We start from the raw sequence: 144179 nt of genomic DNA on the forward strand, positions 1-144179 counted from the left end.
AAATCTGGATATCGGAGCTGATAATTTTGGAAAGCTGTCTCACGGTAATATATAGTACCTCCTTTGATAAGTAATTTCTTGCACACTGTATACCTAATATTTGACTCCTCTGTTTATTGCACTTTCAATGCGGGGACAACCAGATTACCAAGGTCCAGTTAGCAATGGTCAGCACAGCAGCACAGAACAGATACAAGACTCAGAAAGCAAAATAAATGGATATCTGAATGACATGGAAGATCATCGTTCATTAATTATTGGCGTTGGTGTATTTCTTGTCCTACTGGTAATCGTAAATGTCATAATCTATGTAGTGTGTCATCGAAGAGGAAAAATAACAGTAAATAAGAGGTTGGTTTTCAGATAGTTTGTTCTTATTATTCATGTTGACAGATAGATCAGTGACTTGATGTGTAGCGCAATAAATGACATTAATTCTTACTCCAAGAATATAAAAGTCATCTATATGCAACAAAATTATTGTCTTTTCATTTAACTGGTATCACCTAGATGTGTTGGTCGCCGCCTAGTTCACACAACAATATCAAGTTCACTATTTACGTCATACTCTGTATGCAGTAAAGAAATCTCACGGTGTTCATTGGAGTTAAATATCCTAATTAGCTTGTTTATAACATTTTCCTCACTAGACAACGAGATGGACTGGTCTATAGACAAAGAAACGGGGTAAACATTTCCTGTTTGCTAAATTTGCTGTTCCCATAACAAAACCCATGAAATTGTCGAGTTTGCCTAGCCATTTCTTATCTGTTTATTTTTTGTCTGTTATTTACTTATTCATTTACTCATTTACTTATTTTTATTTATTTACTGGGACATTAGAGTCGCATAGTCTATTTCATCCTTTTGTTTGTATTTTTTAGGAATGTTAACTATGAGAATGCTGATGAAGCTGAAGAAAGAACTGACACTTCGGCAATGTTTGGTAAGATAACTTAGACTTTATAAGTAAAAGTACGAGCTAAGTGAAAAGTACTCTAACATAGGATTTACTTGATATGTCGTTTTCCAGAGCTATTACTTCATTGATGCAGAATCACATAGGAGCATATTAAACGTAAAACACATCGAATACTCTGTATATGAATTGGTTTCAAACATTAAGGCGGTCTTCAGAAAATGGTTTTCAGGTTTTCTATATAAACAACCTAACCCTAACCCTAAATTTGTCGGTGTCATTTTGGTAACAGAATGGTCAGAAGTTTATCAGGCTTTACCACGGCAGCGTAAAATAGTTTCGTAAAAATCACAATGTATGCACTCCAACAATAGCATCATGTCCGCCTGCCAGTATGAGTCTGCTAATATGCTTTGAGTTTGCCCAAATATATATTGGGCGGTGCTTCAATTGCAACACACATAATGCTACTCTGAACCGATGAATAACCTTGCTTTCTTTGTTACTAAATGATTGTTTATTTTTTTCTAGGCTCTCCAAGTGACTCTGAGATGGCTGATGTAGGATTAAGGGTGACTACTGATAAAACAAATAAGAGATGTCAAACAAACTTGAAGAATTTTGATGATGAAAGTAACGGAGATGAGGGCAACAGAAATAGACATGCTCCAGAATATGCACAGGTTTACAAGACAAGAAAGAAGAAAAAGAAGACAATTCTTCCTCTATACTCCGACGTAACTGGAAATGGTGAGACTTCGACTAATCAATCCCACAATGCACCTGGAGAGGATTCTCATTACTACACACTCGAGGAAGTTGAGGACAACGAAACACGCTTTACAAGGGCGCAAGGATTATCGGGAGTAATGCATAATAGTAAAGCGGTTTCAGGTGGTGATGAATGGGCAGATGAGGAGGCAGATTACAATGTTGTCGATAGGACTGGGAAATCGTATAAATTCCCATTCGGTGATAGTGAGCCTGTTAATTATGAGAAAATCGAAATGGGAAAGGAGGATGTTCCTACCTATGAGGACACGCATTACAACACGTTGAACTTTGGTCCCCAACGGCTTGCTTCCAGCAAAGTATCACACTATATCTCTCAAGAACATTAGTTTCTGTACAATGGAATTCCGGTACATGTCTACTTGTGTAAAGATTTGTCAAAAGCGGATATCTTTTTCCACCAATACATATATATACCATTGGAGTCACAGGGACAAAATGTGCAGAAAAAAAGCGATTAGATAATTCTCAGGATAACTCATAGATTTTGAACATAGGTCATCTATGTTTAGAGGTTAACTACTGCCAGTAATCCATGATTTGGCTCTTTGATCCTCTGTGCATCCTATGGAACAGTTTCTATATCCTATAATAGTAATTATATGAGATATTGTACAGATGGATATGAACATTGTCACATGTGGATCAAATCATCTTGTAGAAAACCTTTTCAATTCTAAACTTTGATATTTGTACTCCCATGACAATCACAGATGTTGCTCAGTGTTGATATTCCATATGCGTTCTTCTCTCTGTTATAAATATCTTGGTAGTCCTATTAAACAGTTTTTTTGTCCTTTGACAGTAATGCATGGTTTCCATAGGCTTTTAGCATAATCATATAGGGATTCTATTATCTTTAGGAATTTGTACAAAAATAGATCCCAAAGTAACTAAACTGCATTCAGGATTGACATTTTAAAATGTCAAACCTGAATGCAGTTTAGTAATTGTGGGATCTATTTTATCCATATAATTATATGGGCTGAAAAGCTATGTACAGTTAACACTTAATCTATTTTAAAGCCATGCAACCTTGCAATGTAAAGATATATACTTGGACCAAGTTAAACATCAAAATTACTAGTCAATAGTGTAGAAAAGGCATGTCTTTGTCACCCAAAAGGCAACAAGTATTTTCTTTTACATGAAGTTGCTTTTGATAAACATGTTTATGTTATTGTGAAAGTAGGATTGTTGAGTGTTGTTAATAAACCACTCAGCTGAACGCCTCGATAGCAATATGCTTATTGCTACATTCTACGTGTTTGGTCATCACTCCTCATCAAGTTTTCATTTTCACTTCCTCGATATTACGTCATTCAAGCAATATATGTTAGCTTACACAGGACTGGCAAACAATGGATTTAGATTTGTTCACTTCTGCATTTGACGAACACTCTTCAATGAAATATTCAGTTTGCTATGGTTTAACATTGACAGTACCAAATGAAGAGAAATGATATTTGTAAAGTAATAACAGTGGATAGTTTAACTAATGTCGTTTTTTATTGGTAAATGTTAGTTTGTCTTTTCGACCCTCTATATATTTCCTTTGACGTTTTTGGCTCTTGGTGCTTGAGATAATCAAACTTGTTTTTTCAGTAATGTCTTTCTGCAATGCTTAATTTTTACATTACCGGTATGTTATTAAAATGCATCTTTTTGAATCAATGTTCAAAATAAAGCCATCACAAGTGTGAATAAACAACATGTATATTTATACAGGATCGTGTAACGTTTTTCAAGAAGAAAATGTATTAAACATTCTACCTTCCTTGTTTATTATATTTGTTAACGCTTTCACAAAAAAAGTTTTTTTTTTCCGATTCCGTTGTTTTCTGTGTTAAAATTTGACCTCTGCATGTGGAAAAGGGAGGAAAGATTTTCTAGCATCTGTAGGGAGATCTGTAAGTCTACCTGAACTAGCGTGAAATAAATATTAATTTGAAAAGGTCACAGGTGTATTGTTGGTATGGTAGATACAATACAAGTCTGTTTCATTGTCTTTATTGAATGTTACGCACTTATTTTTAAATGGAATTTACAAAAAATGAATGTTTTTTTCGTTGTGACTACATTGTCACAATTGCTTGCTGCGGAAATAAAATATGAATGTAGAATAAGGAATGATTTGAGCATTCTACTTCAAAACACTCCACTCCGTCATGCCCCTCATTACAGAGTCGTGTAGTGTCGGCAGTAGGGAAACTCTACATGCTGTCTAAATTGAGGTTTTGCCTACATTGTCGGGTGTAACAATTGGCGAATGGTTATAATCTGTAACAAGTAAGTTATTTGTCGGAAAGTTGAAAGATTGTCTGGAAAGAGCTCAGATGAAGTGGCAACAAAACCGTACACCCCAAAACATCCCATTGACTGTCAAGAGTTTATCATTTGCAAGTTTATGTGTGCGGATCTGTTGATGTTCTTTGATTTCGTCTGACCTTTTTCAAGACAATATTGCAAATTTCGCAGAGTCGATTTCTTTTATTATTGACTTATGACCCAGGTTGGCTTGTGTTTCTCAGTACTTATGCGAGTAATATGTCCGAAAGTGTTTCAGTCTGTCGATATATACTCAGTCCTTCAGGGACTGTGTTATAAATATACCAGTTCGCATTTATAAACTCGCACTCAATGTTGAGATATCTCCGACTATTTCGTATGGTAAAGTGATTTTTCTATTCCTTCAATGCTTTACATCAGGCAATCAAAACATGGGTTGCTTAACGCCTGTGGACTTATACAGTTTATACCACTCATGGTCACGTGACACATTGTTCTTACCGTACGTTATTATAGCAACACCAATTGTTCTTATGCAAATAGGCAAACCGTTACGGTTCATTGATATAAAAATTAGTAAACCGTACAGTTATTGAACAGACTACAAACGTAATATTTCTTTCTTTTTGTATCAATGCACGCGTAAGGGTTTACTTACCTAGATACGAACGAAAATCAAACATCTGGCAGATTGTACACGTGGGAACTTTTGATGATCCAGAAAAATTACATTTCAATGACAACTCATCATCGTGTTTATCTTAAGTGGAAATATGGCCTGATGAACTTTTATGCGAGGTTGCGAAACGTAGCGGTATCTATTGAGCTACAGTGAGACAGTAACTCTTCAACGTTTACATCAACCTTTGTAACAGGTTGTGGGGCCTGTAAAGTGTTAGACAGATTGTTGATCTGGAAATTGCTGATATGCTAGTACGTGCGGAATCCTTCGTCAGGACGATGGCCAGTGCATTCGTTAATTAGTTTTTTATCGAATCCCTTATTCATACAAAGAAGTTGCTGCTGCAACCTGAATTTAATGAAAATAATATTGAAAAATATTGCCGTCAAAAAGGAATGGCATTTTAGGGAAATGTAATAAAATCCATCACTTCAAATTCCGTTCAAATGTTAAAACCCAGCGAGTGGGGTAGACCCACTGCGTCGAGTGTTTCAAAGATTATCATGTCACATTAAACTGGCCTTTAAAAACCACGATTGAAGAAATAATAATGGTAACAGTTATGCCGGAAAAATGTAAGAAAATAATTGAAACTAACCTGCCAGAATGGCCTGTATGATATCCCGATACTCCACATATTCACAAATGTGGTAGGATCTTGAATATTTTGCTGCTTTTTAACTTCAGTTATGTTAAGTTTCTGGCTTCCGATCCGACCCCGTGCATATAGCACAGACACGCCTGACCTGGTGTACTTGTATGTATTTTGACGTACTCGAGATTCTTGTATTTCAGTCAATTGTGCACTGTTCATGGGAGCAGGAAATCTATCACGTTCATGTTTTGCGTTAGTTTGAAAATCTTGCTGTCATCTAGTAGTATAGCTGCAAAATTGTAGCGCTAAGGCGAGGCATTAAGTGAGTTTTGGTTTTTTCGACCTCGCTCACAAGTAGCGCTACAATGCCAATGGCCCTGTAGAGTTCAAAATAAGCGCGTCGCACAGGTCGCGGCGTGTTAATGTGAAATCGTACATATATATTGCATTTGGTCGTGCCGATTTTTCACTGCCGAAGACTAAACACTATACTACACCAACTTTGTCGTTGATCGCGTTCCGAAAAACAGGAGCGTGTTTCTGGGAGCCGCCATTACCGGAAGATGGTAATGGCGGCTCCAAGAAATTATATTTCTATATTAGAAATGTATAATTTTATTTTATTTTTCGCCGTTGAGTTTACTCAGGGATTGTGGCCATTTTGAATGTATATATATTCAACGATCTGTTACACTAGAATCAAGATTTACACGGTGACCCATGATTTTTTATTCGTCATTTTGAAGGATTCCTTGAAGAGAGTTTGAGCATAAGTTTATATATTTCACCTTCGAGTCCCATATTACCTCATTGGTACTATAATCAGTATTTATAGAAATATTTTGGTCTTTCATCAAGCCCATGTAACTTAAGAGATCTGATGTGATCTTTCATTCATGCTGGTTTTACATCCTCAAAGTTTTATATCATAGGCTCGCATATCGTCTCTGTTGACGATTTTATAGTGGCAGATTTTATTTTTCAAACCAGTATGTTGTATTCAACATTGCATTTTTTAATTATTTCTCGGGCAATTGAAGTTTCCCTGTGACGTGTTCTGAAAAAAAGCGATATTACACATAACTGTCAGTTTTCCTAAACCCGTATTTGCGAGTTGTCTCTTTTTGTAGATAGCCAATTTATTTATCGTCTTATTCATCGATAAACGTACACGTAGGATGACTGTGAATTTGTAATTACGAGTGCACTGTAAGTAAACAGCAATGGTGTTCAAGTGACAGTCAATTCCAGTTCTGTTCGTTAACTTGCATTTTGTGACTGGATGCCTGACGACGTGAATTCAAATGTGATAAATGTGATAGAAGATTTATTAGGTTGCCAGTGTTTCTTTATATTTATGAAACTAAGATAACTTAAATATGGTTTAAACTGTGAGCACTTCTCCTGTGCTGTATTGTCAAAGTAGATAAGTGTTTGTTTAATGTTTGTCGTACAAGTGACATGCACTGTGTCAATGGCTGCCTATGGCAATGCTATAGATTATTGCAAAGTGGACGCTAAAAAGAAAGGTACAACATTTCAGATTTGTCATTTTTTATTTGTTGGATCTATCACCTTTTTACGTTTTTGTTAACTGATTCTCCGTGTACTTGACATTATGATATTGAAACGATAAATGAAATGTTAAGAAATTTTTAGCTGTACTTATTCTTGTGTGGTCTGCATTCTCAAATGTGTGAATGGATCCGAGTGCCAAGTATCTAACATTAAAACATTCAGGACTCTCTTTTGCTAAAAAATCGTCAAAGTGTTGCTCAGTTGTTGGCCATCAAAGTTCCTAGCCAGAAAATGCTACATACAAACTATTCTTATACGGTCATCCAACAAGGGATAAGCTGATTATCCTTACTGAAGACAAGTTTAAATTATTCTTCTTGCCAGAGAAAGTCAAATTTTTGATTTCCATGTAACTGTGTTTATATCATTCACAGAATACACTGATATTATTGTTAATATGTTTTTATTCACCATACGTTTCTAAATGGTTGTTTTGAACATTATATATGGAAAAACATCGTGCGTCTTCCATATTTCAAAACACCCTAACAAGTGAAGTATTTGGAATGAGATCGAAAGCGGAATATGTCACTTGTCAAAATTCCGTGTCTATCCGGCTTTGACTTATAACAGTGATTCGTATTATGTATCACTTCATACAATATTAGACAATTTTGGGACCAATCCTGACGGGTGTAGCATGCTAGCAGGGTACGCTTACCCATTCCGGACACCTGGTATCACCACTAAATATCAGTGGTTCAGGATGGTCCTACTTAAATTTGTAAATCTCAAATGTCCCATGGACCTGGTAATGTATTACCTTAAATGAAAATGATTATTGGACAGTTTAATGTCATATTTAGACTTGGTTCAAGTCGGTGAATTAAAAAAAAATAAAATCATTTATAATAGTTTCTCTTGTGTCTCTCCTATTTCGTACAAACCTATCCGGAATTTGGCAGCTCACGCCAGGTTTTCCAAGCTATTGAATGCGTCGAGTTTGAGTCTGCGCAGTAGTGAGTTAGTTTCTGCCGGATTCACCGACTTGGACTTCTTGCAAGTACAGGCGGTGAGACGGACTGTGTACACAGTGACGTAGAGCAAATACAAAATGATTGACAGCCCCGCCGTTATTCTGGCCAATAAGAAGAACGCATGCTCTGCATGCATTCAAAAGTTTGTTGTCATCTCAGTGCAAAGCTAGACATCGAGTACGTTTTATATCTGGGCGAATAATGGCATCAAGTTCGTACATCAACTGCGTTTTACAACTGATCGGTCGACCATCGCTAATCATGCGAGATTACCAAAGAAAGCTTGTTGAGAGTTACATTGAGGGAAAAGATGTGTTCGTCTGCGCACCAACCGGCAGCGGAAAATCACTGACATACGAAGTCGCCCCACATTGTTTTGATTTCCATCGCTTTGGGCACGTAAGAGAACAGGCTACAACTGTAAGGACGGTGTCTTTTTTCATCCTTGAATAACCGGCAACGATTTTCGCATTTTGCAACATGGGCCCCACACACAACACAGATATTTTCACGCGTTTTCGGTGATACAACAGAGGTCGTGCTGACTTTTGTGGGAGTGATCGCACTCGACATTTTGTCAACAACGCCATGTGAGTTTTATGCACGTCTCGTTTGGGTCAATTGGTAACTCCTCCCAATGTGTAAAATTTAGTGATGTCATCTTATGAATAATATATGAGTAAAGAAAACGTCATCTCATGAATAATTTATATCAACGCAGATCGTGCAAGAAAGCCAAGTCTGTGATTCCGGGTGAAACTCCGCTGCACAGCGTTCACTCCACTTATCGCGTTCACCCTACTCATCGCGTCCACTCACGCGCGCGTTTCACATGAAAGCAGAATACAAATCATTGCGTTCACTCCACTCAAACATTCACAAATCACAGACTTGAACCAAGTCTATGTCATATTGTGTACATGTACATAAAGTGATAGACACGGAATTGGTCACGTTATAGACATGGACTGTGTCGCATGACTCATTGAGAACTTATCCGTTAATCCTCTTTGGGCTAATATTTCCTTTATAAAGGCAACAGAAAGAAATTTTTAAAATTAAAAAAAATATTTCTTGTTATATAAAATGAAAATATTGATATATTATTCTGAAATGGGAAATATTCAATATATATTTGTAAAGTCACTGGACAAAATGCTTGTATATTATAAAAATAACGGGCGACGCGCTGACCATAAACGTTTATTTGTGGGCAAGGGCGAGAGGAAAGCCAAAAATTAACGGGCGAGGCTTGCCGAGACCGTTAATTTGGCTTTCCTCGAGCCCGCCCACAAATAACGTAATGGTCAAAGCGGAGTCTGTTATTTCCATTATATTATCAGCGAACACAAGAAAACCGTTCAAAATTTCCGAAAATTTCAGAGAGCGAACGACAACTGGGCCCCGAAACTGTGCAATACCGACGTACTGTCACGCGCGCTGTAAAAAATTGGCAAATCCGGAGATGTTTTCAGAAAAAGTATCTCAACTTGACCTACAAGTGCTCCATTTTATTTTGTGATTGATTATGATTGACTTTTGAGCTGTAAAGTTACGATACTTTGAGTTGTTAATCTTAATATTCATATTCACGGGCCTGTAAACAAACCATTACTGTGTATTGTGGTCAGTCACATGGTTCAGCTCGACCAAACAAAATGCGACAGACAGGGCATGGTAATATAATGACTTACATGGAACACAATATAATTTGCCATACGTAAAATATATATTTGTATATTGAACATTTTAATACGTTGATATGCGTAGCTTATATAGGCCCGGGCTAGAGGGGGTCTACGCGCACCCCCCCCCCATCCCACAGGATAACAAACCTGTATTTTTCAGAATCATTGGGATCCCTAGAATGCGAAATGAATTTTAACAGAAAACATATAGGGATGCAATGGCTGTTACAGTCATGTTTTAAAGGGTACCGCAAATCACGATTTTGCAATCCACATGCATTTGTGTCAAATCTGTCTTCTTGTAAGTCATCTGCTGAGCTTACTTTTTAATATAACCTCACTTTTTGATATCATTAGAAAGGCAATATCATTTTCTTGAAGATGACATATTGTACTATGCAATATTTTCTACAGTTATGTGAAGGATGACCAAAACTTACCCAATACCCCAAATTTAACATCGCAAATTACAGTAAATCTCAAATTCTACTTAATATTTAGCTAGATATAATACAATATGCAATACTTTGTATCAAATCTGTTTTATTTGGTACAAGAACATGTAAGAAATATGAAATAGACTTTTAACAGGAAAAATATTGGGACTCTACAGCTGTAACAGTCATATTTTGAAGGGTACTGCAAAATCACAGTGTTGCCAACTTGCATGCATTTTTGTTAAACCCGTCACCTGCTGAGCTTGTTTTTGAATATAACCTAACTTGTTAGGTATCATCAGAAAGATGATTTACTAATCTTTAAAAAACATATTGTAACATGCAATATTTTGTATAGTTTTCATGAAATATGACCAAAACATTCCCCATACCCCAAAGTTTACATAGAAAATTGCAATCATAGCTAAAATCAAATTCTACCAATTCTTTAACTAGACATATAAAATCTGGCTTTTATGGTATGAAATCTATTTCATTCGGTAATGGGTCATGTCAAAAAAATAAATAGACTTTAAAAAAAAAATACTGGAATTCTGTTGTTGTAACAGTGAGATTTTGAAAAGTACGTCAACTCTCAGTATTACTAACTCGCATGCATTTTTGTTGAATCTGTCTTCTTTAAGTCATCTGCTGAGCTTGTTATTGAATATAATGTTAGTTGTTAGGTATCATTAAAAAGGTAATTTATTAGTCTTAAAAATGACACATTGTAACATGCAATATCTTATATATATATAGTTTTTATTAAATATGACCAAAACGTACCCCATACCCAAAAGTTAACATCAAAAACTACTGTCACAGCTAATGTCAAATTCTACCAATTTTGTAGGTGACATAAAAAATTGGGCAATGTTTTGTATTAAATCTGTTTTATTTTGTACTGGGTCATATCAAAAATATGAAGTGGGCTTTTTACGAAAAAAATATTCGAATTGTATAGCTGTAACAGTCGTAATCTGATGGGTATCGTAAAATCTCAGTATTCCTGACTCGCATGCGTTTTGTTAAATATGTTTTCTTATAAGTCATCTGCTGAGCTTGTTATAAAATATCACATGGCTTTTCAGGTATTATTAGAAAGGTAATATACTATTGTTATATGCAATATCGTCTTTAGGTTTCATGAAATATGACCAAAACGTACCCCATACCCCAAAGTTTACATTGAACATTACTGTCATAGCTAATTCGAATTCTACAAATTTTTCACCTAGACATAAAGAATTGGGCAATTTTTTGTATGAAATCTGTCTTATGAATCTGTTCCAATAAAACAGATTTCATACAAAGCATTGCATTTTTTATGCCCAGCTAAAAATTGTTAGAATTTAAGATTTACTGTAATTTGCAATGTTAAACTTTTGGGTATTGGGTAAGTTTTGGTCATATTTCACAAAAAAACTGTAGAAAATATTGCATAGTACAATATGTCACCTAAATAAAAATGAAATTGCCTTTCTGATGATATCAAACAAGTGAGGTTATATTAAATAATAAGCTCAGCAGATGACTTACAAGAAGACAGATTTGATGAAAATGCATGTGGGTTGCAGAATCGTGATTTTGCGGTACCCTTTAAAACATGACCATAACAACTATTGCATCCCCATATTTTTCTGTTTAAATTCCATTTGGTATTCTAGGGATCCCAAGCGTTCTGAAAATACGGGTTTGTTATTCTGTGGGGGTGCATGTAGACCCCCTCTGTCCCACGGACTAATATCTATGCAGACCAAGAGTATATGTAATGCAGATCTTTGCACACCAAGTGTACACTATACGTATGCATTTTATGTGTATACGTACGTGTATACTTAACGTATTTGACGCATGCACAGAGTCAGTATATGTGTATATATTGTTGCATATCAAGCATTTTGCCAAGTGGGTGAAGCTAGAATATTTGTGAATGATTTACAATTAGTTGAAAGAACTAGTTTTCCTGTTAATTCTGCCTGTTATTGGTGCATATACTAAAATTGAGTGTATAAAATTATGTGTTGATGAATACTCTGTAAGCCTAGATTTAATTTATTTGTCCGACAATCAATTGCCATAGTATGTTAAGTTTTTGTAAGTTTTATATATGTTCAGAAACAATGAATGTTTGGCAGCATTACATTTTTTTTGTACTGTCGAAAGTACAAAAAATGCCCTGTATTGAAAACAAATATTTTTGGAATCATGAAAAGTATGACAACACATATATCATTAAATAATTTAGAAATATTGTCTGCGTTTATATTTGAAGAAAAGACTTGTCATCGAAAATTTTTATGTTAAATGAATGATCTATGGTTAGTTGATAACTCACTCGAACGCTCATTAGCCTTGTACCAACTTTGAATAAAATCGGTTGAGACGTGCCTGAGTTATGGCTAAGGAAATGAAAAATCGTAACAAAATGACCGACATGCGGCCATATTGGATCATATCGTGAAACAAGTTGACGTGCATATGTATGACATAGGACAATGTTCTTGTACCAACTTTGAATAGAATCGGTTGAGATATATATGCCTGAGTGATGGCTCCGTACATGAAATATAAATTTTACTATAACCCAAACGGGATTCGAACCCCCACACACTCACGGCAACATCCCCTAGCTGCTAGGCCTCACACAAAACATAACAAAATGGCCGAAGAGTGGCCAACTTTGAATAAAATCGGTTGAAACATGTCTGAGTCATAGCTCTGTACATGAAAAAGTCGTAACAAAATGGCCACACGGTGGCCATATTGGATCGTATCACAAAAATTTATGTGCATATGTATGACATATGAAGTAATCATTGTACCAAGTTTGAATGAAATCACTCCAGGCATCTCTGAGATACTGCGTGAACGGACAAACGGGCGGACGCACGGACGGGCGCAAATGGCAAAACCTATAAGTCCCTCCGCACGTTGTCAGTGGGGACTAATAAAAAGTATACTTTCCACAGCTTAACATAGGTTTGCCAGATTTCACATGCTTTATTTCTGAACTTAAAAAAAAAACACACAAAATTTATACAAAAAGAAATTACTTGTCTCACATGGACATTGATCTTTGCTTTGGCTGCGCTATGGATTATAATTTTTTTATTCTCAATAGTGGTATCTAGAGTGCTTAGAGTATGAAATCTTGCTACGAAATACAAGTCTTGGGAAAAATATTGTGTAATAAGTACCGTCTTGTGTCAAAGATAAACTATGTGGACGAGACACACGTGTTTATTCCAGTGCTCTTGTTGTTGACATTTAAAACTGACCATACAAGTGGTATTGATTGGGATTTTGCACGATACTCGTGTCATGCGACCTTGAAGTGTATAAACTATGTTCTGTTCAACAATTCAAGTTTGTCAATGTCCAGATTAGTAAAATAATGAGTATAGAGAAGTTATACCACAAAGTTCATAAGAAGCAAGTCAAAGTTTAAGATGTTTTGCTATCTGATTTGGCGATACAAATTACATGTTGCCCGTAGGGAAATTTTAGCTAAATATATAATGAATGTAATGTATTTTCTGCTGAATCTTGGTTGAATTTTTCTGTGTATCTTGTTTGTCTGGTTGTGTTTTATTTTTCTCTATTGGTATGATTATATCACTTAAATGTTTTGAAAATTGCTAGTAAATGCAATGAAATGGACTTTGAACGTGAATAGACTCGGTCTGACTAATAAATGCTAAAATATAATTCAGGTATAAAAAATCAGTAAATTAATGTTTCACTTCTTTTTAAACTCTACTTATACTAAGAGCTGTGGTTTGTAAACTTTCCAACCCTAATTTACCGCACTTCCTTCTCTTTCAGTCCAGTGAATGGACAAACATCTAAAGTAATGTGGAAAATATAAAAGTTCAATGCTCCTCACAACAAATGCCTCGAAAGTGGATTTTTACAATATTCTATTCACTTAATATTGCTATAGACTCACGCTGACGTTCGTTGTGCAAAGTTAGATTTTATCGTCATTTTTTCTAACACTTTGTTTTTTATTTTTCCCCATACCGTCAAAAACTAGCAAAGGCAACGTTGAATACTCATTGTGGTTAATTCTCTCTCCATTACCACAATTAGCATGCTGACGTCTGATACGTACTCTGAAATTCTACGGTCTGAATCTTCTGGAAAATTTGAGGAAAACTTTGAAAGAAAATTTCAGTTCAAAGGTGACTGATAGCTTTCGTTATCGCATGAGTTGTCATATTTTTGTGAATACGGTTACGTGTTACCAATTATATTAAAATACACACAAATACCGGTAAATTTGAAACAGTTAGCTAGGGTAAATGAGCATAGAAATGTACCTAATGTTTTCTCAATATATGACAAGCACTAAATAGACAGTAACTTTTATCACTGCTTTACCAATTCTAAGTATTCTTTATACTTCCACGAGCATGTCAAAATATAACCTCTTTAGCCGTCAACAAGACAATTTACATTTAAGCTGCACTATCACTGTTACATGTGAATTCAGCTCAGAGCTGAATTAACTTTTTACCCACAACAATACAGTCTTCGCATATATCAGCAGAGTTGCCTACCTGAAAAGTTTGTATTCAAATATGATTTCACAGTAGGAGAAGAAACTGAATTGGGTATTAAAATAAATAGGTGTGAATGCTCTTTGAAAGTTACAGTTTCTGAGCTTTAAGAAATAAGAAAATACATTAGTAAATAAGGTGTTGTGAATAAGAAAATTTTCTGTATCCTTTAAAAAACGTGTACAAAAATAATGTTAAACTTAAGATATCAGTCTATGTTAAAATTGTTTTAAAAGTACATGCCTCCTAAAGTAGTCCGGAAGCCTACTAAGTAAGTAAAATATCTTTACACAACGAATATTATTCGACATAGGTTGAGCAAAGTTGAACAACATACGCCAATCTTTGCCTAGCTCTGGAGACTACTTACACTGAAAAAACTAAATCTGCACAATACCCGGTCTGTAAAGTTCACAGTACGCACAATAATACGTTTAGGTATAGATAAAGCAATGGTCTGATAGAAATTTGTAGAATATCTGTCATTTTTTGTGTGCGGCTGTTTCAAACGTCCGCCTTATTGGTTAATACCTTTCGCTTTTGCAACAGTATAGGTCAGTATAGGTCAGGATCACCGCAAAGCTCTCAGCCTAATTTTGTTTTAAAAATATCTTATACGTAGCAATTCCATTTCCTATATAAGGTAAGTTCCAGACCAAACTGTAAATAATGATACAAAATAACATGTTCTATGCACAAAATACACTGGTTTACTTTGACTTTTACGTGCAACTCTATAGAAAGTACCATATAATTCTATGAAGTATTTTAAGGTGAACAGCAACTTGGTATGCACCATTGTGAATCGTTCTTTCAAGCTACAGTAGCAGTAACTGAAGTTTTGAACTACTTTCTAACATTTGTTTTATTTCAGTTTTAGTTTGCTTACGAAATCCCATGACAACATCTCACAATAGGCTTTACAACAGAACCCACAAAGGCGTTACATCCAGTGTTATTTCTAAGGACTGAAATTCTTTTCTCCCCAAACATGTTTGTCAAAATACTATTACAAAAACGTTTCGCGTACTATGTAACAATTTTTCTTTGAAAATTGAGTGTCACAGGCTTAACGGGAAGTAACTGGTAATGCATTCAACAAGCAGCTGACATAAAAACAAACATAGTGAAGATAATCATAAACAGTTAGAGCTACCAGCCTTTTACGAAGAAAGGAGGAAAAATAACAAATAAAATATAAAAGAGCAAATAAAGTACATAATCATTCGAAACATCTAGTTATCGGTCACTACAATATATATCACCATAATCAGAAATACAAATACAATAATCTTTCCTTATCTGGTAAAACGCAAAAGTTAGTTTCAATTCAATGCAAAGTCTGAAAGAATCTTCGAAATGCATTAATGATGCGTGTTATAACTAACACGATTGGAACTAAATTGGATAATTGGATGAGAGTAATTTTATGAAAGTTTTGATGAAATCGAAATTTTACAGCTTAAATTTTACAAAATGATAGAATACTGTATAAAGTAAAATATGTTTCATCGAACAAAATAACAAAATCACGTCAATTATTGTATATCCATTAAACCGTATTCATTTCTATGAAAAGGCGGTATTTTTGTGTAAATGTCATAAAAAAACGAGACAAGATGCATAAAATTTCTCTAATTAATGATTTTGAGTCGGGGCACTTTTAAAATGTCCCTTACTTTTTCGTCAATTTGGGGCTTAATAAATACTAAATGTAGTCAGGGCACTTTTGAAAAGACCCTGACTAACTAAACCGTAAATCGATCGAAAAACGTGATTTTGGTTGGGGAAAAGTAACAAATCGAGATTAAATCTAGTATTTCAGTACCTAAGAAAGCATAGACAAGTTCGCATATTTTCATTCAAATATAAATATTGTTCATAAGTATTGAACAATATTGCATTAGATGCAGTCACGCAATGATTCTTACTCATAACATGAGCACAACATCGCAAATTTTGAATAAAATTTTAAAGTTGGTTGGTATATATGGTGTAATATTTAACAAATTCCTTAAATTTTTGAGAAATTGTGCCAATCCAATTATCCCAAATTAATTCCAATCGTGTTAACTTTTGTCCCATCTTCTGACTACAATTTTAAACCTTCTCACCTCTAAGGTTTGTTTGGATAAAATTCTGTACTTCATATCATTCCAATTAATTTCTGTGACGGAATCAAACCGGATTAGGATGTAAGAGTGCTTAAGCATATGTCGTGAGGCTCTTATGTCTACGTGAACGGGCATATAATAAAATTTGAAAAATAACAAAAAGATACAGCTTCGTCGGAGTATCAGATGCAATTAAAGTCTATTCCCCTGCTTTTATCAGTAGCATCAATAAAACGGATGTTTTGTTGTTTTTTTCTCTAACGGACTGCAACACATTTTGGATTGAACAATACTTCACTCTTTAAATGGGAAATTCAATCTATATGAGAAGAACTCTCATTTAATTTTGAATTCAGCTGTAGTCTGATTTTGGATGGAATGAAGGCGTTTAGCGCCGAAATCTTAACTTGTTGTAAATTGTGTCCTCATTAGTAGAAACATCTTCGTTTGTTATATCAATTTCTTCATAGTTGTTTAACTCATTATTATCAGTAGCGATTTATACGATTTTTCTGTTCTGTCTACAGCATTGTAATCGGCCTGCTGTCCTGCCTCATCCGTACTACCTGAATGCCCTTTACCAGAACACATTTGTCCAGACAAGCTCCCGGTGCCAATGAAACTTGTCTGTTTGTCATCAACTTCCTCTAGTGTGTAATAATGTACATCCCCCATTGGTGCATTAAGGGAATTATCATTTAACGTCTCGTAATTATTTGTTATATCAGAGTACGTCTGATGAGCTACCTCTTGTGTTTTCTTCTTTCTTGTCTTGTCCACATGCATATTCCCTGGAATACTTTTGTTTTTGTGACCTTCATCTCTATTACACTCTTCGTCATCATTTTGTCTGTGCTTGCTACAACGGTTGTTAGCTGCGTTCTCACATCAACCATCTCATAGTCATCTGGAGATACTGTGCGAATATAACAAGAGGATGACAAACGAATACCAGAAACACCTCAACAACATGTTGATAAAAACGTCCATATCAGCGAATGAAATATCATACCAAAATTTTCGTTGAACTGTCAATTTAAAGAACTTTTTTTCAAATATGGTTCATTGAATATAATATATGATATCTTGTAACCGAAACCACTGGTTTTTGATGTTGTTGTTGTTGTTGTTTGTTTTCGTTTTTGTGGGTTTTTTTTTGTGTAAAATTTAGCCACTTATATGTAAGTAAGAAGCCGGGCCTGACATTCTTCTTTTTTGCCCTACCATTCTTGTTATCTATGCGGGCAGGCATAAAGTGTTGCATACAATGAAAAGTTGTAATCAAGAAGTTGTGTTGTAGATTGGTTGAATTACTTAAATTAAATTTAAGAAAGTTTTGTATATGGTATGTGTGTATATGGTTTTGTGTGTTTATGTGTTTATGCATCAAAACGATACACGCTTTGGGAAACGACACACCTCAAATATATCTTATGCATGAGTACTGTTTTACTCGGCTTCAATTCATAAAGTTTTTTTTTATATAAGGTCTATTAGACTATCTTACCAAACATTGTCAAGTTATTGGTTCTTTCTGTTACAACATCAATACTCTCGAAGTGAACACTTCTGAAAAAAAAGACAGACATTAACAGTCAGTGTGACTGCCAGATCCTATTAAAACACAGGGAAGAAACATCATTGAGAAAAGACAAATTCCACAGTTCCGTTGTAGAAATTTGCACTTTAATATTATTGATTATACGCATAAATAAGCATATCCCAGCTTAACGTAAATCACGACGAGAGCTATCAACAAGCCAAGAACGAGATGCAATACTCATGAACCCAACGAACGTCCCTGAATTTACAACTAAAGGACAATTTGCAAATCTATCAGGTAGTTGAATTTGGCGTATTGGGCGATTCCGAAGGTATGTTTGAGTATCATTTATAACATGGTTTTATACCGTATGTACCAATTCAATTTATTCAATTTATTCAACGATTTCCTGCTTACATATAAAAACAATTTCAAGTGTTACTATATTATGCTTTTAATTATTTCTTGAGAACTGATATATTTTATAATGACCACTTCAAATGTGATATTACAGTTTACTTAACTCCGTGTTCGCATTTATTAACATAACAAGCCATGTAAAACACACCTCTTATTGACGGTCCTCGTTCTTCTTCGATGACACACTAAACAGATAACAGCATTTGCAATTATTAGTAAGAGAACAAATACACTAACGCCAATGACCAATGGGAGATTATTTCTAGTGTAATCAAGATCTCCACTAATTCTGTTATCTTGCAACTGTTTCATGGTGCTCTGTTTATCATATGTTGTGTAGTCCGTACGCCCTTGTATATGGTGTAGTATTCTTGCCCTTTCGTTATTGTGACTTGGTTGTAAAGCAGTTTAATTGTACCCTCGTGACCTCCAGTCGCAGGCTTTGTACGCACTTTGGTGATCAAGTTATCTTTCAGATACATTTATTATTGTTGATACAGAAAGTCGACAAGAAATAAAATTGTAAACAGTGAACCTATACATAAATTGAGTTCAAAAGGAAGTTGATAGCAAAGCCGAATAAAATGCTACCGAGCAAATGTCACGAATGTTGGTAAGCTATAGCTTTTAAAGCTTTTAAAAATCACGCATTATGAACAATAATTCTAATTTCATATCATGTCTTTATTTTAACGGTGAACAGAAACTGCAGTATATGTTACCCTTTCTTATTTGCGTATTAAATCACAAAAAAGATGTTTTCGCCATTGCAATAGATTGCTCTACCATTAACGTCGTCCATTGTCTGAGTGAAACAAAAAGAAATTGAAAAATGCATCAGAAATCAATGCAAATGAAAAAATGTCGGACGTCAGTGTCAGTGGTCTTCCGATTCCAATATTGCATCAACATACATATTTCATTAACCTCATCACATACCTGAACTTGAATGTTGTGCGATCCTCTCCACCATTGACACATCCGATATGTAATTACAAATCATATTGCCAATACACTTACATCGGCCTGGCAGTTGTATCCATAGTGACCAGCAGGACATTCTTTAGTGCAGTTTCTACCATGGTAACCTACAGGACATACTGTATAATCCCCAGAGATGTGGTGGCATCGCTTAGATCCACTGGCATCATCACATGAATACCTACAGTCATATCCATAATGGCCCTCCTTACACGGCAGATTGCAATGTTTTCCTCTGTATCCCTGACTGCACCAATCACATGTACATGTGTTTAAATTGCAGATGTGAAAATCATCACAGTCACTATTGTTTCTGCACATGCCTTTTTAATACGAGAGTCACATGTTATTGGACCTGGTACATGGCATTTGCTTCCTGTCCAGCCAGGTGTACAGTGGCAATCACCAGGTTGATTGATATCGCAAAAGACACCATTGAAACAGTGTAGGCATTTATCAGCCACGGTGCAAAAGTTTGTCCCGTCGCTAAATGTTTCATTTACATTACATTCTGTGCATTTGTCTCCAATCCAGCCAGGTTCACATTGACACTTTCCAGAGTCTCTCTCACATGTTGCACGAGTATAGCATTGGCACTCGTATTGACACTGCTGTCCCCATTTTCCAACAGGACAACTGCACCCACTGTCATGGCGGCATCGTTCGTAACTTGTACAATTACAAGTTTTCATACACCTATTTCCATATTTGCCCTTTGGACATACTGCAAATACAAATAAACGAATTACAAGAGTAAACAATTGAACTACTGAGTGACGTGCACCCAATTTGGCAAGAGGAAGCAATTTACACAAAACTAATGAATGTGTTGATTAAAATGTCATGTTTTATTACATAAATCAATAAATGTTTACTTCGTAACCATTGCAAAGTCTCTAGTCTTCTTTAGATATAATTATCTCAGCTTACAGACTTTGATCTTGGTTGATTTAATGAGCTGCACTTATTTTAGTAAGCATAATGAAAGAGATGAGCCTATTCAAACCAAACACGTTTAGACCTTTCCTAACATGCGAAATATCTACTTGCCTGTGTTTTACTCACCGACACAATATATAAGAATGACATTAATCTACATTTATCTGAACAATAAGATCATTGAGTAAATATATATTTTAATTTTGCATACCATCTCTATGCACCCACCATCTCTTGCAGTTCTGTATACTTTACCGCATATGTTGGCGAAACAATTGGATGCGGTCTTGAAGAGTACTGAGATAGTCCTTTGTTATAACACTTAACAGAATGAACCAACAATAAGGGAATAACACTATTTTGAAGCCCGGAAGCAACTTAATATTTGGTTTTTGGCGCACACCGAAATTACCACGAGAGGCTAGAGGCATCCATACCATTTCATGATAGGGACAATTTTCATATCAAAACACATATCAAATCTCAGCAAAAATCATAAAGAAGAACACAAGAGATGCAGAAACTGAAATAAAAATGAAATATAAACTGTTCGATATATGTTCTATTTTTACTTGTTGTATATACTAACATTGGTAGATGTATGAATATCCCCTAAGCAGTAAACAGCTGTGCTACTACCACTGCACATTTTTGTCCAAACATATCATCGACACACTCTACCGAAGGTATTTTAGCTAAAAATGGCATACCTGTGCATCCGCTATCACCTAAACGAAATCCAAGACAACATTGATACACTTGTATGTCTCTGTGAAGAAGAAGATATGATATATATATATATATATATATATATATATATATATATATATATATATATATATATATATATATATATATATATATATATATATATATATATATATATAAATAATCGTTAAGAAAGCCCAATGGGTAGAAATCACCAATATATTCCTCAATTACGATTTCTTGATAATACATGATAATCAAAACTTACTTAATCATGATTGCAAAAACACTGCCAATAGCACAGAACGAAAAGCCAAACAAATCACTGGAGTTGCCAAACAGGGCCCATAACTACATCTTTGAAATGTAGTTTAATAGCAGACATCCTAAGATAAACTTACTTGGAAAATAATTTACATTTGGTCGACAGGCTGACATTCTGGCCCTATTCTTTGTGCCAGATGACAGTAATATGTGAGGAATTAGACTGTTACATTGCTCACTCATCATAAATGAATAACAAACTCTTAAACTACACCGACCAGTACATTCTGTGAAGTAATCTTACCCGGTTTTACTGTGTAGACATGCGTGTGGATCTTCTCGATCAACAAGTGCAATCTTTCGTCCTGGTGCATCACCTACGTAAGCATTAAAACACAACAACTGGGTGGCAAAGAAAGCTAGCAACACTGCGTTGCTGATCATATTGTTTTCCTTGCGTCAATAGCGGTATTGCTGTAACAACGAAATCACTTTTTTGTCCTTTAAGACTGAAGTCGAATAATTCGCGCTTGCAATGTGTTACCAATTTAGCAGACACCTAATTGGAAATATTATCGCTATATTGTGAAGTGTTTTTGTAGATGTACTGTCCTTTGCCGACTGCGGTTGTCTCTTCACCAGAATGTGCTGTTAGAGCGGATGCAACTGGTACTGGACTGTAAAAAACGTTGCTATTCATAGCAAAACACGTCATCGCGAAGCCGGTTTTCATGACGAAAAACGTCCTGTGTACTTTCGTTTCCTCTCGAGGGTCTATTTCCGAGCATGGCATCAATAACTTGCAACGTAGTACGGTAACATCCCCGGAAGATTTTATTTTCTGACATTTTGTTCCTGCATACCCAGTGCTTTTTAACAACTTAAACATCTGTCTGGTATCGATGTCATTGGGCACGGTTTATTCAACGTTTTGACTTCAGCGTCGGTTACGCCATGGCAGATTATTTGCAACACGCGTGGAGTGTTGACAAGCGATGAAGCGAACGAATGTCCTACTGTTCACCATATCCTTGCCCCGAAAACAACTACTAGGCAGATTATATTAATTTTTCAATTTTCCATGGGATTACGAGAAAGTGGATGTAATCAGATAATTTTCTGGAACTACCAGGCTATGATCACATGATCCAATCATTAGCCGTTTTCCGAACGATCACTTGATATTATGTAGTGTGTCATGATTAAATTAAGTTTCACTTTATTACAATGCTGAACTTCTTTCGATAAACTTAGAAATAAAGATCGATTATTTTTATCATGTGTACACGTCAACGAGATGCTGTTGTTTAGCAGGAGCGGAGATTAAACCCAGTTGGTCATGAATACCTTCTAATCTGAATTAAACGTTGTGTATCTGCAGAACGGCAGTGTTTCACACATAGTAGATCGTCTTTGCCTCGAGACTAGACGAACTGGAAGTTGAACGGGCAATTCATTTCGCTTTCCAGTTTCTTCCACTGATTGTCATTCCAAGTGTTTTTTTGGGTTTTTTTTCACAAAGGAACAAGCTATAAAACCTCTCAACCAGTATTTTACATTTGCATGAATAACAGACAGACAAATAAATAGATATATAATGTAGGTAGATAAATAGATTCTCTGTGTGACAGCATGGACGTATGGTGACAGCGATTGTGTATGGAGATACAGACAGAGAAAATACATGTAGAGGGACAAAGAAACGAAGAGAAACAGGGAGAAAGGAAGGAATCATTGTTCGCCGCGTTCGTTCAGTGAAATTTAAAATCGACGGAGGCTAGGCCACACAAACAGGACTAAAATGCCAACATTAATGTGGAAATGGAAATTCAAACTTCATGGTCACTGTTTTGGCCATAAAGTGACATATATGCCTTTAAAAAATTAAGCGATGATAACAAAACTGTTTCAGCTGAGTCACTTTGAAGGCATGTCTGCAGTTACATAGGATTGAGATTACGATATTGGCGTTGGTTGCCTTTCAACGACAACTCGCAGTGAGATATATCCTTGTTTTCGTGAAAATTGTCTTCCTTCAGTGACTGTCATTCTCATTGTGTTTTTAGCTTAGGGGGACTTTTCAAAAATAACGTGTACCACCGGTAAATTGCAGTTTTTAAGCTATGTTGAAATAAAGAACGCAGTCCTCGCTTCTAGCGTTCATGCAGGTTATGCTGGAATAAACATGTTTATCTTATTTGAATAGAAAGGGCTAACAACATAAAAGAGAGTCCTGTAAAAAGCATGCGAATCGCTACTAAAGGAATAATTTAGTGAATCCATCATGAATGTCCATCAAATGTTGTTTTAACAAATTTTGCAATGTTTTGATGCATTATTTAGACAAAACATGACCTAACCTTTCGCCAAGGGCATTTTGCGAGAGATAAGCAGCATTGACAACGTGATCCTGTGCCGTCCGCAGATAGGATTCAAAATTATGGTGAAGTCACCATGGTTTAATAACCAGTTAGTAAATACCGTAGTCATGAGCGTTCGTCTTAAACTTAACGCCCTTTGGTGCAGCAACTACTGAGTCCGAATCACCACAAATTCAAGTAAATCAAAGCCCTAATCAAAAACCTTTATCTACGACTGAAACTGAACATCATTCCATTCGAGGCCCGCGGCCCCCTAATTATCACCTGCGTAAAAAAATCGGCATTATCAAGGGACTTTCAATTTTATTTTTATATTTTTTGATTCGGATGTAGCTTTATCTACACTTTGGGTATTTAAAAATTGATTTCGTTATCCACTGCTTGATGTAAATGTTCTGCTGGGAGTGTTTGAAGACTGTTAGACAATCACAATTATCGCCTTATTGTTTGCTAAATTAGCAACCTCAAGAATTGTACAAATTTTCATTACGATTTTCTTCTGACGGAAGTCATTGTCTTCTTCAAAACTTTGATAAAACGATTGTGACTGGCGAGGCTACATCAGGATGAAATGCACTCGAGTTGAATACACAGACAATGTCTCTGTTTTTCTTGTGGGGTGGGATGAGGTAAGGTATACAGCTGCCGCTATGTCATAAGTACGGGCAGAAAAAAAGTAGAAGTTGTACTTATAAAATATGAATTTTAATAGCAGTCAATAGTACAAGCTATAGAAGTCGAGCGAAGTCTGTACGCCACGATCATTCAACTCGTTTTTGTGGAGTGACCGTGCTTACGTCGTTCGACCATTTTCAGCTTTTGTGCCACGTGTTGGTACAACGAAGCGTCTTTTAGTTCTATTGTACCGATGTCGCATCGCAATTGCCAAGTGGCGTCAGAATTCGAAAATACCACGAAACCATGGTCCCTCGTGGAGGGACTGTGATGAAAACAATATTCAATAATACGTCACAGGAGAAATAGTCGCCGTTTCTATACATTGCCTTGCAGGCAAATGCTGTTTGAGTCGTTTGATTTTGGTGTTAATCGACAATTACGTGATTCACACCTTCCGACCGGCTTAGCATATTAACTTACCCCGAAATTTCGGGGTTACATACATGGCTAGTTAGCATCGGCGAAATTGTAATGATGTTTTCAACTGTATGTCTCGAAAGCGATGCTCAATGTAAATTTTCGACCCTTATCCAAGTCAAAGCTATATGTATGTATATATGTATGTATGTATGTATGTATGTATGTATGTATGTATGTATGTATGTATGTATGTATGTATGTATGTATGTATGTATGTATGTATGTATGTATGTATGTATGTATGTATGTATGTATGTATGTATGTATGTATGCGTGTGTGTGTGTGTATGTATGTATGTATGTATGTATGTATGTATGTATGTATGTATGTATGTATGTATGTGGTATGTATGAATGTATGTATTCATTCTACATGTATGAATGAATACACTATATGCGTGCGAGTATGATTATGCGTATATATGTATTCATACATATGTATGGCCAGTGTATATGTGCCTCTGAGTTTTTGGGCAGCCTCTTGCGTAATATAAGAGGCGTTCACTGTTGGCACTATGCTTCGCTCATGGTACGTATTGCCGTTAGAGCACTCTGGTGAGTCCATATTTTCAATCCTCAACAATGTGTAACCATACCCTATGTGCCCTAGTTCAGAGGTTGCCATAAATCCATTATGGTGATAACCGTGAGGGCATATTGTATACATTTTGTATATATATATATATATATATATATATATATATATATATATATATATATATATATATATATATATATATATATATATATATATATATATTATGTATATATATATATATATATATATATATATATATATATATATATATATATATATATATATATATATATATATATATATATATATCTCGAAGTATACAGATGTTCTCGTGGGAAATTACAGTGCTCAATGCAAAAGCAGAGCGTTATAATTAAGCAGATTACTTCAAGTACAAAGTAATGAAATCTATTACTTAATTTCATGCATCTTGCAATCCCTCAGATAGAGTGAAAGGATTACTAGCTCGACACTCTTACATATATGATTGGGACGAACCATTCTATTTGTAGGTGTGTTTAAAATTCGATAAATAATATTTGTTTTGGTAGCGACATTTTGAAACCAACTCAGAGCGTTTGTTTAACAGTGTAGCTTTCTCAGCATTGATAGTATGCAGCTTTTCTGATATACAAAGATTACATCGCTTGTTCATGTTAGAGTAGCTCAATGCTTTATCAATGATTGACCATGAAATGTCAAAGTCTTTTCCATTATTTCTTAAGTTCCATACATATTTTGATAACTCGGTGTCGCTTTTGTATCTCTCGTTGCGGAACGATTTATGTGATTAGTGTAGCGCGTCTTGAGGGTGTTATCAGTGAAGCCGATATAAACCCTCTCTCCGTTGTCCTCCGTTTATACGTTTGCCTTGTACACCACACTTTGACTTGACAGTTACCCTTCAAGGGACATGCCGACTTAACCCTGCAATTGCAATCAGCTGGTTGGTCCTTACGCTGTTCTCCGGAAATTACCCTCTTATTGTGCGATTTGATTATACTTGCCATATTCCTCATACAGCTATAACTCACTTTAATTGTGTTTCTGTTGAAGATCTTGTGAAGTTTAGACCCCTTTGGAAAATATTTATCGACAAGTTGGAGAAATTTCCTGCCGATGTTAGTTTCCACGTTCTTGCTGAAAGGGGGTTGAACACCGTGATGTGACGCTTCCTGTTATTGCTTCTCCTCGCTGATTGGTTGGTCTTGGTGAATTCAATTAGCTCGGTGTAACCGCTTGCCTTTAGCGCTGTATTGTATCGCCCTTTATATTTATCAAAGATGCCCTTATCACTAGATATTGTTGAGATACGTTTGCTTATTGCGTCAGGTATTGATTAATAATGGTCGGCGGGTGATTAGACTGCTTATGGACATACATTGTTTGGTCGTTTGGTTTACGATACGGGTAGAACTTGCCGTCGTTCAGATTATATGTCACATCCAAGAAGTTTGTAATCTTCTGGTTTGTCTCGATCGTGATTTTCAGGCCAATGTCACGAAATATCTTTGTGATTTCCTGTCTCATCTTATCCGCCTTGCTGGCCGTGATATTTTTGAGTACACCAAGCCCATCATCCCGGTATAAGCCGATATGATTCTTATCATACTTTTTGGTGAGTGTATTAAGTATGTACAGACCACCAGTTCGCATATTTCAGCACCGTCGAAGCTGCCCATCGTCACATCGAATAAATCCTTATCTCTCTTTTAATCCAGGGTGTTATGTCGTCAAAAAGGAGGGTCTTCCTCGAGTGTATTATGATATCAATCACTTCATCAGAAATTGAAGTATATTCTCTCGCAAAATCAATTGATTTACACAAGAGATCTTCTGAGATAGATGGATAGAAGTTGACAATGTCAAATGTAATGAATCTACATTTTGATTTACCTCGTATCCCATTGAACCAGTCAATGACAGCTGATGAATTCCTCCATTGGTTCACATACGTACGTAATCTAATATCATTGTTGATAGTGTCAAGTAATTGTTTACTTACTTTGCCCATCTCGCTTTTGGTCGGGTTAATAAGTCTACATGTTGGATTGTTCATGAAGTTGTCTTTGTGATCTTTAATGTAATGAAGGCCTGGCGCTTAGCGAGTGTGTCCATTCTTTCTGCAATATTGAGTTCACTTGCTATTTCCTTCGCCTTACCATTGATTCGTTGTAAACGCTGTTGCAAAGGCGGGGTGTACAAGGCCAACGTATCAACGGAGGACAACGGAGAGAGTATTTATATCGTCCTCACTGATAACACCTTCAAGACGCGCTACACTAATCACATAAAATCGTTCCGCAACGAGAGTATACAAAAACGACACCGAGTTATCAAAATATGTATGGAACTTAAGAAATAAGGGACAAGACTTTGACATTTCATGGTCAATCATTGATAAAGCATTGAGCTACTCTTATATGAACAAGCGATGTAATCTTTGTATATCAGAAAAGCTGCATACTATCAATGCTGACAAATCTACACTGTTAAACAAACGCTCTGAGTTGGTTTCAAAATGTCGCCACCAAAACAAATATTATTTATCGAATTTTAACACTACCTACAAATAGAATGGTTCGTCCCAATCATATATGTAAGAGTGTCGAGCTAGTAATCCTTTCACTCTATCTGAGGATTGCAAGATGCATGAAACTTAAGTAATAGATTTCATTACTTTGTACTTGAAGTAATCTGCTTATATATATATATATATATATATATATATATATATATATATATATATATATATATATATATATATATATATATATATATATATATATATATACCTTAATTACCCTGAATGCATTGCGACACGCTTGTTACGTCAACGCTCAGCTCGGACGCGTTTTACGGACATTTCTTGTTTGTTTGTTTATTATGTTTTATTTTGTATTGCACAACTATGATATTGCGTTCAGCTACTAATAATTCTAGCTTTCTTTCGCTTTGTTTTTTGTTGCTTTTTGCTTTTTATTTTTCTCTAAATGCTCGCCGTACGTGGCGCTATACTGTTATGTCATGCGCCTTCCATATGGTTTACACCGCTGATTTTCGCCGGAGTGCTCATGGGTTGAATGAGATTATCATGGCGGTGGATACGAACGCTTCCCTCGCATAGAGAGAGAAAAGTAGGCTTTGCGTAAGTTTACAAGCGCAGCTGGGTACATCGTGTACCTAGGCGAGGTGGGTGTGCTCGAAAACGAAGATCAATGCAAAATTTGGATTCAAAATCGGCTGTTTCAGCGGAGAAACTGCCCGCCGTATTTCTGAGGAGCCACCAGCGGTTTTTTCTATATCAGTCTGTAGGGCTGTGGTGGGAGGCCGTTTAACGCCGGTAACACACAGCCCTGCCATGCAGAGCTAGGCATTCATAGTGAACTGTCTGTCACCACACCGGCATGCGTTGGCTGCACGTAAAAGCAACTCAACTTTCCAAGATCAAACGGTCAGTATCTTGTGAAAACACCGACATAGCAATGAAAATTGTTTTAGTCAGTGCTTTTAATCAAATGAAAATGCATGTGGCCTCGGTTTTCAAGTTCAACCGTGACGGCCTAGGTCCGATGTCTCCTCTCGTCTGATATACATTTCCGTGCGTTGTCGTCCCCGTATGTATCTGTTGCGTTTTTACCGTACATGTAGGCATTTGTAATCTGTGTACTGTAATTCCCCGGACTGCCTTGCTTTTAGTTGTATTCTGTTGTTACTGCTATCAGCCCTAACTATAGGTACGTGCTTGCATATTAAAATCCCAAGCACTCTTTCATTCTGCACCTATCTTCGTCACACATTCTCTTGTTTCTTCCGCTGCTCTGGTCTCTGGAACTTCGCTTTTGCTTGCAAATGCTTTCTAGTTTGTCCCTATTTTCAGTTCAAACTAATGGACAGCCAATTCGTGAGGTACTGAGACAAACAATGGACAACAACACCATTATGAGACCACTTTCCAATTCCGTGGCACATATCTATCAGCCAGGTGAGGGAATCTGACCAGCAACGAGACAATGGTGATTACGATGCAGATTATGCATAGACAGAAATACCTTAGAGTGTTGGTGCCGATGAATGCTAAGTTGCCGCCAAACGTAGTTTAGCACTAAGGCAAGCTGAAATAAAAGGGAAATGTAAAGCCTGATATATCATCGTTCTTCATCACCGGTCCCAGCTGTCAATCTTTACGTCAGGATGTGCTTCGCCACGCTAAAGTGGATGTATTCAATATATGTTCAACAAAACGGACAGTCAATCAAAAGCAATAATATTAAACGAGAGAGGCACAGTGCAGACAATATGCGATACACAAAGACTTTGTTTTCAGAGGGAACTGTATTAGTTTCACGCCCCTTTGCATATCAAAGTAGGAACATGAATATTTGGTATAATGTCCTCAGCTCTTTCAGCCTTCATATTATCGACTTTATTCACCATTTGTTGTTAAGGTATGCTTTTCAGTGGCACATTATAATCATATAAACTTTCTGACCAATAAGCAATTTCGTATCATTCAACCGTAGGGATTTTATAGTGAACGATATCGTATCCTTTTTCAAATGCCTTTGACTTTCTCAAATACAGACTTAGTATGACCCATGACTGGAAAAGTACTCGCGTGACTCTGCGATAGATAAATCATGACGATGACTACAGTCTATCGTTGATCAAGTGACAGCTTTGCCTTTGTCCTCTATGATCGTTTTTTATCTTCTCGTCAACACACACGTGATTCCTACTGAAGTGTGCTTTGAATAACAAAATCAAAACTTTGTCGTGCCAAGTGACTTACTGACATAAAAGGGACAGATGCCGCCTTCCACTGCCAGTGCCCTCCCACCACCGCACCAACTGGGAACATATTTTGTATGAATACCTTAATCTCCCCCTGCCGTATTGGCGACCGGCCGCTCCATTGTACGAGACATGCCAACCGTACTCACGCAGTACCAAAGTTATGTTTTTGAGTTGAAATGTCCATTAAACAGTTGTAATAAACATAACATTCACAATGAATTGACAGTTTTTTTGTTTTATTTTGTTTTGTTTTTGTTTGTTTTGTTTTGTTTTGTTTTTTTTGGGGGGCTAAGGTTTTCATATCGGTAGTTCAACTGACTTTTCTTTGTAAAAGCAATAAGATTCCATATGTAAGATAAATTTGAAATTCTAAGAAATTTACCTTTATAATTTTATAAATATCAACGTTGTCATATCGAACAAATCTGCTAGATAATTGAAAATTTTCCAAAATGATTTACATATTTTACAATAGTGAAATAGCATCATTTAATAATAAGAATACAAATTACACGCATATTGTCCTATTTTCTTGAACATTTAATTAACATTTTATTGCTGCCTGATGATCAAATATATATCTAACATGATGTTTATTGCTGCAGGAACCACAGAAACTACACATAGTTTACAAATCTCCGTATGTGTTTTGCAGTGATATGATAGCGTTTGTTACGTCTCACTACTAGGGTATAACGAGAGAATAAAAGTGCAAGTGTTTCAGTATTTATAAACAAAACAATATAAAATGTCAGACTGTGTATTGACTCTATGGCTTAGAATTAAGACTAGACAGGTGTAGGTGAGATGAGATTTTGCGTTCTAGATGTTTTCAAATTACGATATTGTCGACACCAAATGTTCAAAGATCAGCATCAGTAAGTAGACTAATTCCTTGACCTTCAGTGATGCTGGCTTATCAAACATTAAGTCGATTTGTTCTTTAAAACAAACAGAAAAAACGTTTCATTTAATTTAAGGCTGTCACAATAGTTGTTACCTATCACGAAATATTGATTCCCTATCAGTAATAAAACAAAGGCAAACTGATATGGCTGTTTCTGGTGTAATTTTTGATAAATACAATGAGAATCTGATGAAAATTCAAACACAACACTACTCTTAACATTTGTGGAGATTCAATGCAGGGTTGATGTGCTGGAAATTTTACGAGAGAGGGCGCTCTAAAATTGTGTAAATTATTCAGGCAATTCAACCTCAGCCATGAATACTGAGGGCGCACTAAAGTCACATTAAAAAAGAGCAGTCGTCGGACAGAGAAAGGAACGTTAAAACCAGATGTAAATTAGAGGCACATGACCAACGTCAATTCAAAACAACCTCATAAGCCTGAATGTATATTTCACAACCTTTGACACACCAGCATGATAGTCAAGATGTCGCTGTCATTTCTGACGCCCACACATTGACGGTCAAAGTTTAGTGTAAACAAGGACAAGCTGAAGTCTATGATAACAGAGAAGAAGAATCTATTGTGCACTAATGTATATACTATAGTCTGTGTTTTCATTTGATAGCCGATAAAGTACGTAAAAGAAATGTTTTCTGTCTTATTTAGTCCCTACGTTATGCACGAAGTAAAACCATTAGAGTTCCCTTACTTCTCTGAGAAATTTAGCTACAATTTTTACACCATCTACAATTTCTACTGCCACAGTGAGTGACAAAATGGCAATAGCACTCATGATAAAATGCACATTATACCGGAGAAGTCAGTGAAAAACTCTTAATAAGAATCTGTAGGAAGGTACATGTGGCAGACATACAACCGACTATGATAAATCCACCGAAACACTTTCGAAAATCGTCATTCACTTAATTAGTATCCTTATCTATTGATACACAGACTCTAAGCTTGCGCATGTTGCCCCAAGTTAATGTATCTTTAAGTATTATATGAAGTCGGAAATGCCGGACTAGGAAATGTCTTGAATATCACACTTATTAGTGGAAAATCTCAACGAACTCTTTCGATTCTGATTTCTTCCTACACAAAGAGTAGACAGTCAAGTTACAAGTGAGCACGAGTCTCACTCATGGTACAGGGAAATGTACTTTTACCAGTTATGTTCCTATTACGTGATTCATATTGTGACTTCCAGTTCAACCTGTTTCATTTCAGTCTCAGTAACACGATTGTCCCCTTTGAAAATATTCATGTGGACACAGACATCGTCTTTCTCTCGTCACCTTTTTTTAAGATTTCAAACACATTTCGTCAAGATTGGTCTAGCTTAATGGTTTTTTTTAAATCATCGTTTCAAAGTCAATGTCACGTTACCATTAGATGCACAACTTTTCCATGTCGTTGGTACACTCTCTGTGAACTTTGACCCGGAAAAAAACAACGATACCTTTTTGTATGCCAATTTGTAGAATCCCTGTTGTAGCGTTCTTGTTAAGTCGCATCTATACTACGCTAAAACGGACAATGAGGTTTTTTGAAAACTTGAAAAAATAATTAAAAAATAATTAAGATTTATCGAAATGTTCGTGACGAAAGCAATAAATAGGGAAACATTGTTTCTGTTATAGCAGATAAAGTAGAAGTGAAGGTAGACGAACCTTTTTAAAACCAAGATAAAGAAAACAGAACGAAAAACAGTTCCCACTTTACGAAAAGTTGAGGTGAAATGAGTTTTTTCTTAAAAATCATGGAATCAATTTTTTTCTTTTCAAATTTCAAAAAAAAGTGCTTGAAAATCCTAACACAAATTAATGTGGTTTCATTTTTCTATTTTTCTATGAAAAAAGAGAGTCCATCTTGATACAAATATGGCTATGTAACATTTTCTGATGAAAAATGTGACCCGAGAAATTACTGCACATGAAATTTATTTTTTTCCAAGGAAAAGTCCACAAAACACATACATGATTAGCAGTACTTGCCTTATATTATAAAAAATTTCAATTTCAGAGTAAGGTGATTCAGTTTGTCAACCATTGTCGAAAAATTGCAACATTTATACTCTGTTCAAATCTCAACTTTAGTTGACAACACTTCAAAGTCAAATAATCTGATTAAACACTACTTATATAGTCAGTTCCAAATCTGAACAATTGTTGACGATACTTCACATGGTGAACTCGTCTGTTCTAATGCTATTGGCCATACTCAGTTATGACTGTTTAGACATTTCCTTAATTGAATCACCATCACTAGAGGACAATATGTGTAAATATAGAATGTGTGCACAGATAAAGGTAATAGTGAAATTCTTTGTGGAAAAAATGAAAGTGACAGGCATAAATTACATTCAATTACAATTCACAACATCATTTATTGACATATATATAAAGAATTTAACATTTCAATGAGTACATGTAGTAGTAATATACATTACAAAATATATTCACAAATACATTGTACATTATGTTAAGAGAGCATCTGATTGAAAGAAAAGTCAATGTTTGTGTTACATCAGGTACAAATATATTCAAACAAAATATATCTCAAAATTACAGTTATAATTTGCCATACTTAGATTGAATGCTTTTCTACACTGAGCCATTAGGCTGCATTGACAAACAGCTCTGGAGGGGGGATTCCCAAATAAGTTCATTCAGATTTTTTCAAATACCCCCTAACAAATTTTAAATTAAAATTACAATGTGTTCAAACCCCCTCCCCTCCCTTCTGACTTGCTATAATTTTTAGTCACTCCCAAAGGAAGGCAAAATGTGGCCAATATAATGCTTTGTCTGAAAATATCAAATCATAATGCATGCGAGGCTATTGGGCAAATTATTCAATTTGTTCCCATAAAAACAAGCTATACCTTTACATTTATATGTGTGTGATAATTCATTTAAATGTACTTTGCTTGAATTGGCAGGCAAAAACTGCATATGTGTACAAGAAATGTTGATCCCTATACATTGGAGTCTATGGCAAAACTGTGAATATTTTTTCCTAATTTAAAACTGCAATATTGGTGCATTTATGGACCTGAATAATTGACATAATTATTAGAAGATGGTAATTACAATGTATATGTGCTTGTGAGTACATGAAATTTCATGTACTCATAAGTACATATAACTATGTCACGCCGCAAATGGAAATGGCTGGAAATGAAAGTGCCAGAAGGTATTTTGAAAGGAATTTGATATTCAATAAATTTTCAAGTCTCCCATCCTTTGCAATGTCAATTTTTTATGATGCCCCGGCATGTTTAAATTTTTTCAAGTCTTCCCTGAAATCTCCTGCCCTTCACCTCCAGAGGTGTTTATGAATGCAGCCTTAAGTTTAAATTTCAACCCTTCCACCTTACAATTAACATATCATTATTTTTGCAATGTTACAACAATTTAGCAATATCTAGTAGTAATGCTTTCAACAAATTCTCAACAGATAATACATTGTATATACATGCTACTGCAATGTAATTGACTGGTAAAAAGCAGATGATATACAATATACATAGTTCTTAGCAAATGAATGCAAATTCTTGGTGTCTTTGAATTATCATTGTAAGTTGATGGTCCTGATACATGATGATGAACCATACACTGGGTGGCCACAAAGTTAAGTGTAGCACTGGAGACCTACTATACTATTTTCAAATTGAAAGACAGAGTTTTACATCATACTACAAGTGACCTTGCAGCCAGCGTACGGTGTATATAGCCCTACACAGAAGTGTCAGAGAAAAATGAAAACCTAATCATGTAAGAACAAATCTGATACAGAATAAAATGTAATCATGTTGATTGATATGAAGGGGCTTAATCATTACATACAGATACATGTATATGTAGCATCACACTTAAATAAAAAATAATATGGTAACTAATGAATGTGGATTGTGAAAAGTTATAATAATTTTGGAAGGAAATTTGATGAACAAGTCTTTGAACACATACCCCTCTTGTTAAACTGATAAAAATTTCAAAGGGTTTTAAAAGATGAGGAAAATGAACAGTTGTGAATGACAACAAAATGGACTGCAGAGTGCCCTGTGTGGAGTTTCCATAAACAATTAAATTTTCAATTCTGTTTATTAGTCCCTACATGTATGGAAATACATGTTGTGTGCTAAAAAATTTATGTGACTTTGTAGCTGCCACAGAGACCTATGAAGTCACTGAGGTGAAAAAGAATGTGATTGTTAGAGTTTCACTGTTGTCCAAATTGTTGCTTCAGTACTACTAATGTTGAATTCAGGTCAGCACAGATAGCTATTTTTGACCCCTAACCGTATTGAGAAAGTGTTAGATTAAATTATTCTTCAAGCATTTAATACTTAAATTGCTGTCAACAAGAAGAACACATTGTCTACAAGAGAGAACACATTGTCTACAAGAGAGAACACATTGTCTCCAATCTACCGTCAAAATATCCTTGCCATGTTACAACAATTAAAAACATCCACTACACTTGGCTCCTTCAGTTCTAGCCTGAGAAAAACAATAGCCATCTAACGAAGCAAATACCGCAAGTGATCTGTTGAAATATTGTGACTGCTTAAGGATTGATGTAAAAAGTGTTATGTTAACCCTTTTCGTGCCAGACAGTATCACTTCCCCATCAGCTAAGTCAGTAAAAAGCGGTATTGAGCCAAAACATGACGTATTTTCACCCACTTGGCTTGATAAAAAAATCAAGTTTATAGAATTTATGTTTTCAACAGCCTTCAAATGTACAGTATTATGTTAAAATACATAATATGGAATATGTTGTGTTTCATTATTTTAACCATCTTGACCTGGTGGTGAAATATGACTTGGCAGGAAAAGGGTTAATGTAAGTAATATCAATTTTCAGAATTGAATAATTTCTGCATGTTTATCATGGCACATTTGCAAATGTTGAAGATTCAAGCAATGGCCTTTTCTATTTAAATTTTATTTTTTTTATAAAAGTATATCAATGCTCTCTTTTGACAGTAAGCATACATGTATCAAAGTAAACATGATTTCATCTTTTGTTTTGGTTTACAGAGTTGAAATAATTCAATCATATGTGAGTTGTACATGTACATATACATGTATGGGTCCTATCTCAGCCACCAGCAATTAATCAGATTGTGAAGAAAATATTGCACATTAGTACTCTGCCATAGAACAGTGTATAGAATTGAATGAAATCATTTTCTAAATGTGTAACACAATCTTGACAAGCTAAAAACCCACAAAAACTAGACTGAATTGAAAAGTCTGAAACTGTACGTAATCAGTATTGCCAAACAAATTCCTGTATAACTGCTACATTCTTTTATAATTATGCAAAATACACATCACATAAAAAGCTACATGTATTTAACTACATGTATACAAGTATGAGCTAAAGACACCCCTTAGAGTCCTTGTTTCAATATTCAAAGCAACTGAACCAGTATTTTGTCAGGGGAATTTCTCGTATCTTTGACCATGACTTCAATCTTACTGTACATGTATCAAAAGATGTCAATTTGAATTTTGTTCGCTACATGTATCCATTCTAAAACCAAATTGGAGGAAGGAAAAGGAAAACTCTGTGACAATGTTCTTAAATCAACGAAGTTGAAAGCTTCAAACATTTTTGAGTATTTGTAGAATCTACCTAAACTATAGTCCCTTGATTTTCTTTGACATATGATGTAGCTTTTCCATCAAGGGTTTGACTACTTACTCCTCAATATGGTCTTGAAGTCTTGGCAAGTATTCTGGGTCCCATCCGTTTTGTTTCCGTCATCAATGTCTATCAACTCTACACACAATGAAGTACTGTTCATGTGCCCATGTAATTCTTCAGCCTCTATTGTGTTGTTGGTGTCCTTCTCATGGCAATGATCTACAATCAAAGATAATAAAACACACATATAATATTATTAGTTGAGCCATACAAACCAAACAGCATACAAAATATGTATTGACATGTAATTGAAAGAAAAAACAAAAATATTTAAATTCACTATGTACCATGTGTATGATTACTCTCATTTTCAGTACTGTACACCAGAACATCGTCAGCTCAATTCTGGCTGTCTTCACATTTATGACCATTTCATAGATTTATATCATGACCCCTATGTGACTATGCTTCTATTTTTTGTTTTTGGTGAGGGGTCCAAGGGAAAGTAGATCCAGCAGTTTAGTCAAGGTGTAATAAGCTGTTTGTCTCAAAGCAACTGACACTGGCATTTCAGTACAGTATTATAATTATAGCTGGCTGTCACATGTACCTGTACAGTGTAGTTTTCACTTACTCTTTCATTTAAAACTCCAGAATTACCTTTGCAATTAAAATACCAGAGTATGAAAGACCTACTTATTGCAAGTGTTCAGCATCAAATGTATGTTGACTGGTACACAACTGTACATGTACTATTTAAGTCTCTTTATATTTGTCAGTTCACATTTAATTCATTTTTCTCTAATCATTTAAATATAACGGAGAGCTCTTTTGTTAGTGTTAAATGAATTTACAAAACATAAAATTTGTATATTGTGAAAGATAATGTGGTACTTTTGGTGAAAATACAGGCAATTATTCAGAGTGCAATCAGTTCAACAAACTTGTGGTAGGGAACATGTAAGAGAAGTGTTAGTTATCAAATGCTTCATTGCACCATGATTGGATTTGTTTAAATGGCAAAGTTCTTGTCAGTTTTCTCAGGAAATTGCAAACTGTACACTACTTTTACATTGACAGTTTGCATCAACATGGCCTAATTAAATTTGAGGTTTAAAAGATACAAATTTTGTGCATGTCTCTGAAAAACCACTGAACTTAGTAAAATTATATGTACTTATAGGTTTTCCTAACACAAGGCTAGACGACCTTCAGTGCTGGCAAAATTCTGGTGCCACAATGAATGGCTCTGACTCTGTGAGCTGGAAAATTTCAGTGAAATCCTAATATATTTTATATTTCAATACAAGATATTGGCAATGGGAGAAGTGGGCCTGAGAAACGCACATGCATGTACTGTAGAAGCAGAGGTGCAATGTTAAAAGAAAATGTACCTTGGTAATTTGCAATATTATACCGTGTATGTCTGTATAATTACACAATGGAGTATAAAAAGACCTGAAGGGCGATGCTGAATGTAATTGAAATGTAAATGTCTACAGTTGAATGTCTGTTGATCAAATGGACATGCCTAAAATTTACAAAGTGTCCCTTGGCATAATACATGTACATTTCAAAGTAACAACCCCCTCCCCCTCGCCCAAGGACTCCTCCCTTGCTATTTGAAGATTGAGCTTTACTGGTCAATGTTTGTTTGATTTGAACCAAAAGGGTGTTTGGATAAAGATTACAAAGTTGACATACCTTTGTATAGGCATGGAAGAGTGTGTGAATGAGATACCTCCACTACACTACATTCCTGGCCGGCCGCAACAGTGAACCGAAGTGGTCAAATTCCTGAGATGAACAAGTATGTCGGTTATACATACACGCTGTTTAAAGTCACGATTCGACTGTGGTCAAAAGTACATGTTGTGTAAGGTGCTTGAGTCTAAAGCCGGCTGTTTTTTCTGCAACTGCACGCCATTATCCATGACCTGGATAAGCAGGTCTGAGCGACGATCCACTGCATAATTGTTACATCACGCACAGTTCACTGCATAAGCTGTCGCCTTGAAGACTGGTCGAATAAATGTTGAATTGTGCGAATCTTTGACGATGGTATGATACGCAGCATGGTCCCTCCACAAAATCGTGCACGCAGCCACTGTGCATGACCACGGTCCCTCCACAAAAACCGTGACATGACTTATGCGTTCCGCCGGTTTCTGTCTGTGTGTCGAGATTCAGTTCATATTTACCTTTTACCTTAGTGAAGGTCAAGGGTCGGGTAGTCCATTGTAAAAAGGGAAGGACAGTAGGGAACAGATCTTGTACTGCCTTTTAAGTGTAAGGTGTGCATTTCTCTCTTGAGTATAATTCTATTGTATATCACTTACAATCACTACTGTGTTTTCGTCCTGTGATATAGTTTCAGCTTTAAGATTGCAATATTTTTTCTGGCGGCATGGCACAAGGAACTGACCCCTACCTATTTTAATAGTATATACTCGTATATACAGTTACGTCACAACACACCCAGCTTACATACCAAAGCAGTGCACAGCTGCACTCAAGGACAAAGAAAAAGCCGCTGCGAAGATTATTTTGACCGTGAGACTAGAAGCGAGATGTCTCAATGCGATGTTTGACTTCGTTTGCTACCTCCATCGTTTGACTCGGGTCACTGATCGTTACTGCACCGGCACACGGCAGGTACTTTTTCCCTTCAATGGAGGTAATCCCCGGAGGTAATCCGAGCGCTTTGGACGATCTGCCTCAAATCATATGAACGTTGTACTTATCGCGGCTAATAACAGCAGCAGCTTTACAAAGGAATGCAATGCAACATTCTGCAATTGAGACGAGAAGGAATACCCGACAAGCTGTAAACAAAACATCGGATGAAACAGTTGAAGGTACAGGCCTAGGTCATCTATTTTGAAGTTAACAAGGGGTCAAACATTTAAACATGCATATTGCATACCTATGGTGCAAGGAGAAACTCATCATTACACGGGGGGGGGGGGGAGGTGCGGTTTGAGGTGTACCCATCCAAGTTGAGCTTGAAGTTTCCAAAATGTTGAGTAAAAAGGGGGTACCTTTAAGAAACTTCACTAATAATATTATAAGCAACATATGCTCACTTTAGCAATTTTGCATTTTACTTTTATGAACCATGTGTCAGTGACATCCAAAAACATTAAGGGACACTGTTGCATGAATATTCTAATGCCATAAAATTGTAGGTAAAATAATTTACTCCTTGTCAAGGCTTTGAACAAATTAAGATGAACACTTTCAGGCCAATGTATGTTATGTGCTGCATATAATTTATTCTATTTCAAACTCACAACAGCTTGGTAATTTTACTCCAGTGATATGAACAATGGTGGTTGTCATTACAATCGATATGTTACAATGCTTGTCATGAATTTAGTGGAAATTCTGACCCATTGTCATAGCAAGCATACTAAAATATTTGTAACTGCATTGGTGTTAATTGAAACACGAGGCCTCAAATGGAAAATAATAAGTTAACACACTGGAAAACGTTTTTACAGGTGTACAGGGAAACAACATGGGTTGAGATGGACGTGCATTATTTATGTCTTTACATTGCAACAGGCATGAACGTGCATACATATGCACATCATAGTCCCTGTATGTACTGTACTACTACATATGTACATATATGTATATTCACATATATATACCGTGCAAATGTGTGAATAGACATGTAGTACAGACAGACAATGAGAAGACAATGATAGAGTGACTGTGTACAGGCATACAGTGTAGCTCTGAAAAATTGTGCAAATTTTTCTGTGCAGCACACTTGCATACATAGACATACTATATACGCGCACCTACACACATACACACACAAATATATATAATATATATATATATATATATATATATATATATATATATATATATATATATATATATATATATATATATATATATATATATATATATATATACACGTGTGTGTGTGTGTGTGTGTGTGTGTGTGTGTAGGTGTGTGATTCCTTAAAACATCTCCTTTGGGAGAATAGCCAGTGTAAAATCTGAGGTCTTTTTCTCGGAAGAAAAAAGGCAAACAGGACAGCACATGTCAAACCAACTTTAACCGAATTCGGGGAACGTGGGTTCAAGTCCTACACGGTAATTTTTCAAGGCCCCCTAAAAAATTTACAGTGTAGAGACACTCAGATGTAGTTGTGTGACTTTTCTCATTACATGAAATTTCCTCACTACACAACACTGGGAAACTGCCATATTACAAAACACCTTCACTTTCATGCAGTACAGAAAGACAAACTGATGACAATGATGGGAGGGAGTTTGTACAGGCATACATTTACAAGTAGCTCTGAGAAATCTTGCAGATTTCTGTGTAATTAACAGAGGACACACAAGCTGATATACAAACACATGCATATAGACTGTACATTACCAAAACTGGGGAAACTGTTTAACTTGAATTCTAGTCCGGACCAGAATTCATTTGTCAACAATGGCAATGCAGTTTACACATGTACAAGCTGAATTGACAGGCTTAAAACCCTGCACGCAAACGTACTCATGGGAGTAAGACAAGACAATCTGGCTGAAATTTGGTAAAAGTCATAAACATTTAGCATTTCTTGGCCTTTAATGTTTACATTTGAATTCTAGTCTGCACCAGAATTCACTCATCAATAATACACTTTTCACATGTACATTTTCAGTTAAACATGCGTGTTCAGGCTGAAGTGACAGGCTGAATACTGTGTATCTTTAATACCTTAGGAATAGAACATTGCAATAAAAAAGAAGAATAGTAAAAAACCATCACAATTTACAGTTTCTGTACTTGAAATTTATCTTCTATGAATATGAAAACACCTGGTGATCAAAAGATAGAAGTTTCAAATACTGATATATTATTGGATGGCACTGTATATATGTAGATTTATTCATGTTTGTAAAGAATTTAAGAGGATGTAATTACATATTTTGTAACATTCTTTGAAACCACTTTTGTGACAGTTTTTCAAACTTTTTCCTTTATATTCTTTGATATCACTTTCCATTCAGGTGTGGACAAATATATAATTGTTCAAAGGTCAAATGAGAAAGTCTGTGTCAAATCAGACATTATTATCATTAGACTTTGACACACAGAGGATAGATTACTGCTTTAGCACATGATAATTGGGAGGGTGGAACTTTGTCATGCAAAAACACTTGAAGGGTCACGCTTTTGTGTAGCATCACTTTGAAAAGATTTGCCATCCATAGTAATTTCAGTCCAGTCTTTACAAAGATACAAATGTATGTTGTTAATATTTTCTATGTATTTCCAATGATTTTCTATAAATGTATGCAGCCCTGTAAATTTGCATAAATCTTAATGGTCCCATGTGTTTGTAGTTTGTATGATCTTATTTCTGTCAATTTTAATTAAAAAATACATTTATTTTAACTAGAAATGCATTATCTCTCCTGTTATATGTATTCAATAGTGTAAGCACTATTTTTATTTTAAAGTTATTTATGCACTGCTACACATGGTAAAACCACAACACTCACCAGTAAATTTTGTGTCACTTGAAAGTGAACAGATGACATTAGCTTAAGTTCAACTCCACGCCGCCCTGGAAGATATCCCATAATGCATTGCTGTAAGTCCAACGCTTAAACCGGAAATCGGCTCATTTGGCGTCAAGACACCAAGGCGAGCGGGTCGGCTTCTCTCATCCAGTCTTGCCGCATATGACAAGCAATTGCGATAATGACGAATGCCTTATTCCGAAAATCAGTAAATGACATGCTGTAATCCATCCCCACTTCAGTGACACACATTCCCTAGTCAGTAAATGACAATGGGGCTGCTGGGGTACACCAGGCCTCCCACAAGTATCACGCGGCGTACACAAGTATCTGGTTGTTGTAGCGAATTCGAAGCAAGCAGCTTTTCTCACAGAAACAAGTTTCATAATGTACTCAGTAAAACGTTGTCAGGTACATGTAACATGAAAAGTGACTGAAGGTCGAAGTGACCAAGGCACCGGGATTGATCTGACCACAAACAACAACAAGAGGGTGTGAATACTTGGGTCGAAATGGACAGGGGTCGAGGTTACCTGCTGCCCCGGCCCCAAGCTGCAGCCCTGGCTATGTTTACATAAGGCGTCCACATTTTAGAAAATCACTAAAAGTGGGCAGAAATAAAGCCCCCTTACGTCAAAATGCTAGGGGTCGATAGGGGTCGGCTGACAGTTTGACACATTTCGTACCATTAAGAGTCGAATGATATTACATTGGGTTGACCATACAAATTTTATCGAAAAACGTCCTTGGAAAAGTGAATGCGTGGGATGTTTGACCAAACTTTACAAAGCATCAATTTTTCGATCAAAAAATTCATGCGTAGAACTAATGGAAATTTGTAAAAAATACCACTACCTTGTACATCAGGCAATAAAACACCGATGGTGTGAAAATGAGTTTACTAGAAATTACATAGTGGCTCTGAAAATTAGTTTGAAAATTTAGCGTATTTACCGCTATATCGCTAGATGGCCGTCATTTGTGAAGGGAAGATGAAGTGGTGAATTCTGGGATATCTTCCAGGGTGGCATGGTCCAACTCAGAGCGAACAATAGCATAGGCATGGTGAGCTTCAAAATGTCAACTAATGTTGAACTTGAACTTGAACTTCAAAGTGAACAAAAGTTGAGTTACCTTCGGCACGGTTGGATTCCAAATGTCAACAAAAGTTGAACTTGAACTTCAAAGTGAACAAAAGTTGAGTTACCTTAGGCACGGTTGGATTCCAAATATCAACAAAAGTTGAACTTGAACTTCAAAGTGAACAAAAGTTGAGATGGCTAGGGTAATTGTACCATGGGCTTTCTAAATGTACACTTTTGTCAGCTGACAAGCTTATTGGACAGAAATTTTGTAAAAAATGCACAAAATAGAGGAGTTGCTTCATTTAACATCCAGTCTTCGCAAATTATAATGAAAAATGAGAGAAAATAATTGTAGTCAATTGTATAAGAGGATTTTTCTTTAAAAATCTGCAAACTACCTTGAGCAATTTGATGCATGCAAGTTTTCTTTGCAAAAATGTAAGTACAGGTGGGTTTCATTATTAAAAAAAAATTATTTCAGAGAAAATTAATGAGGTGTGTTGGTATCTAAAATGTGCAAATTCATTGGTCAGTTTTTTCCTTCATTTTCATGCCATTCACAAGAGGTAAATTTATGTACATCACCAAAATTATTTTTTTCTCTGTGAAAATGGAAATTGTATCTTGTGTCAAAATATGGCAATCTTGTCAAATGCAAAGAAAAATTAAAGTTATTTAACACAAGTTTTAGAATTCGCAATTTTGGAGATAAATTATCCAAAACAAGCAATCAAATGCCGCTACTTTTCCATTTTTCACATGAAAATTGAGAAAACCTGACTTTTTCGTAAAGTGGGAACTCTTTTTCGTTCTGTTAGAAATACTAGTGTCAAATGTATTGTACTGATAAAAAGCGATAATTTGTTGTTAGGTCTTTCTGTTGTTCGGATATGAAACTTACAATGTTCAACCATAACATATAAATAGTAAATTATCACCAACACTGTGTTCCGTTAGTAATGTAACTTTAGATCATGCAAATATTGACCGCGAAAGAATAATTCCTGATGACGCAGATTGCCTCCTTTGGTGATTTGTGGTACACGTTGCGCAATTTCATCTATCTTGTGAGATGTGATAACAATCTTCCAAGTACAGAAATCTTATCAATTAAGAGTAATTTGTAGTAATTGCAATATATAGATAAATTTGTCATTCAAAAGAAAGGAAAACTGCATATTTACTCTCAAGAAAGGCGCAAGAAACAACTGCAAGCCGTCGGTAAAACAATCGTTCTTTGTAAGTCGAATCGCCCGTCATGCATTTGAGTGTAATGCAGCGTGGTGGATTTGATTTACCTTAAAGGTATACAATCACCTGTAATCTAAATATGGCCATTTATGGTCAAAGGGGCGTTCCTTGTATTCAAAATGCCCATGTGAGGGCGCTGTTTTAAAAATGGGGGCCATCCGTTTAAAATCTGTGATTGGTAAGATTTTCTCTTTCCATGGTAACTGTGGCAAAATTGGAACAGGTGACAGTATACCTTTAATCGTTCTGTTCGTATTTTGTTCGTGTTGGTCGTTACCGCGCAGAAATTTTCCCAGTCCTGGCTATTAACGATACTCTCCCCTCGGTCTATTGACACAGCCGTTTGTAGTTTTTGATATACGATATATATGCATATAGAAATAGTAAAGTCTGCAAAACATGTTTAACGAGGGGAATTGAAATTGATGGCATAGCTGATATTATTCGTTTTCTTATCAGGTTCAAATAAAAATGAACACAAGAACATCTAATGAATCATAAGAATAATATACATTTGAAACCAAGCCAAGGCAATACCTTTAACAAGTAGAAGAGTGTACAAAGCTAATCGGGCCATGTTTCTCATTTCAAGATAAGCGCGCTCTCTCGACGCACACCTTGAAAAGAAGGAAGCCCAAAACAAATGAGTCGTCATTAAAATGTGCATTACAGTGCCATGTCTGGCAACAAATAGCAATGTATTCACCACATTTGTCTGCTCTTAAAACGCACATGGCCTTAGAGGCAAACTCCGACATCAAGCGACACTATCCCGCAGAGGCAATAAATCGTAGTGTCTCGCGAATTTCCTCCCGAAGCATATTCTGACCAACTGACCGTACTTTGTGTATACAGACGACTAGCACTGATGGATATTTTATTTTTATATATCACGACATACACACGTCATGTGATATTAGATGATAAATGAATATTGCTCGTGAAGGGAGGGGGACAATATGATGAACGTTACAATGTTGTCAGCTTTGATCGTCTTTCAGTCGTTCTGTTTTCAAACTTATGGTGCATTACGTCGAGAAATTGGACCTGTTGATCGAGACGTTCAGTATGCATGTCCATGGTACAATATATCAGAGTAAGTAGAATTCATTTGGGTGTCCCTTGGGAGACGTATCCGGAAAACCACAGCCTTGCCATACAAAGCCATTACTCAGACCATTCACCAGTTCTGTACCTTTCACTAGATTACGCTTCACTTTTAACCAAACGACAGTGTAAGTTCTGCTGTACTGTCTAAGGTGTATCACAGGCAGAATGATATGATATTGTTGTAAGGTTTGAGAGATGGACATAGTGGGACGTTTTCCCTTAAAAAAAATTAAGGTGAGTACTGTTGATTAATGTTTGGATTTCTCGTCATGTTGTGATAACCAAGATGGGAATATGCAGCGGTGCAACGGTGTTTTATCATCGCCGCAGAACCAGAGGATGATGACCCCGGAACCTGGTCGCGATCGATACCCCACAGCTTGCAGCACTGCTGCGTCTTCACAGCCAGTGATAACCATGCTATAGATGTCGTGTCAGATTTTTAAGTTTCGTTTGCCAATGCTGCTGCATGAGCTCTGTCAAGTGCCAAGTAGTCATAGACAGCTTCAATGGTGGCTTTTCCCTTTGCTTGTAATCAATTTTAATCTCAAAAATGCTTAAGCGTGTAGGTCTGATTATGTATTTATAATTTTTTTTTCGTCACAGAGGTGGAACAGTATATCGATGTTGTTCTGGATATTTTTTAGAAAATCGCAAATGCATAGGTATGTATCACTTGAAGCTGGCATAATATATCCATAAGAATATTTAGATTGTATCTGTAATTGTAACAGTGACCTGTAAGCCAGGCAGCAACCAATTCATTTTAACAATAGAATTAGATATTAATACGTTGACAAAGTAAACTGATAAGATATCAAACTTTAAAACTGATTTCGCACATAAAGGTCATTTATCATATACATAATTGTGATTTCCAAGAAAAGGTTTTCTTTTACAATTTTAATCACATATTAAAAATAGCAATACAAATACTAAACCCAGAGAAAGAAATTCCCCTTAGTTGCAAGGCAGGGAACTTTCACTAGGCAAAATTTTTGACTTCAAAACAATAAATAAACAAAATTCTGTACATTTGTCAAATATGTTAAGTGTACGCTCACATATACTGATAAAATACATAAGTGTACACTTGTTGTGCAGAGATCTGCATAGTATATACTCTTTTTCTGCATAGATATATGCTACGTATATCAATGTATTTAAATGTTCCTTATACAAAGATATACGTTACGTATTCATTAAATTTTTGTTCCATATAAGTCAAGTTACTGACCGTATATCAACCATTTGCCCAGAGTTTTCATTCTCAATTTCCAAGTGCTATGCGAAAAAGGCAAACGCAATTTAATAGTATTTAAACTTGAAGGTCTAATTTCCTCCAAAAGACAATATAACAAAATTTTCTACATCGATGATATATGTATAATACACGTTAGAATGTCAATATTATACAAAATAAGACAGCAACTTTTTACTTTATTCAGGTCAGCTGCCTTACATTAATCGAGTTCATCTTCTTTTTCTATTTTGTCTAGTAATATTTTAATCTTTAAAACAATATCCATGTGGGAGTTTTTAATAATGATTCACGTTTAATTAGTCAAGGAGTTAATTTGAACACTTTCAAGTTAGTACGTCAAGTTAACTCAGGTACCATTTTTTATAAATTAATCCAAAAATATAATGAATATTATCACATTTCGTAAACATTTCCTTGCGTACGGTAACCAGTCATCATATTGATTTCAGTCAAAAGTATCATTCTATAGTGCATATTCCTCGGAAGAGCCCTCCCCTGGCAATTCATCTATGCCTTCCTATGTCAGCTCCTTGTATCGTTTGCATCCGATTCGTTCCACTTTTATTTTCTTCACTTGTTCAATACCTGGAATATCCTTTAGAAAGAGTAAAATATGAATGATGACAATGTTATCAGTGACGTATGGATTTCAAAGAAAATACATATTTACTGAAATTTGAATGTTTGTCAGCATGTTTTCAATCAGTGTGTTACATTATTTAATTTTGTTCTTTTTATTTTTGCTCATATGTTTATTAAGCTTGTCCAAAAGGCTCATATGGATATCGTTGTGCACGAGAATGTAAGTGTAAAAGTCATGAACGATGTGATCCCATTTATGGATGTAAGTGTAAACCCAGTAAATGGGGATATCATTGTGAGAAATGGTGTAGTCCATCATGCAATGATATTGAAGAATGTGATAAAATTAATGGAAAATGTAGGTGTCCTCCGGGAAAGTGGGGAGAGAGATGTGAACATCATTGTCAATGTTACACACATGCAACGTGTGATAGACAAACTGGTAAGTGTCAGTGTGAACCAGGCTGGATTGGAGACAAATGCACAGACTGTGATGAAAGCAAGGTTTATAACACAGGCAAGAAGTTTTGCACTGACAGATGTCTACACTGTTTCAGTAGTGAATCTTGCAGTGTTACTGATCCTGCTAGCTGTGACTGTACGCCTGGATGGACAGGAAGTAAATGTGATATATCAATTCCTGAAACATGTGACTCTCGTTTCAATAGTGATATTTGTAGAAACCATAATGACTGTGATGACTTTCACGGCTGTAATGTGAAAACCTGTAAATGTTATGGATGTATTAAAGGTTACCGAGGGATATACTGTAATCTGCCATGTGGGCATGGCAAGTATGGATATGGTTGTGAAAATACATGTTCTGATGACTGTAAATCGGAAAAATGTCACCACATAACTGGGAATTGTACAGCATGTGCTGTTGGTTACCATGGTGAAAACTGTGAAGAAGAATGCCCAGATGGTTACTATGGTCATAACTGCCTAAAGAAATGTCAGTGCAATGACAAGATGTGTAATCACAAATCAGGATGTCCATGTGGAGAGGATTGCACAACAATGCCAAGTAAGTAATAGGTTCAATAGGAAGCGTGTGACTTTTACTGCTATATAGATGTTTGAACTTGAACACATCTGGCCCTCCATACTCTTAGTTACATAAATTTGCAATATCAAAAGTCGATTTAGTGAAAACACGATTGGAACTAATTTTGGATAATTGGATTTTCTTAATTTTCAAATTTCTCAAAAGTGTTTGGTGCCCTATAGCTGAATATTGCAATATTACAAATTACTCATAAAACAAGTGTGTAACTTAAAAAGAAAAGCAGAAGAGGTTAAATTTGCAGATTTTATCGACATTACTTTACCATCCAATTATCCCAAATTAGTTCCAATCGTTTTCGAATTAATTTATGTAACTTTCAATTTGTTTCAGTCAGTAAACATGATACATAGAAAATAAATTCATGGCAGAGCTATATTTGTGTTGTGATTGAGTGTGGAATTTTATGGGAAAAGTGAAACATCTGCTCTTTTTTTCTGTTCACCATTACAGGAAGATTTATACGAACATTTTGTAAATTGAAAAATGGTTAAATTTACAGTATGTGCTACAGCCTGCAGATATTTTTAAAGCAATTCGAATTTAAATGGCTTGAACACTACTTAGCTTTTCAGCAACCATTTTGAGCATTTTTATTGTTTATAATTGACGATGTCTGGTTCAACATTTTCAAGATGACAATAACAGTGCGTAAGAAACGTGCTCTGATTCTACAAGCAAAATTATCATTGGTGGAAAGTCTTATTTGTTATAACAGTATATCTAAGCTGATAATTTTGTAAAGATGTCTTATCAGCAATATATAGTGCCTCCTTTGATAAATAATGTCTTGCACACTGTAAACTTAATAAATAACTCCTCTGTTAATTGCACTTGCAATGCGGGGACAACTAGATAAACAGGATCCAGTTAGCAATGGTCAGCACAGCAGCACAGAACAGATACAAGACTCAGAAAGCAAAATAAATGGGGATCTGGATGACATGGAAGATCACCTCCAATTAATCATTGGCGTTTGTGTATTTCTTGTCCTACTGATACTCGTAAATGTTATAATCTGTGTAGTGTGTCATCGAAGGGGAAACATAACGGTAAATAAGAGGTTGGTTTCCAGATAGTTTGTTCTGATTATTAATGTTGACAATAGATCAATAACGTGATGTGTAGCGCAATTAATGAGATTAATTTTTACTCTAAGAATATAAAAGTCATCTATATGCAACAAAATTTATAGTTTATGACCATTATTGTCTTTTCATTTTAACTGGTATCACCTAGATGTGTTGGTCGCCGCCTAGTTCACACAACAATATCAAGTTCACTATTTACGTCATACTCTCTATGCAGTAAAGAAGTTTCCCGGTATTAATTGGCATTCAATATCATATTTAGCTTGTTTATAACATTTTCCTCACTAGACAACGAGATGGACTGGTCTATAGACAAAGAAACGGGGTAAACATTTCCTGTTTGCTAAATTTGCTGTTCCCATAACAAAACCCATGAAATTGTCGAGTTTGCCTAGCCATTTCTTATCTGTTTATTTTTTGTCTGTTATTTACTTATTCATTTACTCATTTACTTATTTTTATTTATTTACTGGGACATTAGAGTCGCATAGTCTATTTCATCCTTTGTTTGTATTTTTAGGAATGTTCACTATGAGAATGCTGATGTAGCTGAAGCAAGAACTGACACTTTGGCAATGTTTGGTAAGATAACTTAGACTTTAAAGTTAAAGTATGAGCTAAGTGAAAAGTACTCTAACATAGGATTCACTTGATATATCGTTTTCCAGAGCTATTACTTCAGTGATGCAGAATCACATAGGAGCATCATAAACATAAAAGACATCGAATACTCTGTATATTAACCAGGTTTCAAACAATAAGGCGATCTTCAGAAAAAGGTTTTCACGTTTCCTATATGGTGTCATTTTGGTAACAGGATGGTCAGAAGTTTATGAGGCTTTACCACGGCAGCGTAAAATAATTTTGTAAGAATCACAGTGTATGCACTCCAACAAAAGCATCATGTATCGCCTGCCAGTATGCTTTGAGTTTGCCCAATATATATTGGGCGGTGCAACACACATAATTCTACTCTGAACCGATAGATAGCCTTGCTTTCTTTGTTACTAAATGCTTGTTTATCATTTTTATAGGCTCTCCAAGTGACTCTGAGATGGCTGATGTAGGATCAAGGGTGACTACTGATAAAACAAATAAGAGATGTCAAACTAACTTGAAAAATTTCGATGATGAAAGCAATGGAGATGAGGGCAACAGACACATACATACTCCAGAATATGCACAGGTTAACAAGACAAGAACGAAGAGAAAGAAGGCAATTCTCCCTCTATACTCCGACGTAACTGGAAATGGTGAGATTTCGACTAATCAATCCCACAATGAACCTGGAGAGGATTCTCATTACTACACACTCGAGGAAGTTGAGGACAACGAAACACGCTTTACAAGGGCGCAAGGATTATCGGGAGTAATGCATAATAGTAAAGCGGTTTCAGGTGGTGATGAATGGGCAGATGAGGAGGCAGATTACAATGTTGTCGATAGGACTGGGAAATCATATAAATTCCCATTGGGTGATAGTGAGCCTGTCAATTATGAGAAAATCGGAATGGGAAAGGAGGATGTTCCTACCTATGAAGACACGGATTACAACACATTGAACTTTGGTCCCAAACGGCTTGCTTTCAGCAAAGAATAAGACTACATCTCTCAAGAACATTAGTTTCTGTACAATGGAATTCTGGTACATGTCTACTTGTGTAAAGATTTGTCAAAAGCGGATATCTTTTTCCAACAAAAAAATATTTAACCGATTCATACACATATATTCCATTGGAGTCAAAGGGACAACATTTGCAGAAAAAAAGCGATTGGATAATTCCCAGGATAACTCAGAGATTTTTAACATAGGTCATCCATGTTTAGAGGTTAACTACTGCCAGTAATCAATGATTTGGCTCATTGATACTCTGTGCATCCTATGGGACAGTTTCTATATTCTATAATAGTAATTATATGAGATATTGTACAGTTGGATATGAACATTGTCACACGTGGATCATATCATCTTGTAGAAAACCTTTGTAATTCTAAACTTTGATATTTGTACTCCAATGACAATCACATAGTATGACTAGATGTTGCTCCATGTTGATATTCAATATGCGTTCTCCTGTCTGTAAGAAATATCTTGGTATTCATATTAAACAGTTTTTGTCCTTTGACAGTAATGCATGGTTTCCATAGGCTTTAGCATAATCATATCGAGATTCTAATATCTTTAGGAATTTGTACAAAAATAGATCCCACAGTAACTAATCTGCATTCACTTTTGACATTTTAAAATGTCAAATCTGAATGCAGTTTATGATTGTGGGATCTATGTTAACCATATAATTTTATGGGCTGAAACCTATGTACAGTTAACACACTTAATGTATATTAAAGCCATGTAACCTTGCAATGTTAAGACATATACTCGGACCAAGTTATACATCATGACTACTAGCCAATAGTGTAGAAAACGCATGTCATTGTCACAAAAATGCAACAAGTATTTTTTTTACATGAAGTAGCTTTTGATAAACATTTGTATGTTATTGTGAAGTAGGATTTCTGAGTGTCGTTAATGAACTACTCAGCTGAACGCCTCGATAGCAATATGCGTAACTGCCACAGTCTATTGTTTGGTCATCAATCCTCATCAGATTTTCATTTTCACTTCCTCGATATTACGTCATTCAATCAATATATGTTACTTTACACAGAACCGGCAAACAATAGATTTCGATTTGTTCACTTCCGCCTTTGACGAACACTCTACAATGAAATATTCAGTTTGCTATGGTTTAACATTTACAGTACCAAATGAAGAGAAATGATATTTGTAAAGTAATAACAGTGGATAGTTTAACTATTGTCGTTTATTATTGGTAAAATTTTAGTTTGTCTTTTCGACTCTCTATATATTTCCTTTGAAATGTTTGGCTCTTGGTGCTTGAGATAATTAAACTTCTTTTTTCAGTAATGTCTTTCTGCAATGCTTAATGTTTACATTACCGGTATGTTATTGAAATGGATCTTTTTGAATCAATGTTCAAAATAAAGCAATCACAAGTGTGAATTAGGAGCATGTATATTTATACAGAATCGTGTAATGTTTGTCAAGAAAAAAGGTATCGAAAAATCTACCTTTTCTTGATTATTATGTTTGTCAACGCTTTCACAACAACAATTTCTTGCGATTCAGTTGTTTTCTATGGTAAAATTTGACCTCTGCATGTGGAAAAGGGAGAAACGATTCTCTAGCATCTGTAGGGAGCTCTGAGGTCTGTAAGTCTACCTGACCTAGCGTAATACAAATATTAATTTGAAGAGGTCACAGCTGTATTGGTATGGCAGATACAATACAAGTCTGTTTCATTGTCTTTATTGAATCTTACTGTCTTATTTTCAAATGGAATTTACAAGCAAGAATGTTTTGTTTTTTTGTGATGACATTGTCACAATATCTTGTAAATGAGTAAGTGAATAAGTAAATAAAATATGAATAAAGGAAGTATTTGAGCATTCTACTTCAAAAGATTCCGCCCCTTCATACCCCTTATTACAGAATCGTGTAGTGGACTGTCGGCAATACGGAAATTATACATGTTGTCTAAATTGAGGCTTTACCTACACGGTCAGGTGTGAATTTTTTAAATGGTTATACTCTTTAACAAGTAAATAATTTGTTGGAAAACTGATAGATTGTCTTGAAAGAGCTCAGATGTAGCCATACATTAGCCATACACTCCAAACCATACACCCCAAAACATCCCATTGACTGTTCTGAGTTTGTCATTTGCAAGTTTATGTGTGCAGATCTGTTGATGTTCTTTGATTTCGTCTGAGCTTCTTCCGGACATATATCACTCGCACTCACTGTTGAGATATCTCCGACTATTTCGTATTGTAAAGTGATTTTTCTATTACTTCAATGCTTAACGTCAGGCAATCAAAACATGGGTCGCTTAAAGTCTGTGGACTTGTTCAGTTTATACCACTCATGGTCGTGTGACACATTGGTCTTATCTTTCGTTTATTATCGTAACACCAATTGTTCTTATGCAAATAAGTAAACCGTTACGGTTCATTGGTATGGAAATTAATAAAAATTACAGTTTATTGAACAGACTTCATAATCATATGAATACAAACGTAATATATGGTTAACTACTTTCCATATCTATGCACGCGTAACGATTTACTCACCTACATACGAGTGAAAATCAATCATCTGGCAGATTGTACGTACACGTGGCAACTTTTAATGATCTTGCGAAATTACATGTCAATGACAAATCATCGTGTTTATTTTAAGGGGAAATATGGCCTGATGAACTTTCATGCGAGGTTGACAATCTACAGAGGGACTATCACTTTTCGACGTTTACATCAACATTTGTCACAGGTTGTTGGGGCTGTACATTGTTCTGCTGGAAATTGCTGATACGCTTGTACGTGCGGAATCCTTCGTCAGGACGATGGCCACTGCATTCGTTAGCTAGTTGTTCGTCGAAGCCCTTATTCATACAAAGAAGTTGCTGCAGCAACTTGAATTTAATGAAAATAATCAATAATTGAAAAATATTGCCTTCGAAAAAGAATGACATTTTAGCGAAATGTAATGGAAGCCCACACTTCAAATTCAATTCAAATGACAAAACTCAGCGAGTTGGGTAGATCAACTGCATTGAGTGTTTCGAAGATTATCATGCCACATTATACTGGCCTTTCAAAACCATGATGGAAGAAATAGTAACGATAATAGTTACGCCGGGAAAATGTAAGAAAATAATTGAAACAAACCTGTCAGAGTGGCCTGTATGATATCCCGATATTCTACATATTCAAACAATTAATTTGGTAGGATCTCGAATATTTCGCTGCTTTTGAACTTCAGTTGTGTTAAGTTTCTCGCTTCGGATCCGTCCCCATGCATACCGCATGGACAAGCCTGACCTGGTAGACTTGAGTGTATTTTGAAGTACGCGAGATTCTTGTATTTCAGTCAATTGTGCACTGTTCACGGGAGCAGGAAATCGTTAACGTTCCTGTTTTGCCGTTAGTTTGAAATCCTGTCTGTCATCTAGTAGTATAGCTTCAAAATTGTAGCACTACGGCGAGGCGGTCAGAGAGTTTGGTTTTTGCGACTTCTTTCACCAGTAGCGCTACAGTGACAATGGCCCTCTAGAGTTCCAAATAAGTGCGTTGCACAGGGCAAGGCGTGTTGATGTGAAATCTTACATATTTACTGCATTTTGTCGTACAGGTTTATCACTACCCAAGGCTAAACACTATACTTCACTAACTTACACACACACACACACACACACACACACACACACACACACACACACACACACACACATATATATATATATATATATATATATATATATATATATATATATATAGTCAACGATCTGTTACACTAAGACCAAGATTTGCATGGTGACTATGATTTTTATTTGTCATTTTGAAGGATTCCTTGAAGAAAGTTTGAGCAAAAGTTTATACATTGCACCTTTAAGTCCCATACTACCTCATATGTACTGTAATATAAGGTTTTTCACAAAATACCGGGACTTATGTCCGAGTTATTTTTGCGGCAGATGTGTTGTCCGAGACGCGTAGCGTCGAGGACAATACATCCGCTGCACGATGTACTCGGACATAAATCCCGGTATTTTGTGAATAACCTTATTATTATACACATTCTTAGTCCAACTTTACCTGAAAAAAGTTGAAATTTAGGGGTTTTTGGATGCTTCTCGCGCACTGCACCGAGCGATCGCGAGTAGACTGGGAACGCGTTCACCGCGTCCTCTAAGCGCACAGAACAAAATTTCAACCCACATGGCGCAGTGCATGTGGAAGAAATTTTACGTCAGCACCATAATTTCACTCAAAATCACTGGTTTTGGACTGACCATGAGTTAGTTTGTAAAGTACTTAATCTTAAGAAGTTTATATTTTAGTAAAAAATTAAAATATTCTCTTCTTTTTCCTTGTGTTTAAGTAAAGTTGTTTTGAGGTCAAAGGTCAAATAGCGTCCAATAACACCGAAAGTTATTTTACTCTGCGTCCTCTGATACCGAAACTTACTGCACGACGAAACTCCATAGGTTAGAGACGCAAGTGTATAATAATCAGTATCTATAGAAACATTTTGGTCTTTCATCAAACCAATGTAACTTAAGAGATCTGATCGCTTTTCATGCTGGTTTTACGTCCTCAAAGTTTTATATCATAGGCTAACATATCGTTTTCTGTTGATAATTTTATAGTGACAGATTTTATTGTTCAAACCAGTATGCTGTATTTAACCTTGCCTTTTTGAAACTATTGTCACGGGCAATTGAAGTTTCCCCTGGATGTTTTCTTCAATAAAGCGATATCACATATATTTGTCAGTTTACCTAAACTCGTGCTTGCGAGTTGTCTCTTTTTTTATATAGCCAATTTATTTATCGTCTTATTCATTTATATACTTATACGTAGGGTGACTGTGAAATTGTAATTATGAGTGCACTGTAAGAAAACAGCAATGGTGTTTAAGTGACAGTCAATTCCCATTCTGTTCGCTAACGTGCATTTTGTGATTGCATGCCTGACGTTGTGAGGTCAAATGTAATAGAAAATTTATTATTTATGAAACTAAGATTGTTAAAATCTGGTGTATTTATTTGAGATAAACCGTGAGCAATTCTCCTGTGCTGTATTGTCAGAGTAGATAAGTGTTAGTTTAATGTTCGTCCTACAAGTAACATGCACTGTGTCAAAGGTCGTTTAAAATGGCTGCCTATGCCAGTACTGCTATAGATTTCTGCGAAGTGGACGCTAAAAAGAGAGGTACAACATTTCAGATTTGTCATTTTGTATTTGTCGAATCAATCACCTGTTTACGCGATTTTTTATCAATTCTTGATGTACTTGACATATTGATGTTGAAACGATAAATGACACTTTAAGAAAATTTGTATTTATTCTTGTGTGGTTTGCATTTTTAAATGTGTGAATGGATCAGAGTTCCAAGTATCTAACACTAAAACATTCATGACTCTCTTTTGCTAAGTTGCTAAAGTGTTTCTCTATTGTTGGTTTATGCAATCAAAGTTCCTAGCTCGAAAATTCTACATTCAAAAGATTTTTATACATTCATCCAAAAAGGGACAAGCTAATTATACTTACTGCTGACAAGTTTAAATAATTCTTCTCCCCAAAGTTTTTTGTGATACATGTATATGGAAAATACAGTTGGAAGGGCTTTCTTTCATATCAACACATAAATTCAAGGAGTGACAGAGAAGAGGCAAATTTTCTGAAAAAATCAATATTAAATACTTATTACTGTAGTTTTGAAGACTTTAATACAGGTCAGACTTTTACCGTTCCATATGCGTTTCATGCCTTAGTTAATCGGACTTGCCATGCTCTTAAAATACAGGAGCAGTCAAAAATATTAATTACGAGCAACCGTGAGTTTGTCGAAGTTTCGTCTTAATAAACCAAAACTGAGATTCCAGGAAAAGTCAAATATTTGATGTCCATGTCACTGTGTTTCTATCAGTCACACAATACACTGATGTTACAGTTAATTTGTTTTTTTTTCAACATAAGTTTTTAATGCTTTTTAAAAAATGTTATATATGAAAATAATTGCAGTGCGTCTTACATATTTCAAAACACCCTAAAAAGTAAAGTATGTAGAAAGAGATCCAAAGTGGAATATGCCACTTGTCAAACGTGTACATGGATATTAAGTGAGAGACATGGAATTGGTCACGTTAAAGACATGGAACATATCACATGCATGACTCATTGATGGCTTATCTGTTAATCATCTTTGGGCTAATTCTTCCTTTGCAAAGGCCACAATTCTTAAGAATACAAAATGTATTTCTTGTGAAATGTTTTATTAATTAAATTATATAAAGTGAAAATAATTACATACGATTCTGAAATGGAAAATATTGAATTCATCTTTGTAATATGAAGCTAGAATATTTGAATTTGTGAATGATTAACACTTACTTGAGAGAACAAAGTGTTCTTGTTGATTCTATGTCTTCTCAACTCATAAAACAAAGTTGAGTATATAAAGTTACAATCCTGAAATCCCGTAAGTAAATACAACGGTTTTTGTCAGACAGTCAATTGTCATTGTATGTAAATTGTGTGTAGGTTTGTATTTATGTGCAGAAACAATGGATGTTTCAGTCTAGCGACTATAAGATAAACTATGAAAGGGTCCTTTTTATGATTTAACCATTGTGTCGTAGCAGATAAGTTCTTGTCGATATTTGACCGTAAAATAATATAGGAGATTAAAGGTCATTTTGGCCGCCTTATCAACCCTTGTTTGGCATCATGCAAGTTAGTAGCTAAAACCATTGTCATAACATTTATTTTTTTTTCTTTATTTTCGAAACTACAATTGTTACATCGTGCCCTGTTTTGAAAAAAAACATATTTTTGAAATAATAAAAAGTGTGACGACATATATATCATTAAAATAGAAAGACACATTGCCTACAGTCATATTTAAAGAAAAAACATGTCATCGAAAATTGTAATATTAAATGAATATTGTATTGTTTGTTAAATACTCACTCGAACGCTCACTAGTTTGAAGTGTTTAACATTGATTTTTTTTTAAATTCAAGCACTGCTAGGTATACAGAATAGAATGTTTACATTAGACTGAAGAGTGAGAGCTAATTTTGCCTGCCGATGTTAACATTCACACAATAAAACTATTTCTATACAGAGGCTCTCCTAATCTCTTGAAATAAAACCCTTTCATCAAGTCTCCACCGGTTAACACGATGAAAAATTTGCTATATTAGTGACAGGATTAACTCATCTCTCATAACAAGCACAAACGATCCGGGTATATTGTAAAAAGTACTTATGCGGGTAAACTAAAGCTTACTTGATTCAAGTGTGTTTGTTTTCAAGCGAACTGCAACGCTTCTGTCTATGTATATTCACTTCATTGGAAAGGTGGCATCGTCAGGGATGGGTAATTTTGTTCGTTGACGTAAGCTCTATCCTTATAGTCCAATGCAGACTTTCTATTCTGTAAACTCGATATTGATAAAATGTTCAGCAATCAAAATTAACCTTTTCGCTCGAGTGGGCATACAGAGCATAAACTGATCATTAAAATGATGTCATTTATTTAACATCACTGTTTCTTTCATATCGGTGATGTATTCCTCCAATTAGAAGTTTAGCAAAAATTCTCCATTTCTCTGTATTTCTTTGTTTTTCTCCTTGATTGTATTGTTTCATCATTCTTTTCATGAGTGTAGGAAAGTTATGTATTTAAAGGGAAAAGGTTGTAGGATCAAAAATTTAAAAAGTACAATTTTTAAAAACAATGCCGCAGAAGTTGGCTTCCTAAGTTTCATCATACCGAAACATTTTTGATGAGGGAGCTATAAATAAATTTTACCCATCAGTGTTTTATTTTATGTTTAGGTCACAATGTAAACAAGTACATTAACTTATCTGTTTACACAATAAAGCAGTGAGAGAGTAAAAAAAAATGTTTACTATCCTAAGCTTATCTTAGATTTGCCAGATTTCAACATCCTTTATTTCTGAACCTATAAAAACCCACACAAAACTAACATACAATGAAAATTACTTGTCTCACTTACAAATTGATATTTGCTTTGAATGCACTATGGATTATTTATTTTTTTTATTCTCAGTTGTGGTATCTAGAGTGTTGAGAGTATAAAAATCGTTATACGAAATACCAGTCTAGAGGTAAAATATTGAGTGATAATAATAAGTACTGTCTTGTGTCAAAGATAAACTACGTGGACGAGACACACATGTTTATTCCAGCTGCTCTTGTTGTTGACATTTCAAACTGACCATACAAGTTGTTTTAATTGTTATTTTGTATAATACTCGTGTCTTGCGACCTTCGGTATATAAACTGTGATCTGTTCAACAATTCAAGTTTGTAAATTTTCAGATTAGTAAAAATCATGAGTATACAAAGTTATACTAGAATGTTCATAAGGACCAAGTCAAAGTTGAAGATTTTTGATATCCGCTTTGGCGATACTAATAACATGCTGCTCGTAGGTAATTTTAGATAAAAATATAATATGAATGTAATATATTTTTTACTTGATCTTGGTTGAAATTTTCTGCGTTTTCTGTGTGTCTGGTTGTGTTGTCTTAATTTCGTACGATTAAAATATTTTTAAAATTGCTAGTAAATGCAATACAATGGACTTTAAACATGAATAGACTCTGCTGGACTAATAAACGCTTCACTTGTTATAGTGTAATTCAGGTATAAAAAATCAGTAAATAAATGTTTTACTTCTTTTTAAGCTCTACTTATACAAAGAGCTGTGGTTTTAAACTTTTAAACCCTCATTAGCGTCCTTCCCTTTGTTTCAGTTCAGTAAATGGACAAATATATAAAGTATTAGGGAAAAATAAAAATCTCTATGCTCCTCGCCACGAGTGCCTCGAAAGTGAATTTTTACGATATCCTATCTTTTCATATTGCTATAGACCAATTCTGACGTTCGTTGTGTAGAGTGAAATTTTCTCGTCAGTTATTTTTTCTAACAATTGTTTTTTGTTTTTCCCCATACCGTCAAATTTGGCAAAGGCGACGTTGAGTATTGTTTGTGATTAATTATCTGTCCATTACTACAATTTGTCTGCTGACGTCTGATACTTACTCTGAACTATACAATTTTACGTCTGAATTTTACCTCCGGAAAGTTTGAGCAAAACTTTGAGAGAAAAGTTCAGTTCATAGGTGACTTCTAGCTTTTGTTATAGCATGAAGTGTCATGTTTTGGTGACTACACTTACTTTTTACCAATTATATTAAAATACGCACAAATACCGGTAAATTTGAAACTCTTAGCTAGGGTACATTGGCAAAAAATGCTCTTAATGTTTTTTTCGTTATATGACAAGTACTAAATAGATAGTACCTGTGATTTTTTATCACTGCTTTACCAATTGTGGTTTACATATCAATTCCAAGTAATACTTATACTTCCAAAAGCATGTTACAGTCGGTGACCCTTAAGAAATAAGGAAAATACATTAAGCTAAATTAGGCATTGTGAATAAGACAACTCTCTGTATCCTTTCAAAACGTGAACAAAATAATGTTAAACTTAAGATGCGACTCAGGTTCAAAGGTCAATTTTAGCTATTTTTTTTATTTCAAATTTCGAACCAGTGACACGTGGCCTTTCTTTTGGGGAAAGGTGTTGGGTCACATCGTACCGGGAAATTCCTGAAATATTACTAAAATGGCAAACTATCAGCTACACCGCGTGCCATTATTTCCCTTTTGTCTTAACGGTCGCGGATTACCGACCACGATATCTTTGATAAACACGCAGAGATTATGTATAGGCTTGGCGGTATAGTGCGCATGCGCTATCTTCAACGTTATGCTGAGCGTTTGGACTCCGCATGTATCGGTACGGCAAACACGTCGAGCAGACCATGAGCAGACCAAAGCCGGCGCTCGCGCTCAGTACCGTCAAACAAGCAAGCGAGGGCCACAAAAGCGGACCTGAAAAAGACGGCAACGTGCGCAAAGGTCGACTTTAAATGTAAAACAGTCCGACTTTGGCTCATACTCCCTGCATAACGATCAAGAATGCAGTGAAGAGTCAGATTTGGCCGAGGACGCAGACGTTAACGGAGACGTGCTCAGTTCAACAACTATGAAAGTATTTGACACGCTGCTTTTCGAACATATTAGGCTATGCTGATTACATACCCGAGTCCAAAAATTAGCCTGAGCGAGATGAAACTTCTGTTAGTTGCGATAATTTTATCACTCTTGCTGTACATGCTTGGTGTTAGTATCGTGTTCTTTTATATTTTTAAACTCGAAGTTTCATCTTTCTATCGTGCAGCCTTTTCGTGTCTGCTGAGAAACCTTGAACAACACCGTACCCGACAACACGCGACATTTATGTCAAGGAGTTTCCCAAGCAAGTGCAGGAGTTCATACACACATGATGCAGATTCACAAGAGCAAGTTCACCGATCTGCTAATTTTTCGAAACGAAATGCAAATATTTTTTTATTTCATGCCTTTTCTTTCTTTAAATATAACCCAAAAATTAAATTACGTCAAACGTGGATTGCGAGGTTCACAAATGATTCTTGTGTGCGTGTTGTCTAAACTTATCTATTACCCGCAGACTCCACAGCTGCTAGCTGGACCTCAACACTGAACGTAAAACAAACCCGGCTAGAAGTGCTGAAACTAGCAATTTTTGCTATATGAGGTATGTCCTCAAAAGTTTGATTAAAAGTACAAATCTCCGAAACAATTATTTGTGCGCTGGTATTGCGCAAGTCGAGTGACTCCACTGTAGACTAGTCGATACTCTGTCTCTCGGAACACGCTGTCGATGACAGCCTGCACTGTTCTACGCTACGGCGTGATATTATTAGTTTGATAAATTGGTACAAGAACACATATAAATTAAAGCTGCAAGCAGCGTTGGCGGGCGCCCAAGCGGTGAACATGGTTGAAAAATCTTGCAATAATGATATTATGTGCAAAATTCGAGCTTGAAAAAGTTGGATTTGAACATCATCTAATAGTTACTGTACGTTTCACTTGGAATTTAATATTTTACGGAAAATCCAATATGGCGGCCAACCACGAGACTGATCAAAACCTATTTCACAAACTTGAAACACATCACTTTAAAGATGGTATATGCAAAATTCAGTCAATTCGATGTTTGTTCGGGAGAAGAAGATTTTTAAAGATTAAATCACGATTTTCGAAAAATCCAATATGGCGGCAAAACCACGTGACCGATCAAACGCCTTTCTCAAACTTGAAAGAGATCACACTAAAGATGTTACATGTCAAATTTCAATCGAATCTGTGTATTGGTTCTGGAGTAGAAGATTTTTAAAGATTAAATCACGATTTTCGCAAAATCCAATATGGCGGCCAAACCATGTGACCGATCAAAACGCCTTTCGCAAACTCGAAAGAGATTACACTTAAGATGTTACATGTCAAATTTCAGTCGAATCGGTGTGTTCGTTCTGGAGAAGAAGATTTTCAACAATTTAATCAGATTTTTCGCAAAATCCAATATGGCGGCCAGACCAAGTGACCGATCAAAACGCGTTTCGCAAACTTGAAAGAGATCACACTTAAGATGTTATATGTCAAATTTCGTCGAATCGGTGTGTTGGTTCTGGAGAAGAAGATTTTTAAAGATTAAATCACGATTTTCGCAAAAATCCAATATGGCGGCCAGACCACGTGACCGATCAAAACGCCTTTCGCAAACTTGAAAGAGATCACACGTAAGATGCTACATGTCAAATTTCAGTTGAATCGGTGCGTTTGTTCTGGAGAAGAAGATTTTTGAAGATTAAATCACGATTTTTGCAAAATCCAATATGGCGGCCAAACCACGTGACCGATCAAAACGCCTTTCGCAAACTTGAAAGAGATCACACTTAAGATGTTACATGTGAAATTTCAGTCAAATCGGTGTTTTGGTTCTGGAGAAGAAGATTTTTAAAGATTAAATCACGATTTTCGCAAAATCCAATATGGCGGCCAAGGTCACGTGACCGCATGCGATTTTATTGGCAAATTTTAAGACCTTAGGCCATGCTTGCTATACAAAAAATTTCAAATCGACTAGACCCCTGGGTCTCTGGAGAAGCATTTTTAGGTTTTTGGAAAATCCAATATGGCCGCCAGGTCACGTGACCAATCGAAATTTGTATACCCAGGTGCACGAGATCTCATAGGTACCTATTAGCCCTGCAAGTTTCAGAAGTTTGCGGTAAGCGGTGGTTGAGTTCTAGGTCGACAAAAAAAGAGCGGAAGAAGAAGAAGTAGAAGAAGAAAGTTGAATTCCTACGAAACCAATAGGGGCCCAGCCGGTAGGCTTGGGCCCCTAATAAAGTTTGAAAAAATTAACACGAGTCAATCTCTCCCGTCGTAACGAATGGCGACAAGTTTGCAGTGCGGTGTAAAAGCTAAGAAAATACAACAGACATTTTATGTTGTCACGAGTTACATGTGTTCGTCTCATCTTGAGGTAGAAAAACTAGAACTGACGTCCTGTTCGCACAGTGTCGGCGCTAACATGAACTTGACAATCATTTTTCACAAAGAACATGCATAAATTGCCGATCGCGAGACAGGAAGTAGACAACTTGAGTCAAGAACAAGTGAATGCCCGACGCGATCGCGCGACAACAGCACACAGGTCTCGATCGGATAGACTTTTTTACACAAGTTTCGACGTCTCAGTTCGTCTTGACTGTGAACACTGATAACCAGATTGTTACCGTTTAGACAACAGTATACAGTTAATCTACTTGTTAAACGTTCCAAAAATGGATTAAATCGCTAATTACCCCTCTGTGTTTGTTGTGTAAATACCACCCACTGCTGGCACTAAGCATTTGCCAGTTCAGTGAATAATTTCTTTCTATTTTCACACGATCTGCAATCCTAAACATATTCTAAATTCCCAAAACTTACTCTAAATATTTCAACTTAGTCCTGGTGTAAGAAAATTCGCAGAAAATGGTGCGCGACTCGGACTTCTTGGCCACAATGTGTGACGCATAGGTCGTTTACACAAATCGTCGATTTTCTCAGTTCCGTTTTTGGCAGTGCGTACATTATTCAAATAAGTATAAGTCGGCGGCGCCTGGACAGATTAGCCTGATTTTTCACCTGTGGACAGTGAATGAATATATCTGAAAGACCATGTCTCAGATTTCCGATAGAAGGCCTGGAAGTGAAGATATCCTGACAAACGTGAACAAAGGCCGATAATTTATGCAAAAATCGTCAAGTTGACACTTTGAAGGCGCATTGTGCGAAAACAAAAGCGAATTTCAAAAATCCGGGACACGGTTTTTTGCCCAGTATACCCAGCCGTCGATTGCCGTAAACAGATCACCAAGGCCGATTGGAGATTTGTACTTACACTTTTTTGAGTAAAAAAACTAAAAAACACGTATTTTTGAGTAAAACAGCCGTATGCGCACTGTTTTTGAAAAACTAACAATTTTCTGAACTCTTCGGTGACCGAGCAGATAAAAAAAAGTAACACATTTCGGGTGTGTGACCACTTCTTCTTTGTGAAAATGAGGTTGAAAATAAGTGACAATGAACCTGAGTCGCTACCTTACGATTTCAGTCTAAGTGAAAAATTCTTAAAAGTAGATGCCTCCTAAATTATCCGAAACGTACTGAGTATAGTAAATCAAATATATTTACACAACGAATTACTATACATAGGTTGAGCTAGGTAGAACAGCATACGCCAATCTTTGCTAAGCTCTGGAGAGTACCTACGTTGAAGACACTAAATATACATAATATCCCCGTTCTTTAAAGTTCATAGTACGAATAATAACACATTTAAGTATAGATAACGTAATGGTCTGATAGAAATCAGTAGAATATTTGTCTTTGCGGGCCACTGTTTCACAATGTCCGCCTTTTTGGTTAGTGCCTTTTGCTTTTGCAAATCTGTAGGTCAAGGTCAGCGCAGAGAACTCGGCCTCATTGTGTTTCAAAAATATTTTATACAGTAACAATTGCAATTCACTATATATGGTAAGTTCAAAACTCACATGTAAATAATGATAAAAACAGAACATGTTTTATGCACAAAATACACCGGTTTACTCTTAATTTTACGTGTATGTCGAAGTGTCTTATTATTCTGTGAAGTCTTTTAAAGTGAATAACAAGTTGGTATGCACCGTTGTAGATTGTTCTTTCAAATCACAGTAGCAGTAACTGAAGTTTTTAACTATTTATATATATTTTTATTTCAGTTTGTTCTTCAAGTTTTAGATTTTCCCACGAACGTCTCGTAAGTGTTACATCCAGTGTTATTTCTAACGACTGAAAATTTGTCTCCATCAAAAATGTGTGTCAAATATAATATTACAAAAAAAATTCGCGTTCTATATAACAACTTTTTTTGAAACGTTAATATTTGAAGTGTAACTGGCAAAATCGAAAGTAACCGGTAAAACATTCAACAAATAAATGTCGCCGGCATTAAAATAAACATTGTGAAGAAAATCATAAACATTTAGAGCTACCATCCTTTTATAAGAAGAAATTAAAAAAAAAATAACAAATAAATATGAACAGAGCAGTTAATGTGACAATTCATTCGAACGATATATTTATAGATTTCTTCAAAACATACGTCACCATAATCAGAAATGAAAAAAAAATCTTTCATATAGTGTAAAACGGGAAAGTTAGTTTCAATGCAATCAACATGCATACTCTGAATGAATCTTCGACATGCAGCAATAATGAGTGTTAGGTTATAAAATAACTGTTGTACATTCTTCTTACTACATTTGTTTAACCTTCTCACCTGTAAGCTTTGTTTCAATTACATTCTACACTTCGTATCATTCAAATTTCTTCGAATTCAGACCGGATTAGAATGTTAGAGTTCTTAAGCGTATATCATGAGGCTTGTATTCTACGTGAATTGGCATATAATAAAATTTGAAAAAAGAGAAAGATACAGCCTCCTCGGAATATCAGATACAATTCAAGTCTATTTCCTGCTTTTATCACTAGTATGAATAAAAAGATGTTTTTACAACAGACTGCGATACCTTTTGGATTGAACAATACTTCACTCTTGAAAAGGGACATTCAATCTATATGAAACGTACTCTCCTTTAATTTTGAAATCAGCTGTAGTCTGATTTTTTGATGTAATGAAGGCGTCTAGCGCCGAAATTTAACTTGTTGTAAATTGTGTCCTCATTAGTAGAAACATCTTCCTTTGTTATATCAATTTCTTCATAGTTGTTTACCTCATTATTATCAGTAGCGGCTTTATACGATTTTCCAGTCCTATCTACAACATTGTATTCGGCCTGCTCCCCTGCCCCTCCTGCACTACTTGAATAACCTTCACCAGAATACATTTGTCCAGACAAACTTCTGTTACCAGTGAAAGCTGTCTGTTTGTCATCAGCTTCCATTACAGTGTAATAATGTACATCCTCTCTTAGTGCATTATGGGAATTATCATTTATCGTCTCGTAATTAGCTGTTATTTGAGAATATTCTTGATTAGTTACCTCTTTTGTTTTCTTCTCTCTTGTCTTGTTGACCTGCGTATTTTCTGGAATATTTTTGTTTCTGTGACCTTCATCTCTATTACCTTCTTCATCATCATTTTGTTTGTCGCTTGCTAAAAAGGTTGTTAGCTGCGTTGTCACATCAACCATCTCATAGTCATCTGGAGATACTGTGTGAAGATAACAAGAAGATGCCAATCAAAACTTAAATAACAGAGACTACTCAACTATACGTTGATAAAAATGTACATATCAGCGCATTGAATTAACACATCATTATTATTTATTGATCTGTCAAAAAACTTTTTTCAAATATCCACTCAATATCATATATGGTATCCTTTACCAAAAATAACCTTTTTGTAATAATTTGCCAGTTATATGCAGGTAAGAGGCAGAGCCTGACAAACGTCTGGTTTACCTTTTAACAATTTGTTAATCTATCAAAAACTTTTTTCCATATATGCTTTACTCAATTATGATATCCTGTACCCGAAAAAAAAAAACATTTTCGTAAAATTTAGCCACTTATATTTATGTTTTAGCAGAGCCTGACAGACGTCTGCTTAACCATATACCAAAGGTGTGCAGTCACATCAAAAGTTTGCATAAAATAAAAAGTTGAACTCAAAAGGAAGTTTAAAGATTGCTTGAATTACTTAAATGCAGTTAAGGTAGTTTTAGTGTATTTTGTGTGGGTTTTTATGTCTATGGCGCTCTGTGTGTCCGCATCAACACGATAAATGCTTTTGGAGACGACACACTCATATGTGGGTTTTTTTATGTGTGAGTACGTTTTACTTCGCTTCTATTCATAGTATTCTTTACATAAGGTCTATTAAGGTATCTTACAAAACATTGCCAAGTTGTTGGTTCTTTCCGTTCCAATATCGAGATTGTCGTAGTGCACACTCCTGAAAAAAAGAAAAACATAATTTTCTGTGACTGCCAAATCCGTTAAAAAACACATTAAAGAAACATCATTGAGAAAAGACAAACTCCGCAGTTTCGGTATTAAAATTGCTGTCAATGTTGGAAAGTTTACTATGTGTTATTTGCAAAAATCAGCATTTCCTAGCTCAATCTACCTTACTAGGAGAGATATAAACAAGCCAAAAATGAAATTTTATGCCCATGAACACAAGGAACTTCCCTTAGTTCAAAATACTGTGAAGTACATAGCTAATCCATTAGGATGTTAAGCGAGGTGCTGAGCAAATACTAGGCAGTATTTGGCCATTTTGAAGGTTTGTGTGAGTATCTTTTATAGCATGTTTTTATGCAGCATGTGCTAATTACTGATTCAACTTACACAATAGCTTACAGCGATCTGAAAATAGAGAGCCATTGTCTATTGCAAATTATAACAATCTCGATTTCTGCTAATTTATGCTTTTTAATGACTTCTCGAGTAAGGTAACGTTTTCTTATAAGCAATCTTGACGTGATATCTAATTGTACTTAAATATATGTCCAATTTTATACCCATAGTAAGCCATACAGAACAAACCTCTTATTGATTGACCGCGTTCTTCTTCGATGACACACTGAACAGATTACAGCATTTACAATGGTCAGGAAGACAAGAAATACACTGACGCCGATGACCAACGGGAGATGATTCTCAATGTAATCAAGATCGCCACTTATTCTGTTATCTTGCCATTGTTTCATGGTACTCTGTTTATCATGTGTCACGTGGTCTTCATACCCCCTATTGATAATGTTGTAGTCTTGCCCTTGTGTCGTTGTGACCTGGTTGTAATGTTGTTTTATTGTACTTTTGGGACTTCTAGTCGCAGGTTCTGTACGCGCTTGGGTGACAAAGTTATTTTCTTGTCCCTGTGTCAGATTGACTTGGCTATAATGTGGTTTTGTTGTGTCTTTTTGATCATTGGTAGCAGGGTCTAAGGGCCCTATGGTGGGGATGTTGTGTGTTTGCCCTTTTGTCTTTGTGGCGTTAGTGTATTGTACTTTTGTTGTACGTTTTTGACCTCTAGTCGCATGTTCTGTGCGCTCCGTTGTGATCATGGTGTTTCCTTTCTTGTGTGTCGGAATTACCTTGTGTTGTGGTTTTTTGCCTCTGTTTGATCAATTGTAACATGGTACGTACTCCTCTTGGTAATGGTGTTAACTTTTTGTCCCTGTGTCATAGTAACAAGGTTATCATGTGACCCTGTTGTGGTCTGGCTATCATTTGTCTCGAGGTCTATATATCTCTTACTGATGGTGGTACTTTCATGGCCGTTTGTCACTTTGTTTGGACGATGGGGATGTCCTTGTGTTGCTTTTGCAGACTCTTCTAACTTTGATGTGATATCTGTGTTTTAAAATTGTAGGCATATAAATAATACGAGTTATACATTCAACTATTAACCAAGTATGTGAGCCCTGTTAGTGAAAAAAAAAAGATAGCACAAAGTACCTTAAAAATCCATACAGAATAACTTTAGTCACAGAGGATCTGTGATCAAAGACAGAGGGTGCAATGACGCATTGACGATATTTGTTAAAACAGCATTTTTTCCGCAGTAACAATTTTATGTGGCCTCTACAATTATTTTAGCAAGACGTTTGAATTAAACACCCAGTTTTCTGTCCAGGGTAAGTATTTTATCTTTAGAATATAACTTAGGATTAACTGTCTGATGGGTTAGCATAGATTGGAAATTTTTCGAATTTGGTTTAATGAGTACAGTGGTATTATATATGCTAGATATGGAGGCACATCTATCAAAACAGCTACGGTTTTGCTATGTGAGTCAGCTTTTAAATTATAACCAGTTTTGTGTATGATGGTAATTTCTATAACTTACCAGCATAAAATACTTTCAAAACTTCTATATTAACTGTAGAGTAGGCGTATGTTTCAGATATATTGTTATTTTTGTTACGGAAATTCGACAAGAAATTATGACTAATTGTGAAATTGTACACATGAATATGCATGCAATAGCCAAGTTTATAAGGAAGCGGATGGCGACGCCGAATTAAAAAGCAACCAGTTAACGAAATTCAATGATTGTTGGTAAGATCTAACAGAGAATTTAAAAAAATAGACATTCGTAAGTCACAAAATTAATCAAATTTAGTATTTTTATATAAAGGTCACGAACAGAAATTATGTAGAAGGTCGACCTTTTATTATTTCGTGCTAATTCATAACAAGTGATATTTTTGCCATGTGACTTGATGACTCTATCATTACCGCTGTTCGTTGTCTGACTAAAACAAAACGAAACTGAAAAGAAATGCCAAAGAATCAAATACAAAATTGAAAAAAAACCAATAAGACGTCAGTGTCAGTGGTCTCCCGAATCAAATATCTCTACAACACACGACTTTGATGAACCTCATCATATACCTGAACTTGATGTTGTTCGATCCTCTTCATCATTGACACACCCTACTGTGTGATTACAAGTCATATTGTAAGGGCACTGACATCGCTCCTGGCAATTATAACCATAGTGATCAGCGGTACATTCTTTATTGCAGTCTCTACCATGGTAACCAGCAGGACATGGTGCACAGTCACCGGAGACATGGTGACACCGTTCAGATCCACAGACATCATTACATGAATATTTACAGCTATATCATACTCGCCCCACTTACACGGTTGATTGCAATTTCTTCCTCTGTATCCCTGGATGCACCGGTCACATGTAGATGTGTTTATATTACAGAGATGAAAATCATCACAGTCACTATGGTTCCTGCACATGTCATTTGTAAAAAGCGAATCACATGTTTCCAGAGTTGATATATTGCATCTGTTTCCTGTCCAGCCAGGTGAACAGTTACAATCACCGGATCGACTGATATTGCAGAATGGACCATTGAAGCAGTGTAAGCATTTGTCATCGCAAAAGTATGTCCCATTGCTATGTGTGTGGTTTTCATCACAGTCTGTGCATGTGTCTCCAATCCAGCCTGTTTACATTCACATTTCCCAGAGTCTCTATCACATGTTTCACGTGTGTAGCATTTGCAGTTGTATTGACACTTCTCTCCCCACTGTCCAACAGAACATCCGCAGCCACTGTCGTGATGGCATCGCTCGTAACTTTTACACCTGCACTTTTCTTACACTTATATCCATATTTGCCTTTTGGACATACTAAATATACAAATAATCGGATTGCAAGAAATAATAAGAAAGAACATTATTGAAGTCTAACATATTGAGCAAGATCGAACAGATTTTCTGAAAACTAATAAATATGTTGATTAAAATTTGTATGTTTTATAACGCAAAGCTATGGACAATTATTGTAAAATCAATACTAGCAGCTAAATAAGATTTTGCTAGGTTTATTTTCTGAATAAAATTTTGCACTTATTTTAATGAGCATATAAACCATCATTTGCTTACTCAAACGAAAACGTTTGCACATTTTGAAACAAAGGTTGTTTCCTCTCGCCTGCGTTGACTCTAAACACGAATTAATGGGGATAATATTAATCTACGATTAATGTAACCTCAGTTCCGTGAACAAAAATAATAATTTTAAAACTTGCATAGTATGTCTATGCAGCTACAACCCAATGCATTTCTATATAATTTACCGCATGTTGGCGATACAATTTGATGTGGTCTGACGAATATACCAATCTATCCTATGACAACGCCAAACATAACAACCGACAGTAAAAGACAAAATGAAACTTTTTCTAAGCATATCAACAACTACAGAAACAAACTGTTTCTAAAACACCGTTGATAATATGGGAGTATAAGAAGCATGTATAACTTTTCCCTGACCGGGACATTTTTGTTCCTATAACTAAACATTCCGTCTAAAGAAAAACCAAAAAGAGCATAATACATGCCGATTCTGAAAGAATTGGGACATGGCACGTTTCGACAATTTTACCGTATTGATCACACCTCATTGATATTATACTTGGTAAGGCCATATGGCATTGTGTCATTTATGTCATATTCGTGTGTATGTGTTTAAGTATTTATGAAAAAAATGATGTTCAGTATGTTGCAGGTTCTAAATTCTATTTCTAGTAGATACTAATACTGACTAGTGAATCGATTTTTCCTAAGTATTACAAAGTTTTTGGTACTACCACTAAATGTTGGTTTCAACGCAATTCACCAAAACACTGCTAGGCGTATTTGTAACGGAAGTTCACATACCTGCGCACTGGGTACCATTCAAATGAAATCCTCGACAACATTGATACACTTTCTTGTCTCTATAAAGGCAATAAATGCATGAATATTGTTAATATCCCAGATATCAATAACCGATGCAGGTGAAAGTTGACACCTAAGGGAACATGGCCATCCCGACCATCAATATCTGTTTGCATTATTTTCAGAGACATGGTAAAGATTAGCACTATTAGAAGAATTATCAAATATTTCTAAATAACGATTTTTCATCAGACATGTTTTTCAAAACATGATTTGTAAAGCATTGCCAATACCACAGAACGGAAAGTTAAAAAAAGACACTGGCGTTGACAGACAGAATCTACGACTACATTCAATTGTTTTTAAATATAATCCAACAGTAATATACACCCTCTGATACACTAGTTCGTATAATCGTATATATATATATTTGGTCGATAAGCTGATTTTTAACCACTATTTTGCCACATTAAAAAAATAGGTGAGGGAATTGAATGAATGTTTTTTAATCAAAGCGACTTTCGTATGAACAAAGTGACATGATTCATACAACTTTGGTCAAATCTAATTTACGATAAAGAGACTAATACACATCACCGACATAAGAGTACATTGTGAGAAATAAGCTTACCCAATAATACAGTGAAGACATGCGTGTGGATCATTCTCATCAACAGGTCCAACATTTCTTTTTGATGTATCAGCTACGCCAGTATGGACACCTAACAACTGGATGGCAAAGAAAGCTAGCAACATTCCAACGCTGATCATGATGATTCCCACGTCAATAGTGCTATTTGTGTAATATCTAAATCCCCTTTGTGTCCTTTGCACGTCGATTCATTTGCGTGTACAGTTTTGTCCGTTCGGCTGACATCATTCAGGGACACATTCGGCGCTATTATGTGAAGTTTTTTGTAGATGAAGTCATTCGCTGGCTGAAGTTGTCGCTTCGCCAGAGTGTTGTTTAAGAGTGGATCAAGCTAGTACTGATACAAACATAGCTATTTACAGCAAAACACGTCATCATAAAGCCTGCTCGGTTCCCTTAGGAGGGCGCGCTCACTCTTACAGGCAACATTGCACATACTTTGTGTTTGGCGGCCTCGGTTATTAATGCTTTGTGTATGTCTAAGTCACTTTCACACAAAAGGCTCTCTCTTGTATCGATCGATGTCTTTACATTTGGAACAAAGTGCATGTACTAAGGATGTTGAGAGCATCTTTACTGTGTAATATTCCGATTGTATCTCAGAACGTTTTATTCACCACAGTAGTAAAACGAGAACCTCTTTTCTCAACATATTTGCAAGAAACGAAATTATTCTGCTTTTACCGCCTTCAATAATAATGCAGTGTACTTGTTTACGTGGCTGGGACTGTTAACGTTTGGCGTTCAGTTTCATCATGCCTAAGATCAAAATAGTCACTTGAGAACAGGGGAAACTGACATGCGATAGAAATGCATAGCATTTAAGCATATAAAACGGGCAAGTATTTCACATTTATGACATATGGTCATACTGGCAAGGTACCCATTGTGTAGTTTTAATTTATTTGTTTGCATTACATGATCATTTTACAATGTAGCATTTTAAATTGCAGCACTCAATATATATTTTCAGCTTTTGCAACTTATCTCACGAAACATAGTGTGATTAGTACGATATAACTATCAAAGCTCTGTAGGTAGGTTCTAGGTTGAATAAGGGTACATTATTTCGCAACGAAAAGATTAATTCAGACAAAAGAAGAAACATGACAAGTCGTCCTCTATTTATCGCAAATGAGACAGAAGTTGTAGTTTTATTAAAGTCATGTAAGATATTGTAAAAATGACACATTAGATCTTACGCATATTCGAATAGCAATATAAAATAAAGCGAAGGAAACGACATGCGTGTTATCATGAATTAACAATACAAAAAGGTATGGTAGGGCTGTCATTGTGTGTTGAATTTAAATCATCGTTAAGTTGATTGACCATTATTTGAGTAAAAACCTTTATACAAATTTTGCTTTAAAATACTAAAAATTTAAAACAAACAGGATATTTCCATACAAAATACAACACACTCGACATATGAAATTCATGAAGATAATACTTCTTGGCTTCGATTTTAAAATTTCTTAATCAGGTATTTACTATCACCTTGTAACATGATTGATTTAGGTAATGCGTCTTCCGTGAAAAAAATAGCCGGGTCCGGGTTTGTCTCCCTTGCAGGTTTCACCACGGCCAAAGCCAGTGCCCGGTGAACATTTTGTCTCTATTTCGGCGGTACAATGGATATATTCATGACCAATGGAACTCAGTTCTTATTTATATGGACATTACTTGATAATGTGAATCCAAAGGAAACACCAGATAGATTTACATACTTTTTGGCGGATAAAAGTATACATGAAAATGCGACCAGAGGCTTCAATATTTTCGTAGACGTTCACCTGAAAGTGTTATTCATATGATAGATAAGGTATAAAAAGGAACATCAACAGTTTTTTGCCACTTTAAATAATGAATGCACTATGCAACTCACTTTGCAAAGCTCTCTACCAAGAATCTGGCCGATGGCTACGTGCCCGCAAATTAATCACCGATGACGTTAACACCGAGAACACGATTGGAACTAATTTGGGATCATTGGATTTTCATATTTTTCAAATTTCTCAAAAGTGTTAGGTGCCGTATAGCTGAATGTTGCGATATCGCAAATTACTTATAAAAACAAGTGTGTAACAGAAAAAGAAAAGCAGATGAGATCACATTTGTAGATTAAATCGACATTACTTCACCATCCAATTATCCCAAATTAGTTCCAATCGTGTTCAAGGTTTATGTCGAAGGTTGGTTATCGAAGCATGATGACCGGATTCCTTAACCTCGTACGCAATATATACACAATAGCCTTACATGCATTGCAAATAAACTGTATCTAACGAGATTTGTACCTTTCCAAAGTTTAGGCATATATATATATATATATATATATATATATATATATATATATAATATATATATATATATATATATATATATATATATATATATATATAATATATATATATATATATATATATATATATATACAGATTACTTCAAGTACAAAGTAATGAAATCTATTACTTAAGTTTCATGCATCTTGCAATCCTCAGATAGAGTGAAAGGATTACTAGCTCGACACTCTTACATATTTTGAAACCAAATCAGAGCGTTTGTTTAACCGTGTAGATTTGTCAGCATTGATAGTATGCAGCTTTTCTGATATACAAAGATTAAATGGCTTGTTCATGTTAGAGTAGCTTAATGCTTTGTCAATGATTGACCATGAAATGTCAAAGACTTGGCCCTTATTTCCTAAATTCAATACAAATTTTGACAACTCGGAGTCGTTTTTGTATCTCTCGTTACGGAACGATTTCATGTGATTAGTGTAGCGCGTCTTGAAGGTGTTATCAGTGAGGCCAATATAAAATAAAATCTCTCTCGGTTGTCCTCCGTTGACACTTTGGCCTTGTACACCACGCCTTTGACTTGACAGTTACGCTCTGCTTTAGCCTTCAAGGGGCATGCCGACTTAACCCTGCAATTGCTATCAGCTGGTTGGTCCTTACGCTGTTCTCTGGAGATTACCCTCTTATTGTGCGATTTGATTTTACTTGCCATGTTCTTCATACAGCTATAACTCATTTTAATTGCGTTCCTGTTGAAGATCTTGTGAAGTTTGGACCCCTTTGGAAACTGTTTATCAACAAGTGGAAGAAATTCCTTGCCGATATTAGTTTCCACGTTCTTGCTGAAGGGGGGAGGGGGGTTGAACCATGTGATATGACGTTTCCTGTTATTGTTTCTCCTCGATGATTGGTTGGTCCTGGTGAATTCAATTGCCTTTAGCGCCGTATTGTATTGACCTTTATATTTGTCAAAGATGCCCATATCACTAGATATTGTTGAGATGCGTTTGCTTATTGCGTCAGGTATGTGATTAATAATGGTTGGCAGGTTATTAGACTGCTTATGGACATACATTGTTTGGTCGTTTGGTTAACGATACGGATAGAACTTCCCGTCGTTCAGACTAAATGTCACATTCAAGAAGTTTGTAATCTCCTGATTTGTCTCGATCGTGATTGTCAGGCCAATGTCACGAAATATCTTTGTGATTTCCTTTCTGATCCTATTCGCCATCTGAGACAGGATTCCAACAAATTTGACTGATTTCTTGACGTAAGAAATAAACCTCTTGAACGAGACTGCTTTAAAAGTCAAGATTCATGTGTACCAACAGTAGCCGGACCACTGCATTTCACACCTGATTAAGTGCACTCTAGTTGTCATTGTAACGTTACTCTGGCTCTTACCAGTCATCTTGTGCAAGTTTGTAAACACCTTGTTTATTTACAAAAACACAGGGTGTTTATTGGATAGCAAACATTGTCTTCACTTCTGTATTGTCATTCTAATAAGTGTCTAGCAACAGAGTTTGTGCTAAGGGGTTTTCTCATGGATATTCTGTTTTTCAATGGATAAGGCGCTTTTGGCGGGAAAGGTCAACGAATCAGGAGACCGGTACATGATTGATTAGACATATTGTCTTAGCAGACAAAACCTCTGGTTGGTAAATAAACAGTGATAGGAAGTGGTGCCTAAAGCCTTAAATCGTATAAGGAATGTAGTTTGAGTATATACAGTAAGATTTGATACTAATAATGACGTAATATATTAAAATATTGCATTTCCTAATAAAGTAGTTATATTCGAAATCATCAAATATCAATTATAATACCTCTTTTAAAAAAACTGCTGATTCAATTACTTTCGCAAGGAGATGACTTTGGGTTACTCCTTTTTAGACGGAGATAGCTGATTTTATACGTGCAAATTTCGGGATCAAATCTTCTCATTGCTCAGTCAAAATAGTTTTCTCTGAGCTCGATGGTCCATCACGTTTGACAATCAATCTGTAGCTTCTAAGTAAGGAATGCTCCTTTCGAAATATTATGTAACATAAGCAGAAAGGTTGTTTTTTCAATTTTAATATGAAAAATTATTGTGGTACTTTGATCACGGTGAGAATAATTTTATACAAACAGTGATGCACTATTGACGAATTATTGCGTCGAAAATTTTCAAGATTTTTTCTTCCTGAAATGAGAGTTGCTATTAAACAACAAACGATTGTTGCTCTACAAAATAGGAGATATGGTAAACTACAGCAAATTGTTTACTTAATGTTGTAAATCTAGAACCAATTTGAAGATTCAGATAGAAGTGGAATAATTCAAGGCAAACCATTATAATAATAAAGTACATTTGTAATGCGCCTAATCTCTGAACAGAGCTCTAGGCGCAATAGTAACAAAAATAAAATATAACAGAGGAAATGAATGAACCACCGGGACTGGAGACTACATGTAGGTAAACGAAAAAGGTTAACTACTGTTTAAAGAGAAAAGTCTTGAGGGAACGACGGAAAGAAAGGGTAGAGCTGGAGTGGCGAAGGTCAGAAGGAAGTTTGTTCCATAATGCAGGGCCAATGTAAGAGAAAGATCTCTCGCCAAAAGTCTTTGTGGAAACTCTTGGAATACTGAGAAGTCGAGAATCTGAGGAAGAACGGAGTTGTCTTTTTGGAGTGTATTGATGTAGAAGTTCAGAGAGATATTGCGGTCCTGTGCCCGTAACTGAATTGAAGCAAGTAGATACAACTTTGTAGTGGATACGAGAACTAATAGGCAGCCAGTGTAATTTTTGCAAAAGGGGTTGGACATGATCGTACTTTTTAGCATTACAGACGAGACGAGCGGCAGCATTTTGCACTCTTTGCAACTTGTCTATAAGCTGTTTAGGGCAACCAGAAAGGAGACAATTGCAATAATCTAAACGAGACAGAACAAGTGCAGAGACCAACGTTTGAGTAGCCTGTAAGGAGAGAAAGTGACGAATAGAGCTAATTTGTCTAATTTGAATGTATGCAGCTTTGCAAATATTCTGCACATGTTCACACATATTCATGTTAGAGTCGAGTGTGACTCCTAAGTTTTTGACACTGGGGGCGAAAATTATATCAAAATCGCCCATAATTATGTATGAAGGGAGAGATGATTTGGCAGCTTGTCTGGGTGAAGATATAAGTATTGCCTCTGTTTTACTGTCATTCAACTGAAGTTTATTAGATGTCATCCACTGCTTGATGGCAGTGACACAACTTTGCACAGATTCAACAGTTGATTTTATTTGATCGATTGTAGGTAGTTTCCTTGTACAATTGATTGTCATCGGCAAAAGCGTGGTAATTTAATATATGCTTTCTTACAAGGCTAAAAAGAGGGTCAGTGTACAAAACAAATAGGACAGGGCCAAGAACTGAGCCTTGCGGGACACCAAAAGAGATAGATGATGTTGTTGATCGTATGCCATTGATAGTTACAATTTACGTTCTGCCTGAGAGGTAAGATTAAGCCAGGATATAGCAGTTCCGGAGATTCAAAGAGTATGTTCAAGACGGTGGAGGAGGATGCCGTGATCGACAGTATCGAATGCAGCAGATAGATCTAAGAGAGTGAGAATGGTAATTTTTCCAGAGTCCAAGGAGGTCAGAATGTCGTTGACTATTTTCAATAGAGCAGTTTCAGTACTGTGGTGTGGTTTGTATGCAGACTGAAGAGGATTCAAAAGGTTGTGGGAAGTAAGATGACCACTCAATTGTGATAGAATAATTCTTTCAAGTATTTTAGACAAAAAGGGAAGGTTTGAGACGGGTCGGTAGTTTTTAAGTTGATTTGGGTCAAGAGATTGTTTCTTCAGCAGTGGTTTAACAAGAGCAGTTTTGAAACTAGTAGGGAATGTACCAGATGCAAGGGAATGATTGATAACCCGTGTGATGTATGGTAACACGGTGTCTAAGCATTCTATCAACAAATGGGTCGGCATTGCGTCTAGGTCGCATGTCTTTGCAGTGGAACTTAGAATAGCATTCTTTACAATATCATCATTAACAGGATTAAAGTTACTGAGGGGCATACCTCGAAAGCAACTGTCTGAGCTCAAAGGCTGGGATAAGCTCTATCTAAGCTCTACATGCACCTTTACTCTTAAATGTCACCAAGGTCACCTGACCATTGAAGAGTTAACATGACAACTTTTCCCACCATACTTATATCGATTGGAAATGTGGGAAATTCTATTACATCATGTTGGCAACTCCCTCAGGTGGGCATTGAATTAAGATTATTCTTTATATGACAGTTAGGATTACGGATACAGCAGGACAAATGTGTTGGGTTCAGAAATTTCCCTTCAAGTACAACACTCACGTTCATCAAACAGGGGGAACTATGCGGACCTTCCGAAGCTGCTTGTAACGACATTCGAAACACAGTGAGCATGCAATGACCAAGATATTACACAAAGCTTACCGTATATCATGGGGTACTAGCTCAGCTTATGGCTTCATGATCGTAGCGGGCGACTATGGACTAACGTTCGCGAGACCGAAAAAACACCCATTGTGGTTATTATTAGTATTACTTAAAGTAATTTTCTGTAACAGTATCAACCGATGCGCTATAAGGAACAAAACGAAGTGAGGCAACATATTCATCCATGACGATAGGAGCAATGCAGAGAGAGAGAGAGAGAGAGAGAGAGAGAGAGAGAGAGAGAGAGAGAGAGAGAGAGAGAGAGATTGAACTTAGTTTTTATTGGCCATTGGCTATCAATTCCGTAAACTACTTCGTCGATTTGAGGGTTTCAAAGTTTATCAAATACAAATTTGATCGTGAGCGTCCTTTAGACAGCATTACCGAGTTGGATTTCAATACTTGTAACAATAATCGTCCTAAGATGATATTTACTCAGCCCTTGGTGTCCCATCAGCCTTGGAGGTTCTTCGATAAAAAAAAAATTATTTATATCTGAAGATGCACAGTCGACACTTATATGATCAATAATAGTATTGATTAATGATTAGTAATAAGAATATGACAGAACCCCATGACCGGTGAGTGCAAGCGCGCCGTACTAGCGGTATTTGCACGAGTGCTGGCTGCGGTGTATTCGGCGGCAGTCCTTTCACAAGCGAAGCGAGTGAAAGGACAGCCGAATGCACCGCAGCACGAGTGCAAATACCGCTAGTACGGCGCGCGTGCACTCACAGGCTATGGGGTTCTGTTATTATTACATATGTTCTGTCTTTTATTTGCATCATTTATCGAGAGAATCGACGATTAGTCAAGCGTACTACTTGTCTGTCAAAGCTTCAGGGCGACCCTGCGGAGTTATATAACATTGACATCACTGTAATGAGGCATTGAATCAGCTTTCACTTTTCATTGGTCAACGCCGCCACACCCTCTATTTTGATTGGCTAAACTATTGTTTACTTGTTTATCAAGGATGACGTAAGAGGAACGTCGAAGGGCTCGAACTTCGAAGTCTGCTTGCGATCGCTCACACGTACACATACGTAGCAACATGCCATAGATAAACGAAGAGAACTTTGAACATGGAAGCGAACGCTTTTGATGTTTTTACATGTTGAGCTCGAAATTCTTCTAAATGATCGATACAAATAACAGTTTGAAGATTTTTACGGGAAATTTAAGAGTAAGATACGGCAAATGTAACTTGTCGAACGATCAAATTTCAGTGTTTACCGTGGCACACAAGCGCTCACTGTTATCAGTAGCATGTAGCAGGACACACAAGCACAGAATAAACTGCATGCAAAAGTGACATTCTATTGTAAACAGGGAATATCCGCGCCGGTGAGAAAACTACAGGCAAAAACGACTCTGAAAATGTTAACTATTTAATTGGCTCCGCTGCGCCCGCAGTTACGTGTGTTTCGATGTATGATGGCCGCCGTGGTACGGGGGTACGGCGGCCACCGTGCATTCATGGAGCTAGAAACGGACGTCGCCCGTTGTCAATGTTTTTGCTTCGCTGACAAACAAACTGCTCTTCCGGATACTAAAAATCATCCTCACACTATAATAAGTACATGCAATTTTCTTTGTCATAGTTTTTAATCTGTAATGTCATGCATTTTACTATAACGAGCATCGAACAAAAGTGAAATGAAATCTTGTAGACGGCATTTTTTGTGTTTACAAACAAAAATAGTTCCGGGTCAAAGTTGGTAAATACTCATTAACATAAAGGTATGGCATAATGTTTTTGGTATTGCACTGCAGTGCAAATACCGGTAGTACGCGCGCGCTTCGATGCAAGTAATCTGTGGTACATATGTAATAATAAATAAATTTAATGAATCGTTACTTGCGATAAATATTAGTAGGGCCACAGTGCATTGCGTGAAAAATATGCCAAGACAAGTCTGCCATCGGCGGACATACCTTCCACCGTTCTAGCGACGGATAACCACAGTGTTTTGAGTTATTTAGAATACTTACAATAATATTTATGAAGTTAATCCAACGACACGATCGAAACAGTAGTTATCATTCTAAGAGATGCCGTGGCTTTTAAAATATCACAAGTTTACGACCTTGGCGAGCACGAAAGATTCCGATCAATGACGCACAGTGACAGAGTCTGTAGTGGGCACTGCCGTCACCGGTATCCGCCGATGGCCCTCTCGGTCGTCAATGTTTTCGTATTACGGACTTTGATGTTTGCTGTGACACATACATCACCCGTAGGTATATCCCAATTTTTGTTACTTGACGGGAACTCTGTTCTGTTGTGAGTGTTGTCAAAGTCAACTTTCGAAATGCATCTCTACAGCGCTGCACTGCAGAGTTAAGGCTACAGCCTACAGGTCGGCAGCTTATGTCTTCGCTACAGCCTTACGCTACAGGTTTGATTCCGATCGAGAAACAATGGAATAATTTGTTCGATGAAGGTATTTATGACTTTGTGCTTGTGCGTTTTATGTCGCTTTCCCGAAGATATATACTCATTTATTAAGTTGAACTTTCGTTGAGGTGTACCTTTCGGGTTTATCGCCAACCGGGGTTGCCAGGTACGACGCTTGGCGATCGCCGGGTACGACGACGTCCACACTGAGCCTTACGACTGGAGCCGTGACGTTACTGAGCCATTAAAACGATCGACGGTATCCTCATTCGATTCTTGGGAAGAGCTAAAGCTTTAGCGACTCGAAATTTCGTTGGGCATGCATTCTATGTTTCCCTATCTGGATTTATCGGGTCACCTTTTTTGTCAAATTGCCATGACAGCACGGCATCGATCACGACATATCGGTCTGTGTCGCGACGTGCACGTATAAACGCTACCATTGCCGGAAAAAAATCCGGTTGATGACGTACAACAGGGTAATATGGATTTCTTATCTGTGCTGGTGTACGTCACACAGGTGGAGATACGGGCCAGTTCATGTGATAATGGTTATTAACTAATGACAGTAATATATTTTAATAATCGTGTGTTAACAAATATTACCTTGAATGATTTGTATTTGTCTTTTACAAGCACAAAAAATAGGGCAGCGCCCATGAGTTTAGTCGAGTAAACTTCCAGTTACTCGCATGGTATATATTGAACGGTGCGTGTTCAGTTAGCCGCTTGCACGATGATTATCAAAAATACGTTAAAACATTTATATTTTTTATAAAATTCAGTTTTTGGTCGCAAATGAAGAGAGATTTTGCGACACACGATAATTTTGGGTATTTACGCCCTAGAGTCCCTCAGGCCACGCCCAGACATGAATGCGCTTGAGTACGTCCATACGCTCTAAGCTGACATTGTATGCGCAATATTATGCATTGCACGTCAGCGATGAGTGTTATGTGTGCGATGGTGTCGATCGGTAGTTACTTGAATGACTACAAAACTGATGTTTTCCCCGTTGTTATGTTAGGGTTCGGCATTCAGAGGCGCAGAACATTCCAACCAATGGGACATAACACTAAAACAAACAAAAATGATCGACTTCTTTCGTATTTCTTGACGTAAGATGTTGTCTATTTAAAGAAATTAAGGTAATTCGTAGCTGATTTCGCTGTTGGTGATGGACACGGCCTGTCTGTTTTATAATCCTTTATGATGCATAGTAATGGTGAGATGATTACTCCTCGATGACCTCTTTTACTCCAAACAGCGTACAGTGCATGGAGTGGTCTTCAAGGTAATGCTTACTATAAGCACTGACAAGTGGAGAGACCGACTGGCAACGAGTATTGTTCAAGGTGTGAAACGCCTACGTAAGCCCTCCATGTTCGCCTCGTCTCAGGTAGCTCTCGCCTCTCTTTTCCGAAAAGTGCCGACCATCACTCTTCGGTAGTTTACGGATTTTTGCCAATTTTTGAGCGAAAGTATGTTCGGCAAAGTTTTTGTTGTTGTTGTCGTGTGGCGCTGAGCGGAATTGGCGTGCTGGCAAAGATGGGAAAGTTTTGAGCTTCGGGAAAGTGTTTTACTATTTTAAAAATTCCTCTCACATTTTTATGAATATATAATGAGTGTGTTTGAACAAAATTTGAAAGTATTTTATCGATACTGTCTGGTTTTCTCAATGGATTACGGTCAGTCATATCGTCTTTTAAAAGTTGGTCATGGAAGGACATGTTTATGAAACTGCTGGCGTGTTATGTTTTGATTGGCGTGAAGCAGTGTTTCTGGCCTGAGAGCTCACAAAGAAAGTATGCACGATGCCATCTCATAGTACTTTTCGCATAAGCTCGTGCAATTATCAACCACGAACAAAGTCTCCAAAACATCTAACACCTGTTACGCTCATTTTAATAATGAAGAGGCCATAGTCTACCGAGACGACCATTGAACAAAAGCCATGCCGCGTTGCTAGTCTGTCTTTCTATTTGTCTGTGCTATGAGTTGATTATAGAACGCTTTCAAGACACATACGCCAACAAGTAACATTGTCAACAATTACTTTATAATTACCATAGTGAGATGATAATGCTCGAACTTTGTAGAAACTTTGTTAGATTATAAGTTAGATCGATATCATAAGTTAGTTAGCATTTTAATATTTGACTCTTGCTGTACATTTGCTGAATGCTTTATTCTCTCAACGTCTTACCATTTTCAAACGAGCTTCATTCCAGCAAAAAAAAAAACAAAAACAAAAAAAACAGAAAGGGACTGATTTTCCCTCAGTGAAGCTGTGAACCACCTGTCTTCACTCAATTACTGAGAGATTGTTTAAGATAAGGCTTTCGGTACCGTTCTAGCTTATTTATGCAATATATATTTTCTTTTCAGTTTTGCAGCGTCTCGTTAGTTTTCCTGGAATGTTGTTGTTAGTTGAAATCTATGTTACAAATAACGATTAATCGACAGAAACGACCCTCCTTACTGAGAATCGAACAAGCGATGTCATAACGCATTGCAATAGTCAAGCTTGTTAAGGATTGCAGCATGGACGAGAGTGGAAAAGTAATCCTGACACAAGTGCATCCTGATGCTTCCAATTTGTGGAAAAGGAAGTGAACTGGCACGGTCGATAGTACTGATGTGTTGTTTGATGGTATGATTGTTGTCAAAAGTAACAACAATAATGATATTCCTGAGAGGTGAAGCAAACATGATAACACTTTAAAGAATGACTATGCAAATGAGTGGAGACAGTGAATGGTCAACTTATGTTTCTGTGAGTAAGTTGGAGAGACAGAGCTGTTAGTGCTAATGTAATGTATTGTGTTATAGTTGATAGACTTCATATTGATATTTGATATTGATATTTTCGTAAACTTGTTGTTGAATACAGGCAGTTGGCTTCATAATTTTGTGTATTTGATTTCCAGCTTAAGCAATATTTACGATTTCCTAAACAATTCAATTTGTCTAGTGACATTATGATTTTTTTTCTAAAGCCAAGCTCCCATCAAGAGAAACGAAGCCTTTACATGTAAACCGGTGTAAAGGTGATTTTATATGTAACAAGACCTGGGTTATTTGGGCCGGAGAAAATTAGGGCTCAGCTGTTATATTTCGCATAACGTAGTCTTCCATTTTTTATCTAAGTCCTTTAAGAACTGGTTCCTACGGAAGCGTACTCGTGCCATTTTCATAGAAAAAAAGCTAAAATAATCTTGTAATTACGAGTTTTTGATTCTCGTAATTACGAGTTTTTTAATTCTCGTAATTACGAGTTTTGAAATCTCGTAATTACGAGTTTTTGATTTTAATGAGTTTTGATTTATCGGAACAATAGGTCTTGATTGTTTCAATTACCAGATTTAATCTTTAAACATTGCTATATATGGTTGTAGGTCTTTATTGTTTTCTACTTTCTTATGTACATTATTCATTATCTTTTGACGGTTAACACGTGCTTGCATGAACCCGAATTTGATAAGGTGTACTAAATAATTGCAGTACACTTATATATGAATAATTGAATAAATGATCTTTTGACTGTCACACGGCTACATTTGTACAGATATTCAAACATTTATCACCAATTCGAACTTCATGCATGCCAAGCTTCGTTGGCAGAGTTTGTGTAGTTGGAAACACATTTTTTTTTTGCTTCAAATGAAACATTTTTAGTATGCCATTACGCAAATATAAACACCTTTTAATTTATTTTGGTCTTCTCCGACAGGCTGTCAAGCCTGTGAGGTAATCTTTATGTTACAAATACATACCACTGTGATGTAAGATTTCACATTCAGCACAGATTGGCAGTTTTTCTCATGAGGGTTTTATTTCAGGGTTTTAATTCAGAAGTGAGATGAGCATCTTATATCTCTTGAAATACTAGAACTGTCTGTGTTTATGATTTCTGTGTGCTTCTTCGACAGCCTCCTCCTGTAAAAAATCGTAGCTCACACAGATTTCCAAACCCTCCCAATTTTCCCCATATTGTTTACAAAGATAAAGACCATAAAAGCTTGTATCGCGGCTGGTTAAGAGCATAATGTTCTAAAATGAATGTCCTTGCAATGTTTAGTACCACCATAAAATGGAGCAAGACGATAGAATTGTGTATGATCTTATTAAATAATCCACTCGAGTACAGTCCCTTTCAAGAACCTCAGACAGGAATAAAAATGGCAATACAAGCGAAGATATTATGATTGTAATTATTTTTAAGATTATTATTTATATCGTAGATATCATAAGTACTAATGAGGAAATCTCAAACAGGCAGTGTTGGATGAAATGACATGAGTACTATTAAATTTTCACATGACTTCTTAAATATTGAAAATGATAGATTATCATTTTGAACACAATTTGACTTTCATAAACGAAAGTTCAAATTTAGTAATTTTTGATAAGCTTACCAAAGTTTTTGAATTACAAGTAATCAAGAGCAAAACAATGACATTACGAATTTTTTATTCTCGTAATTACGAGTTTATAAATCTCGTAATTAGGAGTTTTGATTCTCGTAATTACGAGTTTTTATTTCTCGTAATTACGAGTTTCTATTTCCCATAATTACGAGAATTGAAAACTCGTAATTACGAGTTTTTGATTCTCGTAATTACGAGTTTTTAAATCTCGTAATTACGAGTTTTAATTCTCGTAATTATGAGAATTGAAAACTCGTAATTACAAGTTTTTTATTCTCGTAATTACGGGTTTTTAAATCTCGTAATTACGAGGGTTTTTTTCTCGTAATTACGAGAATCAAAAACTCGTAATTACGAGAATTTAATACTTATAATCATGAGAATCGGAAACTCATAAATATGAATATTGAAACATATTTATGATTATCCTTTCATGAAAATGTAAAATCTGTAATTGTTGTTATGATTAAATATCTATGATCAAAAGTTTTTGTCGAGTAGGCTAATCGGATATTCCTAAAATTTTAAAATTGTGTAGTTATCAAAAAGGCCAGCATGTGAGCATAATGATCATGTCGTAATGTCACGAGTCAAGTGAAAATTTACTTTTCATTGTGTTATTCCATCTGATTGTCTAATTGAAATGTCCTTTTCATTTCTATTAAACATCATCACTTCATCATCACTTTATTTTGCTTTTATTTCCCATTTTATTTGCCACTTATGTGTTTGAAAGGGATTTTACATAAATTTCAATTAGGTCATCAAATAGATAATACACATTTTTCGTTATTTTATATTGAGAGGAAACGATGCAAGGACACTGATCATACACATACTTCTCTTTATCTGTCTATGTACATACTTTGATTATTTATGCGAGCAATGAAGCTTTGAAATCTTTCAAACCTTCTCGTTGAGGTCTACTGCTGTTTTACATATGTTTTTCATATATGAAGGGGGATGTCGGACAGATACATAGAAATCATACAGTAGGATAGTTCAAATATTTCAGAAGATGTTAGATTCTCATTATGATTTCTAGTGCAGACACAATATGAAAAGGCTGACGGTCTGTGCTAAATGTAAAAGTTAACATCACTTTGGCAGGCACATGTAGTATCGGTGTTATCTCCTGAGAGCGGAGCTTTTCAGCTTGTCGGAGAAGACCCAAATATAGCTGTTTATAGTACTGAAGTATTGGCATAATAGCATACTTATGCATCTTTAACTCTTAGACTAGCTCTTAATGTATTGCATATCCTGACAGACAAAATCTATAGGCCATGCTTGGCATGTGATTGCCGTGGAGTTTGATCTGCTGGATAAGTTACTGAATATCACAATTGTAAGCCATGTAACAACCCCAAAGTTTATTCATTCATTTATTCATTAACGAGTTTACTATCTTACTTGCTCACTACACCTGATCAAGTCAAGATTCACGTTAACGATTGTATTCGTTGAATTATGATCAATAGCAATATGTATAAGCAATTTATAGGTTCACACTAAAGAGCACAAACACCATAGAAAGACTACGAGTCATTATAGTTTAAGTCTCATAATATGTAGGAGAATCAAGGCTCATAATTAAAGGAGTCAGAAACTAATAATCACGAAAATTGAAATCTCGCAATTACGAGAATCAAAACCTCGTAATTACGAGAATCAAAAACTCGTAATTACGAGATTTTAAAATTCGTAATAACGAGAATCAAAAACTCTAAATTACGAGAATCAAAAACTCGTACTTACGAGATTTTAAAATTCGTAATAACGAGAATCAAAAACTCGTAATTACGAGAATCAAAAACTCGTAATTACGAGTCTTTTAACTTGTTTTTCCCTCACAAGTATGGCACGTATACGCTTCCGTAGGTTCCAGGATAATGACCTCATTCAGTATTTTGTCAAACCTGAGACAAAGATTAATACACTTTTATATAATCGTACACATGATATTCATACAATGTTTTGTTCATTCGCTGTCAACATAGGAAGCGCTATGCATGAGACTGATATCTATCTGATGTTTTGTTTTATTATCTTGATCCACACATGGTTAGAAAACGTGAACAAGATCCTGTTTACCATTAAAGGTATTGGTTTAGCCGGGTGCAACTAATCTGTGCTATTTTTTCTGCAGACTGTAGCTCCACGACAAAGTGGAGCAATTTAATGCACTATCAAGTGAACTGACCCGAATCGCCACCTGTGTAACGTAGAACAGGACGGATAGGAAATCGGAATTACCCATTTTCTTTGTCATCAATCGAAACTTTTCCTCAACTACTAGTACTGTTCATATATGTAAGCTGTGACGCTTGCATGCACAGACCGATCTGTCATGATCTATATAGTGAAAAGGTGACACGATAAATTCCGACATGGAACATGAAACATAAAAGGCATGTCCGACGAAATTTCGAGTTGCTGAGGCTTTAGGTATTCCCAAGAATTGAATAGGGTGCCTTCTATCATTTTAATACCCCGGTAACACACTCAAAACACCAAGTCATTCAACGAAAACCGATACAATTTCTTAATCACATAAAAAGTCTGCAAATTCTTGATCTTAATGAAACTTGCAGTGTACTGCTGTAGTGAAGACATCGACTGTCACTCAACTGTAGCCTGAACGCTGCATTATCGAAGTTGACTCAGTCAACAGCACGGTTTCCGTCAAGTGACAAAACTTGGAGGTATCCACTTGCGTGACTTGTGTCAGTGCAACCATAAAAGTCTGTAAGACGTAAACATTGGCGATCGGGATAGATGATTTGACACTAGCGGTGACTGGTGACGACCGTCATGGCCAGGTACGTAGTCTGGATCACATTGGACCCCATCGAACGCACTGGTCGTAAGCTTGTGATATTTTGAAAGCCACGACACCTAGAATAATAAGTCCTGTTTCGAACTTGTTTTCTTACCTTCAAAATATACTTAAAATAGTTTAATAAACTCTGGTTATACTGTGCTTTGCATCCTTCGACAATAATTTTGTATGAATTCACATCAAACGAAAGGTAAGAAGACTTTTAATGTGATAAATACATAAACCCAATGGAATTTTTCTTTGTGTGACCTTTGTGGGAGAGACACTGACAGACAGACAGACAGAGACAGGCAGACAGAGACAGACAGACAGACGGATAGACAATTTGTGGTCCAACATACATGTAGGCCACTTCATTACGCCTATTCCTGTCGGTTTTACGTTGTCCATGTTACCACCTTATCACAATATCAAACACACGCCTCTTAGCATGTGTGAACCTTTTAAATTGCACTTAACACTTTAAGCATTTTAATGATTCTCAGTTGCGGGGGCTCAATTTCAGATTTTCGTGTCGATTTTGTTTCTTTTGAACTATAAGGTGCGAAAAAATGCAAAAAGCGAATCTATTTAGCTGTTATTTTAGCATTCTTATAAAATGCATTAATCTTGTCAAATGACATTCATTGTACTTATGAGAACTGTTAGAATATTTAAGCTGAAGCATTTAAAACATCACGATATGTAGAATTCCTAAACGATCGTACATCGTTTCTATATGTGTTGCTCGTTGTATACACGATTTGCTGTAAGCACGAACGCCAATAAGTATAGATCAAAGCGGCCTACATCCTTTCATGTCTTTGAGAGCAATACTAATCTAGACCATACACGTCCAACATATGAATTGTGTGAATGTAAACAGGCAAGAACAGATGTGTTTTCATCGTTACTGCCCTAACAGCAATATATCTTCACCGTCTGTCGGTAATCAAAACCCACGACTTCAATTAAAGCGACACCGAAACAATGCTTTAACAGAGAGTTGTTTCTCGTGGGTAGGGTACAGATAGCGAAAACTGCCTGTTAACGTGACACCATCGATTGTTTTTTTATTTTAGTTTTGAATTTTCCCTCTACGTTAGTAGAAGTTAACTGTATGCAGCGAAAATTATGTTATTATATTTTATGTTTTACGAGCTGAAACTGTATAATTAAATGAAAAAACGATATATATTTCCAAACTATGTTAAAAAAGCTTGAGAAATGACGACTGTAACACCTGCAAAGATAATAGAAAGAGCTAGGATTTGCAATGTCACATCAGCAAACAGCAAGAAGAACACGACCCCTACGTCTAATATGACTTCTATACTCAAGTGACATGAAGTGTCTAAGTTAAGGGTAGAAAAATCTCTGAATTGGGAAGCGAGGTTTCCCGTTGATAAAGCGTTTTTGGCGGGAAAAATCTACGAATAAGGAGAGCGGCACATGATGGATTAGACATATTGTCTTAGCAGATGGAATCTCTGTTCGTAAAATAAACAGTGACAGGAAGCGGTGCCTAAAAGCATTAATCTTGGAAATCAACGTAGTTTGAGTGTCTACAGTTAGATTATAACTAATAATGACGTAATCTAATAAAGTAGTTGCATTCAAAATCATCAAATATAAATTTACAAAACTTCTTTTTAAACACTGCAGATCCAATAAGGAGATGATTTTGGATTCCTCATTTATGCCTTTTAGATGAAGATGAGCAGGTGTCGTATAAGCTTAAGGTTGTACAAAACTCACAATCTGGAAAATCATGGACAAAGTACAAATTAAAAAACAACAATGAAAATCAACAAAGAAGGTTTACACAATTCTTTGAAAAAAATAATTTTCTGGTTTTCTTTGAAATTGTAAGCTTAACTGTAATTCCACACTGGAACTGTCATTGCACATCGTATAGAAATATGTGGGTCGTCACAGGTTAAGGTAACACTTAAAAGAAAGAAATAAGCTATATCACAAATCGTATGTCATTCGTTTACAGTCTGGCATAGAATATCCTGACGTAAGTTCGTACGCTTGGGCCGACACTGATGCTTTTCTGCTCAGGCTGAATATAGTCAAAATCAGTATGCCTGCATATGGGGACATTTTTTGGAGCTTTACATTAGTGAGCACAACTGTTCTAAGATATATCCCAGTATGCAGAATTTGTATCAGAATCGTCACTGTCTCCAAGCTGGTCAATTTGCTTCCCCAATCTTTGATAGTCATGTGCTTCAAAATTGCAAGGTGGTTCATAATGCTCTTTATCGTTCGTCTCTGTCACCCCATCACTACGCTGTTCATCACTTGAACTGAAAATAGACCAGAATATTGTTGTGAACATTGTTATGAAATATTTAATTTAGTGTTTGATTTCCCGATCTCTTCATGAATTTTGAATAATTTAAAATGCATGTCCCTATATGAAACAGAAAAAGATTAAATGATTTTAAAAAAAATATATTTCAAAACTCAAGTGAAGAATAGATATTTAATTTTATCATTCTTACAAAATGGAGGTTTGGTAGTGACACAAGTGTGAAATAACATTAATGTTATACATCTGCCAGCGAGAAGAATAGAATTTGGCGTATGCCAAAAGGCGCAGTTGTAATTACCCGTGTAGTGCACAGGCTATCAAGAGGCCTCAGCATTCCGCACTTCCTCTATAAATCAGAAGGGAAATTGTTGACAGCGGACGGAAATGGATAACACTTAGCCCGATGGCTGCCCAAGTCAGGAATTTAAGATATATAAAAATAAGATTATCACTGAAATACCGCAAATAAATCACCGGGAGATTAGTACCGCTCATCAACGTCCGCTTCGCGTCGAGTATTAGGCTGCGTTAATGTCCCCATGCATCCTTTGCGGTATTTCAGTAATAACGTCATAGAATTATAACTTAATTGGACAAGTCTTTGTTTACAAGTTCGAAAATTCCTAGACATAGCAAAGATCTTGACGTGGCGACTATTTACCTGCATAGACAATTTTTTTTTAAATGAGACAAAAACTGTCATTATGAATTAATTTTTGCGTCATGTTGTTGACTACATTCGTCAAAAACATCCACTATGTATACGACACAAGCTTCTATGATTGTTTAAGCACGAAAGATCATAATTGTTGGTAGAGAGAAACGATAACATCAACAGCATGTAGACATCAACTGTAAATAAAATTTAGCTAGGGCGGGAGCTGTTTCACGTAATCGCCATGTGCATTAGTGACTGTAGCTTTAGAACAACTTCCTTACGTGTCATAGAAGAGGGCATAGTCTCATTTATATATAAATTTGTATGCATTGTGCAAAAATCCTAATTTATTATAATTAGCATGTTCCCTAGTTGTTATATATTAACGTGTTTCGTGTCAGAGACATGAAGAAATATTAATTTATCATGGACGGAAACCTGGTACCAGTTTTTCGAACACAACACGAATTAGCGCGATTAAAATGAAAAAAAGATGTCAAACGTTTCAAATCTTTAGATTTGGCTGATAAGCTCCTTGGCAATCTGACCTCTATCAAGTATTTCCTCTCATCCTATGAACAAATATGGTACAGAAATCCGTGGCATATTTCGAGAAACCTATACACCAATTTGCAACTTCAGAAAAGAAAACTGAAATGGAGCTAATTTTAAAGTTTCAAATGATTTTATCATCTTGATTATTAACATTTATTCCTAGTTTTTAATTTAAATTTTTGTTCTGGGATTGAAATAAGGAAAAAAAAAGTATATACTGCTGTGAGGATGGCAATTTGCCGCCATTCAAATAACGTATGAAAAATTCCATTTCCTACAATGCACTATTTCAGTTTTCCAAAATAAGAGTAAATGCCCAATTTTTCCATTTCATCTGGGCGTTACTTCGTATCGTTTATGGCTGGAATAATTGTATCTAATTGGAATTAAGGTGTAACAATTGTTTGTGTTTGATGTACTGCGGAGGGGGGGTGGTAACGATAATTGCATAAGATTATATTAGAAATTAGCGAAAATAACATCGTTTCACGACAGAGTTATACTGAAAGAGAAGCAAACAATGTTAAAGGTAAAGATTTGGATCGGGTTGTAACAGACGCAATTCAAAAAGTGGGCCGGCATACGGTTTAAAAACTATGACAGGGTACTCAGATCATTATGCGGAGAACATTATTCCGAACAAAGATTGACAACTGAATAAATTAATCAGATAACATTACATATGAATGCTGCACTTTGATAGGGCTGATGGCTCTCACAATTTTTTTACAAGGTTCAAGTTTGACGGAAGCGCCAAACTTAAGCAGGTCAGGTCATACTGATTACATCGGACTTTCCTTTCCGGCGGCAACACAGTTGTTATTTATATGTTTGTGACTTGAGCCACTGAAACGAGTTGCCCGCGCAAATAACTGTCACAATTTGATGCATTCCTAGGCCAAAGATAGAAACTACCAGCTACCAAGCCCGGAATAAAATAGGAAAAGGATATCTTTGGTAAAATATAAATTGCGAAAACGGAAATGGTACACTGTAAGAAGTAGAGTTTGTCTGAGGGAAATCACGCCAGTATATACCTATTCCATATATTTCAAATAGGCGAAAACGATAATAATCAAGATGATAAAACCAGTTTGAACATTGAAGATTAGCTTCATTTTTATTGAATTTTTTTGAAGGAGCAAATTTGTTTATTTGTCGGCCGAAATATGCCACGGATTAACTAAGATAATAATCATTTTTATTGCATTGGATTTCTGCATTCCATAGATACAGAGATTTGAAATGGTTGATTTATGGACTTCAATAAAATATGGCGTCGTTGAAAGTATTTTGTTTGGTTAACATTGTATATAAATGTCCATACGCCCGTTTTCTCAGTTTTGTATAAGTTTCATTAAAATAATTACCTCATTGTACACATTTGATTGAAAGGCACGGGCTGATGCACATAGCACCTTATTACAATTATTAAAATGTGAAAAAAAAACCAAAAAACAAAATAAAAAACATTTAGCGAAAAATTTCACTTATGATGATGTTGAAAGCAAGTTATTATCAGAAGATCGTTTGGAAAATGAAATTTGGTTAACGCACATCGTAGTTCTTGCTGTGTTTTTATATTCACAATCTATGTTCCATGATTCTGTATCAAATACAGTTCCTTCTGTAGAAGGCACACATGTCTGGAGAAACGGAATGTGTGTGAAGTTACAAATTTTAATTTTCTAACCTGACAATGTTATGGTCACCGTGCCTGTCCTTTCTACAACCATATTAATGTTTTCATTATGCTCATTTCTGAAAAGACAAGACAAAAACAAATCAGTTTGTTAGATTGAAAAGTCCTCACGTAATAAACGACATGAAAGATTAGAGATAAAAGAAATATTCGGACTGCCCTCTGTAATTTAATTTTCACGTATTGATGTGACAATGACAGTGCATTATTGATACAGGAACTTAAACGCTATTTGCTGGAATGTTGTTCAGTCTCGTTGAATACAATGTGATGAACCAAAGTTTAGTTGCGGAGAGGATAATAAAGAAAGCTAGCAATGATGGAGATTTAACATAACGAACACTAAGGACTTCCTTATCTTCACCGATGTGCAGAAAATTTTCTATCTATTTGGATATTAGTCATAAAGTTGAACGACTTCGCGAACGCAATTGGCGATTCTGAGGACTAACTTGGAAGTCAACTCTCGTTTTATTGTAAAAAAGGTCATATTTCTTCTTTGACGAACTTGCAAATTCCTTCATGCGAGCCTGACAAGGATGTACCACTTAGACAGCAAATCAGAAGACAACCACCTTTAAGCCACATAAAAATATTGTAAATTATGTTACATATATGATATAGGTTACCAGTTAACTCAGTGATTTACTTTGAACATCACGAATTCAAAATGATGGACAGCAAAGCACTTTCTAAATCTCACCGTTCATTACAGGCCCTCGTGTCACGTTGTTGATCAGACTGCATATGTAATCGCTGATACTCGTGTGTTTCAGCATTGCAAAGAGGTTCATAATCATGTCCATTGTTCATCTCTGTCGACTCGGTTCTACGGCGTCCATCATGATGAACTAAATGCAATTCAAAACATGAATGTGTAAAGCGCGTTAACGCCGTCGACGGTTAAATGTTCGCCGTAGCTTTATATTATGGTACTAAATAACTGTTGTCCTAGTGTTGTAACAAATATTATTAAACGGTATTTTAAGTTCACCAGAGCAATTGGATAATTTCAAACATATCACACGACATAATTCTCTACTTCAAGTTGACGCCTACGATAACAAAGAAGACTTAGTGCAATATTTAAATTTCAACACGGCTTCTTTTGCCATGCTAGTATTCATGTGTACCTTAATACAACAGTGATAAGAATAATTTGAAGATTGATGTAGTCGCCAAAATATCAAGCTAAAATTCTTGTCGCAAAAGAAATTCAGGAAAATCTAGGAAAATTAATTACAAATCCATTCCTGCAGTATTATACAATATGTTAAAAAAATGATGAGGAAAAGCAGTTGCCGCTTTATTTGTAAGTGAGCCTTGGAAGTTACAAATATTCCACAAACATTTTGGGTGTATTATCCGAACAAACAGGACAGAATGTACTTGTATTTACATAATAATCATAAGGTCTTCATTCGCTGCAATAAAAGCCAGACCAATTAAAATTCCCCGAAAAAAACGAAGATTATGCTATTGGCAAGCAATGAAACGCGAAAATTATGACAACCTTTTATATTTTCAAACATTTTACAAATATATTCTATAAATTTTGAATAAATTTTAAAACTAATATTCAAATAATGGCGAGAGATATATAATGTCACATAGTTTCGAATAGAAAATGTACAAAATATTTTCCCTACCTTCCATTTCTAATGGCTCTCCATGTATAGACCTGAGAAGAAGAGAAGTTGAATTAAACATAACTTTGGATAATAATAAGAATTGCATCTATTGAAATGTTACGTAAATTGGAAGACAACATATTCATTGAGGGAAAGGCATGCTTAGGCAACAAAATGTGCAAAATATGAAGAAGAATTGATGTCAGTTGTCTTTTTCAACAACAAAATACATTATCATGATTGTTTTGTTGTTTCCTTGATCTGAATTAAATATGGCCTATCGGTCAAAGACAGTCTACTTTACGTTCTATAACTGAAGTTCTATTAGACAATATTATTGACAATGTCATGGGTAACATTGTATAGAGAAATTACTTCTAAACTAAAACGATCGAAATGACTCACGAATGAAAGCTTAACTTATTGTACCTGGTTTCAATTCATAACACTTTATTATGCACAATGAGGCCAGACCAATTTAGTAACGTTTTAATCAAAAGAAGTGCTGTGACAATTACCTCTTATCTACCCGTTGTCGTCGTACAAGATAAACAATGAGAGGTACTAGGATGACAATAATAGCTGAGATTAAAACAGCGATGGATATGGTAACAGTCGATAACATCTTCATTTGCTCCAAAAGATTCGATGGCAGATTGTGTCCAATGTAATCGTGGACACTAATTCTGTTGTCTTGCCCCTGTTTCGTGGTAATCTGTTTTTCATTTTTTCACGCCGTCTGTACGCCCCCTATTGATGGTGTTGTATTTTCGCCCTTGTGTCTTTGTGAACTGGCTGTAATGTAGTTTCATTGTACCTTTGCGGCTTCTAGTCGCAGGTTCTGTACGCTCCTGAGTGATCAAGATATATCCTTGCTCCCGTGTCAGAATGACCTTGTTATGTGGTTTGTTGTATCTGTTTGATCATTTATAACAGGGTACGTAAGCCCCTTGGTAATGGTGTTAACGTTTTGTCCCTGTGTCATACTAACTAGGTTATCATGTGACTCTGTGGTGGTCTGGTTATCAATTGTCACGAGGTCTATATATTCTTACTGATGGTAGTACTTTCATGGCCCGTTTGTCACTTTGTTTTGACGATGGGGATGTCCTTGTGTTGCTTCTTCAGACTTTTCTAACTTTGATGTGATATCTGTGTTTTAAAATTGTAGGCATATAAATAATACGAGTTGTACTTTCAACTTTTAACCAAGTATGTGAGCCCTGTTAGTCAAAAAGTCAGCACAAAGTGACTCAAAAAATCCATACAGTATAACTTCAGTCACAGGGGATCTGTGATCAAAGACAGAGGGTCAAATGACGCATTGACGTTATTTGTTTAAAACAGTATTGTTTCCTCAGTAACAATTTTATGTGGCCTCTATAATTCGTTTAGCAACAATTTCGAAATAAACACCCAGTTTCCTGTTCAGGGTAAGTATTATTTATCTTTAGAATATAACTTCAGAATTAACTGTCCTATGGATTAGCATAGATTGGAAATTGTTCGAATTTGGTTTAATGAGTACAGTGGTATTATATATGCAAGATATGGAGGCACATCTATTAAAACAGCTACAGTTTTGCTATGTGAATCAGCTTTGAAATTATAACCAGCTTTGTGTATGAAGATCATTTCTATAACTTTCCAGCATAAAATGCTTTCAAAACTACTATATTAACTGTAGAGTAGGCGTATGTTTCAGATATATTGTTATTGTTGATACGGAAATTCGACAAGAAATTATGACTAAATGTGAAATTGTACACATGAATATGCATACAACCATACAACAACCAAGTTGATAAGGAAGCGGATGGCGAAGCCGAATTAAAAACCAACCGGTTCAGGAAATTCAATGACTGTTGGTTAGATCCAAAAGAGCATTAAAAAAATTACACATTCGTAAGTTACAAAATAAATCAAATTTAGTATTTTTATATGAAGGTCACGAACAGAAATTATGTAGTAGGTCGACCTTTTATTATTTCGTGCCAAATCATAAAAAGTGATATTTTTGCCATCCAACTTGATGACTTTACCATTACCGCTGTTCGTTGTCTGACTAAAACAAAACGAAACTGAAAAGAAATGCCAAAGAATCAAATGTAAAGTTAAAAAAAAGACAAGACGTCAGTGTCAGTGGTTTTCCAATTCAGATATCTCTACAACACACGACTTTGATGAACCTCATCACATACCTGAACTTGATGTTATTCGATCCTCTTCACCATTGACACATCCTACTTTGTGATTACAAGTCATGTTGTAAGGGCACTGACATCGCTCCTGGCAATTATAACCATAGTGATCAGCGGTACATTCTTTATTGCAGTCGATACAATGGTAACCATCAGGACATGGTGTACAGTTACCAGAGACATGGTGGCACCGTTCAGATCCACAGACATAATTACATGAATATTTACAGCTATATCCATACTCGCCCCACTTACACGGTTGATTGCAATTTCTTCCTCTGTATCCCTGGATGCACCGGTCACATGTAGATGTGTTTATATTACAGATATGAAAATCATCACAGTCACTATGGTTCCTGCACACGTCATTTGTAAAAGCGAATCACATGTTTCCAGAGTTGATATATTACATCTGTTTCCTGTCCAGCCAGATGTACATTCACAATCGCCAGATCGACTGACATTGCAGAAGGGACCATTGAAGCAGTGTAGGCATTTGTCAGGGCAAAATTTTGTCCCTTCGTCATTTGTTGCATTTTCATCACAGTCTGTGCATGTGTTTCCAATCCAGCCAGGTTTACATTCACATTTCCCAGAGTCTCTATCACATGTTGCACGTGTGAAGCATTGACAGTTGTATTGACACTTCTCTCCCCACTGTCCAACAGAACATCCACAGCCACTGTCGTGATGGCATTGCTCGTAATTTTACACCTGCACTTTTTCTTACACTTATTTCCATATTTGCCTTTTGGGCATACTAAATATACAAATAATTGAATTGCAAGAATTAATAAGGAAATAAATTAATGAAGTCTAACACCATGAGCAAGATCGAACAGATTTTCTGAAAACTAATATGTTGATTAAAATTGTATGTTTTATAATGCAAAGCTATGGGAAATTATTGTAAATCACTACTAGCAGCTAAATGATTATGCTACTTTGATTTAATGAATAAAATGTTGCACTTATTTTAATGAGCATATAAACCAACATTTGCTTACGTTTGCACATTTTGAAACACAAATTAATGAGGATGAAATTAATCTACGATTAATGTAACCTCAGTTCCGTGAACAAAAATAAGTATTTAAAACTTGCATACTATGTCTATACAGCTACAGTCCAATGCATTTCTATATAATTTACCACATGTTGGCGATACAATTTGATGTGGTCTAGGAATATACCAATCTAATCACAACGCAGAACAGAACAACCGACAGTGGAAGACAAAATGGAACTGTTTCTAGCATGTCAACAACTACAGAAACAAACTTTTTGTACCTATAACCAAACACACCATCTAAAGAAAAAACAAAATGCCGAATCTGAAAGAAATGGGACATGGCACTTTTCGACAATTTTACCGTATTGATATTATACTTGGTAAGGCCATATGGCATTGTGTCATTTATGTCATATTTATGTGGATGTCACGGCGTATCTGTATCTGTATCTATTAGGCGTATCTGTAGCTGAAATTGACTTACCTGCGCACAGGGTACCATTAAATGAAATCCAGGACAACATTGATACATAATCTTGTCTCTATAAAGGCAATAAATGCATGGATATTGTTAATATCCCAGATATCAATAACGTGAGCAAATGAAAGTAGACACGTTAGGACACATGACCATCCCGACCATCAATAGCCGTTTTGCATTATTCTCAGTGACATCGTAAAGATCAGCACAATCAGTAGATTGACAAATATTTCTTAATAACAATTTTTCAACAGACATGTTTTTCAAAACATGATTTGTAAAGCATTGCCAATACCACAGAACGAAGAGTTAAATAAGACATTGACGTTGCCAAATAGAATCTTTGACTACATGTTTTTAAATATAACCAATAGTACTATACACCCTCTGATACACTAGTTTGTATAAGCGTATATATACATTGGTAGATAAGCTGATTTTTTAACCACACTCTTTTTGCCACATTAAAACAATAGGTGAGGAAATTGAATAAATGTTTCTTTTAATCAAAACGACTGTCGTGTGAACACAATAACATGATTCACGCAGCATTGCTCAAATCTAATTTATGATAAAGAGACTAATACACTTCACCGACATTAGAGTACATTCTGTGAAATCAGCTTACCCAATAATACAGTGAAGACATGCGTGTGGATCATTCCCATCAACAGGTCCAACATTTCCTTTTGATGCATCAGCTACGCCAGTCTGAAAACCTAACAACTGGATGGTAAAGAAAGCTAGCAACATTCCGACGCTGATCATGATGCTTCCCACGTCAAGAGTGCTATTTGTATAACATCTAAATCACCTTTGCGTCCTCTGCACGGCGATTCATTTGCGTATGCAAATTTTCGTTCGTTCGGCGGACATCATTTTAGGGATACATTCAGCGCTATGATGTGAAGTTTTCTGTAGATGTAGAGTCATTCGTTGGCTGAAGTTGTCACTTCGCCAGAGTGTTGTTCAAGCTGGTACTGATACAAACATAGCTATTTATAGCAAAACACGTCATCATAAAGCCGGCTGTTTCGACGACCAAAAATATTGTACTTCCGTTTCCTGCTGTGTTCGCCTTGGGATGGCGCGCTCACTCTTATAGGCAACATTTCACATACTTTGTGTTTGGCTGCCTCGGTTATTAATGCCTTGTATATGTCTAAGTCACTTTCACACAAAAGGCTCTCTCTTGTATCGATCGATGTCATTACATTTGACACAAAGTGCTTGTACTAATGATGTTGAGAGCATGTTTATTGTGTAATATTCCGATTGTATCGCAGATCGTTTTAGGTAGTAAAACAAGAACCTCTTTTCTCAAAATATTAGCAAAAACGAAATTATTCTGCCTTTTTACCGCTTCCAATAATACAATGTACTTGTTTTACGTGGCTGGGACTGTTAACGTTTGGCGTTCAGTTTCATCATGCCTAACATCAAAATATTAGCTTGAGAACAGTGGAAACTGACATGCGCCGCGCCGATAGATAGGCATATCATTTAAGCGTGTGGGTTCACATTTATGACATATGGTCATACTGGTAAGGTACCAATTGTGTAGATTTAATTTATTTGTTTGCATTACATGATCATTTTACAATGTAGATTTTAAATTGCGGCACTCAATATATTTTCACCTTTTGAAACTTATCTCAGGAAACATAATGTGATTAGTACGACACAACTATTAATGCTCTGTAGGTGGGTTCTAGGTTGAATATGGGTACATTATTTCTCAACGAAAAGATTAATTCGGACAAAAGAAGATACATGACAAGTCCTCTAATTATCGCAAATGAAACAGAAGTCGTAGTTTTATTAAAGTAATGTTAGGTATTGTAAAAATGAAACATTAGATCTTAAGTATATTCGAAAAGCAATATAAAATGAAGCGAAAGAAACAACATGCATGTTTCCATGAATTGACAATACAAAAAGATATGATAGGGCGGTCATTGTGTGTTGAATTTAAACCAAGCGTAAGTTGATTGACCGTTACTTGAGTAAAACGTTTGTACAAACTGTGCTTTAAAATACTAAAAATTTAAAACAAACAGGATATTTCCATACAAAATACAGCACACTCGACATATGAAATTCATGAAGATAATACTTCTTGGCTTCGATTTTAAAATTTCTTCGTCGGATATTTACTATCACTTTGTAACATTACTGATTTAGGTAATGCGTTCCCCGTGAAAAATTAGCGGGGTCAGGCTTTGTCTACATTGCAGGTTCCACCACGGCCAAAGCAAGTGCCCGGCGAACATTTCGTCTCTTTTTTTGGCGTAAAATGGATATATTCATGACCAATAGAACCAGTTCTTATTTATATGGACATTATTTGATAATGTGAATTCCAGAGGAAACACCAGAAAAATTACATATTTTTTGCAGATAGATGTATACATAGAAAACGCGACCAGAGGCTTCGATTATATTTTCGTTGACGTTCACCTGAAAGTGTTATTAATATGATAGATCGGCCGCCGGCAGGCATAAGGTATAAAAAGGAACATCGACAGTTTTTGCTACTTTAAATAATGAATGCACCATGCGTCTCACTTTGCCGGTGGTTACTTGCCCGCAAATTAATCACCGATGACTTGAACACCAAGAACACGATTAGAACTAATTTGGGATAATTGGATTTTCATATTTTTCCAATTTTTCAAAAGTGTTAGGTCCCGTATAGCTAAATGTTGCAATATTGCAAATTACTCATAAAAACAAGCGTGTAATTTAAAAAGAAATTACATATGTAGATTAAATCGACATTACTTCACCATTCAATTATCCTAAATTAGTTCCAATCGTGATCAAGGTTTATGTCGAAGGTTGGTTATCGATGCATGATGACTGGGTTACTTAAAGGAACAAAGCCGCACATTTTTTCATGAATTTTGTTTAATACGAGATGCTACTTATATTAATCAACATGTTGAAAGATGCTGATTGAATAGGTGACCATGCATATATTTGACCCCATTTTAGACAAAATAAATGAAACCACGGTGTAATGAATTAATGGTCATGACCATGAATTCATTTTCGCGATGGTTTCATGTATCGTGTCTAAAGCTGGGGTCGAATATATGCATGGTAACCCATTCATTCATTATCTTTCAACATGTCAAACAATATAAGTTGTATCTCGTATGAAACAAAAACCATGGAAAAATGGGCGACTTTGTCCCTTTAACCTCGTACGCAAGATATAAACAAGAGCCTTACATGGCGTTGCAAATAGACTTTATCTAACGAGAGTTGTACCTTTTCCAAAGTTTAAGCGCATATATATATATATATATATATATATATATATATATATATATATATATATATATATATATTATATATATATATATAGAAGTTACAAAAGTAAGGAATTTATCTCCTGCAAACGTTCATACAGCGCCGCCTGTGGCGGGGGTCAAGAGGTCATCGTCTGGGCTTGTACCATCCTCTTTTGCCCTGAGATGGCTAGACGTCTTCCAGGCAAGACTGCCATTTCGGCAGCTGGACCTCACCTGAACTTTAACAACGGTAACGGTATTTATAACATTCCTTTCTTCACAAGAAACCATGCCCCTATCCGTGTAGTACTTTTGGGGCATTCTTTCATACCCGTCTAGGAAAATACACGCGCCGGAACTCACTCATTTTTTTATGTTTGTTCGAAGCATGTTTGTGAGGGGTACCAGCGGAGGTAACTTTCTCGGAGGACATCGTACGTGAGAGACGTTTCGCCAGATTTTGTATTTTGGCATCGGTACAAACGATCTCTGCAGTGTGCATGATTCACCAGAGGCTATTGCTCATAGGATTATTTTATTCATGCAGAATTTCCATCGGCATTTCAACGTTCGTATATTATCATAAGTTGTAAGCTAAGTTTTGCATCGTGCCCGGGCCCGTGTACAGAAAACATCCGGGACTTCAATGCACGTGTAGACGCCCTGTACAACAACTTGAGGGAGGCTTTGGCGGGAAATCCCTTTGTGTTTTCTGGTCACATGTCAGGTTATGGCGGTCATCACTACAAGTATTCTACAGTGACGGGGTACACTTTAACGCGCCGGGTATGCGCTGGGATTATCGGAGTGTACGAGTGTACGAGGTGCTTTACTTCGCGCTTGTCGAGCATTGGCATCTTTTTTTTCAAGTTTTAGCTGTGGTCTAAGTGTCGACAGAGTGGCATCAAACCAGAACATGGGAATCATGTGTGTGAATCATTGTATATACTTCTCCCCACGCGGCTTGTTCAAGTTGTTGCTGTGCTTACAGCCCATTACAGGTCCCCAATGTCGGTTGTTGCTGTTTTACAGCTTGTTCATTTTCCACTTCGGTGGAATGTCAGCTGCTCTTGTAGCGCTGTTTTTTTTCCACATTGTTGGATTCAGCTGTGTTATTCAGCTTGTTTTTCCCTCAGTTGTAGGGCCCCTTCATTGTTGGGACCGGCTGGGCAGCAACTTTGACATTTTGGCTGCGGAAGGGGTGGATGTATTTTCAGGGCAGCGTCCCTGAGTGGATTCTCCATGCCTTGGATCTTGCTACCACTCAACCAGAGCTTTTCTTTTCCTCATCACCTGTAGTCGTGCACATGTCCAATTGAGGGAGCGTTGCAATTTCAGTTTTCTGTCTTAGATTTGCAGTAGTTTAGCATGTGACCAGCTGTCGTAAGTTTGGAACGGTTTGGTTTATTGTAAACTATTCAGTGGAACTCAGGTAATTTCCTTTTGCTGCCTAGTTTTCCTTTTCTTAGCTCATAGCCATGGCTCGAAGCAAAAGGTAGCACAGAAGAAGGCAGCTAGCTCCAGTGCCTCAAGTAAAAGAGCAGTTACAGGTATGGTTCCTGCCAATGGTAGTTGTCTTCAGCAGCAGACAGTTAACAGCATCATTGTCATCAGCTTCTACAACAGTGGCAAGGGCTTCAACTCAGCTTGAGATCTTCACAGTCAAAACAGCCTACTTGAGATACCACAGCATCAACAACAGGCATATCTGCAGAACACTATCCATAACACGGTCCTTTTAATCAAAGGCAGATGTAGAGTCACGCTGACATCACTCCATGTAGGTAACAATTACCTTATCCACAAATGGGGCTAAAGTAAGTATATGATACCTGTTTTAACCTACAGGTAAAAACAGTTTGTTAAGGCAAATGACGTATGCACTTCTTTTGGAGCATTCATATGCTGTCAGTCTGAGGGATTCTACGCAAAGTAATTTCTGTCAGTTCAAATTATGAGAGCAGTAGTAGTAGAGATATCATAAATTTCGGTGGACTTCATGTCCGCGAGAGACTTGTCGCCCAACATTGGGTTACAACTAGTGTGCTTTTTCATTACCATTACTAGTTATGTGTTCAAGATCAGCCAGTTCACATTTGTCAAGATTGTACTTCATAAAGTTTGCTTGCTGTACATTTCATTGCTGTGGTCGAACTTTTGCTGCAACAAAGTGGCGTCAGACTGAGTCATGCGAATTATGTTTGGCAGCCCTGCTTATTGCTCCCCATTAAGCTGGATTTTGCTCGGCTTACAGCCCATTACAGGTTCTCAATGCGGGGTGTTGCTGTGTTTACAGCATTTTCACTTTTTCCCTTTGTGGAATTTAATGTGTTTTTCAGCTGGGTTTTCCCCTCATGGTTGGATTCGGCTGTGCTGGTCCACTATGTTGGGTGTTGCTGTATGTTCAGCTTTTGCATTTTTCCCTTGTGGAATTTCCCTCATGGTTGGATTTGGCTGTGCTGGTCCAATATGTAGGGTGTTGCTGTGGGTACAGCGTCTTCCCTTTGTAGTATTTGTTTCCCAGCTGTGTTTTTCCCCCACATTGTTGGATCGGCTGGGTCAGCAGCAGTGTCATTTTACCGCTTGTCATATGTGGGAGGCAGTGTCAGCATGTTACTGCCCGGGCTCCTTTAATGGTTTTCCCATGTTTGATTCTGTCTGCCACTCAACCTATTAGCTATGTAATAGGTATAATGCAACCACATTATTGAGACTCTGTCGAATTCTTTTTCTGCCTAATTCTCCCTTTGTTTTCACCAACAGGCATGGCTCATGGAAAAAAAAAACTGTACAAAAAGAAGAAGGCAGCTAACCTCATTGCCACTCAGCATATTCAAATCCTGCATCAGACACTAGGGCTACAAGGCAACAATCAACAACATCAACTTTACAAAATGGACATATATTTTTGTTTTCAGTTATTCTTTAGGATATATAAGTTTATCCTCTCTAGATCAATATGAAGCTGTATTATTGTACATAAGACTTCAAAGTTATAGTAATGGCTCATCTATCTTGCTATGTCTTGCACATATATTTACAAAGGCAAGCCTTCCAATAACCAATCAGAGGTTTCAGATGTTTGGAATCTACTTGCCAGTTGAAGACCCAGTTTTAGTACAGCAACTGTGCGCCGTGCGTGGTACAGAGTCAAATGTTGTAAGCCAGCTTCCCCTTTCAAGTAGAGTCAATTTAACGGGAAATCAGCTGTGTTTTCTGGTTTGCCAGTGTGACAATTTTTTAACCTCCCTTTATCAATATGAGTGCATTACTGCTACTTTAAAAACAGGCTCTCCAGCAATCATCCAGAGGTTCTGGACGTATGAAGTCTATTTGCCTAAATGGTCGTTGGGTACAATCAGTTAAGTTGTGAAACAAGTATATATATAGGTCATCAGTTTAAAGCCAAGTTTAGCATAGTAACTGTTCGCAGGGGCTGCAGTAAGTTGTGCCATTCTGGCTTATTATCTGATGTCCCGAAAAATGTTCAAGTGACAACATAAGAGGAGCAAGTATGCTTTGTAGGGTGGGGAGGAAGCTGGTTAGAAATATGTTCAGGAAGTTTTTAAGTTCACACTATGCGCTTCCTCCATTCCACATTGCTAACAATTATTTTTGCTATCTTTGCATTCCACGCATTGTGATTCCATATGATTGACTAGGCTTTTTCAGAGAGAATTTTTCCCTCCAAAAGGTTTTTTAATCTCTGTTTTTTAGAGCAAGTCTCTCTTTGGTTTGTGTTTAGCCACAGTAGGAAATACAGTTACTCAATTCGAGTTTTGTTCCTTGTTTCCCAAGGTAGTAATACAAAGAGGGGGTCAACAAGACTCGTTTGTAGATAAAGTACAAAACGTAGTTTACAGACTTTACAATTGTTACGGGTTTACCTCTATTGCTGCAATAAAACAGAGGGTAGTAGCGTAGCCAAGCACAGTATATAAGTAGGATGGCTAAGTTATTGCTAGTTATTGCTAGTTAGACACTGGTGCTGTGCCAGTATAAATTTTGCATACATCTGTGAAACATGCATGAGTCACAGTTCATTTGCCAGTTTCTCAACACGGCACGGGTCAACGTAGCAATCAAGACAAGTCACTGTTCGCAGGGGCTGCAGTGACGTGGACTTTCTTCTTGTGGGGCCGACACAAGGTGTGTCTTGTGGCGTGTTTGGGCCCCACAAGATTGGGGCAAGATTAAATGAGTTACCTATGTAGGTGAATTCTTTGTAAGACTGTTAATTGGTCACCCATTTGTGGCCCACTTTATGTATTTCACAGTTATCAGCATGTTAATCATTGTAAGGAAATTTGTTTGTGTGTCAGTTTATTGGTCACCAAGTTTGTGGCCTAATTGATGTATCTCATCTTTGCAACTTTAATTTTATCACAAGTGTAAGTAGGTTAGTTATTGTAAGGTCACACGTTTTGTATTATGTTTGCGTGTCATCAATTAGTGGCCTGTTTGATGTATTTTACAGTTACAGTTTCTCATTAAATGGTCACCCATTGGTGGCCCATTTCTCCCACAAATACATGGGTTGGGTATTCCTTAATTTTGCAGGTGTTGTAGCTGGCCGGGGCACAGCATCACTACCAGTGATGTGGGGCCTTGTCCAGCATTGACAGCGTTTGCAGGGGATAAATATATTTATCTCATAAGTCAGAAGTCGCCCCATCTGAGAAGGATTTCATCAAATTTGAGTGATTTCTTGATCTAAAAAATAAACCTCTTGAACGAGACTGTGCTTTAAAAGTCAAGGGGCATGTGTACCAGCAGTAGCCAGACCAACCATTTCACACCTGATTAAGTGCACTCTTGTTGTCATTGTAAAGTTACTCTGGCTGTTACCACTCCCCCTGTGCAAGTTTGTAAACACACTTGTTTATTTACAAAAACACGGGTTTTTATTGGATAGCAAACATTGTCTTCACTTCTGTATTGTCATTGTAATGAGTGTCTAGCAACAGAGTTTGTGCTAAGGGGTTTTCTCATGAATATTTTGTTTTTCGATGGATAAGGCGGTTTTGGTAGGACATCGAATCAGGAGAACGGCACATGATTGATTAGACATATTGTCTTTGCAGGCGGAATCTCTGGTTGGGAAAATAAACAGTGATAGGAAGTGGTGCCTAAAAGCCTTAAATCTTAGAAGGAATGTAGTTGAGTATATACTGTAAGATTTGATACTAATAATGACAAAATATAAGAAAATATTGCATTTCCTAACAAAGTAGTTATATTCGAAAGCATCGAATATAAATTTACAAAATTTCTTTTTAAAAACTGCTGATTCAATTACTTTCGCAAGCAGATGATCTTGCCTTCTTCATTTACACATTTTAGATGGAAATGAGTTGGTTATATGTGCAAAATTTTGGACCAAATCTTTTTCATCGCTTAATCAAAATAGTTTTCTCTGAGCTGATTGTCTACCATGTTTAACAATCAATCTTGTAGCTTTCAAGTTAGGAATGCGTTTTTCGAGATATTATGTAAAATAAGCAGAAAGGCTGCATTTTTCAATTTTTGATATGAAAATGTGGTACTTTGATCACGGTGACTACAATTTGTACAAACAGTTGTGCACTATTGCCGAATTCTTGCGTCGAAAAGTTTCAAGATTTTTTCTTTCTGAAATGGAAGCTGCCATTAGAGAACAAACAGTTGTTGCTCTACAAAATAGGAGATATGGTAAAGTTACAGCAAATTGTTACCTTAATGTTGTAAAATCTAGAAGAAATATGAAGATTCAGATAGAAGTGGAATAATTAAATGCAAATATTATAACATATCTAAACTCTACACGCGAGCGACTAACCATGGAGGTAGAAGAGAACTCCATGGACTAACATTCGCGAGACCGAAAAAAAACCATTGAGGTTACTATTAGTATTAACGTAAAGTACTGTAACAGTATCAACCGATGCGCGATAGTCAGCTCTTAGGTCTTAAGGCCAGTATGACTTAAGAGTGCTTGGCTATGACTAGGCTGTAGCCGTATAGCTATGCTACGTGGAGCGGACTAGCACCCTTGTAGACGCTAGAGTAGTAGCCGGGGTGCTTCTTTTATTTTACCTGCAGTCTCTGGTCCTGGAAAAAACTTGCAACCATCTAAGTCTGTGTACTGTAATTTGCGTTCATCCACTGTTAGCCCCCAATTTGGTGAAGAGTAATGAAGTGAACTGACCATGTACACAGAGGTCAATACAGCTAACGCTAAATTGCAAGTGAGACTTTCAATTTCCAAGTCACCTACCAAACCATTTTAAAGGGGTGGCCAAGATGGCAAGAACAGGATGTAAAAAACTCACAATCTTGAAAATGCATGGACGAAGTACAAAAAATGAAAATCAACAAATGGAGTTATACGGAAATCTTTGAAAAAATAATTGTCTGGTTTTTGTAAATATAAGATTGTAAATATACGATTTGTAAATGTAAGATTAAATGTAATTTCAAACTGGAACTGTAAATGCACATCGTGTAGGAATATGTGGTTCGTCACAGGTTAAAGTCGCACTTAAAAGAAAGAATAAAGCTATATCACAAATCATCGTATCTCATTTGTCTACAGTCTGGAATAGAATGTCCTGACGCAAGTTTGTCTGCCTGGACCGACACTGATGTTTTCTGCTCAGGCTGGATATAGTCAAAATCAGTATGCCCACATGTGGGGACATATTTCGCATACAGCTTTACATTAGTGGGCACTACTGTTCTAAGATATATCCCAGTATGCAGAATTTGTATCAGAATCGTCACTGTCTCTAAGCTGGTCAATTTGCCTCCCAAATCCTTGATAGTCATGTGCTTCAAAATTGCGAAGTGGTTCATACTGCTCCTTGTCGTTCGTCTCTGTCAACCCATCACTACGCTGTTCATCACTTTGAACTTAAAATAGACCAGAATATTGTTATTAACATCATTATTAACATAAATAAATCACAGTTGAATTTCCCAGTCTCTTAATGAATTTGAATAATTAAAAATGTGTGTTCTTATATGGAACAGAAAAAAGCTTAAATGAATTTTAAAAAAATATTTCAAAACTGAAGTAAGGAATAAATGTTTAATTTTATTATTCTAACAAAGTGGAGGTTTGGTAGTGAAACAAATTTAAAATAACATTATTTTTATACATCTGCCAGCGACAAGAATAGAATTTTGTGTATGCTAATAGGCGAATAGAACATCCACCGGCTGATATGCAGTGCATTACACGTCTGCACATCTGCAAGTTCACACCTGAAAGGTTAAAGGAACCCATTTGACTATTGCCAGAATATGTCTAGCGATCTGTAATTACGCGAGTAGTGCACAGGCTATCAAGAGGTGTATTGAAGTCAGCGTTCCGCACTTCCTCTATAAATAGTAAGAAAACTTGTTGACAGCGCACGACAATGGTCATTACTCAGCTCAATCGCTGTCCCAGTCACGAATATAAGATATATGAAAATAAGGTTATCACTAAAATACCGCGCATCAACATCCGCTTCGCGTCGAGTAATATTTTGCGTTAATGTCCCATGCATCCTGTGCGGTATTTTTGTAATATTGTCATATAGTTATAACTCGATTGGACAAGGCTTTGTTTACAGGTTTGAACATTCTTTAGACATAGCAAAGACTTTGACACGGCGAACATTAGCCTGATATAGATAAATTAATTTGTTCATAACGAGACTAAACTGTCATTATGAATTAATTTTTGCGTCATGTTGTTGACTACATTCGTCAAAAACATCCACTATGTATACGACACAAGCTTCTATGATCGTTTAAGCACGAAAGATCATAATTGTTGGTAGAGAGAAACGATAACATCAACAGCATGTAGACATCAACTGTAAATAAAATTTAGCCGGGGTAGGAGCTGGTTCACGTAATCCTTATATGCATTAGTGACTGTAGCTTATAACAACTTCTTTACATGGAATAGAAGAGGACATAGTCTATATATATATATATATATATATATATATATATATATATATATATATATATATATATATATATATATATATATATATATATTATATATATTATATTATATATATATACATTTGTATGCATCGTGCAAAAATCCTAATTAATTATAATTAGCGTGTTCCCTAGTTGTTATATATTAACGTGTTGCATGTCACAGACAAGGAATTAACAATCGAGGGAATCCAAGTACCAGTTTTTTGAACACATCACAAAGGAGTGCGGTTAAATTGAAAAAAAGGTCCAACGTTTCAAATGTTTAGATTTTGCTGATAAGGCTCCTTAGCAATCTGACCTCTACAAGTATTTCCTCTCATCCAATGAACAGATATGGTTATAAAGTCCCTGGTACATTTCGGCAAACCAAAACAACAATGTGCAACTTCAGAAGAGAAAAAAAAAATAAAATGGAGCTAATTTTCAATTTTTAAATGGTTTTATCGTCTTAATTATTAACTTGTATTTCTTTTTTTAAAATCTGAAATTTTTGGTCTGAGATTGATTGAAGGAAATAGTTATATACTGCTGTGAGGATTACACTTTGCGGCCACTCAAATAACCTATGAAAAACTTTATTTCCTACAATACACTATTTTCGTTTTCCAAAAACATTCCTAATGTCCAATTTTTCCCATTTCATAGGGGCGTGACTCAGTACTATGGCGGAAATAATTGTATCTAAGTGGAATTAACTCTTTGAGTGCTGTATTTTTTCCCACCAAAATTAAAGTGCAACATTTTACCGATTTTAATGAACCTTTCTGTATTTTTTTATAATTTTGGATCAATTGGACTCAATATATCATTGGCCACAGTTTTTTTAATTTGTGCAGAAATCTGACGAAAATTGACTGAGGTATATTTTATAAAGGCGACAAAAATTGACTTTGGTGCTCAAACGGTTAAGGTGTAACATTTGTTTCTGCCTTACAAGATGTACTGCGGAGGGGGGCTCGGTAACGTAATTGCATAATATAATATTAAAATTAGCGGTAATAACATAGTCTCACGACGACATACTTATACTTGAAGAGAAGCAAACACTATTCTTTGGTTGGGTGAGTGCGTGTACTTGAGGCGATGAATTTAAGTCGGTTCGTTCAGCCGCACGATAAAGGAAGAAGTCACTGCAAAATAAGTGTTTATCTCCAAAATGTTTTGCCAAGAGAAAGTGGTATCTCTGAACGAAGTGTAAGACGACTGCCTCAAAATTGATACCGAACGCCTTAAAGATAAAGATTTGGATCGGGTTGTAACAGACGCAATTCAAAAAGTGGGCCGGCATACGGTTAAAAAAAAAACTATGACGGGCTACTCAGATCATTATGCGGAGAACATCATTCCGAACAAAGATTGACAGCTGAATAAATTAATCAGAAAACATTACATATGAATGCTGCACTTTGATTGGGCTGATGGCTCTCACAATTTTTTACAAGGTACAAGTTTGACGGGAAGCACAAAACTTTAGCAGGTCAGGTCATACTGATTATATCGGACTTTCCTTTCCGGCGGCAACACAGTTGTTATTTATATGTTTGTTAGTCGATACATTGAAACGAGTTGCCCACGCAAATAGCTGTCATAATTTAATGCATTCGTAGGCCAAAGATAGAAACTACCGGCTGCCAAGCCCACAATAAAATAAGAAAATAAGATCTTCTGGTTAATTGAAAATTTGGAAAAAACGGAAATGATGAATTGTTGGAAATAGAGTTTGTCACAGGGAAATTTGAATTGCCGCAAAGTGCCATCCTCACGCCAGATACGTCTATTCCATATATTTTAATCTCAGACAAAATATTTTTAATTTTAAGTAGACGAAAAAGATAATAATCAAGATGATAAAAGCAATTGAACATTGAAGATTAGCTTCATTTCGATTTTTTATTGAAGGAGCAAATTTGTTTATTGGATGGCCGGAATCTGCCACGGATTTATTAAGATTATAATAATTTTTTTATTGCATTGGCTTTATTCATTTTATAAATACAGAGATTTCGAACTGGTTGATTCATGGTCTTCAATAAAATATCGCGTCCTTGAAAATATGTTTGTTTGGTTATCATTGTATATAAATGTCCATACGCCCGTTTTCTTTTGTTTTGTATAAGCCCCATTAAAAATAATTACCTCACTGTACATAGTTGATTAAAAGGCACAGGCTTATGAACATATCATCTAACAATAATCAAAATGTAAAACACCATATGAAAAGTTTTACTTATGATGATGTTGAAAGCATGTTATTGTCAGAAGATCGATCCAACATTGAAATTTGGTTAACATACACCTTAGCTCTGGATATGTTTTATATTAACGATGTATACTCCGTGGTTCTGCATCAAATACTGTTTCGTCTATTGAAGGCACACACGTCCGGAGAAACGAAAGGCGTGTGGAGTTACAAATTTTAGTTATCTTACCTGACAATGTTACGGTGTCTGTCCTTTCTACAGCCATATTAATGTTCTCATTAGGCTCATTTCTGAAAAGACGAGACAGGAATACAGAAGTTTGATAGATTGAAAAGTCTTCGTAATAAACAACAGGAAAGATTAGAGATACAGGAAATATTCTGACTGCCCTCCGTCATTTGATTTTCACGTAGCTGATGTGGCAACGACTGTGTATTATTAATAGAGGAATCCTAAACGCCATTTGCTTGAATGTTGATCAGTCTCGTTGAATACAATATGATGAACCAAAGTTTAGTTGCGGAGAGGATAATAAAGAAAGCTAGCAATGATGGAGATTTAACATAACGAACACTAGAGACCTCCTTACTTCACTGGTGAGAATAAAATGTTCCATTTGGATGTTAGTCATCAAGTTAAATGTCTTTCCCAAACCCATTTACCTTGTAAACTTAAACGATCGAAATGACTCATGAATGAAAGCTTAACTTATTTTACATGTTTTCAATTCATTAAAATTTTTAATACACAATGAGGCAAGGCCAAATTTTAGTAACGTTTTAATCAAAAGAAGTGCTGCGACAATTACCTCGCATCTACCCAATGTCGCCGTACAAGGTATACAATGAGAGGTACTAGGATGACAATAATAGCTACGATTATAACAACGACGGATATGGTAACAGTCGATGACTTCTTCATTTGTTCCAAAAGATTTGATAGTAGATTACTTCCAATGTAGTCATGAACACTTATTGTAATATCCTGCCCCTGTTTCATGGTACTCTGTTTTTCATTTGTCACGCGATGTGTACGCCATTTGTTGATAGTGTTGTAGTGCCAATTGTTCTTTGTGACCTGATTGTAATGTGGTTTTATTGTACCTTTGCGAGTTTGAGTCGGAGGGTCTGTACGATCCTGGGTGATAAAGTTATCTTCCTGTACCTGTGTCAGAGTGACTTGGTCATTTGGTTTTGTTGTCGCGTCTTTTTGATCATTTACACTACGTTCAATTTGCCCCGCGATGATGATGTTGTCTACTTTCCCTTGTGACTCTGTGCCTTGATCGTAATGCGATTCTGTTGTACTTTTTCGACCTCTGTTCACGTGTTCTTTACGTTCCTTAGTGATCAAGATAGTTCCTTGCTCCTTAGTCAGAGTTAGCTTGTTTTGTGGTTTTGTTGTGTCTGCTTGATCATTTGTAACAGGGTACTTACGCCATGTCGTAATGGTGTTGACTTTTTGTCCTTGTGTCAGATTGATAAGGTTATAGTGAAGCTTTGTTGTGTCTTGGAGATCATTTGTCATGGGACTTGTAGGTCTCTCGCTGATGGTCTTGTCTTCTTGCCCCTGTGTCGCAGTGACTTTGTTTTCATGCGGTTGTGTGGTACCTTCATGACCTTTTGTCACTTGGTTATGACTACTTGGTCGTCCTTCTGTCGCTACTTCAGACTCTTCTAACTCTAATGTGGTATCTGTATTTTAAGATTATAGACATATGAAATACAACAAATTACACTTTGACCTCTTAACAAAGTCTGTGAGCACTGCTAAGGGATAAACCCACACGCGGAGACTGAAAAATGCACACAGAATTACTTAAGTGACGGAAGGATCTGCGATCAAAGTCCTAGGGTCAAGTTACGGTCAGACAATATTTGTCCAATCTGTATTGCTTTCTCAGTAACAAAATGTTTACCTCTACAGCCCCTTAGCTCGTTATTACTATAATAAAGGTCATAATGAGTTTCCTTCTATATACATTCTAGAATTAACTGTACAATTGATTGGCATAAGTTAAAGATTTTGAGAATTCGGTTTTGTGCGGACAGCGGTATTAGAAATGTAAGATATGGGAGACACAGGTATAAAATAGCTACAGTTTCATTCATTGAATCAGCTTTTAAAAATTCTTACCAGCTCTATATATGATGGTCATTTTGTAACTTTGCTGCAAGAACATTTTCAAAACAACTGTACTCCCTGTAGACTCAGCGTATGTTTCAGATACATTGTTATTGTTGACACGGAAATTCGACAAAAATTTTTGAATAATAGTGAAATTGTAAACAATGAACATGCATAAAATGGTTGAGTTGACAGGGAAGCGGATGACAGCGATGAATAAAATGACAAGGGTCAAGGGAATGTCACAAATGTTGGTAAGCTGTAACAGAGCTGTTTAAAAATTACACATTCTAAACAATTAATCCAATTTCGTATAATTTTTTTTTCTTTTTACCGGTACACAGATACCTTAGTATATGTTGCCCTTTTCTTATTTGCTTACCAAATCACAAAAAGATATTTTTGCGATAATCGAAATAGATTATTTTACTAACAGCGTTGTTCGTTGTCTGAGTGAAACAAAATGAAATTTTTACAATGCAACAGTATCCAATGTAAAATTCAAAACATTCAATGAAAAGTCAGTGTCAGTGGTATTCCGATTCAGATATCTAATTAATACGCACAACCGGGATAGACCTCATCACATACCTGAACTCGGTATTGTGCCATCCTCACTACCATTGACACATCCGACTTTGTGATTACATGTCATTTTGCCAGGGCACTGACATCGCTCCTGGCAATTGTAACCATAGTGATTAGCGGGGCATTCTTCATTGCAGTCTCTACCATGGTAACCAAAAGAACATGGTGGCACTGGCACAGTTCCCAGAGACATGGTGGCACTGTTCAGATCCACAGATATCATAACAAGGATATTTACAACCAAGTCCGTACTTGCCCACTTACACGGTAGTTACAATGTTTTCCTTTGTATCCCTTGATGCACCGGTCACATTTACATGTTTTTAAATTACAAATATGAAAATCGTCACAATCACTATGGTTCCTGCACAGGTCATTTGTAATAAGTGAGTCACATGTTACGGAGTTGATATAATTGCATTTGTTTCCTGTCCAACCAGGTGTACAGTTACAATCGCCGGATCGACTGATATTGCAGAATGGACCATTGAAACAGTGTAAGCATTTGTCAGCGCAAAAGTACGCCCATTGCTTTGTGTGTGGTTTTCATCACAGTCTGTGCATGTGTCTCCAATCCAGCCAGGTTTACATTCGCATTTCCCAGAGTCTCTATCACATGTTGCACGTGTGAAGCATTGGCAGTTGTGTTGACACTTCTCTCCCCACTGTCCAACAGAACATCCGCAGCCACTGTCGTGGTGGCATTGCTCGTAACTTTTACACCTGCACTTTTTCTTACACTTATTTCCATATTTGCCTTTTGGGCATACTGAATATACAAATAATCGAATTTGCAAGAAGTAATAAGGAAATAAATCAATGAAGTCTAACACATTGGGCAAGATCGAACAGATTCACTAAAAACTAGTAAATATGTGGATTAAAATTTGTATGTTTTATAACCTAAATCTATGGACAATTATTGTAAAATCACTACTAGTAGCTAAATAAGACTATTCTAGGCTGATTTAATTAATAAAAGTTTGCACTTATTATAATGAGCATAGTGGTCCCTATGCAGCTACAAGCCATTCATTTCTATATGATTTACCCTCCGTTCGCGATACAGTTTGATGTGGTCTGACGAATATACAAATCTATCCTATCACAACGCCAAACAGAACAACAGACAGTGGAAAACAAAATGAAAGTGTTTCTAAGCATGTCAACAACTACAAAAACTGTTTCTAAAACACCATTTTAATACGGGAGGTTAAGAGGATGCATAACTTTCCTGACCGGGACATTTTTGAACCCATACAAAACATTCCGTCAAATTGAAACCTAAAAGAGCACAAGACGTGCCGAATCTGAAAGAAATTGGACATGGCACTTTTCGACAATTTTACCGTACTGATCACACCTCATTGATATTATACTTGGTAAGGCCATATGGTATTGTGTCATTTATGTCATATTTGTGTGCATGTGTTGAACTATTCATGAAAAACAATGATGTTCAGTATGTTGCAGGTTCTGAATGCTACTTTTTATAGATGCTAATACTGACTAGTGAATCAATTTTAGGCCTATCTGTAGCTGAAACTGACATACCTGCGCACCGGGTACCATTTAAATGAATCCAGGACAACATTGATACACTTTCTTGTCTCTATAAATGCAATAAACGCGTGAATATTGTTAATATCCCAAATATCAATAACAAAGCAAGTGAAAGTAGACACCTAAGGAAACATGACCATCCCGACCATCAATATCCGTTTTGCATTATTTTCAGAGACATGGTAAAGATCAGCAAAATCAGTAGAATTGTCAAATATTTCTAAATAACGATTTTTCATCAGACACGTTTTTCAATATATGATTTGTAAAGCATTGCCAATACCACAGAACGGAAGGTTAAAAAAAGACACTGGCGTTGAAAGACAGAATCTACGACTACATGTCTTTTAATATAATCCAATAGTACTATACACCCTCTGATACACTAGTTCGTATAAGCATATATATATATTTGATCGAAAATCTGATTTTAAGCGCACTCTTTGTGCCATATTAAAACAATAGGTGAGGGAATTCGAATAGTTTTTTAATCAAAACGACTATCGTGATGAACACAATGACATGATTCATACAACATTGCGTCAAATCTAATTTACGATAAAGAGACTAATACACTCACCGACATAAGAGTACATTCTGTGAAATAAGCTTACCCAATAATACAGTGAAGACATGCGTGTGGAATCATTCTCATCAACAGGTCCAACATTTCTTTGATGCATCAGCTACGCCAGTCTCGACACCTAACAACTGGATGGCAAAGAAAGCTAGCAACATTCCGATGCTGATCATGATGCTTCCAACGTCAAGAGTGCTATTTGTATAACATCTAAATCACCTTTGCGTCCCTGCACGGCGATTCATTTGCGTATGCAATTTTCGTTCGTTCGGCGGACATCATTTTAGGGATACATTCAGCGCTATGATGTGAAGTTTTCTGTAGATGTAGAGTCATTCGTTGGCTGATGTTGTCACTTCGCCTGAGTGTTGTTTAAGAGTGGATCAAGCTGGTACTGGTAGCTATTTATAGCAAAACACGTCATCATAAAGCCAGCTTTTTTGACGACCAAAAATAGTGTAGACTTCCATTTCCTGCAGGGTTCGCATTAGGAGGGCGCGCTCACTCTTACAGGCAACATTTCGCATAAATTGTTTTGGCGGGCTCGGTTATTAATGCCTTGTGTATGTCTAAGTCACTTTCACACAAAGGCTCTCTCTTGTATCGATCGATGTCTTTACATTTGGAACAAAGTGCATGTACTAAGGATGTTGAGAGCATCTTTACTGTGTAATATTCCGATTGTATCTCAGAACGTTTTATTCACCACCAGTAGTAAAACGAGAACCTCTTTTCTCAACATATTTGCAAGAAACGAAATTATTCTGCTTTTACCGCCTTCAATAATAATGCAATGTACTTGTTTTACGTGGCTGGGACTGTTAACGTTTGGCGTTCAGTTTCATCATGCCTAAGGACAAGATAGTCGAAAATTGCATGCGCCGTGCTGATAGATAGACAAAGCATTTAAGCGTGTAAAACGATCGAGTATTTCACATTTATGACATACGGTCATACTTAAAAAGTACCCATTGTGTAGTTTTAATTTAAGAGTTTGGATTTCATGATCTTTTAACAACATTTTAAACTGCGACACTCAATTTATTTTCAGCTTTTGAAACTTATCTCACGAAACATAATGTGATCAGTACGATGTAACTATCAAAGATCTTTAGATGAGTTCTAGGTTGAATAACGGTACGTTATTCTCAAAGAAAAGATTAATTGGACTTAAGAAGAAACATGACAAGTCGTCCTCCATTTATCGCAAATGAAACAGAAGTCTTAGTTTTAGTAAAGTCATATAAAATGTTGTAAAATGACACATTAGATCTTACGCATATATCCAAAAAGCAATATAGAATGAAGCGAAAGAAACGACATGCATGTTATCATGAATCGACAATACAAAAAAGGTATGGTAGGGAGGTCATTGTGTGTAGAATTGAAAACCAGCGGTAAGTTGATTGACCATTATACAACTTGTGCTTTGAAATACTTTAAATTTAAGATATACAGGACACTTCCATACACAATAAAGAATACTCGACATTATATAAAATTCATGAATATACTTCTTTGTTTTGATTTAAATTTCTTAGTCATGTGAAGTTTTCCAAAAGAATTAACAAGTCGATTTATAATGTTAAAGATTTCAAATGACCAAATTGTACGTATCGTTGTTAAGTTCTGGATGTAATTTATAAATTGTAAGCTAGAAAATGAATTGATATATTATAAGAAAGAATTAATATTACATATAATATATATAACATATATTACATATAAAGGCTAGTATTTCACATTTGCAGTTGTCTTAATATAGTTCTGTTCAGTACCCAGCATTCTATATTTTCTGTGTCCTGGTAGATAATGCCATACATGGATAATTAGAATACCCCTAAGTATATTGCTAGCAATTCTAATTTATTTTAAGAAAAAAAAAAATACAGTGATCGAGTAATTTGAGTAATTTGCTCTCATCAATTAAAATCTCCTGAACAAAAAGACTTTGAGTTATGAAATATGATATTATACGAAAATAAAGAATGCCATTTAAGATAAGGATTTTTTAACAGTTACAATCTGAAGCCAAATTAATTGTTTAAGTACAGAGCCTACCAGCAAAAGTGAAAGAAAATGACATGCTGTTTTCAGCATTAAACCTCTGTGTGGCCAAATGCGTAAATGTAGTCCAAAATGCATAAGTGCAAATTAATTGACAAAAGATAAAGCAAAAATCAAACAGACCTAACTGAATTAAGGTGAAAAAGAAGTGGTCCTTTTATAAATTTATGTATGTTCTTTTCCATCGCACTCATTACACATCGTCATGGGATAACACGATCAGGTAGGTCCAGAGTAACAGACTCACTGTCCAAAGGATGATGAATTTAAGACTCGAGCTCTAATTGTTGCTTGCAGCACCGAGTTGTGTCAAATCAATTAGTGGTTCATTTCCATATATAATGAACTTCGTAATTGGTTATATTACTCCAAAATTACGGCACCAAATTTGATGAAACCTGCTTCAGATGTTGATCTAGTAGATAGCTAATTGTCCAATGAAGCGTTAGGCAGTGTCAAATTAATAAACAGCCCATTTTCAAATTAAAGTTTGTAATTATGGTTGAATTTTGAAGGTAACGCGTGAAAGCTGATGAAACCTGCTGCAGATAGTGCTGTGACAGATATCCAATTGTTCTGTTAAGCAATTAGTAGTGTCGAGTTTATAAATTTATGGCTCTTTGCATATATTATAAACTTTGTAATCGATGATATACCACAAAATTCCAGCACCAAATTTCATGAAACCTGCTACAGATGTCGATTGTTCTATTACACATTTAGCAGTGACATTTTAAATCAAGGTTCCATTGCATATTATAATAGTAAAATACCTACGAAATCGCACAACACCAAATTTGATGAAAGTTGCTACATGAATTGATTGTACTATGAAGCACTAAGCGTCGTCTCCTTAAGAATGTCTCTTTTGTATATGTCATTAACTTTTTCAATTCGTAATTTTACTCCAAAACTATTTTTTATCAAACTCGATGGAAGTTCCTACATATATTGATCTGACAGATACCTTACTTTTCTGTGAAGCATATAGCCGTGTCAATTATCGGCTTATTTGCACATTTAAAGACCTTTTGTTTTTTCTTAGTAATATCGACCAAATTATTGTACCAGATTTGATTACACTTGCTACATACAAAAGATGACAAATGTCTGGCATATACTGTTAAATATGAACAATTGTCCTGTAAGTGAATTATTTGAAAGTTGCTGAAGGTGTTTTCACCTCAATGATTCTTTTCTGCTCGAAATCCAAATGACGGCGGCCAAAGAAACTTAACATCTTTATATCAGTTAATTACATATTTTTATATTTAATGACTTTTGTAATTACTTTGTGGTGAATATTGCTTTATGATGTTGATCATAACACTTTCATGTGGAAACATGTGGCAAAAGTTTAACTTTACAGAAAACTATAATGTATACTGGAAACGTTAACACTTTTGAGTTCCTATTAGGTTTTATATGCAAAGGTGGCTGTAATTCAAAATTCGAAACACATCGTAGAGCAATCTGTAGGTCGTCGTAGGTGCAGGTCACACTTAAAGAAAGAAAATAGGGATATAACAAACATTATATCATACCAGTATATTGATGGCGCAAAAACAGTGATCTGATCGGTCGAGATGCGAAAAGAGCCCTGGTATATTCGACGATATACCACAGTTGGCACACAAGTGAGCTCTCAGCAAGAGCAAAACTCCTTTTTTGACCTTCCATGCTGGAGTTTCAATATACTATTATGATATAATAGCAATAACTCACACCCAGCGACGGTATATTTCGACCAGTTCACGACACATATGCACTCGCTATCGCTCGTGCTTATATGTCGTGAACTGGTCAAATCTCGTGGTATACCGTCGCTGAGTGTGCTTTATGGCTTCATTATTACATACATAAACAGTCAAGCATAGAATATCATGACGCAAGTTTGTCTACTGGGACCGGCATCGATGCATTTCTGCTCACGCTGGTCAAAATCAGGATGACTGAATGAAGGGACATCTTTGCCTGTCGATTGGCATTAGTGGGCACTAGTGTTTTAAAATATATCCATATATGTAGAATTTGTATCAGAATCGTTACTGTCTCTCAGCTGATATATTCTCTTCCCAATCTTCATAGTCACGTGCTTCAAAATTGCGAAGTGGTTCATCTTGCTGTTCATCATTTGCCTGTGTCACCTCATCACTAGGCTGTCCATCACATTGAACTAAAAATAGGTCAGAATAGCGTTATGAACATTGTTGTGAACAGATGCAATGCAGTTTTACATTTCCCGATCTCTTCCAGAATTTGAATAATTAAAATGCAAGTTACTATATGAAAAAGAACAAAAGCTAAAGAATTTTATAAGTATATTTCAAAAGTCACGAAAGGAATAGATATGAAATTTTATTATTCTTACTAAGTGGAGGTTTGCTAGTGAAACAAATGTGAAAAGACACTAATTATTAAACATCTAGAATAAGAAGAATAAAACTTTGTGTGCTAAAAAGGCGCATGGAACGCCCATGTGCTGATGTGCACTGCATTAAGCGTCTGCCCATTTACAAGTTCACAGCTGAATGGTTTGAAGGGCCACATTTGACTATTGCAAGAATATGTCTGGCGCTTTGTACGTACTCGTGTTGTGCACATACTATCAAAAGCGCATCCAAGTTAACGTTCAGCACTTCCTCTATATAACGGGAGAAATATTATAGAAAGTGCACAAAAATTGTCAATACTCATCCAAATCACTGCCACAGTCATGATGTGTATAATTACAAGGTTATTATGGAAATATAGCAAAAATGTTTCACTGTGACATTTGCAACGAGCATCACCCTTCGTCGCGGCTTCTTGTTGAGCAATACACTGCGTCAATGTCCAAATGCATGCTTTGCAGTATTTCTGAAATAACCTCGAGCTCCCTATAATTATAACTTGAATGGATAAGGATTTGTTTACCAGTTCGAGAATTTTTTGGCGATAGCAAAGATCTTGACATGACGAACTTTAAACCTGATGTGGACATATTGATTTGTTCGTAACCAAATCAAACTGTCATTGATTTTTGCGTCCTGTTTTTGACAAAAACGTGAAAAACAACAAATAAGCATAAGACACACACACTTCAGTAAAATTCGAAGCACGAAAGATCAAAATTATTGATATTAATAAAGATAACATTAAAGTGGAAATTTACCCTGAAAATTAATTTCTGATATTAAACCTATATGGTCATTGAAAGGCTTTCGAGCAGATTTTATTTCACTCACTGGCTAACAAACAGCGGTGTACTAAAATACTGGAAGTGACGTCGTAAACTTGGTCATTGAAGCAGTCGACATATGCAACTGTAAGCGTTTCCACACTGTAAAAATAGCGGACGCTTGACGCGTCTTTACGCGTTCAAAATGTACATGTCGGTGTTCAAATTTGAACGGCTAGTGTTCACATTGTTAACACTAGTGTTCATATTATTAACAATGATGTTCTAAGCCTGAACACGATGTGTTAACAGCCATCTCCTTCAAGTGTTCAAAAACTCAGCATCACAGAAATTTTACAATACTCTAAAACAGTTAACAATCTTTTGTGTTTTTTACTTTACAATGGCTATATTAACTTTACTACTGCCTCGCTGTCCGGCATACGTACACGGATTTTGGTATCACAAATTTCACACTAAGTGAAAAATATTTCCGGTCTACAATTGCTGAAAGCATGTTTTTTCTAAAAAAGGAAGTATAAAATAATTTTACACGTTTATTTCGGGTTGAAATTTTGAAAATTTGAAAAGACAATCAGAAAACCGCCGTAAACGTTTAAATTTAATATCGGCGTGCAAGAGGCGTTCTACTTCTAAACACTTGGTGTTCGAGTTTGGTGCCTTTCTTATCCCGTGATGCATCAAAACGGAAGTTGCGACATGTTTCTTGTAAGCGCACGTTGAAGTCGTGATCGTGCGGAAACAAGACCAGAAAGGGTAAGTTTCTCTCCAAAATAGTAAAAGGTTTTAGATTTTGAAGCATCTGTAATATTATCCTTTGAAATAATTGTATTGTACTTTGAAATAGCTTAACTACGTGAAGAAACCTTTTTTTTCTTTCAGTGGCCGGTATACCAACAACTAGCGGTGAATACGCAGTGGTACTTTTGAGAATGGCCTATCGATCGATCTCTCTCGGGTCAAGGGTCATCGGAACACACTGTAGCGATAACCCTTGACCTGAGCGCGATCGATACGCCTTGCATAGTACCGCTGCGTAATCACAGCTAACACATGTCTTTAGTAGAGACAATCGCATGTAAAACATCAATTAAACATCGTAGATTATACAATGTATTGTTTCAGCATATGAGAGTTTGGCATTTTTATTTAAATCAGTTGATAACAAGAATAAGCAAATATTTTGTAACAGTATTGAAAAGAGGCTCCCGTTTCCCTTAACCTAATCAGCCCCTTGTCTTTCATAGAAAGTCCCATCTCGCCATATTACCTTTTGTTGCATTATTTTCAGGATATAAAAAAAGGACTTAACTGAAAATCGAAGAGTTGTTATAGAAGAGGTAGCTGTCTGGAACCAAGCTTGAGAACCCAATTCATCTTTAATGTAGATTTAAACTTTCAAGGGTCAGTGACTGAATTTTGATAAGTTTCTGTATTTGTGTTCTTAATTAATCTAAGCTTTGGTAGCATACTATGATCAGCTATATGTTGCCGGAGAATTAAGCTTTGACAGACGTGTAGTCTCCCTCATCAGATGCAAGGGTGGAATGAAATATTAACGCTGAGAGCGACAGAAAATTCAGAGTAAAAATGTACACTCTGAATTACTAAATTTTCTTAAATTTTCACTCTGAATTTGCTGTCACTTTCTGCTTCAATTTTTCATTCCCCCTTGCATCTGATGAAGGAGACTTCACTTTTTTGAAAGCTTATGCCCCTGTAACATTTAGTTGTCGTAGCCTGCTATTAAACCTAAGATTATTTTGTATTGTAGCTTAACGCGTTTCTTGTTCTTAGCAACAGGTTTTTAGCTTTGCTGTCAGCTAAATAAGTGGATGTGTAGCATTGTACTCAAATTTGTACATAACAAGGTTTTTCTTCAAAACAGCCTGTACGAATCCTTTAATATTTGGATTACAGGTTCCCAGGGATTACCCTAATCAGATATGTTTAAATTATGATGAAATATGCAAATTTATGTTTTTGAGGCTGATTTTGCTATTTTTTTGGTAAAAATCTTCTTCTCTTTTACTGACGTCTTCATTATTTGGTAAACATGTCCCTAATAATGACCTTAGTCAAATTTGTGCTAATTGTGATGAAATATTCAAATTTTTATATTTCATTGCAATTTTTGTCATTTTTAGTCACAAAATCTTTAAAAAATCTTCTTCAAACTGCTAATTGTACAGCTTTGATAGTAAGACATAGATCTCTACTGATAGCCTTTTTCAGATTGTTCAAATTATGGAGAAATTCTCAACTTTGTATTTTTAAGACATTAAAGACATTTCAGATATTTTTAAAATATTAGGGATTACCAGAATGTGATATATTTAAGTTATGATGAAATCTACGTTTTCTTTTATTTTAAGGGCGATTTTTACCATTTTTGGTTAAAAAATATTTATAAAAATTCATGGCATGGTACACCAGAATTTGAAAGATCTTTACGGATATGTTTTTAATTTCTGAAAAGTAGATTTTTGAAATGTCACCGATTTATTTCAGGGTTTATGTAAAGATATTACAAACAAACAAACCTTTTTGTTTATGAAGGACTTCGTTGGACAAGGAAATAGGTTTTATCCTGCCAAGGACCCACTTTCCCCACTTTCTGCATATTGTGCCTTACTGTGACACTTTGACAACTTGACATGTTGTGTTTACTTTAGTGTGGACAACTATATACCATGTGCACTAAAGAAGCCTTGACTAACTTTTTTTCTTCAAAATTTACAATTGTCTATACAAGAGGAAATGTCTTTAAGAAGCCATCTTACAAAAATGGAGTATGCATTTCATACATATACGTGTTTTCAACACAATAAGTAAGCCAAATTGTGAGCTTTTTCAGATGAGTTTTGTACGTTTTAAACAAGTATGAACATAAAACGTAATCCACAATATTTAAGTAAAACCAGTTTTGTCATTACTTTGTTCATATTTTTTAAAACGATCTACAGTGTTTATGGGGATTTTTTATTGCTTATGTTTTTGATAGGAGGGTGTTTACACCGTTGGTAGTTTCCTCTGACAAACTTTACACACGATGTAGCAATGTTTATTTGCCCATTTTGCAGTAAATTCTTGTATTTTACCATATCAATGTTTTTGTGCATTTTTAGATAAAAATAATTTTACTGAATATCAGTGGTCTGTAATATTATTTCAAGGCTTGAACACCCCCTGAACGCCCAAAATTAAAGGTGTTCAACAAGCGCGCATCATGTGTTCTAGCCTTTAACACACTTATCGTTGAACGGCGTCCATGCGTTCAAAAAGTGTTACAGCCCTTTGAACGCGTAAATGCGTTCAATTTTTTGAACACATTTCATGTGCAACGAGTGTTCTGATATGGAACACCATGGTGTTCAATATAATGTCTGATGAACACGTAGCGTTCAAAATCTGCACACATGTGTTCAAAAATTGAACGTTGGTTGAACACGTAGTGTTAAATTTCTGAACGTCTTGACGCGTTCAAAAAGTGTTACAAAAAGGCGTTTAATTGGTGTTCTATCCTTGAACACTTAACTTTACAGTGCACTTAGCCTACAGTGTATAGGATGGCTACAGAATATAGGGGCCAAGCACTCGGTGTCGATGTTTAAGTCGAGCAGAAATAAAGTTTTCTGCGAATACCACTTTGAGAAGGGCTGCTTTTAGCGAAAGTTGCAAGTCCAACTACTGAACTACAAGCCTAAAAGAAAACTGCCCGGGCATATCCAGGCCCAAGTGCTTTGCTTGTACATAGGGGGACTGTACGTACGCTCAGGCACTAGAAACGGAACGCTGTAGACAGGACTGCCGGTTCTAGACTAATCATGACTACATCAGGGTGTTCTGTAACTTTCATGTCGATGTCTTTAGAGCATTGGCATTACTTCGGTGTCGGCATGATTTCACAGCGATTGGGTTGACAATGACAGGCATGATTGATCACCGAGAGTAATTTGAACTTCGTCATCGGAGCTAGAATATTCACTTCCCGAACTCGAGTCGCTGTAACTTTCTGACGATGTCAGTCTTGGATCATCGATTGCTCGTTCAGGTTTGAAGTTATTACCGATTATCTTCGCCATTATGATTTTCAGTCGAGCGCTGAGGTTTGCGTACCGCGTACGCGTACTCCACTTGGCGTAGAAGAGCTTGGTTATAAGTGACCTCGCTTTGAACCCGCTGACTAGCAAGTTTGATACGTCACTTCCGGTTTCGTGCGTTCAGTTTGTGGCCACTTCGCTAATACGCGGAAGTGAAAGTGACTGAAACCAACGCTATTTTGCTTATTTTTCACTAAATGACGACCTGATTACCTAAGCAAGTCTGGGTAAATTTCCCCTTTAATGATGTATAGACATAAAAAGCAGATAAAACTTAGCCGGGTCGGGGCTGTTTCACGTATTTGCTAAATGCAATAGTGACTCCAGCTTGGGACAACCTAGGAAAATTTCATAAAAGAGAGCATAGTCTCGATCTCATTTTTATATAAAATTACTCTGCATCGTGCAACAATCCAAATTTACTATAATCAGCATGTTCTACACTGTAAAAATAGCGGACGCTAGATACGTCTTTACGCGTTCAAAATGTAGATTTCGGTGTTCAAATTTGAACGGCTAGTGTTCATATTGTTAACACTGATGTACAAAACCTGAACACGGAGTGTTAACAACCATCTCGTTCAAGTGTTCAAAAACTCAGCATTACAGAAATTTTACAATACAGTAAACCAATTAACAATCTTTAGTGTTTCTTACTTTTCTATGGCTATATTAAATTTATTACTGCCTCGCTGTCCGGCAAACGTACACGGATTTTGATGTAACGAATTTGCCACTAAGTGAAAAATATCTCCAGTCTAAAATTGCTGAAAGCATGTTTTATAAAAAAAGTATACAGAATAATTTTACACGTTTATTACGGGTTGAAATTTTGAAATTTTGAAAAGAAAATCAGATAACCACCATGAACGTTTTAATTTTAACATTGGCGTGCAAGAGGCGTTCTACTCCTTAACACTTGGTGTTCAAGTTTGGTGCCTTTTCTTATCCCGTCATGCATCAAAACGGAAGTTGCGACATTTTTCTTGTAAACGCACGCTGAAGTCGTGATCGTGCGGAAGCAAGACCAGAAAGGGTAAGTTTTCTCTCCAAAATAGTAAAACGTTTTAAATTTTGAAGCAACTGTATTATTATCCTTTGAAATAATTGGTATAGTACTTTGGAATAGCTAAAATACGTGAAGAAACCTTTTTTTTCTTTCTGTGGCTGGTATACCATACACTAGCTGTGAATGCGCAGCGGTGTTTTTGGCCATGGGGTCGAGCGTCATCACCACATTTCAGTGGCGATGAACTTTGACCCGAGCGCGATCGATATGCTGCATTACCGCTGCGTAATCACAGCTAACACATGTCTTTTAGTAATCACAATCGCATTAGTTAAACATCGCAGAGTGTACACTCTATTGTTTCAGCATATGAGAGTTGTTTTTTTACTTTTCATCAGTTGATGACAAGAAGAAGCCAATATTTTGTAACAGTATCGAAAAGAGGCACTGTATACCAAAGTCACCCCTTTACCTTACCTAATAAGGCCACCTTGTCTTTCATTTAAAGTCTCATGTCGCCATATTACCTATTGTTGCATTATTTTCAGGATGTGAAAAGTTGGATTGACCTGGTAATCGAAGAGTTATTACAGAAGCTGATGGTATAGAAATTGAAGAAGATGAATGTAGAGGTAGCTGTCTGGAAACATGCTCGAGAACCTCAGTTCATCTCTAATGTAGAGTAACTTTCGAGGGTCAGTAACCGAATTTGATACGTTTCTGTAAATTTGTTCTAAATTTTTGAGCTTTTTCAAAACATATTTTTGTACGTTTTTACAAATATGAACATATAACGTGATCCACAATATTTAAGCAAAACCTGTTTTGTCATTACTTTGTTCATATTTTTTTGAAAACGATCGACAGTGTTTTGTTATGTTTTAATAGGAAGATGTTAACACCGTTGGCGTTTGCCTCTGACAAGTGGCAATGTTTATTTTCCCATTTTACACTAAATAATTGTATTTTACTCAAGGAATTTTTGTGTAACTTTAGAATAAAATCATTTTACTGAACACCCCCTGAACGCCCACAATTAAAGGTGTTCAACAAGTGCATATCATGTGTTCTATCCTCTTACACACTTATCGTTGAACGGCGTCCAGGCGATCAAAAAGTGTTACAGCCCTTTGAACGCGTAAATGCGATCAATTTTTTGAAGACATTTTATGTGCGACGTGTGTTCAATATAATGTCTGATGAAGACATAGTGTTCAAAATCTGCACACGTGTGTTAAAAAATTGAAGGTTGGTTGAACACGTAGTGTTAAATTTGTGAACGTCTAGACGCGTTCAAAAAGTGTTACAAAAAGGCGTTAATTGATGTTCTATCCTTGAACATTTAACTTTACAGTGTAGTGGTGTTATACATTAAAATACGTCGTCTTAAAAACGTGAGGAAATGTGTATGAAACATTGACAGAACCTAGTACCAATATTTCGAATAAATCATGAATGAGCGTTGTTAAAATGAACAAAATTTGTGAAACTTTTTAAATAAATCATTTATATTTGGCCGATTCAGTCCAATAGCAAACTGACCTCTACTAGGGTTAACGTATTCCTTAAACAAATATGGTTTTAAGATTATGATTATATTATATACATTTGCTTTGGGATTGCACAAGTAGATTTTTTCCTAATTGGCTGATTCAGTCTTCGATAAAATAACATGCCCTAAAAAGTATGTTTTGTGGTCCCTACGCACGTTTCTTAGTTTTTCATGAGTCAAATTGAATACAATAACTACACTGTATACAGCTTATTGAAAGGCAGAGCCTCGTGTACATCTAGCCTGACAGCTATGAAAATGTGAAAATCCAGTAACGAGGGGTTTAACATATAATTACGTTGAAAGCAAGTAGTTATCAGAAGATCATTCGAACAATGGGATGTAGCTAACGTACACCTTAGATCTGGATGTTGTTTTATATTTTACAGTTTCTACTCCAAGATCATGCATCAATTACAGTTCCTTCTTTGAAGACGCATGAGTCTGGAAGACGTGCGAAGTTTCAAATGTTAAAGGGGTCTACATTATCCTACCAGACAGTGCTAAGATATCCAACCTTTTTTCTTCCATATGTTCTCATAATGCTCATTTCTGAACATCTTCTGATAGACAATAATAAATCATTATGCGGCTTAATCATAAGAGAGAGGAAATTATAATAATAAGGTTGAACGCCTTTCTAAATATACTTGGCAATTCTAACGACTAACTCAATAGTCGAACTCTCGTTTTTTCAACATGATTATATTTCTTCTTCGACGAACTTGCCCATTTCTTCATGTGAGCCTAACAAGGATGTACCAGGTGGACAACAAATCAGAAGATCATCACCTTGACCCATATTAAATATTATAAAAATCTGTTACATTCATTATTATCATATACATTACCCAGCGATTTACTTTGCCACATCGCAAATTCTAAATGATTGACAACAAATACTTTTGAAATCACCGCTTAATAAAGGCCATCCTGCCATGGTGATCATTCTCCTTGACGAATTGCTGATACTCGTGTGTTTCAGCATTACGACGAGGTTCATAATCATTTTCAGATACGTCATTGCATAGGCTGTTTTATTGATGTCCACAAAAATTTTGATGGCTTCTCCTTCCTCCGACATTTGCTTAAGGAGGGCACGCCTATCGTTAGAGTCATCCTGTCGCACATTTTCGTTTCTGATTATGCAAGCTGATAAATGCCCGGTATAATTTTAAGCAACTTAAATTAACTGCCCTTTCTCGTATCGATACTAAAGTATTTGACACAAAAATGGTTTATCCAAGAATATTTAGAGCATGTTTACCTAAATATTGTGATTTTATATCTGCTTGGTTAATACACTCATAATAAAATAGGGAATATATTCTCGAAATATACTCAAGGTAAAAGGTATACCTATATGTTAACTTCCTTCCTGGAGGCTACAGTTGAAACATTTGTTTGTCGTTGTTGGTGCTGTTTGGCTTTCACTGTAGCTCTCCGTGGGACATTATGAGTACGAGAATACTGAATATATATTTCAGGAATAGCACTTACAAAGGAATCGACTTGTTCAATTAGCTGGCACTAAGTATTGGCAAATATAAGCTATGGTGTATTCAGAGAGACAGTTTTGCAGAAGCCTAATTGTATAAATCTGGTAAATCGCCTTACAAGAGAATGTAAATATAAAATTATATTAAAATACATGCCTATGTCTCTGTGTATGTGTATAGACATATTCCATTATATTTCATTGTATTGTACTTGAAGAAATATTTGTTAATATATATATATATATATATATATATATATATATATATAGAGAGAGAGAGAGAGAGAGAGAGAGAGAGAGAGAGAGGAGAGAGAGAGAGAGAGAGAGAGAGAGAGAGAGAGAGAGAGAGAGAGAGAGAGAGAGCAACCCCCTGGAATTTTAGAAATTACATAGAAAAATTTCCCTGTCACCAAGTGATACGAAAACAACTATAAACAGTGCTTGGTTGTTTTGTATGTTTGGGTGGATGCGAGACAATATGCTCACTCTAAATGATTGAAAAACCGAGGTCATTCATTTTTCCTCTAAATTTACAGGCTCGGTTCCTCGTTGTGATATTAGAATAGGTGATGTCAGTGTTCACCCATCTGACACTGTTCTCAATCTTGGTGTCACATCTCGCCTGGATTATTGCAACAGTTTACTTTTTGGCCTCCCTTCATTTGAAATACACAAACTGCAAACAATTCAAAATTCGGCAGCTCGACTTGTTACCAAGAAGAAAAAAATGTGATCTCATTACTCCCAGTCTTCGTGACCTTCATTGGCTCCCTGTTGAACAACGTTTCCAATTTAACATTCTTTGTATTACTTTCAATGTAGCCATGTACCATCTGACCTTCATGAGCTTTTGATTAGACGTAATACTAGTCATACATTGTGTTCATTTTCAAAGGGGGAAATTAAGTTACACCAACCCATCGGCCGCAGAGCTTACAATGGTGATAGGGCGTTTTCAATATGTGCGTCTCGTCTGTGGAATTCTTTGCCGTCGCACCTTCGTGCATCTAAGTCACTCGATAATTTTAAAAAAGGGTTAAAAACTTACCTGTTTAAGTCATTTTATACGAGAGTTTTATACCCTATTAAGTCATTTTATACTTGAGTTTTATTTGTTGATCTATTTTAACCATTTATTTAGTTTTACCAGTTGTTACTTTTATTGAACATTTAAAATTTACTGTTTTTATTTGTCACTTATTTCTTTGTTTTTCATGTTAAGCGCATTGAGATATTTAAATATGTAATGCGCATATAAGAAATAAAGATTATGATTATGATTATTGTAGATGTATATTTATTCCAATGGTACAAAACGTGCATCTAGGTTTCATTTAGATAGATTCATTGTTAATCAATTAATTGTTAATTGATGACGAATTATTTGTGTCCACTGCCATAGTCTTTGATTTGCCACAGCATCCTTTCTCGATCAGATCATCCGGTATTTCATTCGCAGTTCTGTCCACTGATGTACACGTCATTTTTGCTGATGGCTCTTCCGCTTCTTTATGGCCTGAGTGTTTAGAAACAGAGGGACATTACGCAAGACTCTCCTTAACTACGAGCAAAGCTTATTTGTGTTACAATAAATTCACTGATAGAGAAAAAAAAAACATATCACACATACACAAACTGAAATCAAATTTCGTTATGGTCACGAAAGTCTGCTTGTATCTATCCAAGAACTGGCTTCTTTTTCCCTCTTTGTGTTGTTCAAAGACAGGTACATTTCTCTTCGCTATTTTTTTAACCTGCAACGTAGCTTCGTTTTATGTTCGTTCGAAAGCCAGGGAGACCGGCATCCTTGCAGAGACGGGCAATTGTACCGTGGAAAGCATTATGGCCGAATTTCCTTATGCTATACTAACATGTAGCTTTGGGCTTTGCCAGAGGATAAAGATAATAACTATCGTCTGATCTATTTGATGGACTGTTGAGGGACAAAACGACATTTATTGATAGCAGAGCTTTCCCAAGAGACATACGCTCAAAGTATTTAAAAATGCAAGAAAAGACCTCCTTTGTATTTCTTTCTGCCTGCAGCAAAATCAAGAGCAATGAACAGCTTAACTGTTAAAATTATTATTAATGATTACAAATGTGCATTTCATAAATCTCATTACCATAGATATTTATTGCCTGATAAGTCGAATTTCAACTGTATTTCGGAGAGTTTATGGCGCTGGTTTCTGTGTCCTATACCACCACGGAGAACAAAGTAAAAACCAAACACATAAATTTGCGAGTCAAGCAGGAACTGCGGTGTATGATCCCAAAGAGTTTCCTATCCCTTAAGATACTTTCCTCGGTTACGGCTATGATTTGGGCCTGTCTTTTTTGAATTCCAATACCCTTTTGGCACGCATTTTCATGACGCAATAAAGATTGTTCTGTAAATCAGTGAAAATTTCTCATTCAAAACATTACCATGTCTTAGATTTCCGATACGTATTTCTGTTTGCACATAACAATATCGTACATCGTTTTGCCAAGGAAATCCGAGCCATCTCATTTTTTACTTTTTGAACGAATCTTGTAAGGGAAAATTAATTTCGTTATTTGTCATATCGGAAACGGACGGCCCTATTTTGCTTAGATGTTCTAGCTTTTTGTTCTTTGTGACAGGTTTTTTTTTTCGATATTCTTGGCTTGACGTCAAGACCGTGACGTAATGACCGTGTCACCACTCGTCTTCGACTCGTGGTGACACGGTCATTACGTCACTCGTATTTTCCTTCGCTGAACGAAGAAAATATTAGGGAATAATATCTAATTGTCACACATATATTGATCAGGACCAGTTTAGGTGATAATATTCAGTATGTGCTAGTGACAATATGTATCGGTAGCATTGTTAAACTAAGGTATGACATTCGGTTCATTATGCACAAGGTCAATATAACCACTTCACAAGGAGGGAATCTATCATTCGTCGAGCCAATTCTATTATCGTTAGGTTATATATTTCCTTTATTTCAGGACGATGACCCTTACAATAAAAATATATACTCAGAAAACTATATTAAAATATTTTTGAAAAAAAGTTTTATAATAGCGGATAAAAAGCCAAGTAGAGAATACACCGACTATGTTTCCAAGAACTGAAATAAAGATAAAAGTTGGAGTGTACAGAGCTGCATATAACAGTATTTCTGCTAGCAAATAGACGTTGACAAAAGGCAATAGCATCGTACGATGCAATATTCTCTACGAATATTTCTCCAATAGCAAAATTATGACTAATGCTAACATCACGCTGTCGTTTTTAGACGTTAATTAAATAATAACACACGCCAGCAAGGGCAAGATCACGATTTGTTGCCCGCCCGAGGGATGGTGCTCATGACGGTAATATTGATGATGCCCGCGCCGAAGGCGCGAGGCATGGCATCATCAATATTACCGTCGTGAGCACCAGCCCGAGGGCAGGCAACAAATCGTGATCTTGCCCGTACTAGCGTGTGCTATTAATTTTATTACACCGAACAAACACTTGCTTTCGAAACTTTGCTCAGAATGCAGTCAAGTGTCGAACGATACTCGCCACAGTGAAACGTTCTACACTGTAAAGTTAAGTGTTAAAGGATAGAACACCGATTAAACGCCTTTTTGTAACACTTTTTGAACGCGTCTAGACGTTCAGAAATTTAACACTACGTGTTCAACCAACGTTCAATTTTGAACACACGTGTGCAGATTTTGAACGCAACGTGTTCATCAGATATTATATTGAACACCATGGTGTTCCATATCTGAACACACGTTGCACATGAAATGTGTTCAAAAAATTGAACGCATTTACGCGTTCAAAGGGCTGTAACACTTTTTGAACGCATGGACGCCGTTCAACGATAAGTGTGTTAAAGGCTAGAACACATGATACGCGCTTGTTGAACACACTTTAATTTTGGGCGTTCAGGGGGTGTTCAAGCCTTGGAATAACATTACAGACCACTGATATTCAATAAAATTATTTTATTCTAAAAATACACAAAGCATTTCTAGAGTAAAATACAATTACTGTAAAATTACTGTAAAAGTTTGTCAGAGGAAAATACCAACGGTGTTAACACCCTCCTATCAAAAACATAAGCATTAAAAATCACCATAAAAAATGTAGATCGTTTTAAAAACTATGAACAAAGTAATGACATAACAGGTTTTTCTTAAATATTGGGGATTACGTTTTAAGGTTCATACTTGTTTAAAATGTACAAAAACTCAACTGAAAAAGCTCAAAATTTAGCTTACTTACTGTGTTGAAAACACGTGTATGTATGGAATGCATACTTCATTGTTGTAAGATGGTTTCTTAAAGATATTTCCTTTTGTATAGACAATTGTAAATTTTGAAGAAAAAGAAAGTTAGTCAAGGCTTCTCTAGTGCACATGATACATAGTTGTCCACATTAAAGTAAACACAACATGTAAAGTTGTCAAAGTGTCACAGTAAGGCACAACATGCAGAAAGTGGGGAAAGTTGGTCCCTGTTAGGGTAAAACCTATTTCCTTGTCTAACAAAGTCCTTCATGAACAAAAAGCTTTGTTTGTTTGTAATATCTTTAAATAAACAATGACATAAATCGGTGACATTTCAAAAATCTACTTCTCAGAAATTAAAAACATATTCGTTAAGACCTTTCAGATTCTGGTGTACCTTGCTATTAATTTTTTATACAAATGTTTTTACCTAAAGTGATAAAAATCACCCTTAAAATAAAAAAATGTAGATTGCATCATAATGTGAATATATCACATTCTGGTAATCCTCATATCTTAAATGTCTGAAATGTCTTTAATGTCTTAAAAATACAAAGTTTCAAATTTCTGCATAATTTAAACAATCTGAAAAAGGCTATCAGTAGAGATCTATGTCCTAAATATAAAGCTGTTCAATTAGCAGTTTTGAAAAAGATTTTTAAAGAACTTTTGACCAAAAATGACGAAAATTGCCATGAAATATAAAAAATTGAATATTTCATCACAACTAGCACAAATTTGACTAGGGTCATTCTTAGGGACATGTTTACCAAATATTGAAGACGTCAGTAAAAGAGAAGAAGATTTTTGCCAAAAATAGCAAAATTAGCCTCAAAAATATAAATTCGCATAGTTCATCATAATTTGAACATATGTGATTAGGGTAATCCCTGGGGACCTGTAATCCAAATATTAAAGGATTTGTACATGCTATTTTAAGAAAAACCTTGTACAAATTTGAGGACAATGCTACACATCCACCTATTTAGCTGACGGCAAAGCTAAAAACCAGTTGCTAAGAACAAGAGACGTGTTAAGGTACAATACAAAATTCTCTAAGGTTTGGTAGCATGCTATGATCAACTAAATTTTATAAGGGTATAAGCTTCCAAAGACGTGAAGTCTCCTTTATCAGATGCAAGGGGGAATGAAAAATTGAAGCAGAAAGTGACAGAAAATTCAGAGTGAAAATTTCAGAAAATTCAGTAATTAAGAGTGGACATTTTTACTCTGAATTTTCCGTCGCTTTCACCTTTAATTTTTCATTCCACCCTTGTATCTGATAAAGGAGACTACACGTCTGTGAAAGCTTATCTCCGGCAACATTTAGTTGATCACAGCATGCTACCAAAGCTTAGATTAATTCAGAAAAAAATACAGAAACTTATCAAAATTCAGTTACTGACCCTTTGGAGTTTGAAATCTACATTAGAGATGAACTGAGGTTCTCAAGCTTGTTTCCAGACAGCTACCTGTACACTCATCTTCTTCATTATCTGTACCACGTGCACCAGCTTCTGTAACAACTCTTCGATTTTCAGTTAAATCCAACTTTTTACATCCTGAAAATGATGAAACAATAGGTAATATGGCGAGATGAGACTTTAACTGAATGACAAGGGGCTTATTAGGTTATGGAAAAGGGGAGACTTTCATATACAGTGCCTCTTTTCAATACTGTTACAAAATATTGGTTTCTTCTTGTCATCAATTGATGAAAATAAAAAAGCCAAACTCTCATATGCTGAAACAATACATTGTATACTCTACGATGTTTAACTGATTTTTTACATGCGATTGTCTCTACTAAAAGACATCAGCTGTGATTACGCTGCGGTACTATGCAAGGCGTATCGATCGCGCTCAGGTCAAGGGTTATCGCTTAAGTTGGTGTTACGATGACCCTTGACCCGAGTGAGATCGATCGATAGGCCATGGCCAAAAGTACCTCGCGTATCACAGCTTGTTGTTGGTATACCAGCCACTGAAAAAAAGGTTTCTTCACGTAGTTAAGCTATTTCAAAGTACAATACGATTTATTTCGAAGGATATTGATACAGATGCTTCAAAATCTAATACCTTTTACTATTTTGGAGAGAAAACTTACCCTTTCTGGTCATGCTTCCGCACGATCACGACTTCAGGGTGCGCTTACAAGAAAAATGTCGCAACTTCCGTTTTGATGCATCATGGGATAGGAAAAAGCACCAAACTTTAACACCAAGTGTTTATAAATAGAACGCCTCTTGCACGCCGATGTTAAAATAAAACGTTCATGGTAGTTTTCTGATTTTATTTTCAAATTTTCAAAATTTCAACACGTAATAAACGTGTAAAATTATTTTGTATACTTTCTTTTTTAGAAAAAACATGCTTTCAGCAATTGTAGACCGGAAATATTTTTCACTTAGTGGGAAATTCGTCACACCAAAATCCGTGTACGTTTGCCGGACAGCGAGGCAGTAGTAAATTGAATATAGCCATTGTAAAGTAAAAAAACACAAAAGACTGTTAATTGTTTCACAGTATTGTAAAATTTCTGTGATGCTGAGTTTTGAACACTTGGAGGAGATGGTTGTTAACATATAGTGTTCAGGTTTAGAACATCATTGTTAATAATATGAACAGTAGTGTTAACAATATGAACACTAGCCGTTCAAATTTGAACACCGACACGTACATTTTGAACGCGTAAAGACGCGTCTAGCGTCCGCTATTTTTACAGTGTATTTGTTGCTCGATCGCAATGTTACATGAAGTTGAATTAACGTCTAAAAACGAACACAGTGTTGTTCTAAGCTTTTCTCGTTTAATGTACTAAACGTCGTCGTGTACTTCAGGTCGAGCTAATTTCTTGTACCTTTTCAAAAGCCATTGCTTTACAGAAAATACCAAGCAAATGTAGGCGATGGTGTGGTACGCGCAGAAAAGACGCGCTGTATTCCAGAACGTAGTTGCGGGCTATATCAGTGCACGCGACAGGGCTATATCACCTTAGCCGTGTTCTATCACTTTTTGTTCTATATCACGTGAGAGAGGCCCAGGCAATCACAGTACCTGAATAATACGTGGGTGTAATAATTTAACTTCATGTAGCATTGCGATCGAGCAACAAATAGAACGTTTCACTGTGGCGAGTCTCGTTCGACACTTAACTGGCACACTGTAAAGTTAAAGTGTTCAAGGATAGAACACCAATTAAACGCCTTTTTGTAACACTTTTTGAACGCCTCCAGACGTTCAGAAATTTAACACTACGTGTTCAACCAACGTTCAATTTTTGAACACATGTGTGCAGATTTTGAACGCTACGTGTTCATCAGACATTATATTGAACACCATGGTGTTCCATATCTGAACACACGTTGCACAGGAAATGTGTTCCAAAAATTGAACGCTTTTACGCGTTCAAAGGGCTGTAACACTTTTGAACGCATGGACGCCGTTCAACGATAAGTGTGTTAAAGGCTAGAACACATGATGCGCGCTTGTTGAACACCTTTAATTTTGGGCGTTCACGGTATGTTCAAGCCTTGAAATAACATTACAGACCATTGATTTCCTGTAAAATTATTTTATTCTAAAAATACACGAAACATTTCTAGAGTAAAATACAATAATTTACTGTAAAATGGGTAAATAAACATTGCAACTTTGTATGTAAAGTTTGTCAGAGGAAAAACCAACAGTGTTAACACCTTCCTATCAAAAACATAAGCAATAAAAATCACCATATTGTGGATTACGTTTCATGTTCATAATTGTTAAAAACGTACAAAATCATCTGAAAAAGCTCAAAATTTGGCATACTTCTTGTCTTGAAAAGACGTATATGTATGAAATGCATACTCCATTTTTGTAAGATGGTTTCTTAAAGACATTTCCTCCTATATGGACAATAGTAAATTTTGAAGAAAAAAGAAGTTAGTCAAGGCTTCTCTGGTGCACATGGCATATAGTTGTCCACACTAAAGTAAACACAACATGTCAAGTTGTCAAAGTGTCACAGTAAGACACACAACTGCAGAAAGTGGGGGAAGTGGGTCCTTGGCAGGGTAAAACCTATTTCCTTGTCAACAAAGTCCTTCATAAAAAAGGTTAGTTTGTTTGTAATATCTTTAAATACACCCTGAAATAAATGGGTGGCATTTCAAAATATACCTCTCAGAAATTTAAAACATATTCGTAAAACCTTTCAAATTCTGGTGTACCCTGCTATTAATTTTTATACAATTTTGTTTTACTAAAAAATGGTAAAATCACCCTTAAAAATGAAAAAATGAACATTTCATCATAACTTGAATATATCATTTTGGTAATTCCCAATGTCTTAAAAATGTCTGAAATGTCTTTAATGCCAAAAAACACAAAGTTGCAAATTTCTGCATAATTTTAACAATCTGAAAAAGACTGCCAGTAGAGAGATCTATGTCCTAAATATCAAAGCTGTTCGATTAGCAGTTTTGAAAAAGATTTTTTAAAGATTGTTTGACCAAAAATGACAAAAATTGCCATGAAATATAAAAATTGAATATTTCATCACAACTAGCACAAATTTGACGATGGTCATTTTTAGGGACATGTTTACAAAATATTGAAGACGTCAGTAAAAGAGAAGAATTTTTTCAAAAAAAATAGCAAAATTAGCCTCAAAAATATAATTTGGATATTTCATCATAATTTGAACATATCTGATTAGGGTAATCCCTTGGGACCTGTAATCCAAATATTAAAGGATTCGCACAGGCTGTTTTGAAGAAAAACCTTTGGAAGTACAAATTTGAGGACAATGCTACACATCCACCTATTTAGCTGACAGCAAAGCTAAAAACCAATTGCTAAGTACAAGAGACGTGTTGAGCTACAATACAAAATAATTTACGGTTTGGTAGCAGGCTATGGTCAACTAAATGTTACAAGGACATAAGCTTCTAAAGTACGTGAAGTCTCCTTCATCAGATGCAAGGGGGGGGGATGGAAAATTCAGAGTGAAAAATTTCAGAAAAATCAGTAATTCAGAGTGGACATTTTTACTCTGAATGGTCTGTCTCTTTCACATCCATTCAAGGCTGAATTTTTTTATGTAAAAACATTTTGTCATATTGTCTTGAAAGCTGCCTGCAAATACAAGATGTCAGATGGTGTTCAAATGGATGAGACTGAGTGTACAGATGACTTTCATAAATGCATGTATGGATTTTCATGTACACATTTTGAAAGAGCTAACAAGAAATATCAGCTTTAATTTAAATAAGGGAGACTAAACGTCTGTGAAAGCTTATTCCCCAGCAACATTTAGTTGATCATAGCATGCTCCCAAAGCTTAGATTAATTCAGAACAAAAATACAGAAATTTATCAAAATTCAGTTACTGACCCTTGGAAGTTTAAATCTACATTAGAGATGAGCTGAGTTTCTCAAGCTTGTTTCCAGACAGCTACCTGTACACTCATCTTCTTCGTTATCTGTACCACCAGCTTCTATAACAACTCTTTCGATTTTCAGTTAAATCCAACTTTTTACATCCTGAAAAAATGCAACAATAGGTAATATGGCGAGATGAAACTTTAAATGAAAGACAAGGGGCTTATCATTATAAGGAAAACTGGAGACTTTCATATACAGTGCCTCTCTTCAAAACTGTTACAAAATATTTGCTGCTTCTTGTGATCAATTGATTAAATTAAAAAGCCAAACTCTTATATGCTGAAACAATACATTGTATACTCTACGATGTTTAACTGATGTTTTACATGCGATTGTGCTTACTAAAAGACATATGTTAGCTGTGATTACGCAGCGGTATTATGCAAGGCGTATCGATCGCGTTCAGGTCAAGGGTTATCACTACAGTTGTATTGTGATGACCCTTGACCCGAGTGAGATCGATCGATACGCCATGGCCAAAAGTACCACTGCGTAGTCACAGCTAGTTGTTGGTATAGCAGCCACTGAAAGAAAAAAGTTTTTTTCACGTAGTTAAGCTATTTAAAGGTACAATACAATTAATTTCAAAGGACGATAATATAGATGCTTCAAAAATCGAATACCTTTTACTATTTTGGAGAGGAAACTTACCCTTTCTGGTCTTGCTTCCGCACGATCACGACTTCAGGGTGCGCTTACAAGAAAAATGTCGCAACTTCCGTTTTGATGCATCATGGGATAGGAAAAGACACCAAACTTGAACACTAAGTGTTAAGAAGTAGAACGCCCCTTGCACGCCGATGTTAAAATTAAAACGTTCATGGTGGTTTTCTGATTTTCTTTTCTAATTTTTAAACTTTCAACCCGTAATAAACGTGTAAAATTATTTTGTATACTTCCTTTTTTAGAAAAAACATGCTTTCAGCAATTGTAGGCCGGAAATATTTTTCACTTAGTGTGAAATTCGTTACACCAAAATCCGTGTACTTTTGCCGGACAGTGAAGCAATAGTAAATTTAATATAGCCATTGTAAAGAAAAAACACAAAAGACTGTTAATTGTTTCACAGTATTGTAAAATTTCTGTGATGCTGAGTTTTTGAACACTTGAAGGAGATCGTTGTTAACACATAGTGTTCAGGTTTAGAACATCATTGTTAATATTATGAACACTAGTGTTAACAATATGAAACCAGCCCTTCAAATTTGAACACCGACATGTACATTTTAAACGCGTAAAGATGCGTCTAGCGTCCGCTATTTTTACAGTGCATTCTGAGCAAAGTTTCGAAAGCAAGTGTTTGTTCGGTGTAATAAATTAATAACACACGCTAGCACTGCAAGATCACGATTTGTTGCCTGCCCTCGGGCTGGTGCTCATGACGGTAATATTATGATACCCTCGCCTTCGGCTCGGGCATCATCAATATTACCGTCATGAGCACCATCCCTTGGGCGGCAACAAATCGTGATCTTGCCCTTGCTGGCGTGTGTTATTATTTAACTATTGATGACACTAAAAGGGTTTGACTAGGCTGATTCGCAACGAACTACGAATAATTGTTGACTATACAAAACTGTAAGATGGAATAAAGACATGAAGATATTTCTCCTAATCAATTTACTAAACAGGGTCCAGTGGTTTATCCTGTCGACGAGATATAAGGCAAACAGAATTTGAGCGTATAAAACGCATAAAGTATTCTACTGTAATGACATAAGGTCATAAGTCAATATGATAAAGTAGCCCATTGTATAGTATTAATTTATGAGGCTATATTTCATGATCATTTTAGAATGTTGAATGTTGAACCGTAACACTAAATACATTTTCGGCTTTGGAAACTCTTATCTCATAAGACACATGTGATTAGTACGACATACATTGTAAAATATTTATAGATACATATATGTTGAATTAGCCAAAGGCCAAATTCTCTATAAACGGAAGACTTAATTCGAAAAACAAAGAAAATATCATGAAGAGGTCGAACTACCCTCTATGTTTCACAAAAGGAGATTGTTATTAAATTTATAAAATATTATAGCAAGGACACATTAGATCCTACACAAAATACACGCTCAAATATGAATTTTATTTTAAATTGACAGTACAGTTAAGGTAGGCAGGTCGGTTTTGTTGCGTTGGGTTCTGATCAAAACGATTTGTTAGTAATCATTTCTTGAGTAAAATCTTGTCTACAAATTGTACTTCAAATTCAGATTTTCAATCGGATTTCAACTCATAACGTACTGCACCAAGTTACCTATGGAATATGTCACTCTCAAAGCCGATCGGCTGAATCCCGGCTCATATAAAGTGTTGTTCAATAAAAAAAGCTAAGTTGTTACAATTAGTCTGACTGCAACCTCTCCTCACGCTGTTGAGCTGACACTCGTAATCCAATACTGGCCATCACACGTCGCACACAAACTCAAACTATTCGTGTGGCAATTTCCCATACAAAATATTGAACACCGACATCATAGTAAAATTCGTGAAAGCAAACTATCGTGACTTTTGATTTTATAAGTTAAAGGTGATCAAGTCATTTAGTCATTTGTTACGCACTCTACGAAATGCGCGTCCACTATACAGGACCGTGCTCACTGTAAAAATTACACCGTGGTTTTGATGGGAACCTATCTTATAAAACTTATGGTCAGGGGTTTTAGCAAGAAAGCGGACGTTTTTATTGACGGTTGAATGATCATTATATTATCTTCGAGTTGTAAGTTTTAAATGTTTGAATTTTGGTATATTTTCAAAGTATTTAAAAATCAAAACAAAATAATTTAAAAGATCAAGTGATTTTTCTAATTTCACAAAAGGGGAGGGGGTGATGTTGACCGATGTAGCATTGTAAATAGGCTGGTGACCCCATATTTTTATTTGATGCATATAATGTGCAATATCTGAACAATAATTTATGTGAAAATAAACAAAATTGTTGGATTGGAAATCTAAATAATTCTAAAAG

At 36.0% G+C, this 144179-nt stretch overlaps 3 protein-coding genes and 1 long non-coding RNA gene across 4 annotated transcripts in view; 2 read left to right on the forward strand and 2 right to left on the reverse strand.

Moving 5' to 3' along the window:
- The window catches only part of LOC139124142 (uncharacterized), an 8514-nt gene extending 3980 nt beyond the window's left edge, over nucleotides 1-4534 (forward strand). Inside the window, exons 4-6 of the mRNA XM_070690281.1 lie at nucleotides 153-351; nucleotides 885-946; nucleotides 1451-4534. Coding sequence (XP_070546382.1) covers nucleotides 153-351; nucleotides 885-946; nucleotides 1451-2040 — 851 coding nt within the window. The 3' untranslated portion in view covers nucleotides 2041-4534. The remainder of the gene's footprint in view (nucleotides 1-152; nucleotides 352-884; nucleotides 947-1450) is intronic.
- A 32376-nt stretch (nucleotides 4535-36910) lies between these two features.
- LOC139123666 (uncharacterized) lies at nucleotides 36911-39082 on the reverse strand. The gene is made up of 2 exons (XR_011549744.1): nucleotides 38587-39082; nucleotides 36911-37101 (listed from the first exon to the last, which is right to left on the reverse strand). It is a non-coding gene; the product is annotated as an uncharacterized lncRNA (long non-coding RNA).
- Nucleotides 39083-45721: 6639 nt separating this feature from the next.
- On the forward strand, nucleotides 45722-53329 carry LOC139124143 (delta-like protein A). The gene is made up of 6 exons (XM_070690283.1): nucleotides 45722-45858; nucleotides 46479-46537; nucleotides 47897-48745; nucleotides 49640-49847; nucleotides 50396-50457; nucleotides 50910-53329. Exons 1-6 carry the CDS (start codon nucleotides 45722-45724, stop codon nucleotides 51473-51475), a joined length of 1881 nt encoding a protein of 626 aa, XP_070546384.1. The 3' UTR covers nucleotides 51476-53329.
- A 4397-nt stretch (nucleotides 53330-57726) lies between these two features.
- Nucleotides 57727-100738, reverse strand: LOC139124155 (uncharacterized). Its single transcript, XM_070690299.1, has 7 exons — nucleotides 100387-100738; nucleotides 99762-99819; nucleotides 98266-99025; nucleotides 68480-69289; nucleotides 67822-67883; nucleotides 65122-67139; nucleotides 57727-60991 (listed from the first exon to the last, which is right to left on the reverse strand). The coding sequence occupies exons 4-6, from the start codon at nucleotides 68998-69000 to the stop codon at nucleotides 66574-66576; spliced, it is 1149 nt and encodes a 382-aa protein (XP_070546400.1). The 5' UTR covers nucleotides 69001-69289; nucleotides 98266-99025; nucleotides 99762-99819; nucleotides 100387-100738; the 3' UTR covers nucleotides 57727-60991; nucleotides 65122-66573.
- Nucleotides 100739-144179: the final 43441 nt, after the last annotated feature.

This window comes from Ptychodera flava (assembly GCF_041260155.1).
Source record: "Ptychodera flava strain L36383 chromosome 23 unlocalized genomic scaffold, AS_Pfla_20210202 Scaffold_23__1_contigs__length_28996876_pilon, whole genome shotgun sequence".
In the NCBI taxonomy this organism is placed as follows: domain Eukaryota; kingdom Metazoa; phylum Hemichordata; class Enteropneusta; family Ptychoderidae; genus Ptychodera; species Ptychodera flava.

Excerpts from the sequence above, each read along its gene's own strand:
- LOC139124155 (XM_070690299.1), bottom strand. The coding sequence starts at position 69,000 with ATGATCACAACGGAGCGCACAGAACATGCGACTAGAGGTCAAAAACGT. Across the intron at positions 67,884-68,479 it reads ACGCGGTCAATCAATAAGAG|GAGTGTGCACTACGACAATC; the intron begins GTTTGTTCTGTA and ends TCTTTTTTTCAG. Across the intron at positions 67,140-67,821 it reads CAACAACTTGGCAATGTTTT|TATCTCCAGATGACTATGAG; the intron begins GTAAGATACCTT and ends ATCTTCACACAG.
- LOC139124143 (XM_070690283.1), top strand. The coding sequence starts at position 45,722 with ATGATGAACGTTACAATGTTGTCAGCTTTGATCGTCTTTCAGTCGTTC. Across the intron at positions 46,538-47,896 it reads AGAAAATCGCAAATGCATAG|CTTGTCCAAAAGGCTCATAT; the intron begins GTATGTATCACT and ends ATGTTTATTAAG. Across the intron at positions 48,746-49,639 it reads GGATTGCACAACAATGCCAA|ATAAACAGGATCCAGTTAGC; the intron begins GTAAGTAATAGG and ends GGGGACAACTAG.